At 36.9% G+C, this 144,179-nt stretch overlaps 1 long non-coding RNA gene across 1 annotated transcript; it reads right to left on the bottom strand.

The window, feature by feature from the left end:
* Window positions 1–74,056: 74,056 nt before the first annotated feature.
* On the bottom strand, window positions 74,057–127,373 carry LOC116582920. The gene is made up of 3 exons (XR_004282558.1): window positions 127,291–127,373; window positions 109,799–109,921; window positions 74,057–74,395 (listed from the first exon to the last, which is right to left on the bottom strand). It is a non-coding gene; the product is annotated as an uncharacterized LOC116582920 (long non-coding RNA).
* Between the last annotated feature and the right edge of the window lie 16,806 nt (window positions 127,374–144,179).

Here is a 144,179-nt window from a genome sequence, read left to right as displayed (position 1 = left end):
GGTAGGTAGATACTGGGCATCTTCCATGACTTCCATAGACAAGACCATTTGCTTATTTTTTTCCCAACTCTGGAATAAAGTAACAAAGTCATTTGTAAGTGCAAAATACAATGAATTTGAGATGTTATTTTGTACCAGTGATAATAAGGATTTAGTGGACGGAGCAGAGGTCAGATGGTCTGGGGGACTGTCTCCTATCTGTAGGTCCAATGTCTTCTACTGAGCTCTAAGTGAATCGGGAAGGTCCATGAAGCTGGAGGTGTGTTCACCGCATTCATTGCTCACTCTCTTAAAGAAGGTTCATTAGTTTTCATTCATTCCATCAACATGTACCTGTTGAATACCTACTGTGTATTATCTGTTACAGATATAACTGTCATTTGTATTGTCACATTAATTATTATTGTGTATTATCTGGTACAGATACAATTGTTATTTGTATTGTCACATTAATTATTATTGTGTATTTTCTGGGACAGATATAATTGATACAATACAAATAGGTATTATTCTTCAGTGTTCAAGTTGGGGCTGTGAGAAGCATCACCAACTGTGAGAAGAAACACCAACTGTGTGTTGGGCACCAGGAAAGCAATGAAGAGGAAACGGATCTGATCCCCAACCTCCTGAAACTTGCAGGCTAGAGGCAAAGAGAGATGCTAAAGGAATAAAAACAAAATAATCAAATGTCAGCCTTCAAATAAGAAAAATGAGGGGGGAAAGTGCCTGTTCTTTATTTCAATTATTACTTAAAATTTGACCATTCAAACAACTTTTTGTAAAAATCACTGCATGCTCTGAAAGGTTTGGATAAGAAAGGAACAATTTTTCAATGGGAGGAAGTATAGTCTGTTCTATATTTTCTGGTATATTTTAACCAAGTATTTAAAACCTTATCCCTGATTACTGAGTATAGTATACATGCATCACTCTATCAAACTTTATCAAATTTAATTCTTGGCCCCAAAATGTGGCTATTTACTGATGAAGACACTTGAGGATCAGAATGATTAAGTAATATGTATCTCATCACAGAGCCAGTAAATCAGAGCTGAGATTAAATTAAGGTTATCCTTGGCTCCAAGATCCGTGCTCTTTCCAACATGACTGATTATCTCTCAACAAACTTATTTTACTATGATAAATGGTAAGAAAAACAAACAAACACACAAACATACACAACCTTTTCATTATTACTGAATGTGCTCATTAAAGTGCTTCATATATTAGCACTGAATTTACCACTGCCTGACACCAAGACTCTCTAGGTACGTCCAAATACAAATGGTGGGCTCTTGTACAAGCCTCTGTCACCTTCCCCTGCATATAAGAAAAGACACAGATGTCTCCAGAATAAATGTGCATACACTCTTGGAGAAAGCCGAGTACGTAGTAACCTAAAATTTTACACATAGTGTATATAACTCTGGGCAAATAGCTATTGTTCTTAAGTGTTCAAGTTGGGGCTGTGAGAAGCGGCATGTGGGTAACCCTGGAGAGGCCACCAGAGAAGAGCTTCTGAAAAAGAACTCAGTGGCCTTTCTGTTGCTTTTGTTGCAAGTGCGCTGGGTGCTCTGATTGCCTGGGCTGCTCCCTAGGGAAGCATCGTCTCACTCACCATCCAGAAGACACAGAGATAATGGTGATGTCAAGGGAGAGAAGGGGATTACCTGGAACCATAGAACGTGACACTTATTCCCTGTTCTTTCCCATTTCTCCATCCGAGAACGTGTTTTGAGGTTGATGTCATAATAACAAAGCATGGCTTACTTAATCTTTCTAGAAACAAAGATGACCAGTTCAGACCAGATCATCAGAGTAGGATTAAGGCTGTTGACTACCACCCCAAGTTACTTCTGTTAGAAATCCTTGCTGTTGTCGGTTACTGGTTGAATAGCAGGCTAATCACAAAGGATGAGGAAGGTGAAGTGGCTTATTCTTTCGTCTTCCATGCCAAGCACCTCACCAATTTTTAGTAAAGATAGAATATAGCTTTGAGATTCAACAAAAGTAAGCCTTAAACATTTCTAAAGCCTCTGTGAAATCGAAGCTTGGTGAATCTTCAAAACCTCAGAAACTTAGTTTCTATAATTCAATACTGAAAAAATGTAAATATCAGAAATTTCTCTGCCTTTGATTTTTTTTTTCTATCCCAGAGTAGACCCTCTGATCTCTAATGTAAGAGGATTCTTGGTAGATTAAAAACATGACCACGAGATTACTATTTTTCCCTCAGGATTAATAAAAAGAAACCACAGCGGGACAGGATAATGAAAGGGTACATTTTATAATTTTCAGCATATGACTCTTTGTCAAGGTGACTGAAATTCACTTGCATAAAATATGGTACTTGCTGTTTTTGCTGGTGATAGGATTCTTCTTCCAATGAAACTCAAGTGTGCATCTTCTGAAACTCAGTGGTCCTTTTCTTGCTCTTTCTGTTTCCATATGCTTCATGTATCTCATGCATCCAGCCATCTATTTGGCCCCTTTCTTATGACCAACACAATAATTTTAACTTTCACGTTGGCTAGAAATTGGCAAAGAACAATGAGACTGCTGCAAATCAAGACCCACCTCAGCCACCTCTGTTAGACGTTAATATGTCTTGCCTCCTGACTGAAAAACCAGAATCAGTCGCGAGCCAACATTTCAGAACAACGCATCGATGTAAGCAATGCCAAAATCGATTTGAACTTTTCCTTAAGAAAAGGCTTGCAGTCCACATCAACAAAAATATTTAGAACACAGTAGAAAGATTTCTTTTTTTTTTATGACAACACTATAATGCTCTTTTTGCTGGGTTTTAATTTATTAATTGGGAGATGAGGTTAAGTGTTTTGCCATCAGCAACCACAGTGTGGAACTGCCACTAGATATACCTTCCAGAATAATTCTGTTGACTATAAAACCCAAGCCATTTTTTGAGTGTTTGTTCCTAATTTTCAGGAAGGCATCAGAGATGAGTAATAAATGTCTTATTTTGTGAAATGATGAACAATGTTAAATGTGTGTAATCTCTTTATTATTAATTCTAAGCTGTTAAATACACAATCTCTGAAAAGTATAGCTGGGATGGTGGGTTGTAAATGAAAATCAAAAAAGCAGGTAAGGGGACCTGGCTGAGTTCACACAGTGGACGAAGCTGTGGTCAAACATGGGGTTTTATACTATTTTTGTCTTTCAATTAGGAAAGCAATATGCACTTATTGTAGATATTTTATAAAAATGCAGAAAGGAGAAGAAGAAAATTTGAATCAGCTGAAATCCAGCATTGATACTTAACCCGTGTTAATATTTTCTTACAGTTCAGTATAGTATTTTTCTGTGTTTTTCAGTATTTGTGTCTGGGTACAACACAATTTGAATCAAAATATATATATAGCATATTGTATCCTTTTTTTCTTATGAGAATTTGCAAGTCACTAAATACTCTTTGAAGATATAATTTATAATGGTTATAGGCTACTGTATTTAATGTGTGTATTATAATTTATTCAACTTACTTTTTTATTGTTTTTAAGTTATTTTTCCTATTATAAATAAAGTGCTTATGACTATCCTTATACATAAATCTTAGTGTGTGTCTCCAAATTAATTCCATATGATTAGTTCCCAGCTATGGAATTGCTGAACCAAGATGCATAGACATTTTTAAGGATCTTGATTCAATCTGGCAACTTATTTTTTCAAAATGCCTTATCTTACACTCCCAACTGCAGTATATGAGAGTGTCTGCTTTACCCAAACACTAGGTATTATTTATATTTTGGATTCTCTAAAGAGAAAGTGGAAAATCTATATTTCTCAGCTTAGAAGTAAAATGGAACCTTACTTTGTAGGTTGAATGAGACTTCTATTTCTATTTTTAAGTTGTCTGTTCCTGTCTTTTGTGTATAATCTCATTAGTGTGTTTGTCTTTTTGTTTACTCTTAGTTCTTTATTAGGACTGTGTCCACGAATCTCCATGTGTGTTGGGTTTGTCATTTTCTTTTCATATTCTTCTTGTTTGTGCTTTTCTGCTTCAGATGTTTCTGCTTTTTGTTGTGAAAACATTCTGCTTTTGCCTTTTTGACATTTTTTTAAGCTTCTATGCTTAAGTTCTTCTACACTTCAAGGTCAGAAAAACAGTCATTTATATTTTCTTCTTGGTCTTTTACAGTTTTTTTTTCTTCTTAAATATAAAGATTGTTAAACCATCCACATGGCTTAACCCCTGTTGTTGTGTGGTGGAAGTAGAACTAGGACCTCATTTTTCCTAAAAATCTCAATTCATGATTTTAATGACTAACTCATTCTTTTCCAATTGCTTTCAAGTGCTTCCTTATTATATACAACATTTTTTATTTCCTGCAGCATTTTCTGTTTTTTAGAACTGTAGTCTGGCTTTATTTTTGTGTCTATATCACCACACTTTGTTAAGTATGGTAGCTTTATTATTTTTTTTTAAGATTTTATTTATTTATTTGACAGACAGAGATCACAAGTAGGCAGAGAGGCAGGCAGAGAGAGAGGAGGAAGCAGGTTCCCTGCCGAGCAGAGAGCCCGATGCGGGGCTGGATCCCAGGACCCTGGGATCATGACCTGAGCTGAAGGCAGAGGCTTTAACCCACTGAGCCACCCAGGCGCCCCAGTATAGTAGCTTTAGAACGCATTTTTGTATCTTACTGCAAGTCTTTGCTCATAAATCTTATTTTTCACCTATCTTGGATTTTCATACCATATATTTAGGAAAATTTTCCTTCGTGAAAAAAATACTTTTGAGATTTTGATTCAAATCCTAGACTTGAGTTCTTTCTTAGATTGTTGTGGCATGGGGATTTGTTTATTTTTGTCTTTCTACAATATTTTCAAAAACGTCATCACATTTCCCCTACTCCATCAGTCAGCAAATTAGAATAAAAGGAAAACTTAACTAACAGAATCAATGTAATATATAGAGCTGAGAAAGTATGTGTAATACTTGGCTTTTTTTCCTCAAAGCATTTATGTCATTCAACATAGAGTCCCTGGATTTTTTTCCCCTCAATTAGGGCAAAACTCACTGGTCCAAGTTACTTAGATAGAGAAGAGATGGATATAAACAGATAAATAAAAATTTCAAGTGGACAGGGGGATTTATTTTCAGCTTATGTATATCTGTAGATCTCCTTGCAAGTTTCAGAGGTTGTACAAAGCTATAATACAGTCACCTCGCTGAGCAACCTTGTGTGTAAATACAGTTTATTTCACTCGAAGCTTGCCCCCATGACTGATGGAAATTGTAGTAAAACTTCCACCTGGGTTGTCAACTACGGGAAAGTTTCTTATTTATTTTTATTTGTCACAGCAGGTTAAGCTCACAAAGTCCAGGTGTTTCATGGCTTTAAATCTGGACACAGGCACAGGAATAGTCTGTTGAAGGTAGTTTATTTAGGATCCCTAAACATGAAGGGACTTAACAAAATGGATTTTATCCAGCTCTGTAGGTCAGGGTGTAAAGTCAATGTACAATGACCAGAAACAGAAGAACACAAAAGTCGTACCAACAGAACAAACATCTTGTGCATGTGCTGTGACAATTGTACATTTTTTTGTTTGTCTGTTTGTTTTCTGAAGATAGCAGGAGGGAAGGGAGTGATGAGGCAAAGGAGTAGCAGGTTTTCCTGCTAATTTACCTGATTGTCTGAAGTTGAGCTGAAGGTGGCCCCTCAGTGATCTTTTGGGTTTTATGTGAGCTAACGTGTCAACTGCCACCAGCAGATAAGGAGGTCCTGTTTCAAAAAATTTTATAAAGCTTAATCTTCCATTATTCTATATTTATTCCCCTTCATTGTTCTCATATTCATTTCCAAGCCTCTGGTTTATGTATTTATTTAGAAAATCCAATGTCTTCCTGTTTTTTTTTTAAATTTTGCTTTGTTTTCTAATGATTTTGCTCAAAATAACATGGCAATTCTTTGTACAATAATTACAAATATCTAATTTATTTAATTAGCCTATCATATTTGCCGTATTTTCTGTTTCCTTCCTAAAGCAACTGAAAATGAAATTATCTTTCTGCCTTTGCTCACACTCAAACAAACGTCCTCATCATCTGTCCAAAGGCTTCTACTTGTGAGTATACAACTAATTTGGATTCCATTAATGCACAACTAATTAAAGTTGATTTTTGTATGTTATTCTAATTTTCATCACACTGTGCTTGTATTTCAATACTTTGGTATTTCATAAGCTGTCAGCTTGTGATACATTCCAGTTAAGAGACTTCGGTTAACTCTTGTAGGATGTATATAAGTGCATGTATCAAATTGACCCATCTGGATAGCACAAAATTCCCAGACAAGCCCGTTTGAACTGAGCCACTTTCATGGCCTGCTGTAATAGTTTATTCTGTCCTGTTTTACATTTATATTTGACATTTGCTTTCTACTTCCTGTACATCAATACAAGAATTCAGGAATCTTTTTCCAAATTACCTCTTAGGCTAAGTCTACACTTACCAATCTATACTTTATCCACCCAAAATTTGAGACTTAAAAAAAAAAAGTTAAAAGCCCATCTTGATTCCACTATTATCAATTCACTGTAATGCATTTATTAATTTTGTAAAGTAATTTTGACTAGTAATACCTTATCCTGTTTCAAATAAACCAGTTAATATTGAGGTACCAATTGGTGGAAAATTCCCTTATAATGAACTTTATCAAGATAGAATTTTGTTTGGGAGTTCTCCTCACAGATATCTTCAGAAAAACTGGGAAAAGGTGATAAGGAAGGAAGAATTCAGCAACTCCATAAGAGGTATGGAGGCAAAATCATGAGAAAATGCGTTTCATCTGAGTAGTTGCCATTCTAAAAATTTTATATTTGACAACCTGTTTCTTATTAAAACTATATTTTATTTTTTATCTCACGTTATTCACTAGTTCATAAGAGAGTGTAAGGAGGATTGATATATGAAATTATTTTTAAATGAGTAAATGAATCAGTATTATCTAAGAGTCTGCAACATATTTTAACCTCTTTTCTTCTATACTTTTTCTCACTTCTGTTTTAATAATTGGTGAATGAAGTGGAAAGTTGGATTAATTATGGTTATCTGTTTTCTTCTATTTATCGGTTCTCTGGCCTTGAATATATCGTTAAATCCTTCCAATCTTCAGTTTCTCTTTTTTTGATAAATAGAAAAATAGTGTCTATGTATCACATCTCACATAACTAGTCATAATATAGATACAATGAATGTAATTTACACCTAGAAACCACAATATGCCTATAAGATAAATGTCACTTACATCTTGAATTCATTTGTTGTTCTTCTTCTTGATAACTTACGGTTTTTGTTTTTAATAGTGTAACAAACTATAAGGGAGTTTCAATTATTTTCTGATTGACACATATCTAATCTTATATTTCATAGCCCTTGGGGATTTGCAACTTCCTTAAGGTGCTTTGTAGTATGGATAATTAAAAGAGAATTGAATCGAAAGCTTTCAACTTTGAAAATGTTGGGGTTGTTTTATGATACTTCCTTAGGGGGCAAAATGTAACTAACTTGAGTGTTTCATAAAAACCATGATTTAGAATTAATGCTCCAGACTTTTTCTATCCTTCCCTGACCCCCACCTCGTTTCCACCCCCAACACGTCTGTGGATGGACAGAATGTCACAATGACCACTCACTTTGTTAAATCATCTATCATTTCCTTGGCAAGTTAAATTGGCCATGTATACGATGAATTGGAGCTGAGGCAGTTGCCTCTCTTTGAAGCCCCAGGCATTTGTTTTCAAATAAACTGACTGAATTAGTGAGTCCCCATGTAATTTATGATTTTTCATTTACTTGACTTATTTCCATGATGATTGGAGATTAGTCCATTTTAAAGAAGACAAGAGAAATTGGGTTTGAGAAACATTAAAACTAGACCAAAAAAGCATACCAAGATCAAGTAGTTCAAAATTATGGTGACAGATTGTCCTTAACTCATGACCCACTCAAGAAAGAGAAAAATACTAAAGTATTTAAAAATAAATTTTTTTGCTAAAATATGTTTGAAGAATTTTTATTTTTGCTTTGTAGATATTAAAATCTGAGTATTATATACATTTAAAGTCCCAACCAGACTCTTGGTTATGTGGGGTTTACAAGTTTAAAATGTGAAAAACTCCCTGTGTTTATAGTTGGAGTTGTGCCTGCTAGGGATTAAGATTTGAAGGCCACAGTGATGTCACTGGATTAGAGTTAGGAAGATACATTTTGGTAAGACTGAAACCAATGCCAAATACATGACTCCCAAATTTATGATTGAACTCTTAGATGGCCTACAAATTCATGACTCTCAAATTTATGATCGAACCCACGACTTTCCAGCTAACAGATTTAAGTGCATGCACTAATAAATAAAGATTCTTGAATCTCAAAGGAAGTTCAATGGACATCAAGGTGCAGTTAGCATTTAAAATACTGATTTAGGAATAGCCAATCCAATGGCATTGCTTCTTGGCTGTGTGTCCGTGAGGGTACTATAGCACTTTACAGGCCATTAAAATATTAATGTTCATAAAGCTATATAAATTAGAATGGGAGTGGACCCATTTTATGTTTTTGGCCTTCTGATTTTTTGACTTTTAAAAAATAATTTGTTTTCTTAACCTTGGCCTCTTTTTAAGCCTCAAGGAATAGTAATAACACTTGTCCCCTGGGGAGGAAAAATTCTAGCATCAAATTCCGATATTCTTTGACTTTCACCCAAAGGGTAAGTTTTCTTGATTTCTTTTTTCCTTAATCTTAAAATTCCAAGCCAAATGCTGGGATAATGCCAAGTATCTGGATGGAAAGATCAGTCAAACAGATGTTTTATCTATGTAAAGACAAATAGCTCTAGACTGGCCTTCGAGCCCCTTCCTCACCTTGATCCGGCTTACATTTTTCTTTATGCTTCCTTTTTCTCCAAATAACAATCTGTAGTTCAGCAAATCTGGAAAATTTACTCTTCTCCTTCTTCCATTTCTTAGTTTTATTTTGTTTCCCCCAGATTGCCTTCATTCAGTTTTGTCTACCAGCACAAAGACTTCCTCCCTTGTTTTCTGACTTGTTTTATACCACCCCTGTGGTATTTGCCATCTTCCTCCTGCTATGATGACTGTGTGCTTATTGTAGACCTCTCCAGCCCAGCATTAGCCACCGTGCCTTCTATGTATCTTATATTCCGCTCTATATCAACATAGAAAATGTTCATTAACTAGTTATAAAATTGTTCATTTAGTAAATGGTCAACAAAATACTAGTTGCTCTACCTTGTGTTTTACCTATTTATTTTTTTCTGGTGGTAAAGAAGTTTGGATTGTATAGATTTCTTCTCTAGTGTATCTTTAAAATATTAATAGGAAAACTAATATCTATATCTAAGGCTTCTAATATAAACAAGTGTTACATTTGGTAAATTTGAAAACCGATGAGTCAATAGAAAAAGATTTCAAAGGTTTTAACTTAATAGGATTGCTGATGGAATTTTTTTTTTTATCAGTACAATTTCATAAGATGAATTGGGGGAAATTTACAGAATTTTAAAATGAGAAAAGATTGCTACCTTCTTTAGTGATTTCCAAAGTTATCAGAGATAAAAAAAACAAAACAAAACAAAACAAAACTGGAGGCCATCAAAGGACTTGTATGTACCACAACTGCATAAAAGCATAGCACAGAGGTAATGTTTAGAATGGGCTTCTTGTTCTCAAAAATTGTATTTCTAATAAGAAATACTGGAATGGTTTTTCATTTTGATTTCCTTAGCTGGCCCAGATTTATTGGTCTTAATTAATCCATAGAATATTGTGCTTCCAAATGATCATTCTATCTTCCCAAAATGTGTTTTCCATTTTCAATACTCTTTCTCTCTCTGTTGTACCTTCTGGCCAGGGCCAAGGAAGTGTCAGACCATACATATCTGATAAGAAGAGACATCACCACATCCTCCCACACTACTAGGAGCCTTCCACTTATCCTCTCTTCTCCAAGCCAACACTCTTCATCCTCTGAGGGTCTTCATTCCCTAATGATTGTTCCCAAGCCGACTTTCTAAGCTCATTCTTATATATTAAGGAGACATTTATTAAATGTAGGTCTCATTTGACTAGACACACAAGCACATTACTAGTGAGTTGTTTTCCTTAGGAGTGGAGAGTCTCATGGGTTTAAAAGTTGACTCTCCCTCCTACTTCTAGGTTCGTACCCTTGGATGAGTTATTTTAATCTCTTGGTAGCTCAGCTTTCTCAACTTTCATTTGTCAAGTGTGGCTAATAGTATAACTCTCATAGGAATCATTTGAGAATTAAATAAATTAATGCATGTGAGGTGCTTAGAATTCTGCTGAATGTAAATGCTTAATTAGCATTAGCAAGCCTTTTTCATTGTTAACATTTAAACAATTTATTGAAGTAGTATGTAGGTTTCTAAAAATATTAAAAATAGAATTGCCATATGATCCAGTAATTCATAAATATAATATCATATCATATATCATAAAAAGTAACCTCCCCCAAATGAGAACATTAATATGAAAAGATATATGCACCCCTATGTTTATTATAGCATTATTTATAATAGCCAAGATACAGTATCATTAACAATTCTTAGGAGTGATTAGCGTGCTCAGAGATGTCTCAGCGAGATTTAGCACACTGTTATGATCATTATTATGGGCCAAAAGAGAAGAATCCAGTGGCCACACGTAAGAAGTCAACAGGGAAAAGCAAGAAGCAACAACTTACTAATATTTATACCTCTTCTTCATTTTTGGTTCCATTAGACTGCTATGTTCATACACCTTCAGTTTTGGAATGAAAGTGGTGGCCCATTTCATTTTTTAAATTTCAATGTAAAATCATGTTTTCATAGTTATTTTTTCAGAGTTGTTTTTTGTAATGGGACAAGATTAAACTAAGTATAGTGAAGGCTGTTTCTTTATGTTCCTCTACCAAGTAATAAACTATGGGAACTTTTTTTTTTTTTTGAAGGTCAATCAAAGCTTTATTTTGCAACAAGCATTGAGAATCAAACCAATCATCAAACAGACCAGTGGGGGCCGCCCCTTACAGAAAGGGGGAACCTTCCCTGCCTCACAGACTAACTTTTTTTTTTTAATTTTTTATTTTTTATAAACATACGTTTTTATCCCCAGGGGTACAGGTCTGTGAATCACCAGGTTTACACACTTCACAGCACTCACCAAAGCACATACCCTCCCCAATGTCCATAATCACACCCCCTTCTCCCAAGCCCCCTCCCCCCAGCAACCCTCAGTTTGTTTTGTGAGATTAAGAGTCACTTATGGTTTGTCTCCCTCCCAATTCCATCTTGTTTCATTGATTCTTCTCCTACCCACTTAAGCCCCCATGTTGCATCACCACTTCCTCATATCAGGGAGATAATATGATAGTTGTCTTTCTCTGCTTGACTTATTTCGCTAAGCATGATACGCTCTAGTTCCATCCATGTCGTCGCAAATGGCAAGATTTCATTTCTTTTGATGGCTGCATAGTATTCCATTGTGTATATATACCACATCTTCTTGATCCATTCATCTGTTGATGGACATCTAGGTTCTTTCCATAGTTTGGCTATTGTGGACATTGCTGCTATAAACATTCGGGTGCACGTGCCCCTTTGGATCACTACGTTTGTATCTTTAGGGTAAATACCCAGTAGTGCAATTGCTGGGTCATAACTATGGGAACTTTTAAAGGAACATTCTAGTTAAGATTTTTTTCCTATATTTTTTGTGTAATAGTAGTTTAAATGTTGCATTCAGTGTAATTAATTCACCTCTCTACTTTGTAAACTAAGTTTCTATACATTCAACCAGAGTGTGTTTATTATAGACAAAGCTGCAATTTACAAGACTCTTCCCCTTGGTCCATTTATTTTATAGTAGCTGTTGTATCTATTTATTTATTCTAGTAACCATCATAAACCTGCTATTTTGAGGGAATGTTGGAGGCTAATAATGTGTACTTTACAATGTCTGCCTTTGAAAGTCTATTTACCTTTAAGTGATTTGGTTCAAGAACTTTTTGCATGGAATACTTATATCTGTGGTTTTATTCCCTTCAGGCTGTCTCTAGTTTAATTTTCAGTATATCCAGTGCTGATCTTCCTCTTTATTTTCGGATTCTCATCACTTGATGACTGATGGCGGGTCATCTCTCAAGTCCTTGGTTGAGAGGTAACTAATTCTTTGATGTATAGTTACGGGTTCTCCCTCCCCGCCCCCCCGCCCCCCCGCCCGCCCATTCATCTAATCCTCCCCCCTCCTTCTCATCCTTCTTCTCTTTCTTTTCCTTCATCCATTCTTCCTCCTTTATGCTCTCTTTCTTTAGTTATGCAGGTATGTTTTGGCTTGTTGAAACATCTACATTCTTGACAACAGCGTGGGGTATTTTATTTTCATTTTCTTATTTCTTATATGTTAATCCCATTTTTTGACCATGCTGTCTTGCACGTTTCACTTGCCAGACAGCTTATCCTATTCTTAATGTCATACAGAACATTGTTTTAGACATTATCTCCTATTTATAGGTTCAAAATTCTTTTGTGATATCTGCAGCAATTATGTCTTTCATAAAGCAGAACTTGTTGGTGTGCACAGTTTACAACTATCTTGGATTTCATTTTTACTATGTTATTGCAGATAACATTTTGGGATCATAAACTTTTGCAGTGTATTATGCTTGGGTAGGCACTGAGGTAGAGCCATGAATTTTCCAGCATGGAATTTATTCTAGATTCTATTGTGTGTATTTTCTAACATGAAATTTTTTCTAGATTTGCAGTTGGATTTTAGGTTCCATTTCAAGGGCTACAGTGCATTCTGAGTGAAATGAGCAGGTTCAATGGATTCTTCTTTTATTGCTACTGAGATATAAATTATTAAGTACTTAAGATCTTAACTGAAAGGGCAATGTAGACTTTTCCATCCAAGGTTGATCTTTTGCTATGCCTTACTGGGGATTTACCATGTCATTTGAAGATACCCAGTTTGTCAACATTAGTTCGTTTACCCTCAGTATCTCTCAATTTGTAGAACTACCACTCTTAAGAAACATTAGTCAAAATTACTGGGGAGCTTGATTGATTCTTAATGGGCAAAAATGTAGAACGCTAAAAGTTCTGTAATAATATGAGCCAATCCTGTAAATGAAAACAAGATACCAATTTTGTTTTCATTAAACACTGAAGAGTCTCGTTCCAGTTTTGCTAAAATGTAGACAAATAAAAGGCCCCAAAAAAGTGTATTTCTTATTGATTTATGGAACAAATTGAATTTTGGAAGAATAACCAATAACCTGCTTCATTTTCTCCTATTGTTCTTTCAAATCTGTTTCACAACTTATTTTTCCCTACACCTGTGATGACTCTCAGGCATGATTTCTTAACTTCTGGGCACTCTTTGAAAAGAGGAAGACTGGTCCAGAAAAAGATAATATCAAAACTCTAAACTCTTAACCAATTTAAATTTCTCCTTTCTGGAAACTCAGGATTTCAGCAGGTGAGAGAGTTTGTCCTCTTCCTCACCCATTTCTTTCCCCACTTGCTAATGGCTCTTCATACAGATGTGATCAGGCATAGGTGCCCCTCCTGTAAAAGGATATCTAGAACTGATTCTCTTAGGATTCTTCCCAATGGAGATCTCTTGCTGAAGCTCTCCTCGTGCCTGATGTCTCCTTTCTGGCTTTAGGAGACTCAATTCTGCCACTTGATTTCCTGTGGGCCATTCATTTGTTAGATCAAATGGGTCTTCCAAAGAGATCTCCTTGAGTGGAATAATTGTACAATGCATCCCCAGGCTAGTTTATTGCTGCAGAATCTACATCTGCTCCATAAATGTCTTTATCCCACTGCTGTTAGAAAGCAGTTACTTCCCAGCATGATCCTTTCTCTGAGGCATTACATCAGCCAGAATTTCATCTTCACATTTCTCCCGGTAAGTCCTACACCAGTCAAGACCAGCATGATGGTCTTAAAACCCTCTCTGTCCCTTGAATTCCCTCCTCGGGAGCTTAGAATATTGACACACTTCTCCAAGTCACATCATGCTATCAGAATTTTCAGGCTCAAAATTCTATACTCTGAATTTGAGTAAGGGGCAAAAACTGGAAGAACTAGGGTAATTCTTTCAAGTGTAGCTTATATGGCTTAGACTTTGCTTTAGCATGTGAGCCCTATTATTCTCAGATTTGGGGCTTTACATCAAAACAGAGACAGAAAGAATCCTATCTAACAGCCTGTTATGCCAAATAGACAAAACTTATGCAGTGTACCACCAAAGCTGTGGAAGGAATTTTTTTATAATATCCACACAAGGAGTAGCATGCTGGTAATAGATAGATGTGTTTACTCCCAGGATAGAATGTGTATGGTTTAGCTTCAGAGATGCTAGTTAGAGTCAAAGGGCAAGAGACATACAAAAGAGAAACAAGTGCTTCCTTTCCTAAATGATTATTGGTATAGGCCAGACAGACTGGTAAGTGTTGGAGGCTCTAGATGTGAGTCAATAGAGTTCCTTCCCAGGTCTGGGCTGGTTTTTGTCTTATTAGGCCACCAGAACTGGACAGAGGACCCTCAACTGAGTTAAACCCTAAGAGCTGGGTTGCAGGGATGAGATTACTGCAAGCTATAATATGCAAGATAGCCCCTTCAATAATTGAAATGAAGGAGCTCTGTTGAACAGAGCAGAACACCAGGAGCATGGACCAAGGCTCAGGTAAATAGACAGTAGGTAATATGGGCATCTGATATTCAGAAAGTGATGACTGCTGTTTTAGCTCAGTTTCCATAGAAAATGGAGCTTGGTATACACACAAATTAATTTTTTTATTTGAGAGACAATTTTTTTTATAGAAGTTATTCTTTTATTTGAAATTGAGCAGATAGTACACAAAAAGACCATATGCTTATTTTCCCAAATATATTCAACATTTTCTAATAACCCAACTACTGGAAGATAGTGCTACAGATACATCTGAATATTTAAGAATGGACATATAGATGATATCATTAATTGGGGATTTGTTTATAACACTACAAGACTGGAAACTGTTCAACCAGCTAACCATTCATGAATTGGTCACATGAACTCTGGTGTTTCCATATAACACAGTCCTAGGAAGTTGTAAGAGAGTGACATGACAAAGATTTTGGTACTGAAATGGTGAGGTCTTCAATATTTTCTGTTAAGCGATATAAAAAGGTAATAGAATAGTATTTATAGTAAGCTCTATTTAGTGTGAGAAAGAGGATATACATATATTCATATTTGCTTAAATATTTATATAGAAGTAACAAAAGAATTCACAAAAAAAGAATACAATCGCCGTCTATAAGGGAGAGGTTGAGGACCGAGGTGGGAAACTATTCTTTGTATATTATATATTTTATATTGTTTGAATTTGAACCATTTGAACATACTTCTTATTCAAAAATAAAATTACATATATATGTATAGGTATATGTATATATGCACTGTACAGAATATTAAAAATTCTAGATTCAAAATTTTCCTCTGGAAATCTGAATATCTGAATAAATTGTTCCATTGTCTTCTAGCATTTGACTCATTAAAATCCAAAGCACTCAAATCCTTACTTCTTTGTAGGCACATGTGCCCTCTCTCTTTCAAAAAGCTTACAGAATTATTTTCTTTAGTTTTGAAATTACAAAATTTCATCAGGATGGCTGTGCTCAGCATTTTATGTGCTGTTTCAGTCTGAATGTGAGTGGACATTTTTAAAGCTTGATGTGATTTTTTAGTATGATTTAGTATGATTTGGTTATTTTTCCTCTTTAAATTCTAGAAGATTTTCACGTCTTTATCACTTCTTCCACCAAAACATAATTTTTCTATGCAAATATTCCTTAAACATATGAATGATTCCCAAATGGGCTATACATTGCTCAGAGAAAAATTAAGAGATCTAAACAAAGGGGATTGTATCCATATTATGGAATTTATAACCAAGATATATATGTTCTTTTAAATTTCACACTCCCTACTATTTATCATCTCCTCCTCAAAACCCAAGGATCTCTTTTATTAAAAGGCAATAAAAATGTAGGAAAACCTCCTAAAAATAGCTCTGCTGTCTTTCTTTTTACTTTTTTTCCTGAAGATGTATAAACTAAGAATAGTACAAGACAAACGCTTTCTCCTGAAACTTCACATACAGAAATTCAGCACATTTATCACAAATAGGGGAAGATCTAAATCAGAATGTACATAAGCAAAGAGAATTAAAAATTATTTATGATACAGCCTCTCTTTTTCTGGTACTTTAGCAGTGATACAGTAAACATTTTATCTGGCAACTTATATAGTTACAAAAAAATTCTTCCAATGTTTTTTAAAAAAATTAACATGGTTGATTTTAGATTTGAAGCCAGGAAAAACTGGGCAGATGACACTCCAATATTGAACTTCCTTTATACTGGTTTTTGTTAAGTCTTTCAAACTAATTTATTAAGCTACTTTTCTGTTAATAGTTCACCACTAATTTTCTTTTAACGGCTGTGTTAAAAAATTTTGAATTTTTTCATAGTATCATTCTTTTAGTTTTATAATTATATGAGTTTTTTTTCAGGCTGACTTAATACTCTGTAAATGAATAAACTACATATAGCCAATTGATTTATTTTGTACATGATATGAATTAATGCACTATATAATCCAATACAATGTAGTATATTAATTAATTAGTGTATTCTTTCTTTTCCTGGTTTATGGAAGCTCAGAGTCATGCATTTTCATTTGAAGGGATCTGACCCTAGATAGAACCCCAGTTTTATCCTTTTGGTCAAAAGGAAGCTTGTTTAGCATACAGTAGCATTTGTTGGTATCCATAAATCCTTTTCTTTATCAGTATATATGAGGAAAAATGTATGTATACTACTTAGTGATTTTTTTTTGTTATCTCTGAGACTACTTTCTCATACTCAAAATTTTGTAAACATTTGTTTTGTACCTTAGAAAATGAAGAAGGTTGTTGAATCAAAATCATACCACACCTCCCCCTGGAGTTATTTCTCACTTTGTAACAAAATTCTACCTTTCTCTCTGGATTTACTATATTCCCTACCCATCTTAGCCCCTGAGCCTGTCCTCTGCTAATCTGTGCATTTTCTTTCACTATGTCCTCTGCCTAGAACACATTTCTCTTCTCTCCATTCATCTATCCCACCCTCCCTGAAAAGCCTGGTTCAATCTCCCCTGGACCTCAAGGCCATTCTCAATCTTCTCTCTGTCTTTCCTTTGAATAATAACTTTGCCACTCATGAAGAGCTTATACCATTAGAGCTTGGGAAACTCTTCCACCAAGGCCTTCCTCTGTTAGAGAAGAATGAATACTAGTACAATGGTGGGTGGAAATGGGGGGGGGGGCTGTATTATAGATTTCTTTAAAATTACATGTTTGTTTCAAAATAAGGTTTTAAACTTACTCCCATCAGAATTGAATAAAGGGGTGGGTCATCAGAGTGACTGGGAAATGTTGCTATATGGCCTGCTAAGCATCACAGAAGGAATCACAAATAGACTACTCGGTAATTTTAAGTTTCTTAACACCATACTTCCATACCTGAGTGAGATGTAACTTAGTACCACTGTCCATGAAGCAGACAGAGTCCTTGATTTGAAAAAAAAAAAAAAAACAAAAAAAGAAATTAAAAAAAAAAACTAAAAAGGAAATTATAGCAGGGAGGGAAGAAAGAAGGAAGCAAGGAAAGAAGGAAGTTTAGATATTTTACATGCAGTTTTTCATGTAATTCTTGGAACACTTCCTAAATGAAATATTCTTAAAATCCTTCTGAGTCTAATCATGCTTAGGTTAGAGTCTAATCTCCTTAATGTGGATTGTCAGTCCTCTGGTGACTCCTCTGGTGACCCCCCCCACACTCTTCTGCCCCACCCCAGCTGTCTCCTCCGCAGCCATCAGGATTCTGTTCCAGCCCCTCCCCTTCACTGAAGGCCTTCCAACTCTTTTGACCCACTTCAGGTTTCCTTTAAAAGACCACTTCCTTAGAAAAGTTTTTGTCCTAGGTTTGTTTGTTGCATTCTTATATCTCCCTTTGAGAATATTTACCAGTTTTGACTCCTTGCTTCTTGTTTAATGAGAGCAGGGAATATAACTGTCTTAATATCATTGTATCCCAGAGTCTGGTGCCTCAAATACGACTGAACAAACTAGGTAATATGCTGATATTTATCTTATAAATGACGTACTTGGAGATGGTTTGAGTTGGAGGCACTTGGTACTTGGAGGTACTTGGAGCAAGGGTGTACAGCTAATAAAAAGCAGAGTCAAGACCTAGTTCTTTCTGACTCCACGGACAGAAGATCTAATTACCATGCTATATAGGTTAAAAATTGCCACACCCTTATTGTTTGCTCACCTTGTGGTCCCTCTCATTTGTTGTCTTGTAATAATTTCCATTCTATTTCTGTCATACTCTACTGGTAAATCTTTTTTGTTTTTCCCAGATGTATTATTCATTTTAGCACGCACCTGCACGAGAGAGAGCACAGAGGAGGAGGGGCAGAAGGAGAGGGAGAGAGAATCTCAAGCAGACTCCCCACTGAGCATGGAGCCCATCACCAGGCACAATCCCAGGATCCTGAGTTCCTGACCTTGAGCCAAAATCAAGAGTTAGAGGCTCACCGACTGAGCCACCCAGGTGCCCCTCTACTGGTAAGTATTTCATTTCCCCAACTAGAATGTTGCCTCCTCTTTTCAGGAGAGGGGTCATGTTTATTATCACTTTAAAATATTTGTTTCTAACTGAGGGTTGCTGGAGGGATGTGGGCGGGGAATGGGTCAAGTGGGTGATGGGTATTAAGGAGGATACTTGCTGTGATGAGCACGGCGTGTTGTGTATAAGTGATGAATCTAATCTGAAACTAAATTACACTGTTTGTAACTGAAATTTAGATAAAAACTTGACAAAAAAACAAAATATTTGTTTCTACTTTACATGTTGCTGAAATGGGTGCCTTGGACATTGTATTTACTCAGCAAAGATTTTACTGTATAGAAAGAAGCAACATACTGTGCAAGGAGACCAAATGGTAATGCTGGGGGATGGAAAAGGAATGGTTTTTAGTTATAAACATGTATTAGTCATTGGTGTCTATTAGGATTATGAGAGAAGGGTAGACTGTTCTTCTTTGTGAGTAAAAGCCTGAACAGTAATAGCAATGAGGGAGAATTAATTTATTTAATTTGACCAAAAAGTCCAAGGTGAAATTTACTTGCCTTCCCTCTAGTGAGGGAGGCACCATTATTAGCTGCAGGCACTTTGAAAAACAGATAAGTAGGGGCACCTGGGTGGCTCAGTGGTTTAAGCCTCTGCCTTTGGCTCAAATCATGATCTCAGCATCCTGGGATCGAGCCCCATGTCAGGCTCTCTGCTCAGTGAGGTGTCTGCTTCCCCCCACCCCCCGCCTGCTGCTCTACTTGTGATCTCTCTCTCTGTGTCAAATAAATGAATAAAAATCTTAAAAAAAAAAAAAAAGGAAAACAGGGACATAGCAAGATTACTAAGGTTATCCTTGGCACCCGTTCACTCTCCTTTACAACATCCTTTCTCATTCTCATTTAACCTCTAGAAGTTCTTATTCTTGATCCCATTTTTGCTCAGCTCAGCAGTTAGCATCTGTGGCTGGAAGTAGTTTAGGAAGCCTCCACATAGCTTTAGGTCATTCGGATTTTAAAGGGAGACTTGGAATTCTTGAAGGAATAAAGCCTGCTCATTAGTGAGACACATTTGTCAACCCTCTGGGGGCCAAAATTGTTTCGTATTCTTGATTTCTCCCACAGAACACAGCAGAAGGCCTTGCACATTGGAAATAATGATTATACACATGAAACTCCACAAGACATTCCACGCTTACCTACCCTCTCCCCTTCCTTCCATCTCTTCCACTTCTGGAAGAAGGAGGTGGGATTGGAGTCAAAGACAAAATGGACTTCTTGGGGATATCCGGAGAGACACTGCAATATTTGCTGTAAAAGGAAGTATTTAAAAGCTGCATAACCAGCTCCCCAAATTAGTTAATGATTCTACATGTTGGCAGTATAAGCTGGGCTCACTTGGGCCAGCAAAGCTGAATTCATTTGTGTTCACTCCCAGATCTGCAATCAGCCGGTGAGTTGGGTGGGTCAGGCTGGGTGGCTTGCGATGGGTCTCCACTAAGGAGAGTTGTGGTGACTGAATGTCTTTCCGTGTGGTAGGTCATCTGGCAGCAGACTGGCTCAATCTTGTTCACAAGATAGAGTGTTCCAAACAAGTTTCTTATGTCTACTTTCTCATTTGCAATTGCCCACTGGCCAAACAAGTCCCATGGCCATGCCCAGTGTTGGTGTGGGAGCTGTTACTCAAGGGATGCATACAAGAAGGAGGGAACAAATCTGGGATGTTTACTGCTGTACTCTACAATTACATTAAGTAGTAGTGTATTAAAATCAAGAAACAAACCTTTTAGTTAAAGACTGTGGCTTAACTAAATGTGTGTATCTTCCTCTTCCTCCTGAAACCCCATTAAAGATAAATAAATAAATATATAAGGACAAATAAAAAAGAGAAAATACCTGAGCAAAGATTTTAACAGTGTTTTTTGTTAATTGATATAACAAAGTAGAAGAAGCTACTCACCAAATACCTACCAATAAGAAAAATGTAATTAACTACTCAACACCCTTCTTCCTTTGGCTCTGGACTTGGGGATTTCAAGGACTAGAAAGGAAGAGGGGTGAAGAGAAAGGTTGAGATGTGGAGGTTGTTTTGAAAACCTACATAGGTTTTCAAAGACACCTCAGTCCCTCTCCTTTTCTGCATGCAGACAGGAACTACCTGCTCTTTGGCAGGAAACGGGAAGTCCTATGTCTGGAAAAATTAACTCAGAGATGTTTAGGATTTAGAAACAATGCGTAGGATGATTTGGAGGTACCTGCTAGGATTAGGTGAAAGTCTGCTTATTGAAAGGTGAGACTACCCAATCCCAATCCCTTGCCTCACTTCTGGACTAGGGGCAACCAAATATTCCTCACCTGGGAAGAAGATAGGCAGCTTCTTCTCTGAAGAGACTGCTTGGTTCCAGAAAAAATGATATATTGGCATTTAAGGAGACAGTCATTCTCTAGTCTTCAACCAAGCACACAGAATTCCTAAGCAGTTTTTGACTTCTGAATTTCAAGGACTTAGAACAGTGCCTGACACATAGTAGGGATTCAATAAATATTTATTAAATTAGTTTTTAGTACTTCATTCTAATCCTAGGAAGCCAGACTTACCAGATATTTGAGGAAAATCTCTAGCACAAAAAAGAAAGAACTAGGAATCACCAAAAAACAAACTGATAAAAAGAAACCTAGAGGAAACAGTTGTCATGGAGGGGAAAGAAAAAAGTATTAATAAAAAGTATAGCTGATTAAAATTCTCAGAGAGATAAGAGATCCAGAACCTATAAAATTATAAAATAATATCTGAAATAAAATTATATCTGAATTATACACACCCACGTGCGCACGCGCGCACACACACACTCACTCTTCCTTCCTCCATTTTACAGATGAGAAAATTGAGATAAAGCTCATTTGGGTAGGATGCTTAGGTAGCTCAGTCAGTTAAGTATCTGCCTTTGAGGGGCGCCTGGGTGGCTCAGTGGGTTAAGCCGCTGCCTTCGGCTCAGGTCATGATCTCAGGGTCCTGGGATCGAGCCCCGCATAGGGCTCTCTGCTCAGCAGGGAGCCTGCTTCCTCCTCTGCCTCTCTGCCTGCTTGTGATCTCTGTCTGTCAAATAAATAAATAAAATCTTTAAAAAAAAAAAAAAAAGTATCTGCCTTTGGCTCAGGCCATGCTCTTAGGGTTCTGGGATCAAGTCCTGCATTGGGCTCCCTGCTGACCAGGGAGCCTGCTTTTTCCTCTGCCTCTGCTGCTCCCCCTGCTTGTGCTCTGTCTCTGTCTCTCTCTGACAAATAAATAAGATCTTAAAACAAACAAACAAACAAAAACACCCATTTGGGCAACACAGGGACAGACTCAGTTGTAGGTCCTTGATCTTTACACATCTTTCTGAGCCACACTCCTCTCTCAAGTTTTTGCCTTCTTCCCTACCAGTCCAAATTCTGCTCATTTCCCAAGACCAACTCCCCTCATAAACCCGTCAGTGAACCCAGCCAATCACACTATCTGGATTCCTCCAACACTGATAATCTGTAGCATCTATTTTATTACTGGGTGGGTTATATGATTGTTTTGTTATCTTGTGGCTTTTTAAAATATATATAAAATTCTGTCCTCCCCAACAAGAGCAAATCGCCAGGATGGAAATTTCTCAGGAGTCTTTATCAAAATGCTAAGTACATAAGAGTCACTTTAGAAAAATCTGCTGACTTGAGTCTAACTAGAGCATTTACTGGATTATTTCATGGCTTGGTATTTGGAACATTCCAAGCTCATAACATCTACTTAACAAAAGTGTCTCGTTTCTTCAACCCTGGTGTAATTGACTGGTTATTATCATACACTGTTCACCACCTGGCAGTAGTAGACAAAAGTAAATATCCCTGCACACTGAGTTTGACACAAAACAAGCATGACCTGGATGAAGAGGTGTCGTTCTATAACTTAAGTCTCTTTTGAGAAAGAGAAGGGAATTCTCCATCATTGCAATTTGTTCATGCTATAGATGGTTGGATGGTTTTTGCTGGTTTTAAGGCTTGATGTGACCTTTTACCAAGCCTTCCCTGGGCCAATGTCCTGCATACTATATATATCTTAGTGGTAACCAAACACTTAGTGGTAACCAAACACTTCCAAGTTAAATATAGAATCCTACTTTTGAAGAATATTTGAGACATATTTTTCATCCAACCAAACTGTACAAATGTTTATTAAATATGCACTTTGGACTTAGCAGCATCCTATGATCTGTGTTTTTAAAACTAGGTAAGAAACAAAGGGCCTAATCCCTGCCCTCAAAGAGCCTACAGTTGCATTTATTTGTATTTCATATCTTAAAATATGGTCATGAGTTTTATATGTTAAAATATGATTATGAGTTAAAATACTCTGAAGTTAATGCAAAACATCTTTGTTTCTTAAACAACAATGGATTTTTTGGCAAGATCTAAAAACTGGCCACAGTACAAAGCCTGTACCTAATTTTGGCTTTTGAATTTATATGTATGTGTGTGTATGGATGGATAGATACATATGTGTGTATGCATGGATTTTCATAGAGGGTTATATCTATTTATGCCTTTTGAAATAGTGCCTAGCACGTGTATCTGAAAAACAGAGATTTGAGACATTCATCTTAAATTCTCTGGTAAATGTTTTATGATTTATATTTTCCATTTATGGAAGGATTTGGGTTGGGAAACTATAGATGATCAAATGACTGCTTGGAAATGTCAGGGAAGAATCAGATAAGGTACTTCTAAATGGATAATTCAATGTAATAGTGCTGAAGAAACATCTTGCTTCTTAGGTCTACCTAAATCTATACATAATAAATCTTATATTTTAAATGTACTGTAAAACATAAAGTACTTTCCCATAGCTGATCTCATTTTGATTTTGGTGCAAACACATACAAATATAGTCTATTATGTATGCATGGACTAGAGGTACACATTCGTGTCAGTTCAAGATGGAACAGAGTCATAAATCAAGTCTCAATTGACAAGCTATAACAAACAGAAGCATATTATTTTTTGTTCATTGGTTTATGTTTTGTCTTTCCCCTGGCAGTAGAGGTTTGAGGTGCCATCACTTAGAGATTATCTTCACAGTGTTTACCCCCAAAGATTTTGTGGGTCTCTATTTTTCAGCTGAAAAGAACTACAATTCTTGGAAATTTCTGGTTTTCTCTGTGATCTCTCTGTGTAAGAGAGGAAGGCAGCCCTTCCTCTCTTATCTAGAACAACACCGCCAGAGCTAAATGCTACAGCAACATTTGTGTTCACTGATCACAGGACAGAGATGCAAGGTGATCCAGAGGTAGTCATAACTACACCTGAAAGACCCCTTGCAGTATATGCTCCAGTGGGAAGCATGAACATCTCCATGTCTACCATTATAGTTACCAATCCTAATGGTCAGAGGAGTTTTAAGAAAGCTAATGATAAAAAGTGAAGAAGACATAGAGGCTAAGTTCAGAAAATCACACCTCTGACGTTGAACATTAAGGGAATAGGCAGTTTGTGACAAACGTTAATAGAAAAAATTTCTTGGGCGCCTGGGTGGCTCAGTCATTAAGTGTCTGCCTTTGGCTGAGGTCATGATCCCAGGGTCCTGGGATCAAGTCCTGCTTTCTGCTCCCTGCTCAGTGGGGAGCCTGCTTCTCCCTCTACCACTCCCCCTGCTTGTGTTCCTTCTCTCGCTGTGTCTCTCTGTCAAATAAATAAATAAATCTTCTTTAAAAAAAGAAAAAATTTCTTGGCCAGAATAGAGGCATATACAAACAGATTTTTAAAGCCAATCGTAGTATCTACCAATGTTTAAGAAGACACAGGAGGTGTAAACAACTCATAATTCTGATCCTCCCACATTAGTGAAAAAGACTTGACATTTCATGTGTTATTGAAATGTTTTTAGTTTAGTTGTTAATAAAGGTCTACAAAGCCAGGCTTTCACTAACATGGTTTCTTCATAGCTTCTTGATATTCCATAGCAATGTCCTAAGAAAGTTATAAATGGAAACAAACAAGCTCACTATAGTTACAATTTTGCAAATTACAGGTTTGACTAGGTTGCATTCATTGATACAACACACAAATCTTGACAGAGGTATTCTTTGCCTTCAGGAGTGTATGTTTATGAATTGCAGTGGACATTCACACTGAAGGGAAGGAAATATTTGGGAGTTGAAAGTTTAAGTTTGTCTTTTCTTGTCTTTTGGACTCTTTTTGATCATTACTTAAGGGAGTCAAAGACCATTAGAGAAAGCTAATAGCCTTTAGAACCCTCAGATTATACAGATATTACTGATGGGAGAGTTAAGGCAAATTGCATTCTCAAAATGGCTCTGGGAACATACCACTTCCAGTAATGGTCCTATCAACCAGACCTAAAAGCAGAGAGGGCAGGGATGCACTTAAAGGCAATTATCCATCAACATTGGAAAATATGGTTACTAGATTAAGAGAGTTGAGTATATGCAATATATCTTGATTGCAGCAAAGCAGTTGATACAACATTATTCAATTTACCAGCTAGATTAATTTAAATTGGTTTAGGCAGAAGTATAGTCAAATGATCTATCCGCTATCCACAGGGCCATAAATAATAGATAACAATAAACACATTTGTTTTACATGCTCCTAATTTAGTTATTTCTCCCCAGAACTCTCCTTCATTTCAGAATATGACAGTTAAAGAATATATGCCACCCTCCAGCTATCTTTTCTTAAGATCTTTTAGGAATCCCATCTGTTCTATAAAGTTGCAAGGACCAATTATAGTGCCATCAACAACTCCCATTATTCAGAGCTTACTTTATCCATTTTCAGTTTCAGCTTCTCTTTATATCTCTGTTTGATGTCTGGACTTTCGTTTAATGTAAGATGTCAGGAGCAGAAATTCAGGGCAATGGAAGTCATATTTGCTTCCAAACACAAAAAGATAGTCGGTGTGGTTTCTCCCAGGTCCTTTGGTGGAGATGACAGGGACAGGAAAGCCCAGGATGGGCAGCACTTTCCTTTTGTCCCTGCACTTTCCATCTTAACCATGAAGTAGTTTTTCTGAACATGGGCTTACCGACCCAAATGTATGATGCCCAAAACCGTTTGGTGCTTTACTCCTTGAAAATCCAGAACATGTAACAAAGATGCATACCTGGAGATAATACAACCTTATCATACAAAGGAGAAGACATGAGGGCTAAGAAGAAGTTTCTTTTAAAGACACAAACCACTCTGAGATTCACACAAGCACTTTCGGTTACTTTCTAGGGTGATCAGTCTTAGCGTGGCAATGGTAGATATGATTGTGCAAGCAAAAGCTAGGAAGAGAGGACACATCAAAGGGAATTCTCAGTATCCTTGTTGCAGTGGGACCAGTGTAGTTTCTAAAAATATGGAATATGTGTTTATTGTATTGGAAGGAAGAAAAAAGCTCCTGATTTCATAATACAAACCTATAGTTTGTAGCTTGAAAGTGAAACTTGAAAAAATTGTTGGGGGTCGAAAAAAAGAATGCACTGATTCTCAACAGACATATGTCCCACGGTGGGCGACAGAGGTGGGAGGAGGAGAAGGATCCCTACACAGTGGGAACCGGGGGACCTATGGGGCCTAGGAACACTGCTGTAGGCACTGGCTACACTGGCGGTGAAGCCAGCCAATGTACGATGTCTTTTAGTCTTACACTGTCCTTTTCATGCTTGTATCACACAATCGGTTGCCTTGGGAAAGTAATACAATGACACTCATATGTGTTTCTGAATGTTGGAATATTATATAGGGGCTTAGATACCAAATGTATTGTGTCTGCTTCCCGAAATTATTTGAAAGTCATGTAACAAAAGATAGATTCTTGCCTCTTCCTTACCTGAGAAGGGAAGCTATAAAATAATTGTGGCAAAAAACCTTGAGAGGATGGATCTATGGTGATTGATTTTAAAATGCAGCCAAAGAAAACTTGGGTGGCTCAGTAGGTTAAGCACCAGACTCCCAATTTCAACTCAGATCGTGATCTCAGGGTCCTGGGATCCAGCCCCGCACTGGGCTCCCTGCTCAGCAAAGAGTCTGCTTGAAGATTTTCTCTCTCCCTCTGCCCCTTCCCCTCATGTGTGTGCTCTCTTTCCCTCTCAAATAAATAAATAAATCTTTAAAAATAAATAAAATAAAACACAGCCAAGAGAGAGAGGTCACAGCACAGTAGAAGAAATTTATTTCCTCCCTAACTTTTAACATGGTTTTAGGCAAATTATTTAATTATTAAGAGCTTCTTTATCTATGATATATTCTTTTAATTGATCCAGCTTTCTGAATATTTGGCTGACTGGGCTGGGTTTGTATGTGTTTTTTGCTTTCTAAATGTATATTCACCTTTGATTATAAAAATAAAGCACACTTATTATTTCAAAACTCTGAAATTGTATAAAGTATAAAATAAAAATAATAAGAGTAATATTAATACTGCTCATCGCTAGGTTACTTTTTCACATATATTGTCGCTTTTATTGCTGATTTCATTTTTATTGTTGCATTCTGATTTCATCACCTCTTTCTAACATTTGAACTTCCTTCCTTGGTTTCATTTTATAAAATGAATTATTTTGCCTGATATCAGACTTACTGGACTACTGTTTCATATTTTTACTCATACTTCTAGTTCCTAATTCTTGTTCTTAATCTGATTTCACCAGGACTATACTCTTTTCATTTCCATTTAATGAGCTTCAACTTTTTTAAAAGATGAATTTATTTTTATTTTAGAGGGGGAGAGAGAGTGTGGAGGGGAGCGAAGGGGCAGAGGGAAAGAGAGAATCTCAAGTTGATTCCCTGTTGAGCAAGGAGCCCACACAGGGCTCAGTCTCACAACGCTGAGATCCTGTCCTGAGCCAAAATCAAGAGCCGGTCATTTAACTGATAGAGCTACCCAGACACCCTGGGCTTTACCATTTTTATTTTATCAACATTTCCCCATTGTGCTTTCATGTTTTAATTTTTGTTATGTTTTCTAGCCTTAAGTTCCTTTTCTTTCAGGTTGGTTTTTCTCTCCAGATTCATTCTTTGCTCTTCTCAGCCCCATTTTGTGCCCTGAGAGGCCCAGGATAAGGACTGGATGGTGGGAGGAGAGAGGCCAGGGAGAGATGCTCTTTACCCAACCACACGGTTCCTTTGCTTTAAGTGGACCCTCCTCTTGGCAGTGGCCCTCACTGGCTTTCACAAAACCATTTGGAAACATCCTGCTGCTTTTGAGTCTAGAAATGCTTTGGTTTCCCACTTCTCACCATTCTTTTTGTTCTTGAACTCGCCTCACTCCTCTGTAGATGGAAACCCTTTGAGAATGTCATTTATCTGGTGCTGAGGTAGCAAAAGGAACAATGTTCACACTTAATCTTACGAAAAATGCTAACAATTTTTGATGTTCTGCCTTGTTAAATTCTCCTATGTTTAATATGACTCCTTTAAGCAATGTTAAATCATGTAATATTGTCCTACCTTATTCTTATGCCACTTTTAATTAATGATCTCTTAATACATTTACATTTTTGCTTCTCTAATTTTGTGATTTGTTTGGGTTTTATGATGACCCACTAAAAGCATAACTAGAGAGAATGACAGCAATAGGTAGTATCCACAATCACAAACAGAAGGTTGGGGGCCTTTTCCATCATTTTCCCTACAGCCTTCTAGCCAGTTACTTCAATCAATCTAATCCCTCTTAAAATTACATCTCTTAAAAATATGAACCCTGACATACTGAGGGACCTATAGAGTAATGATCCGCAGGGTCATTCATTCTCTTTATGCTTTTCCATACTTTTCTAACACTCTATATTTTCTATACTATGCAATCTTTATATCTTTATATTTGGAACTTTTTTTTTCTATATATAATCTGTGGTCTCTGACACATAGGACCAGTGTTCTGGCAAAGTGTATCATTGTGTTGCAAACAAGCACAGCCTGACATGAACCTTTATCCTCCAGGGCTAGAAGGAGGATAAAAGATTGCCAGCAATGCATTGGAGCAGAAGGCAGGCTGGATAGGGAGTGGCACTTGACATTCCAAGATATGAAATCAGTTGCAGGAACAAGCTGAGCTTGGACGAGCTGAAAGTGGCTCATATAGGGATTATGGGTCTTTATTTGCTGATTCTGGCAAGAGAGATGTAAGGCTGCTTCACAATAACCAGGGTTGAACTCTCCTACTTGCAGTAAGATGTCCAGGAGCAGAGTCACATGGAGAAAGGGCTATAACCCTTCAGATAATTGACTTAAGGGATACATACATCAAACAGCACCAAAGCAAAAAGAATAAAAGAGAATCCACCCACAGCTGGATGGACTTGTTTTTCTTCAAGAATGAATTTCTACAAAAGAAAAACAAAATACCTCCACGGGGATTATTAATATAAAGATGGAGCACATAGTACTCGAGGCAGAGTACAGGAATAGCATACTTGTGGAAAAGATTGACTAAAGGAAGCAGAACGAGATATTTAAAGAATCTACTCTGTATTCTCAATTGTCAATGAAAAATAATAACTAGAAATATAAAATAAGCAAGGTGAGATAAGGCAATGTGTCCAGCAAGGACTCTTTTGGATCCAAGTAGCCAAGAACAGAGTTACTAGAGAGATGCTGGGACAGCTCATTGACAGCAGGCTAGGATGAAACCAAATATCACAAGGTTTCAAACAGAGAAAAGAGTTTACCAAAAACTTATCAGAATAGGAAGAGATTTTTCCAGAAGGACTCAAACGAACACTGCAGAGCTGCTTTTCTCTCTTAATTTTGCCCTGTCCCGTGCACCTGCTACATTCTGCATTCTTCCTTCTTTCTCTACAGACGAGGCCATGTGACCGTGAAGTCTACCAGAAGCACCATCTTACAGGTCCACATACACAGAGAGAGCCTGCCTTGTGTTTCCTTCTTTACCTTTCTCTTGTCTCAAGGGAGAAAGCACTGATTTTTCCTACCTTGAGTCTGGTAAAACCCAGCCAAGTCCTAATGCAACTTCATGAAGGGGTAGGCAATTCATGCGAAAAGATGGCTGGGCCAACGGTAAAATAGCATCCACTGCAGGTGATAAGACAGGACACTGAGATGGGAGACAAGCATGCCTGGAAATGTACCTGAATGAGATTGGGAAAGAACATGAAGAAATTCCATTATGAAAATCAATTTTAGAAGCAGTTCAGAGCAGAGTCAACGCTGGGAAATAAATACTGTTATGATAAAAACTTGATTTCACTTAGAATGAGTTAGAATAGAAAAAAAATAAAAAGTAACATCAAAAAGCCTTAACAACTTTTCTTGTCAATTTTAAAATAATTGTTTTACTTTGGTTTCAGAAATCCTTCCTTGCTAGTTTTTCTTTGTTTTTACATATTAGAACTTATTGAGAAGAATAATTAGTTTATTTATTTTCATTCTCTCTTGCTTGATATTCAAAATGTTGCAGACTGTTAATATGCTTCTATTTATAGATTGGTCCTCACCCCATAAATTGTGAAAAAAGATTTTTATTTGCTATTTTCTTAACATATGTTATTTTATTTTTTAAGATTTTATTTATTTACTTGAGAGAGAGCAAGCGTGAGAAAGAGCACAAAGGAAGAGAGAGAAGTAGACCCTTCACTGAGCAGAGAGCCCAATGTGGGGCTCTATCCCAGGACCCTGGGATCATGACCTGAGCCAAAGGCAGACACTTAACCAAGTGAGTCACCCAGACGCCCCAATGTATGTAATCATAGATGAGGATATAATCTTTAACTCCCCTGTTTTTACTATTTGGAAATACGTGTTAATTCCTTGATCTGTGGCATTCTAGATAGTGACCTGTATAAAGTTTTGCTTTTCCTATTTCATTTTCACTGGAATTTGTATAGATGGGTTGTATTTATTAATTCCAAACATGTTCCACGTTTGTAGAAGAAAAATATAAATATGTGTGTATTCCACTTCATCTTACTGTTCACATTCTCTGGGCTTTGTTTTTTGTTTGGTTTGGTTTTGCGGACAGTTCTAAACTCATCAAAGGCTGGATGAGTTCTTTAAAAGACATCCATGGCAATTGTAATTCTTTTTTCTTTAGAGTCTGATGTAATTATTTGCCCCATAAAGATCCACAACTGTTATTTTTCATGACGAAAATGATCTCTTAGAGTTATTATGAAGATTCAATAAGACAATGCTTACAAAGCACTTATTTGGTAATTGGTATATGGCAAATGCTCTATAAATGTTAACTATTACTATTGTTTCCTAAATTAGTAATTTCTGCTTTTATCTTTATTAATTTGCAGCTCTTGTATTTTTCCTCTTTCTTAAATTGAATGGCTATTCCATTTGTTTTAAATCTTTTTTACTTAATAGTGAAATCTTTTAAAGCTGTAAATGAATACTCCTTCAGCTAGACCCTATAGGTTTTGACATGCAACATTCTTATTTTTACTAATCTCTAAATAACTAAAAATTCTAATTTTTTGCTGTCTTTTATTTTTTTTAAGATTTACCATAAAATATATACTGTTGGAACCTGCAGAGATTTTCTTCGTGGTGAAGCACATAGCAAATTTTAAAAGTACTCTGTGGACATACGAAAAAAAAATGACTATTCTCAGTTTTTATTCTGTACCCAGTTCATACATCAATTTGTATACTTTAAATACCGTATTTGCTTATATATTCTTTGTGTACTTAAGCACTCAATTTCTGTGAGTTAAGTTTTAAACTCTCTCCCTCACCCCTGAATTATATCTTGGCTGCCTGTAGGATCCCAGTCTTTTGTTTCAGAAAACCATATACTGTTTTATTCTGTTGCAGCTTCCTGAGTTCCTAGGAAAAATCTCTTCCTATTCTGATAAGTTATTGGTAAACTCTTTTCTCTGTTTGAAACCTTGTGAGATTTGCTCTTTATCCTTTCAGGGCTGAGAATTTCCCATGTTATGGAGAATGTTTTTGTTGTTGATAATCTGAGCTGACAATCAAGACCCTTTATCTGAAAACTCAGCTCAGAGATGTATTTTCTTATTTCTTTGATTCTCTCTCTTCATCTGTTTCTTTATCTGTTTTTGAAAGTTTTATTAGTGGGTCATTTGATACGCTGGATCTTCTATTAAGTTTACTTTTTTCCCTTAATTTCCAATTTACCAGTCTTTGTCTTTTAACTCACTAATTTAGAATAATTTCCAGTTCATTTACTGTAATATTAATGGGTTTTTTATCAGTACTTATTCCATTTTCACTGGTTTTATTGGATTTTTAAATTAAACACATAATTTTCACTTGCAAAAAATTCTTTGTTATTACAAGATTTCTCTTCTTTTGTATAATTTTTTCTTCAGATATCAATGAATTATTTTTAGATTTTTCCTGTTTTCATCATTACATTTCTGCTATGTATTTTTCCTGTTTCAATAGTATCTATCTGTTCTAGTAATTTCAACTTCATTTCTATCCTTAAAACTGTGAATTACTCTGAAATGTTTACTAATTTTTTTCATTTTCTGATTATCACTGGTATTCACCAGGCCTACTGGGAACATTGTAGCTTTTGTTTCTCCTGAAACCACTTAGCTTTGTCTGGACGGCAGCTGATAGTGAAGAGTGAGCAAGTGGAAGATTATAAATTATAAATCTGCTTCTTACTAAGAGGACAGCATAGAGGGAGCCAATAGCTATGGCAATTCTTAGGAAATTTCCATCTTAGGGGATGATTGTTTCCCTGATTTTACAAGAGTACAATAGTTCAGTTAATATGGAAGAAAAGAAGTTGGCATCAGTAGCATTAGAGAGTTCTTCCTTTGACTGTGTAAAACAACTGGGCAAAAACCTAACTAAAGAGGCAAAGAATCTGTACTCAGAAAATTATAAAGTACTCATGAAAGAAATTGAGGAGACACAAAGAAATGGAAAAACATTCCATGCTCATGGATTGGAAGAACAAATACTGTGAAAAATATCTATGCTACCTAAAGCAATATACACATTTAATGCAATCCCTATCAAAATACCATCATTTTTTTTTCAAAGAAATGGAGCAAATAATCTTAAAATTTATATGGAACCAGAAAAGACCTCAAATAGCCAGAGGAATGTTGAAAAAGAAGGCCAACGTTGGTAGCATCACAATTCCAGACTTCAAGCTCTATTACAAAGCTGTCATCATTAAGACAGTATGGTACTGGCACAAAAACAGACACATAGATCAGTGGAACAGAATAGAGAGCCCAGAAATAGACCCTCAACTCTATGGTCAACTAATCTTCGACAAAGCAGGAAAGAATGTCCAGTGGAAAAAAGAGAGCCTCTTCAACAAATGATGTTGGGAAAATTGGACAGCCACATGCAGAAAAATGAAGTTGGACCATTTCCTTACACCACACACGAAAATAGACTCAAAATGGATGAAGGACCTCAGTGTGAGAAAGAAATACATCAAAATCCTTGAGGAGAACAAGGACCCCAGCCGCAGCAACTTCTTCCTAGGAACATCGCCAAACGCAAGGGAAGCAAGGGCAAAAATGAACTATTGGCACTTCATCAAGATCAAAACTTTTGCACAGCAAAAGAAACAGTCAACAAAACCAAAAGACAACTGACAGATTGGGACAAAATATTTGCAAACGACATATCAGATAAAGGGCTAGTATCCAAAATCTATAAAGAGCTTATCAAACTCAACACCCAAAGAACAAATAATCCAACCAAGAAATGCGCAGAGGATATGAACGAACATTTCTGCAAAGAAGACATCCAGATGGCCAACAGACATATGAAAAAGGAAATACAAATCAAAACCACAAAGAGATACCACCTCACACCAGTCAGAATGGCTAAAATTAACAAGTCAGGGAATGACAGATGCTGGTGAGGATGCGGAGAAAGGGGAACCCTCCTACACTGTTGGTGGGAATGCAAGCTGGTGCAGCTACTCTGGAAAACAGCATGGAGGTTCCTCAAAAAGTTGAAAATAGAGCTACCCTACAACCCAGCAATTGCACTACTGGTTATTTACCCTAAAGATACAAATGTAGTGATCTGAAGGGGCACGTGCATCCGAATGTTTAAAGCAGCAATGTCCACAATAGCCAAACTATGGAGAACCGAGATGTCCATCAACCAGATGAATTGATAAAGAAGAGTGGTGTATATATATACAATGGAATACTATGCAGCCATCAAAAGAATTGAAATCTTGCCATTTGCGATGATATGGATGGAACTAGAGGGTATTATGCTTATGAAGTAAGTCAATCAGAGAAAGACAATTATCATATGATCTCCCTGATATAAGGAAGTGGAGATGCAACATGGGGGGCTTGGGGGTAGGAAAAGAATAAATGAAACAAGATGGGATCGGGAGAGGGACAAACCATAAGAGACTCTTAATTTCACAAAACAAACTGAGGGTTGTGGTGGGTAGGGGGGTAGGGAGAGGGTGGTTCAGTTACAGACATTGGGGAAGGTATGTGCTATGGTGAATGCTGTGAAGTGTGTAAACCTGGCGATTCATAGACCTGTACCCCTGGGGCTAATAATACATTATATGTTAATAAAAAATCAAAAAATATAATAAAAATTTAAAAGAAAAACAAGTGGTCAAGACATCAGAAGCATTATTTATTAAGAATTACTTAAAATAGCTGGACCTGCTCAGGAATGTATTGGGTAAGAGGTCTTCACCCCAAGCTTTACCAAAGTGGCAGACCATCACCTCTCTGGAGACCATGTTACAAACGATGAGCAGCAGTGGACCTGAAGTACTTTCACCTGTTTTGTATCACAGGACCCAAAAGTCTCCAGACTCCAGCATCAGATCAGGTGTCTTCTCTTATATTAATAATTGCCCTAATACATATATTATCTCAGTTGGGGAGGATGAATAAAAGGAGAAGAAATCAGTACAAACACTGGATTTCCTCTTATCCCACCATAGGGTACTAAGAAAATAAGGTAATATGGTTTTGTAATAATTAACTAAGACTAACCTAAAAAAGTTTTGCTCTGCTAGCAAATTTCTCTATGAAAGAGGACTCTGGATCAAGTCTTTAAAAACCAGATTCACAATTTTCATCAGATGCACCCTGACATTTAACTGACCTATCACTAGAATCTCTAAGAAGTGATTTAGCACAAAGTCTTGGTTTTGGTAATGCAGATGGGATACTGACAAAGAAATGGCTTTTGAGAAAAGAAAGAATGGGTGTCTCATGGTCTGATTAATAAAAATCTGTTACTTAGAGATTCATTCAACTATCTAGAGGTATATTTGACCACTACTTCATTTTGAAGGGTTTACCATAAAGTCATGCTTTAATAGGTGTTCTATGGATGTCTTACTGAAAAAAAAAAAAACACATAGCTGCAGGGAACCCAAATGTGAGCTGATGCCTCATTATCAAGAGACAAAAGCTCTCTTATAGCAGCTAGGACTCAATGATAAATAAAACCCTTTGAGATGTTTTACGGTCCTTTCTGAAAGGAGGTAAGGTTGACATGGTAGAACATGAAAGGGGTTTGAGATGTAAGAGAGCCCAGCTGCTGCCATTCTTCCCCTGGTGTTACGTGACACAAACCCTTGTCTCCCAAGTGAACCGGCCAACATTCTAAGATTTGCCTGGCTTCTGCCCATACTGGTTGAGGGTTTTCTTCCTTTCACACTAAATGTGAGTGTCAATGTAAATGTTGTCTGCTGGTGGGTGGAGAGATAATGAATCTCAGTCCTAGTTTTTACACTAGGGCAGACCTTGGCTGACTGCCAGGTCAGAGAGTATGTCCTCCATCCTCCCTTCCTGTCATTCCCCCATGAAGAAGACTTAACAACAATGAGGGAACTACTCAGATTCTGTCTGGAAAACTACTTCCTTGTACTTGGCCCACAGCTGCCTCTTCAGTTCCTCCTCATTAACAAGCAATGATGAGGACACCATTTATTGCCAAGTTCACTATACAATTTGTTATGTTCACTACTGATTCACAGACTCCCCTCTATTCCTATTAATTGGCCTGAGGCTCTAATCCTTTGTTTTCCACAGAGTGATATGTCTGTCAGTGTTCTATTCTCATTGCCCAAACTGTTGAAAATTGTGAAGGATGTGAAAGTTTATGCTACTCACATGCTAATAAGTCAGTTTGCCAGTTTCATGGATGCTAGAAAAATACTTGATTCTCTTGAGTCAGAGACAAAAGACTTTATTACTCACAGCAATAGCAGTAGCCAGAAAAATCAATGTTTACTCTTATTTTCCAAGCCCCAAGTCCCACAGGGTAACTCGAAGAGGGCCAGGTGATTCAGGCATTGGGTTATGTCAGAGGGAGGAATCCATGCTTAGGAAATATGTGCTCTGGAGGAAGGCACTGCCTCTATCATCCAAAGCTGTTCTTTCAAACATCCTTAGGAAGATAATCTATAACCATGGAGGCCAGTATTTCTGCTTGCAAGATGTGGGGAAATGCAAGACAGTCATGGAAATGATTCTCCAAAAGGGACTTACTCAAGAAGGGTTGTTGGAACGGTTTGTGATATTTTGAAAATATAAATCAGTTCACTGCTCCAATAACTACAGGTCATGCTTAGAATAAAATCCAAGAATCTTACTGTGGCACGTGAGGCCTGACATTACCTGGCCCTGACTGTGTCTCAGACATTATCTTTCTAAACTCCAGCACACTGACCTCCTTATAGCCCTCGAACACCTAAGTGCTCTCCCATCTTGACATTTGGATATGGCTCCCTCTTTTCCTTCACATAGGTCACCCTTTGAACATGTATGGCTACCTGCCCACATCCACGTCTATTAGCTTTTTTCTTTATTATCATCTCCCCTTTTAGACTATTACCTCTCTGAAGCTGGAGACTTTGCTAATATGTCCTCTGCTTTAGAGCCTGCCTTCCTTTGGCAGTCCCTCAATTAGTATTTGTTCAGTGAATTATGATGATGTCAGCTGTTTCTTTCTTCCTTAAAAGAACTATTCATTTGCTTACTATTCACAAGCCAACATATAGTGAATCAGGCCCTAACACACCCAACAATGTAGACAGTTATGAAGATTGATTCTTTGTGAAAAATGATACTTTCAGTTTCCCAGAGTGTGTGTTTATTTCTGCAGATAGCCAGTAGACAATGAAGCTTAGCGTACATGTCTGGACTACTGCAGTCACGCCCTGCCAGTCTCCCAAAGTTCCTTCTTGCTGCTCTATGACATACTCTTCTTACAGCAGAAAGAGTAATAATACCATTGCCATAAAATTCACATCATCTCAAACCCCCTCATTCAAAAGCTCCAATGCCTCTCATCACATTTAGAACAATAGCTAAAGTCTTACTTATGGCCTTGTGAACCGTATCCTAGTACCTAGCTCATAGAAAGACTGAGTTCAAGGTTGGCAAAGCAGCCGGAGATTTAGAAGAGAAGTCCTAGACGTAAGAAAGTTGCAGCAGGGATGGTTCACAAAATCTAAACATAAACTCTCCAAATCCCCAGATGGCTGCAACTGCACATGTGTGGGGATCACTGCGGGGGCGGGGCGGGGGGGGCTTGGGAAAGAGCAGTCAGAGATCAGGGAGGACTAGAGCTTGGACGGGCAAACTGCACCAGGTAATCTGTGAGTTTGCTGTTCTCTCAGACTTCAAGACAAGGACATCATCAGTCATGAAGGAAGAAGCTTCAGGATTGTTAAAGGGTCAATATATTACAAAGATAGTACAATTATACAAGAGTTCAAAAATACATGAAACAGAAACTCACAGAAATGGAGAAATAGTCAAATCCAGAATTAAAATGGTAAATTCCGACGTCCTTCTCTTACTAGTTGATAGAAAAAGGCTATTAAAAATGGGGTGGGGTTATGGACATTGGGGAGGGTATGTACTTTGGTGAGTGCTGTGAAGTGTGTAAACCTGGCGATTCACAGACCTGTACCCCTGGGGATAAAAATATATGTTTATAAAAAATAAAAAATTAAAAAAAAATTAGTGAACTAGAGATCAAAAAGACCGTCAACCACCTTAACCAAGATGACAATGAGAGGACATTACACTTAACTAATAAAGACTATATCGCTTTTTCAAATGAACACAGAACATTCACCAAGTTAGATCATATCCTGGGCAACGAAATAATTCTCAAATTTATTTTAAGAGGTAAAATGTGCAGAGAATGTTCTCTGACCTCAGAGGAATTAAATTAAAAAGGAAAAATAAGACAGTATCCAGAAAGGCCCACGGTATTTTATAAACTGACACACTTCTAAATGATTCATGAGTCAATGAAAATATTACAAAGTAAATTCAAAAACGTTTTGAATAAAATGATAGCAGAAATGTGACATATCAAAGTTTGTGAGATGTGGCTAAAAAATTGTGCTTGGATGAATCCCAACATTGTAAATGCCAATAATAGAAACTTTCAGTGGTCCCCATCTCCCAATTGTAGGACAAAAATCTGAAATCTATGGTGTGGTGCACTAAGCATAACCTGATTTCTACCTGCGATGTTCTGACTCATCCTCTGCACTTTCCATCACAGTCTTTAGAGCTCCTTCTCAACTGTGCACCTTCGTAGCATGCTTTGTGGCAATCCCTCTGTAAAGAAAACCCTTTTTACTCTTATTTCTTGAATTTTCTTATGAAATTCAGCTCAGGCAATGTCTCATCCATGACCAGTCAAGCTAAGGGAAATATTCTCTATTCCTTTGTTTTTTGCGTCAATAAAGCTGCAGGAAGAAAAATTTATTTTCTTTGGCATTGTTGAGGGAGGGGTGAGCAAGCTTCCCTTCACTGGGGACATTAGTTTTCCTGACATTAGTTTTATATGTCCTCACCACCCTATTTCACTCATTTTTTCCTATGCACCTACTTGTCTTTATTTTTCTTTACCTTTATGCGTATTTTAATTTTTTTGAGTTCATAAATAATTACACCTTGCAATCTTATCCTCTTTGTGTCTCTCTTTTTACTGTTCATTGATGAGGATTGCCTTAATGAGGTCTTCATAGCTTCTCAAACATTCTGGTGCTTTGATGAGCACTGGGTGTTATAGGTAACTAATGAATCATTGAACACTACATCAAAAACTAATGATGTACTGTATGTTGTACTGAACTAATTGTACTAACTAGTTGTACTAACAACTAATGATGTACTGTATGTACTGTATGTATGTTGGCTAACTGAACATGAATGAATGAATGAATGAATGAATGAATAAATAAATAAATAAATAAATTTCTAAAGCTCGAGGAGTGGGGATGGGGGTGGGGGAACATTCCTGCACTCCCTTCCAGGAATTCAAGCTTTGGGCTGAAACATATTTTTTTTCTCTAAACTTTTTTGAGTTGTGCTGTCCTAAAACTGTGGTTATCAGGTCTAACTCTCTATATTTTCACTCACTGTCTGTTAAGGTCTCTAAGATGACTTTATTGTTTTTTTTCAGGGATTTTAACATTTTCTTTATGATATCCAAGCAGGTTTTTCTTTTCTTTTTTTTTTTTTTTTTTTAAAGATTTTATTTATTTATTTGACAGACAGAGATCACAAGTAGGCAGAGAGGCAGGCAGAGAGAGAGAGAGAGAGAGAGAGGGAAGCAGGCTTCCTACGGAGCAGGGAGCCCGATGCGGGGCTCGATCCCAGGACCCTGAGATCATGACCCGAGCCGAAGGCAGCAGCCCAAACCACTGAGCCACCCAGGCGCCCCCAAGCAGGTTTTTCTTATAAGTCAGAAGTAGTCCAGAACTTTGTTTCTCTTGGTTGATTTTGAGTTGTAATTTTCAGGAGGTACAAACAATATCATGAGAAACTTTAGCTTACTTCACAAGATCACTAATTCCTAGGGCAACACTGAGCCAGGGACTTTAGGCAGGCCAACATTTCATATCCTTCAAACTAACATTTGCTGCTTATCTGTTCAATGTTTGCTTGGGGTGATAATAAATTGATTTTGTGTGAGTTAATATTTCATACCTTTATACCCAAATTAGGAATTATTATATGTGTTGTCTATAAGCTATTTAAAAAAAAACTTTTCATTAAAAAATAATAATAAACTTGAAGAAGAATTGAAAGAAAAATAATCATAAACAGAATGCCTCAGGATATATTTCTCAGGAATTTGAATATTTGTATAACCATATACACTTATCAACTTCAACACATTGGATTTTTGTCAAAACCCTTTGCTGTATTCTACGTCTATCAATTGACGTAATAATGTCCTATATAACATCATTTTTCCTCCAGGACAGGATCCACCCCAGGATTGAGTATGACATTGAGTCATCACATTTGTTCAACTTCTTTTGATGTGGGAGATCTCAGCTTTTCTTTGTCTTTTGATGACACTGACATTTTTGAATAACAATCCCCCAATTTTTAAAAATACAGTGCTCCTCCTTGTTTATTTGTCCAATGTGTCTTGTGATCAGATTGAAGTTACATATATGTGATCTCCATTGAAATATTACAGAGAAAAAGTTGTTGCTGCCTCAGGGTACTATATCCATCTGCCTCTCATTGATGTCATTAACTTTTTTTTTTTTTAATTTAAATTCAATGAACATATAATGTATTATTGGTTTCAGAGGTAGAGGTTGGTGATTGATTAGTCTTACAGAATACCCAGTGCTGGTATCAGCTTTGATCAGCTTTGATCACTCTATCAGGGTGTTGTCTGCTTTTTCCATTGTATAGGTATTATTTTTTTCCTTGAAAGTAATAGCAATCTGTGGTACACACTTCCAGGTCCATGCAAATGCTCTGCTCCTTACCAAAATCTCCTTTTAATTTAGTCCCCTGAGTGATTTTTGCCTAAGCCAGTCTTTATATCATGTTGACTGCAAAATGATTTTCCAACTCTTACAGCTTCCCAGTAAGTGTTACCAGGTAACACTCGATAATCCACCTGAGGCAGGAGACCTCCCTTAGATTAGTTCTCTTCCTACCTTCAGCGTGATTACAATTCATTTGAAATACACTCTGCCCAGTTCATTTACTTATTTTTGCCGTAATATCAGGAACTCCCTTCTCATTCTTGCTGATTTAATTTTATTTTTTGATGACTGACATTAACATGTTTTTAGAGAGTCAAAATGAACATGGTTTCAGAGAAGTGTCACTTCTTTCTGTAGCCCCTCTCCTTTCCCCCCACACATTGTAGGTATTCAACTTCATTTTCTGCTGTTTTACAGTTTCTGTGTGTGCATGTTTTTTATTTATATAAAGATAAGATATATATGTGTGTGTGTGTTGAGTGTTTTCTTACTTTCTCTTCATTGTTACACAAAAAGTAGCATACATGCATGTTATTTTGCATTTGCATTTCTTGCTTCACAGTGTCTCCTAGAAATCACTACATATAAATTCATTTTTAAAAACAATTGTGTAGTGCTAGATTATTTATAATATGATTAATTGAACCAACTCTATGCTTGGACATTTAGATAATTTCCAATATTTTTATAATTATAATTGTTATAGTGAATAATTTTTAATTTTTAAAAAGATTTTATTTATTTATTTGTTTGTTTGTTTATTTGAGAGAGAGTGAGAGGGAGAGAACACAGGCAGGGGAACGGCAGAGAAGAGGCAGAAGGGAGCCTTAGCAGGGAGCCTGATGACAATGACGCAGGGCTCGATCCCAGGACTCTGAGATCATGACCTGAGCTGAAGGCGGATGCTTAACTGACTGAGCCATCCAGCACCCACTTAGTGAATAATCTTGCATGTATATATATTTTTTCTTCTTCGTATGGCTAGAGTATATATTTTTGGTGAACTCCTACAATGTTAAATGACTAAGTAGTTTTGTCAGATATCGGCAAATTTTATTCTAGAAAGATTGTGCCATTTTGTATTTCCAACAGCAATGTATGAGAATGTCAGTTTCTCAAAATTATCATCAGAAGAGTGTATTGTCAAGCTTTGATTTTTTTTTTCTTTTGTCAACCTGATGAGTGAGAAATAGTATTTCTCTGTAATTTAGTTTGTTTCTCTAACTTTAACGAAGGTGGATGTCTTTTCTTACATTTAAGTGTAATTTTTATGTCTCTCATAACTAGTCGGTTCATGTTGTTGGATTTTTTCTTCTGTAAGATTCTTCAATTTAGAAAAAATTTTTGAATATCAGGGACATTAACTCCCTCTGTATTGATTTTGCAAATATTTTTCCCATTCATTATTTGCCTTTCAGATTTTTTAATGATATTTACATTTTGTGTGGAGCTAAACTTACATTTTGTCCGCTTTTCTGTTGTGTTTTGGTCTTTTGGGGGGGTTCGCTTTTTGTTTTTGGCTTTGTGATTTTTTAATCTATATAGCACAACTTAACATTCCTTTTTATTGCATCTGGACTTTTAGTTATAATTAGAAATTCCTTTTACTCAGGTTAGAGAAGAATTTACCCACTTTCTTGGCTAATGTCTGTATGCATGTCATGTTCACTTGGAGTTCTCTGATCGATTTGAGGTTTATTCTTGTTTATGATGTGAAAAATTGGATCTAATTTTATTTTTCCCAAAATGGTTATCCAGTTGTTCTGATATATTTATTAAAAACAAAAACAAAACAAAACAATCCTTGCCTCAGTGATTAGAGAACAACCTACTTATCATATACTGGATTTCTGTGTATAGTAGGATTGTTTCTGGATTTTCTATTCTATTCTGCTGGTTATCTATCTAGTCATACACCAATAACACGTTTCAATTACAGATGCTTTGTAGCGTGTTCTACTATTTCATAGGCCTTCCTCTGCCTTTCAGTTTTTCTAGCTAGCATTCCGTATTTATTATTTCACAGGAACTTAAATACAAACTTATCTAGTTCTGTTAAAAAACAAAAGGGCATTGGTATTTTTATTAGGATCATATCAAATTCACAAGTTAACTAATAGAGAACTGGCATCTCAGTATTTTGATACATTTGGTCCTAGAACAAGGCATGTCTTTCATATCTTCAAGAATATTTTGCTTTCAGTAATGTTTTATGGTTTCTCTATGTAGGATTAGAATATTTGTTATTTCTTTCTAAGCAGTTTTTGTTACTGTGGCTGTTGATAACATACATAGAGTTTTCCTCTCTATTAAAAAGATAACATTTTAAAATTATGGAAATTATCTTTTATTTAAGTTTCTTCATCACTCACTACTGGAATAGATATAATTATGCAGTAGCTGTATTGTATAATTGCACAGTTTTATATATATATAAATATATAAAGTTCCAAATAACATAAATGTTTATTTTCTGATGGCTTTTAGGTCTGCAAAATCTTCTCATTCATCTCCATTTTTCATTCTTCAATTTGCATTTTTAATGTTCTGAAATAGATAATTTCTCAGGAAATATATTCAACAACTCAATATTTAAATGGTTATTTTAATAACATAATAAATCAGTTTTCAGAAGAGCCTTGTATTACTTGTTTCTGAATTTTAGCAAAGTGTCCCTGGCACTTCCTGGTAACTTGTGAATCATAGCCAAAATAAAATACTCAGATAAGTTGGCATGGGCAAAGAATGTTATTTTCATCAAGAGCAGGACCAAGTTACTCTTTATCAGTTATGTACAAAGCGTTCTGCAGAAACCCTAGTTTCCTGGCATCATATTTCTTATTTATTCCAGTAATTTCTACAGCTCAGTGCCCTGCAGACATTGCTTCTTTTTCCTGTTTTTAAAAATCTGGCTCTTTCTATAATTTTATTTGGATATGTCTGAACTAAAAAAGAGGTTTGTATTTCTATTTATCCATTTATTTGCTAACTTATCACAAATAGCTTAAAACTGTCAAGCACAGGAGATCGAGGTAGAAAAGACAGACTCATTCAGCAGACCTGGATGGATCTTGAGTTCCCATGATAACCAGTTTTGTGAACTCAAAGGAATATCTCACCTCTTTGAGTCTACGTCTGACTCAGTAAAATAAAGGGATTGACTTGAAAACGACCAAATTCCAGTTGTAAGATGATCCTAATTGGGATGAAAGTGAGCATGTTTATGATTAAAAAAATTCTCCCTTTCGTTACTGTGACAAAACAACATAAAGATATAGCTATTAATAGACTGATCAAATCATTCTAATGAGAATGGGTTAATTGACCATGTTTTATAATCTACTAAGATTTATAGTGCAGATTCAGCAAATGATTTACTTTAGTGTTTAAGAGTGAATGACCGTCTCTACTGTCCCCTCTTTCACACACACACACACACACACACACACGAGTGAACTTAATTTCTTTGACAAACAGAACAAACAAAACTATTTCAGTGGACATGTGGAAAATCTAGCTTTCTCAGATAAAGCATGATTTCTAATGCTATATAACACACTATTCAGTAAAGGAAATCTACTCATTATTATAAAAAGTCTGTTTAAAAGAATGATGTTTAAAGGAATAATCTAGAAAACAGCTGTTTATATATCAACCTCTTCTGAAGTGTGTAACATGCACACTTTTCTGAAAGGAGATTTTTTTAATGATTAGCATCATTCATAATTAATCACTATTGTGAACCTCACAGGTGTGAGAGACGCTGGCTGTAGCCTCCGAACAAATGTTAGCACAAGACTCAGGTCATGTTTTGCGCAGACGAACCTGAAAGACTCATCAGCCTTTCCCAAAACACAGTGCCCTGTCACAGGAAAGAATCATCTCTGATCACTATCTGATCTTATTTCAGAGCACCAGACATTTCAGATTACCGGAGAGATAGTTTATTTTTTTCCCATAAGTCCTATTGCCAGAATTTGAAACCCAAATTGGATTATTAGAATATCATAGCGAAATCCTGTTGCTGCATATTTCAAAAGGAAAAAAACCACAGAAATAGAAAAAGCAACCACAGGGAGGTCTCCTAATTCGCCTTCTGTACATCAAATGCTGATTTGTTTTGGTTTCCACTTAGAAATACAAAAGAACGTTAGGGTAAAACAACAGCCATGAGAATTAACTATAAGAATTTAAGAGAGTTTGTGACTTTGGCTAACTCGGACTGGGAGAAACACACTCCTGGTGTCTCAGTGTAGGTCAGGTGGTATCACTCACATGAAAAGCAGCACTTTACCATTGGCATGTAGAGTTTGGACCCAGGTTATGTGCCTAACATTGTGTCATCCCAGGAAGAATGACCACAGGCCACCAAGTATTTAAATGTGCAATGCACAAACAGGCTATTTGCACACATCTGGAGACAGAGGACACCACCCACAAAATATGCAAACCCATGAATGGAGGGATTGGTCTTTATCTGGACATTTGGTGGTGTTTCTGACAGCCCGCTGTAGCCCAAGACCCTCCCAGAAAATTCTGACTGCACTTTCAGCCTTCCTAGGTTCAGCTAAGGGTGGTGTGGGATTTCCATTTGGGTTCCATTTTAATGACATTTCTGTGTCTCCCAAGTAGGAAAACAGGAAACTTTTCTGGGAAGGAACGTATTTGACTGGGAGAATTTGTCTTTTGGCTGTCACAATCTTCAGCTACCATTCAGCTAAATGTTGTTTGGAATAATATGGCCTTACTGCCCCTATCTCCTGCTGAATTGCTCAGACGGGGAGGAGATTAGAGTGGAGAGAGGTGCCGGTATTATCTGTGCGAGCGCTCCAGGGGTCACGCTACACTAACAAGGCCGCCCCAGTCAGGGTGACAGAACCCAGCTGCTGACTTGCGCGGCCCCGTGCTCAGAAGGTTCCACTTACGGCGGGGCTGAGTCTCCAGAGAATGCGTATTCTACCTCCGGTTTTCTCCCCCTCTAAAAAAGTGACTAGCTCATCATTTTTGTCCTCGGTTTTTAGGAAGGACCAACATGTGAAACCACTTACCTGTTTAACCCTCTGAACTTAAAGAAAACATGAAATGCCACTTAAAATACCTAAAGCCAGGTTCTGCCTTCCCTGACTTCTAGGAGTAGTGCCCTAATGAGCCATTTATCAAGAAGGTAAATATCGGATATATATTTTTAATGTCCACACATTCTCCGCCGTGAGATTTGCTGTGACTGTATTTTTGCCAATGGCTTTTTACTTCTCTTGTGAAAAGTCACACTCTGCCCACAGAGCACTGCATTTGTATTTAATCTTCAAGAATTGTCTTGGTACTTAAAAAAATTTTTTTTCTTTTTTTTTAAGAAAAATACTTCCTTTTATCAAGGTGTTCTTATTCATCATGGTAATCACTCTTCTTTCTTTTTTCTTTTCTTTTTTTTTTTCTTTCTTTAGTCCATCCCTTCTCCCTCCCTCTACTCTCTCCCTCTCTTTCTTTCTCTCTTTCCTTTCTTTTCTCTCTTTCTTCCTTCCTTCCTTCCCCCCCTCCCTCTTTCTTTCTCTCTCTTTCTTTCTTTCTCTTCCCTCCTTCCTCCTTCCTTCTTTCCTTCCTTCTTTTCTTTCTCTTCTTTCTGTCTTTCTTTCTTTCTCTTTCTTCTGATGGAAAGAAAATTCCCAGCCTTGTTTGGCACAGGGCTGCTTCTGGAAGCCTAGCACACAGCCTGATCTGTACAAAGAGAAATTTTTTTTTCTTTGGTTTTCTTCCTTGTTTGGGGGAAGAGGTGTCAGTCTGTAGGTCACTGGAACTCAGAAACTGGATGCTAATTTAGCCAGTAGAGGGAGATAGCGCTATCTCACAGCTTCACAGGGCACAACCTAAGGACATACTAATTTTTGGTATGATGTTGATTCTTAATACTCCATGAATGGTATATATATATATATTTTTAAAGATTTTATTTATTTATTTGACAGACAGATCACAAGTAGGCAGAGAAGCAGTCAGAGAGAAAGGAAGGGAAGCAGGCTCCCTGCTGAGCAGAGAGCCTGATGTGGGGCTCCATCCCAGGACCCTGAGATCATGACCTGAGCTGAAGGCAGAGGCTTAACCCACTGAGCCAACCAGGTGCCCCAATGAATGGTATATTTTTGAACATTATTTTTTCTGATAGAAATAGAGAAGTAAAAGAAACCATCCCTGCCCTTTGGGAAAGCAGTAAGTCAGGAGAAGATTATGGTATTCAAAGTAGCTTTGGAAAAGTGAATCATTTTTGAAAGGCAACTAATTTTTATAATTTGAAAATACCATAACTGAAAAAAAAAAATTGAAACTAACTTCTATTGATATAGGGCCAAAAAGTGTCCATGTGGTGGGGAGCATTCATTTGGTGGGGGCTTGGCTCAAAGGAGACCTCAGATTTGAATACCTGTTACATGTTTAGTATTTAAATGGTCTTGCCACGTTAATGTATGACATCGATTTCTCCTCATCAGAGAATGCACTTGCACTGGGGGAAAAAAGCAATGAAAGCATTTTTGGTGCCCTAGTTCTTCATTTATCAGCGTTTGTAATTATAGTTAAGTGCTTCCAAAATAAGGTCTCAATCTAAAAGGTCTTGCATTTATATGACGCTTTTAACTTTTCAAAGTGTTTTTATATGTACCATCTCATTTTAAAGTAGATTTGACACAGCTCCAATCTATTAAGGAAGTGACCCTTTAAACCCAAGAACACTCTGGAATTTTTTTTAGCCATACTTATCTTAGCTACCATTATAAAATTTAATGAAAGTAATGGTCATATTAAAACTTCTATAATCAATATAAAATTTATCTGAGAAGATTTGCAAAAAGCCACTAAATTATTTTTTTAACATCCAGAAAGCTTTTCCATTTTCATTTCAATGAATGTGAAGTTAATCTGTTGTTTGTGTTAAGAGTACTACTGTCAAGAATTTTATTATGGCCACCACCGTTGAGAATTCTTAGCAATCCCAAGTTTTGTGAGTGTGTCCAGGCTTGTCCATAAAATAATAGGAGGTTCAAGATGTCATTTTTAAAAGATACTTTTTAAAAAAATATCATAAATTCTATTTCCTGAAGACTTGTATTTTGTCCATTTTGAAATTTGTGCTCCCTCTGTGGCATCTTAACAAAAGGGGAGAGTGAAACACTGTTTTTGATTGTCTCAACTGCAGTAGCTAGGAAACTGGGTAAATCTATTCTGGTTCTTGTCCATCTTCTGGAGTAACAAGGGCATTTTGTGTAAAGCCAGCAGAGAGATTATTAACTCCATCGAAGTTGTTGATTCAGTTCTGAACAAGCATGTGAATGTGTGTGAATGAGCGAACATTTATTAAAGTAGCGAAACTTGAGAAATGAGGGTACAGTCAATAGACATCAATTGGAGCAGCTGGGCTAAAATTTCCTGGGGAAAATTTTTTTGCCCCAAACTTGAGCCAAGTTGGAGATAAAAAACATTATTATCATCTCCTGAAACTAAGTTAGCAGGAATCTGGGTTGTTTCCTTGATCATTCTACATGCTCAATTTAATTCATGATTTTTTTTTTTTTCCTAAGTCTGTCACTCTTACAAGTTACATACCAAAAAAACACCTTTTTTGTGAGGCTTTGTGTAGTTAATATGCAGATAAACTCACATTCTTTATTTTTTTTTTCCTTTCTATCTAATTTAGGAAAGAAAACTAGAGCAGTTTGAGTTAGTTGGAAATTTGTTTAGTTTTGAGCTAGTGACCTTTGCCACACATTGCTTCTTTATCACAGCCTAAAAGGGGAAACGATTTTAACAGCTCTTGCTTTTCACATTTCACATCTATTTGGACATTCTTTATTGGTTGAACTTAAGAAAATAACAGATTTTGGAAGAAAACTGGAATATCTCATGTAAGTAAATACTCATCTCAAAAATAGACTTATTTTATATTTACATTTTTAAAATTGTGCTTTAGTGTCAAAACTGAAGTATTTTTAAGTTATCAAATTATACTTACTTTATTATTATTTTAATTGTTAAAGTCAGCTATAATCATATCATGCATGTCCCTATAAGCCTCATAGGGCTTCTATAAAGATTTAATAGAACACACAAAAATAATCAAGTCAAATACAGGAGTTCTCAATTGCTATTACTATGATTATTTTATTAAACATACTCAAGGCATCTTTGGGGTTCACTACAACCTGAGAGATAAACACAAAACAGGAAAAAAAAAAAACTGATCTGTACAAATTACCCAGATATACTGTTTGAAATTACCAAATTCTTTGGTACTCTTTTACTTTAACAAATGTTATAAACTTAAAGATAATTATACACAAATACTTTTGAAATACTGTGTTGACTTTTTCACATATTTAAGTTTCTAAATCCCTATAAATCTGAAGCAGTTATTTATATTTTACTGAGCCAAGAAAACCAAGATAGGAAATTAGTCTTTTTTTAATTTCACAAATAGGTTAGCTTCAGAATGGCAATAAACACAAAATCTCCCAATCTCAGGTCTCTGTTTCCTTCCATAGCTCATTCAATATTCAGTTCCTAGTCTTAAAGCTTCACAACATTAATTATTAGAAGATTAATTCCTTATATCCCTTTAAATATTTACAAGGTGGTGTTTTAAATGGGAATTCAGATGCCGGAGGTTATATATTTATTTTTCCCTACAATTCACTCAGAAGTATTTATTGAGCATTTACAATAGTGCAGGTACTATACAAGTTACAGAGAATAAAACAGACAAAAACATCTACTGCCCTGGAGCTTACTTTCTAGAGGTGTGGAGGAGAAGGAAGAACTGGGGGAATCAACAGCATTAAGTAAAATACATAATATTTTAGAAAGTGCTGAGGACAAAGATAAAACAGGAAAGGAGGCTAAGGGTATTAAGGTGGTAGAGGAGATGCAATTTCAAACAGGGTGGCCAGGCAAGATGTTGCCAGGATGCGGTCATTTGAAGCAAGATAAAGTAGTGGGAGGTGAGCTTTAGGTAGAGCTGGAGGAAGAAAGTGCTAGACTGAGGTGGGAGCACATAGGCTGTGTTGGGAGCCGGGTGGTTCAGCATATGAGTATGAGCTGACCTCAAGAAATAGCAGAACCAGCCCATGTGCTTTTATTCAGAGTGACTTGGGAAGTTATGGTGAGATTAGAGCAGAAGCAGTAACAATAGTTACAGGTGATGAATGATGGGGCCTTCCCTCAGTGCTGTCATGTTTAGTGGTAGAGAGGTTAAGTAACCAAAGACCAAATATATTTTGCAAATATAAAACTTGTGGCGGAGAACACTGGCTATCCTCCTGTATCTTTTCTTTCCTTCCTGGGTGTAAGGATGCCCAGCTAGAAACTACGTGTCCAAGCTCATAGCAGAGTGAGTGTCTTTGGGACTAGGTTCTCATCAATGGGATATTAAGTGGAAGTGGTGTATGTCAGCTCCTAGCTATCTTCCTAAAGATGCTTGTCTTGCTTGCATGTGCTTCTCTTTCCTCCATTCTTTCTGGAAATGAAAGTGACTGGAACACCTTAGAATGGGTCGAGGCAGGTAGAGCAGCCAGTGCCCTGGAAACTTGAGTAGCTACTTTCTTCAACTCTTATCCAACAAAGAACTAACTACTGAGGTCATAAGCCTCTATTTTGTTGTCTCCTTATGAGAGCAGCTTAGCTTCTGCCCTAATAGGAGTTCGTAGGATTTGTTGATGGATCAGATGTGATTGTGGGAGAATGAAAGTCCAGAATGACTACAAAGCTTTGGGCCCGACCTCAGATAGCAAGAAATTGCCATTTACTGAGATGTAAGTAACTATGGGAAAGAAGAACAGTTTGGACAATATCAAAAATATAATTTTAGGCATGGTGCATCAAAGGTGTTTGTTAAGCATACCTTTTAAAAACAATTTTTCATTAGTCTAACTAATGCTTTTTAAAAACTAAACTCTCTGAGTGCATTCAATATTGTGCAAAACTAAAGAGATATATATATATTTTTTTTCTCAAGGGGTTCACAGTTTAATGGAAATCATTTAATGGGCAGAGTGTCAGATCAAAATTACTCCCTGCATTAGGAATTTCTAGAGAGAAACTCATTCAAGTTCTAGTGGCAATGATTTTATTGCTTAACCCACTTCATATGACTCATTCTGTTAGAATTCCTTTATGATCGTAGTGGTCTTAAAATACAAGAATCTGTCAAACATATACAAATAGCACACTGGCTCTGTCTTTTTATGTACAAGCTGATTTTAAATGCCAGATGATCTTATGTAAAACTGAGAATAAAGGGGCGCCTGGGTGGCTCAATGGGTTAAAGCCTCTGCCTTTGGCTCAGGTCATGATCCCAGGGTCCCGGGATCGAGCTTCACATCGGGCTCTCTGCTCAGCGGGAGCCTGCTCTCCCCCCAACCCCCATCGGCCTCTCTGCCTACTTGTGATCTCTGTTCAATAAATAAATAAATAAACCTTAAAAAAAAAAAAAACTGAGAATAAAGTTTTTTTTTTTTAATCAAAATTTGGAATAGTTTCAGTCTAATCCAAAGAAGTGATGTTGCTGTTTTCTCCATTTCCCTTGTCTTCTCTAAATTGACTCCACCCAAATAACAAAGTCAAGGCTGGGTGTCAAGAGGCAACACATGGACAGCTCGTGATTCTGGTCACTTTAGAACCGCTTCCTTTTGTATCTCTAGATCTTGTTTCAGCTACATTCTTTGCCTTCTTTCACCAAACAGGGTTCTCTCAAAGTCCAAGACCACCACCCAGGCCTGCTCCCCTCATCCTGCAGACCTTGTCCTGAGGTTCGTTATAGCCAAAGCTCAGTTCATAATTATTAAGTCTGTAAATATGTTTCTTGGGATGATCATCTCTTCTGGGAAAATTTCCTATGTTGGGTTAAAATTAATTAACTAATTAATTAACAAACAAAGTCAGCCCATACATAAAGTAACGGAATTTTTCCAATATACACAATATTTCGGTTAAAACCTAAAATTATGGTTACAATAAAATTAGATGAACCTGTGACTATTGTTTATTTCATCATTCATGTCGTTACTCCAGGGGTGACTATCAGAAACTGAAAGCTGTGTTAGAGATTTCAGCAACACTCCAGACACCATTTGAACTATTTTAATGTGCTAGCTTTCTCCTGACATCTTCCTTTATTGTGGAATTTTTACCAAATGTGATATCCATTACATATTGGGCACTTTTTTTTCTTATGCCTTGACCCAGAGGTATTTTTCATTGTGTTATGGGCTGAAAATAAAATTGTTTTGGATCAGAAATCTGCATGGTCTGGAAGCATGGTATGATTAAGCTCGAGTCTTTTTAGCCAGGAAGAATTTAATAGCCTTGGCACCATGGCTCTCACTGGAAAGAACACAATGCCAGAATTTCACTCTGTTCTTCCCTTCCCCCATTCGTCTTCCTCACGGAAATTCTGTTGTTGATGTTGTTGTTTTTGTCCCAAGAAGAGAAATTTATTATTTCCCACAGGGAGATCTTGGTTAAAGTTTCTCTATCTCACTCCAAATCCAGCTGGTTGAACTCAATTGTGCTGGCACAAACATTTCATAGCCTTTTATACCTATTTGTTAAATGACCTTACAGATTTGAAATATTGCCATTTTTCATGAACTGGCATTGCGTTTTGGCCATATTTATGTATTAATGAAAAAGTATTTCATACTTACATTTTCCTGGGAACTTTGCTTCCTTGCTTTATTAATACTTAGACAGGTTTTCTCAGTTTAGCAGAAATATATTCTGAACAATTAAAAAAGAAACTTTGAACTTTAACAAATGCTGAAATGGAAGAAAATAAACTTCATGCTTGTAAAGAGCGTTTTGCTAATGTTTTCCAAAATGTTTTGTTAATAAGCCACTCACCACTACCACCACAGACAAAATACAAGACCATGTGATGTGGGAAAATATATAAACATGTAGATATGTATGATCTTAGTATACATACCTGGATTTGTATATGAATGTGTATTATATATAGATATGAATGTGTGTTATAGATAGGTTTGTATATATAACTATGTATACATATTTAACTATAAGAAAAAATTTTCAAAATGACCTTAAAACATAGTCCTTTCAAAATAAAATCATGAACAAATCACTAAGAATTCACTAAGCATTGGAAGCCTGTGTCAACAAATTTTATATGAAATTATAAAAGGTAGTCTGAGTAAATGAAGAGATTTGAGATGGGTGGGACTTCATGGGGGATGTTTTGAATTTTGCAAGTGGAAGTTAGTATGAAAGAGTCAGTTCCCTGTGAATGAGCCCCAAACAGAAAATAGTTAGGAGAGGAAAGATAGAGTTACATAAAATTCCGTCGTTTTCCTATACCTGGATAGTGTGGATTAATGTGTCTAAATATGATTGTGCTTCCAGAGCATTAGGAGAAATTTTTTAAAATATGTATTTACAGTTTCTACCCTTGCCCACCCCCACCCCAATCCCAAGAAATTCTTATTCATTAAGTCAAGGAAAGTACTCATCTAAATCTTCCTAGGTGCTTCCTATGTATGACCTGGCTTGGGAATCATTGAACTGGGGATATTTTCCAGAACTTGTATCTTTTTTGTTGTTGCCCTACCACGTTGTCTTCTTTTTTAACATTTCACAATGTGCCTTATGTCATAATTATTTTCTTACAGTTTATGTCCCTACTCCTTGTATGTTCACCGAGGATAGAGCTGTATATTTCTGATAATAGTATCCCCCATAATACTTAGCACAATTTTTAGTGACCAGTAGGTATTTTTAAAAATAAGCGGAATTGAATTCTTACCATCATTCATTTTGGTGCATCTTGGTATTTCCTGCTCACTTATCACTTGACCCCCAATCCCTGAATTCAGAACAATAGTCAATTGTTTTTTTCAAGGCAAGTTGAGTATAAAGTGACTTGTTTGCCAAACGACTACTTGGAGAATTGCTACAGAAGAAACAACAAAGCCTCATGTGAAGATGTTTTAATATCATGGCAATTGATCTTTTTTTCTGAATAAAAATAATTAGGTTGGACAAATCTGGTTATACTTAGGGAAACAGAGTACTTGAAAATGAGGGTCTTGGAAAGTGCAGGATGTATGGTCATTAAGCTCCAAGCACGTGCAGGTGAGTTCATCCGCCATCATACACACACTTGCAGACTCTCAGTCTAAAAGATTTTTTTTTAATAGAATGAATACAACCTCCCTTAAGCAACAACGAAAAGTCTGTTTGTTTTATAACACATTCTGTGGCCAAAAGTGTTCTAACAAATTTGTATTACCTGCATAACATTCATCCGAAAGTAGTAAAGTAATATTAGAACACAAAATTATTGACAAAATATTTTCACTTTGGAGAGACTACTGAAGTATATTTTTAGGAGTTATTTTTTTGATCTCTTATTTATAAAAACAAAAATTACATGGAAAAACTTTTCATTTTTAATGTGTAAACTACATTAACCATTATATGTATAAAGGGGCTTCATAGTAAATAAAATCAAATTTTATTAACATCCTTGGGTAAAATGTAAAATATAGTGAGTTCTAAATTTGTTTGCATAGTTGTGCACTTTTGATAAAATAAAGGAATATTATTAAAAATATCAAAATTATTTTCTAGATATAAGTACCTGAAACTGTATTGCCATATTACCACAGTCTACCTTAATTTTATAAAACATCAAAGTAGACTAATCATGAGAATGATTCAAGTGAACATCACCATTTTTTTTTTCAATTTAAAACATTCTATAAGACTTATGGGGGAAGGGAGGAACTTTAAACATGCTTACCCCCCAGCTCAAGCCTGCTTTAGAAAATGTAGCATTTCTTTGATTTTTAATTGTTCTTGTATTACTTGTGAATGTGACCACATGACTATAGTTTATGCTATTATGTTGTCAGGCTTCTGATAATGGGAAGGAATGTTTGTTTAGACTGTGTAGCTCTTCACTTTAATTCACTCTGGCTCCAGTGTGACATGTTAAAACTGCTATCAATGGAAAATCCAAATTTCCCAGAAAGACTTAAAATAACAGCAACCCCTGTGAACCAAAATTATCTCCTATTGAGGCTAATTACCTTAGTACACTTAGGAAAGTCCTGCTATAGGAAATCTGTTGCCCTGGAGTCTCTCCTCTTCTGTAAAGTGCTTTTAGTTGATACGAAGCCGTATATTTGCTGATTATTGCATCTTTTACTACTGGTATAGGCGTGAGGAGAAACAAAGGATTGAAGAGACATAGTGTGCCATAAACAAACATTCTATGTAATATGTGGAAGTTTCCCATGCTTTTAAAACCTGTGCTTAGACAATTGAGTCCATTAGGATCTTAAGTGAAAAAAAGAATTGGCAAGTCGAAAATAGTAGGGGAAAAGTAGAATGACTAAATTAAAAAAAAATTGCTAATCCCAAAAACTTACATATAACAAATAATTTACATAAGATTTGATAAATAAAGAAGTTGTGTTTTCTTATGTTTTCCTACTGATTTGAGCATTTTATTAACATTACCATTACCATTAAAAAGTCTAGTTCTTTTTTTAAAAATTTTTAATCAAAAAGCCCAGTTCTATAGGGACATTATTTCATGTTTAAAATGATAGCTATCCTATTTGTTGCCTACAAAAACCACCATAAAATGAAACATGTAGATGGAAAAGTAACAAGGTACTTCTTGATAATTCTGTAAAAGTATATTGTTTACTTGAAGTTAGGGTAAAATTAAGTGTGATTGAAATCAACATTAAGTGGATATTTAAACCAATTATTTCTGGATTATAGACAGAAACATTTTTTACTCTTCATTTACCACTATATTTACTTCCAATAATTGTTGTAAATTGGGCAAACAGGGTCTGCCCAATATGTCCATTCATAGCCTAGAAATGGCACATAATATTGCAATATAGGGATTTTGCTTATTTTTTAGGGTTTGACTTGTTATTTTTGCTGTCAACTCTAGGATTACAATTATTAAGTAAATAATTTTTCTATAATTATAAATGGGATTGTAAACACAAGGACAAACTGAACACATGGACAAACATGGCCATACTCAGCTATAACACAGTCCTATACACAGTCCAGTATATGCATAGAGTAGTTTCTTATATTATCCGTATAACAGAAAAAGAAAGAGAAAAGAAAATAACATTTTCTTTTAAACAACTCAGTGATGCTATTTTGAGGAAAACATCAAATGTAGGTGCTTAATGAATGGTGACCATCAAAAGCCTTTGGTTTATTATACTCCACTTGAGATTTTTATGACATGCATTTTTTATTACTTCTATTCTATTCTAATGATATATGTTGACTTCCAATCTGCTTTTGGCATTAAGTTTATATGATCAAAATAAAAACTTACTAAAATAAGTAGCTGTTATGGTAAGAGGAACCAAAGTTATGTTGTAATAGTTCTCAAAGATTTAGAAGACTAAATTAGAATGTTTTTAACGAATTAATGAAGATAGTATCTCTGTAGTAAGTCCAGTGGGTTGAAATATAAAATGCTAGTCACCAAACACACAAGCAGAAGTAATCACCCTCCAGTGAAAGTAGAGTCAGCTTGTCAAGTTCCTAAATTATCTGCCATACTTCTCCCACATACTTTCCTAGAATTTGAAAAGGTAAATGCCATAGAAATTCTATAGAAAAGCCCATTTTGTGTCTCAATGTAGGCTATGTCCAAAGTCATTTTAGCTCATTCCTCTACTTTATGTTCACAACCAGTCACTGGTGTTTGGGAAACTGGTCTCATTCTTCCCAAGGGGATTTCTTTTAAAATAATATTTGCAGGGGCGCCTGGGTGGCTCAGTGGGTTAAGCCGCTGCCTTCGGCTCAGGTCATGATCTCAGGATCCTGGGATCGAGCCTCGCATTGGGCTCTCTGCTCAGCAGGGAGCCTGCTTCCTCCTCCTCTCTCTCTCTCTCTCTGCCTGCCTCTCTGCCTACTTGTGATCTCTCTCTGTCAAATAAACAAATAAAATCTTCAAAAAAAAATAATATTTGCAAAACTCCTCCCCCAAGACCTTTATGAGAGGAGGTGTGAGCAATAAGACTATGGTTTTCATCTGCTCATATGTCTTGACTGTGTAGAATGAATATGTTCAAGAGTCATATACGTGTGTGTCTTGTTTCTTTACATCCTTGAATGAAAGATCAGCTTCGTAAAGAACAACTCCCTACATTTACTGGTGTATGAAAGTTACCTCAAAACTTAGCAGTTTAAAACAACAAACGTATAATATACAGTTTCTGTGGGATAAGAATTCCAAGGACAAATCAACAGGTGGCTGGCTCGTGTTCTGTTCTAGGTTTCTCATGAGGCTGCAGTCAAGCTGTCAGCTAGGGCTGCCGTATCTGAAAGCTTGAGTAGGGCTGGAGCACCTGTTTCCACGGAAGCTTAACAATGCCTGGCAAGTGAGCACTTGTCGTTGATGGAGACTTCAGTTCTTCCCCATGTGAGCTTCTCAATAAGGCTATTTAAGTGCCCTGGTTGTATGGCTGGTTTCCAGAATGATCCATCCAACAGAGAGGGAAGTGAATGCTGCAATATCCATGATGTCAAGGTAGAAGTTACTCTGTCATTTCCAGAATATTTTACTGGTTACACAGGTCAGCTCTATTTGAAGTAGAAGGGGCAGGACAACTATCCATATCAGAATCTAAGAATCACTGAGAACCATCTTGGAGGCCGGTTACCACACTCCTCTGGTGTGACAAATTCTTTCCTCTATGAAGGCTCCACAATCTAGATTTAGGGTAAAAGTATTAAAAAACTTGGTTGTGGCCTCTGATTCAAGTCACAGTTTCCAATCTGCTATTCTAGTAAGTTAGTTAGTATTTTGGTACAGAATCTTGTATCTGTTCCTTAAATAGTTCCTCTTAGAAGGGTGGGCATAGGAGTTCAATGTCATAATTGGCTTCTAAACACCCTTAAGGAATGTCTTTTTTTTTCAAGGTTTATTTATTCATTGTAGACAGAGAATATGCAAGCCGGGGGAGAGGCAGAAGGAGAGGAAGAGAAAGAATCATTAGTCAGACTCCTTACTGATCAAGCAGCCCCAGCACTGAGATCATGACCTGAGCTGAAATCAAGAGCCAGCTGCTAAACTGAGTCACCCAGGTGCCTCAAGGCATACCTTGATTTTGTCTCCATCCATTCAGTTTGTATTTCCAATCCCACTCTTCTTACATCAGGCTGCTATTTTCTCTTTGGGTGACTGTGAAAATAGCCCTTTTAGTGATTTCCCTTCTTCTGATGCTTGATGTCATTGGTTTCTTCTCTATACCAGCGCTGTCTAATAAAACTTTCCATAATGATGGCAATGTTCTCTGTCTACATTGCCACTATGTGGCTGAGCACTTGAAATGTGACTACGGCAACTCAAGAATTGAATTTTTAATTTTGTTTAAATTTTTGTATGTGGCTTGTCACTACCATATTGGAGGATCCAGTTTGTTTTTTCTCAAACATAGCTCTGATTATACCATATTCTTGCTGAAAATACTTCTATGACATTTCTTTGCCTATGAGGTCCAAGTCCAAACTCATTAGCATGGCATCAAGGGTAATTACCAATCGCCTCCAAAGGTAACAGTTATTTCTTACTGTAACCCTACTACAATGCTCATAATTTCTTGAATATGTCATGTATTTTCATGCCTCCATTTCTTTACTTATGCTGTTTCATAGTCTGAGTATTTGTCCCCTACCTTTTTTCCTAAAAATACTACCTGCTTTTTAAAACCACCTCAAATATCACCTTCTCCTTTCAGTTTCCTGTGTTTCTCTAAATGCCACACACTCCCAGGTTAAATTGTTTATGTTTCCATGCTCTTGGGTTGTATTTATAGTTTTATATTTTTAATATCATACTTTTCACACACAGAATTGCATTAGAATTGTGCAAAGCTTACACGTGACGTCCACACAGTCTTATCTACCCCAAGGCTCACCCACGGTTTGCTTTTGTCAGTGACTATCACCTAGTAGATTCTGACCAAATTAAATATTCAGGTCAAATTTTATCATCTTACCATTGCTACCTAGAACAGTTCCAGGCAACAGAAACTTTTTTTTTTTCTTTATCTCTGTCTCTCTCTTTTTTTAAGATTTATTTATTTATTTGATGGAGAGAGATCACAAGTAGGCAGAGAGGCAGGCAGCAGAGAGAGGGGCAAGCAGGCTCCCTGCTGAGCAGAGAGCCTGATGCAGGACTCAATCCCAGAACCCTGAGATCATGACCCGAGCCGAAGGCAGGGGCTTAACCTACTGAGCCACCCAGGCACCCCCAGAATCTTTTTCTACTTAAGACATTGCCAGCTTCCAGCTCTTAGAAACCTCCACTTGGGCATGCAGCTGTGTAACACTCTCAACGATGGCTTCCCTCTCCCAGACTTGGTTCTATGGAATAGGATTAGAGGCAGGAGCATGGGTATCTTTAAAGTCAGCTTGGACATGGGAACAGAACAACAGCATCCAGATTTTAAGACTCCACTTTTGAATTAATTGCTTTCATTCTTACATCACAGCAAGCATTTTCCCTAACTTTCACTGCTTGTGGAAGCAAGCTACATGAGCATTTCAAGCTCAGTATATTTGGACTATCTTTTCCTTCTTGTTTTATTTAGAAATTAAACAAGGGGTCAGAATGCAAAATCATGGCAGCAAATGTTTTGGGTAAATTTTGTTCAATGTTGATTACCTGAAATATGTGTGTCATGATAAATGGTTTTTCTAAAGTTTAAATGTTTTATTGTCTAATGATGCCAACTCTTGAGTAGGGAAAATATCAGAATTATTACATATATACATTTCCTTCAATATACTGCTTAAAGTAATTGTAGACAACAATACACTTAAAGGACCTAGAGATGTCCCAACTTCTATGTGACCAGTCAGAGCTCCTAATGCCACAGTGATCATTCTAAATGAGACGTTCACATATTTTTGGGCCCATGCACCCCCTGACTGATTATTCATCAACTTATGGACTTTCATCATAGACATACACCATCATACATCACAGTAGTGCACTTGGAAAAATGGGTTGTTGTTTGATATTCTTTTAGAACAATTCTCTTACTGGATGCCTGTGGTATTTAACTTTCTGGATAAATATGTTCAAAATAATGCTTATGGGAGTATAGCTCAGTGTGAAACCATGTCACATGGGTTGATTGTTTCATTATGAGACCAGTTTTTCCTACTCTAATTTTAGAAACAGTCTTTTGTATTGCTTATCTTTCTTCCCTCACATTTTATCACAGGCAGGGAGGCTGGGTGGTACGTTCCACACACTGCCTGGGAATTTCTTGGACAGATTTATAAATTCATAAGGTATATTTTCTATTGTTCAAGTTACCACAGGTAATACTGTTGCCAAACTTTCTCCATACATACAAAACTAGGTTCACTTTTCTCCAACTTTGAGTTATGCTTTTCATACTTTTTATACACCCTCACAATAGCCTGCTTGAAGCTCTAACACTTGAGGACCTAGAGGTTTCAGAAACAGTCTGCTTGATGCCCTTATAGCTACTGCCAGCCACCCGGTTCCTAAAGTCAGTTTTGTTCTAGGTTAAAACAGCACCCTACTGTATTTTTCAAACCATCCAAATAGACACACATAGAAGCCTTGTGATTTAATGAATACCTGACTACAGAAGAACTTAAAGAAAGTATAATTTATTTAAATGTGCTAGTACCTCTCATGAACTCTGAAAGTTTATATTTGTTTCCTTTTTCAATGACATAAAGAGATAAATGTATGCGTTTTATTTTTCCCCTCCCAGCCTTAAGCCTGAAAACATATTTATATTTGGTTTTTATGTTTTGAAGCATTTCTGGGAGTTAAAATTTTTAAATCTTATTTCTTTTGCCTCTTTCCTAATTGGTATTTGAAACATATAAAAGAAAAGGTGTTGATTTGCCTTTCAGCATTTTTCTGCTTAAATATTTCTCTATTCTTATTTTCCATGAAAAAAAGGAGCAAAATAAATAAGAGGAAAATATACCTTATTAATGTCCTTGAAATTTATGAATTTCCCATGAAGTTTTTATTAAATTAATAGTTGACTTCTCCAAAAAGTGTTACCCCTTATCTTATTTCCATGTTGAAAGAATAGAATTCATATTCCCAATTATCAGGCATATGATAAAAGTAAAAATAAAGTCTTTTCACTTTATACAAACTGATACTCTATAAGAAGATTCTGGAAAAAATTTAAAGCTCAGAGATTTAATAATTAACTTCCATTTCTAACAACTTATAAGCAAGCTTTTTAAATGAGAGTTTCAGAATGGTTTGATGTCACCAAGTAAATTGAACAAATACAAATTTTAAATATCTCATGCTATATATCAAAGGAAAAAGTAGCTCTTAAATAGCATCAATACAGAGTACACAAATTATAATCTTTTAATCAATTTTAGTGAGAAAAGAAAGAAGAAAAACACTCATGGATTTCAGTGTCCCAGAATTTTGAATATATTTTTATGTCATGTTTATGGAACCTTATGTTAGAGGGCTCCCTCTCCTTGAAGGCCTTTGTGTGATCACTTTTCTCATTATTTGTATTTCATCGACTCCCTAACTCACGAAGTGTTTAATATTTCTATAAGAATAATAACCGGAAGCAAAATATCACCTATAATTTGATCTTGCTTGGTTGATTCCATGTTGACCTTAAATACTTTTATTTACTCTTATCCTGATTGTCTATTACTTCATAACAATGACACACAAACTTGGGCACTTAAAACAGTTTTATTTTGTTCACAATTTTATGAGTAGCTCATCTCTATTCTTCAAGGGACTGGTACAGCTCAACAGGGCTGGAGAATCCACTTCCAAACTGTTAATTTCTATGGCTAGTCAGCTGGCTCTGGTTGATGTGAAAGCTCAGTTGGAGCTATTGTCTGCGACCTCAGCTCATCTCCACCTTGGCCCCCTCCTACAGTAGCCAGATTCCTAGAGCAAATGTTCCAAGAGGCCTGGGCAGAAGCTACGAATCCTTTAAGACCTATAATCCCAGAAGTCTCACCTGTGTTGCATTCTATTGTTCAGCAAGTCTCACCAAGCACAGACCAGATCAGAGGGAGAGGAATGAAACTCCACTTCTCAATGAGAGGCATAGGAAAAATTGTGCAACCATCTTTAATCTATGACAACTGCAGAAAATTTTTAAAAAAATTGATGACTAGAAAAAAGTCATTTTACTTAATTGGCAGATAAATATTCCTTGAACACCTCTTTAATACCCATCTTTTTATTTACCACCTCTAGCATTTTCCCCTTATGTCCTGGTAATAACTACATGTTTGCATTATGTTAGTCTTCCTGCTTCTATTTTCTTTCCCACTAATATATCCTAAATGTTACTGTTGGGTTACTTGCTCCAACACACTGCATTCCTCTGCAATCCTCTGGTCTTTTAGTGTCTCTCAAGGTTTATAGGACAAGGAACCAAATACCCAGGTCTAGAATATAGAAATTATCATATAATAAAAGCATTTGAAGTTCTTCAAATCTGATTGAAACTTCATTTCCTTTTTATGCCTATTTCCCTTCTTTCTTCTTCAAGCAAGGAGCTCTTACTCAACTTACTAAAGAGGTTCTTCTTAGTCTGGTCATAGTGTCTTTGTTCATTCTACTCACTGAAATGTTCTAACTTCATCCAGATTAAATCCTTCCTTAACCATGAAGACTTTCCCAAATAGTACAGAAATACTAATTCTCTTTTCTAAAGTTTCAGTACACCCTCTCAACTGTATTCAACATTGAATTGTCATAAATAAATATCATTCATGGGAGCATACATTATCTATTTAACAAATTCTAAGGTCTTTGATAACAGGTACCACTTGCCTATTTTTTTTTTGAATTCTCCATTTAGAATAGTTTTTGATGCATCATAGAGACTTAGTAAGTACTTATTGAATTGAATTGAATGTATTGTTTTTCTTTGCTACTTCTTTTATACTCAGCTGTAGTAGCTCTGCAGTAGTACCTCTACAGTAGACATGATATTCATAGAAATATTTTAAAGTGTTTCTAGTTTAGAAATTTAAGTACCCAGTTATAACAGTTACAATCAGCTTTTGTTTCAATGAAAATAAATGTTACCAATACAATGACATTTAGGCACAGATACCATCTCAACAGAACAATACAATATGATAAAATTTTTTATGACTCACAAACATGTTAATAATGTCTATCCCCTACTTTAAGTGCACCCAAAGATAACATGAATTTATATTTTCCATTTTTTACATTATTATTAAATTTTAAAAATTGACTTTCACAACTGGCTTTTAAACAGAAAACAGGTGGTCTCATTAACTTGGTAGTGCTATAGAAATATTTCCATAATCCAGTGATGAAAAAAATAATTTGAATAAGCACAAAGTGTAAAAAAGAAAAGGAAGACAATTTTAAGATACCTATAGGTAAGTCATAGAAGTTAGGTAAGAATCTATTCATTTTGATATGCCTTAAAAATAATATTTAAAAATCTGTTTCTTACAATGCAATGATTGCCCTTCCTCAGTTGCATTGCATGTTAGTTAAAATATGTAATTATTTAATTTTATAAATTGCTTACCAAGCAATCCTATATGAATATATACATATAAGCCACAAAACCTTTTAAGAAATACAATTGTAGGGGTGCCTGGGTGGCTCAGTGGGTTAAGCCTCTGCCTTTGGCTCAGGTCATGATCTCGGGGTCCTGGGATTGAGCCCTGCATTGGGCTCTGTGCTCAGCAGGGAGCCTGCTTCCCACTCTTTCTCTGTCTGCCTCTCTACTTACTATGCTCTCTCTTTCTCCGTCAAATAAATAAAATCTTAAATAAATAAATAAATAAATACAATTGTAAGGATATTTACACATACAAATACTTTAGAAGGGATTTTTTTTTTCTTTCTAGAATTTCCAATATGCCTTGTTAGCAAAACTTCAAAGTAGGAAAGTGATTTTGCATCTGACACATCATAAATAACCATGCTGGCTGCCAGATTTCCCAGTGATTGAGTTTATACTAACTTAGTAATCTGTTTTAGTTAACTAAACCACACTTTGAGTCATTCCTTTAAGAGACAGAAATTGCAATGGGGAGATAAATGATGTGGCACAATTAAAAAAAATTGATGTCACCCATTTTTACTGCACTAGTATCTCAGTTTCCTATGTTAAAAATTCACAGATTTCAATTGATAAGGATTTCATTTCCAGTGAGATAGCTAATTTGAAATTGTAGTCAAAGTGAAAACTGAAAAGTGAAAACCAGAAATAGGAAATAAGACAAACTGTGGCAATTACTTCCATGAGCATAATGAGAAAATATTTAAACATGTTTATATCAGATTTATATTTATGTGAAAAAGTTATTAAAGTTACTACATCAATTTGATTTAGCTCTAGAAAACTCTAAAGAAGATATTCACTCATCAAATACACCTCTCTGATTATGTGGTTCTAGTAACTGTTGTTATTGGATTTTAAGTCATGCATACAACAAAAGCATTACTCTTTCCCTAAGCTTTCTTCTAGTTCCTTAGGCAATTTCATGACCTAGATTGAAATTGTTTTATTTCTAGTATGTTTTACCAAAACTATGTCAAGAGATGATAGTTAAGTCACTTATTTAGAGTGTATTTCCCTAATTAATAATGTATTAGCTTTTATTATAAATGATCTTTGTTTTGAAGAAAAATGAAACTTTTTCCTACAGAGATGAATAATTATTATTTAAAGATTGAATTATTTTAATTTTCTGTAAAAAGTAAAACTACCTTTCTCACAACATGGTTACCTTTAAAGAAACCACATTTCCTATAGATTTACATGAAAAGATTAACAGTTCCCTTGACATCCCACATAACCAAAAGCAAAGAAAGGCTCTGAAGAGAGAGGGGAAGAATATGATTCAAACTCTTTCATACAATGTGTGTGAGAATTTAAATCCAAAATATAGCATTACATTTCTGGGGAAAGAACATTATCAACAAAGAACACTCATCAAAACTTACAAATCTAGGGCGACTGGGTGGCTCAGTGGGTTAAGCCGCTGCCTTCGGCTCAGGTCATGATCTCAGGGTCCTGGGATCGAGTCCCGCATCGGGCTCTCTGCTCAGCAGAAAGCCTGCTTCTCTCTCTCTTTCTCTGCCTGCCTCTCCATCTACTTGTGATTTCTCTCTGTCAAATAAATAAATAAAATCTTTAAAAAAAAAAACTTACAAATCTAAAAGCAAGTGAAGTTCTTCAGTCATAAAGGGAGAAGACTTGAGTATAAATATAAATGTCTTCTAAACTCTGATACAACTCTTTCATGTATTACAAGACAAACATAATTCCAACAATGAGGAATATCAATAGAAATGCAAAGTATCCCTCATGGAAACCTAACACAGTCCATGGCCAGTCATTCATAACATAAGCTTAATGGGGCAACTGGAAAAATCTCCATCTAAAAATGCAACTACTACATGCCACACACCTATGTGATCTTTTCCCATCTCTTTTATTTTTCTCCCTGAGAATTAAAAAACACGGCTAATGACAGCACTGATGGAAGTAAAAAGAGACAGAAAAAGTAGAACATTGGGACTTTACAAGGATCCGTTGTGATTTTTTCCCCTTAACGTTGTACCAGATATGGATCACAGAAGTTCTGAATCACAGTTATCTAAGACATGGTGGGCAGATTAGTTATTTAACTAGCAGGTGATAAGAGTGGAGGAAAAGAAGGAGACTATTCCTTTTGACTTCTGAGTAAAGAAACATTTTGCACAACTGCTATATAAGAATAATGCAATGACATACAGGGTAATATTAGTTTCAGGTGTAGAATACAGTGATTCAACATTTATATACAGTACCTGATGCTCATCACAAATACCCTCTTTAATCCCCATCACCCATTTCACCCATCCCCTGTCCACCTCCCATTTGGCAAACATCACTTTATTTAACTGGAATTTAAACAAAAATAATTTTTAAAAAAGAATAACTCAATGAGTACTGAATGAGAGAAGAAATATTCTTTTTTAAAAGTTCTCCTTTGCATTTTATTTTATTTTATTCTATTTCTTAGAGAGGGAAAGGGGGGTTGGGGAAGGGGGCAGAGAGAGAATCTTAAGCAGGCTCAACACAGAGCACAGAGCCTGATGAGGGACTGGGTCTCAAAACCCTGAGATCATGACCTGAGCCAAAATCAAGAGTTGGACGTTTAATGAAGTGAGCCACCCATGTACCTCAGAAAGAGATATTCTTATAAATAATCATAAATATTAATTTGGAAAAAGACACTCTATAACTAGATAAATGGGTTAGTCTTTCTTGCTGCTAACAGGATAGCTGGATCCGAATGTCCATGAACTAGTTCTGAAGGCCATCATGATTCAGAGGTTTATGCTGTGGCAATCAGAAGGTTTATATATTACCTCATGATTTAGAGGTCTAAAGGGCATGTCATTTTAGAGGTATGCAATTCAAGGTTTAATTTATTTATTTTAAAGATGAAAATGGTTGATCTGCGTTGGAGGTCTTAGACTTCTGAAAGCAAAGGAGATGTCTCTCTGAAACTTAGTTACAGTGGAGTTAGAAAGATACACCTTGAGGTTTTCTTGTGAAAATGTTTAAAGCTGTGGGCTTTGAATTGATGGGGTGTGGTAGTACAGAAGAAAAGACATGTGTGGACAAATTATGAGGCTTTCCCAGCCCAAGTGCCACTTTATTAAGGGTTTATGATCTGCCCACCAAGTGGCCAGATATAGTCCGTCTGACCTTCACCACACACTTGGTTATTGGCATTTTGACACCTTTTTTTGCACAGCGGGCAACATTCCTGACGCTATCAATGTAATATACCTCTTTCAGATCACAAACATTACTCATTAACCTTAGGGCAGAAATCTAACAATCAAATATCCTCTGTCACCTAATTGGAGCCAATGGGGGAACTGGATAAATAGGAAAACATCATGTAAGTTATAGAGAAATGCTCAAAAATTTATTGTAGGCTTTTCTGTTGTCAAGTCCACAATCTGTTATAGTTCTAGGTTATTAATTATTTTGCAAATAGAACACTAAAAAGAGATAAAAATATAGGTGCTATAATTTAGGGAAATTATACTCTTTGGCAGAGTGGTTTTACTAGTTTTTCCTTTTCTTTTGGTAAGAAAATACCCATGGTCTCAAATATGACAGAGAAAAGTTACCAAGAATTAAGCATCTTTTTTTCATGTCTTCTCTCTGACTTCTCAGAAGTTACCTCTTAGAATCAATCCAAAACATAATGTCTCTATTTTGGACACACCACTCTTCTCTCCAAAACCTTTATCTCCTGTCTTTATAATTTTTCAGTTAACTAGATTTGACAATAGTTGTCCAAAAAGTTTGGGAGAGATGAGAATCTTACTCATTTGTCTTATTTACCTAATCTCATGGTAAGTGGGACTAGAACCAAGTTCATCTCTCTGCTCTGCTGATGGCCACATGTGGATTATGTTCCCATGCGTAATTCTATACATATTTTGAGACACAAAATGATGAGAATTACTAATACTATGAGGTTTTAAAATTCTAAAACACTATTTTTCATATTGTTCCTAAAGATGATGTCCCCCCTTTTAATTAGATACAATGATGAGAAAGGACTTTAACATTTGAGCAGAGCTTATCTCTCAAGATTTTTATGGAAATTAATTTAGGTGAAAGAGCTCACATCATATTCTTACCATGGCTCTTTACACCTCAAATCATGTTTAAAGAGCAAATTTCATAACGCAAATCCTTGAATCACGAGTAGACTGAGACCTCTTGTAGATGCAGAGAAGATAAGGAGAAAAGACCATGTATGGCTCCATGTATGGCAATTTCTTTTGTCAAATTTTAATTATTGAACAGGTAGCTTATTTGGGGGGGCTCCTCAAAATGTTCATTACATATCGTTATAATTAAATTGTTTAAATGTTGCCAAATCACACTGAAGGACAATTTTTTCTCTTTTCTAATGAGATCTAAGGTTGGGCTATGGTGGCAACCTGATAGCAGGGAGTTCCTTCCATGACAAGATGGATGTGGCCAAGAAAATCTATGGCAGCTATTAAAGAGACAGATACATTCCACAGTCCTCTTTGAGCTCTTGCCAGGTGCTCCACTACTGACTTCATTAGCTCCTGACTTCTGTGGAATCATGTCACTTTCTCCTAAAGCAAGTTCAAAAAGAGATCCTTTGATTAGCACATCATCTTCCTGGGAGCCTGTGGAAACTTCTGAGTACCATCCAAGCCATTTCTTAGGTAGAATCTAGAGCAGCCTAAGGAAGCTGATCATCCAGGCTTTCCGCTGCCTGACTACAGGGAACCTCCAAATCTGTTTTGATGTGGTCATGTTTCAGAGTGGCTCAGGGCAGTCTGAAGGGCAATCTTTCTCCAGAAATTTGAAAGAGAAACAGGAAAATAACTTTTCTCTGTATCTCAATTCTCATTAAGGACTCTTGAGAGACTAGTTACAGACAAAATAAATTAACTACATTATTTTTCTGTATGTCTAAACTGTACTGTGGGTAAATTTGTGTAAAATTGTAGTGTTAATAAAGCTGCTATGACAGTAATGTAGCCAGTCTTCAGACGTAAAGCCAGAAGCATCATTGGATCTGCCCCCAAAGGCCACCATTCCCAAATACAATCCCAGTGTCTCACACATTCTCTGCGGAGATAATTAACTCCATTATCCTGTTGCCCACAGAACTTCTCATTCATCACATGTTGTCCGTGATGGATTGCTAAGGTTACCAATCAACTAGTCTAGACCCTCTTGGTGAGTGACACTATTTCCTATCAAGCCCAAGTGTAGGAACTGTGGTTGGGAATGCCACACCATCCCTCAAGGCCAGCCATGTAGTTCAAGTGTGTAACTGTGGCAGATCATGGGCCTTCTTCTGTCCTTATGGTTTGTTATTAAAGTACCTAAGTGCTTCACAGTTGTGTTCTCCCTCCCTGATTATGGTACAGCTAGGTCTTCAAGACTCCAGGAAGGGTGATCTTACTCTTTTAGCTATCTTATTTCTCCCCCTCAAAGAACTTGTTACAAATTTTCCCAAGGATGAGTTGCGGGATGTTTGAGTAGAACCTAAAAGCACTCACCTCAGTGCACCCTCTGCCTTCAACTTGGTCCGTAGCCTCGAACAAAGCTCAGACATATGCTTAATTCTTATTTCTCCATGTCTATCTGGTACTTCCTGAAGGTTTCTTCTATCATCTTTCCAGAGTCTTAATTCTTGTATCTTGACATCTGATCATTAATTCCTAAATCTTCCTTGATAAAGCTTCTAGTGGGCTCAGCTGTACCTCTAACCTCCCAGCCTGTGTTTTAAGCATACACTATATGCTGAGCACTGCACTAGGCATTTAGGCTTTCATCCTTCACCCAAGGGATTCCACAGGCCTGATTGGGAGGCAAACATAGAACACAAGAACTCCAAAAGTAACTCATATCCTCACAAAATTAATAATAGAAACACAAATTAATTCTGAATCCAGTAAACATGGGACACTAGTTAAATTTGCCAATATTTTTTCCTTTATAGAAAGTTGGAATGATCACCTCAAGTATCTCACTGGAACTATTTTTACCAAACTTTTACAATTTCTGAGCTAAAGCTAAAATAAGTGGGTCTCTAAGCACATCGAAAATGTTTACTTTTTGTATTCAGCCCATGTTCAGAAACACCATGAATCTAACAAAGGATGAAATATGCATGGTATCTATTGCCTCCTGGATTACCAACTAATGGTAGCATAGTTGACTTAACAAAATTAATTCTGCTTAAGGAATCAGAGACAACTGGAACCAAGGTCTGAGAGGTGAAAAATGAGTGCTTTATCAGCTAAAGCACTCCGCTCCAAACTCCCCTGCTTCTTAAGTACAGTGTCATCTGGGTAATCTATTGCTGGTTTTTGGTGTTACATTGCATGCCTACCCATCCTGTCATTATTAAAAACCTCTGAGAGACCTAAAAGCGGCTAATGGCCATCCAAATGCTCACTAAGTAAAATATACCCACTAAAATGGATTTTTGAGAGTCACTCAATTTATAAAAACTAGATGTGACATGGTTATCACATGTAGAGGTTTAAAAGATGAAACGGTGGAAATAATCTTCAATGATTAATGCACTGAGGTTCCTTCTATTGATTTTTATTTTTAGATAATTCACTGTGCTAAATCTGATTATATTTTAAAATAAAGAGTTGAGATATTCACATTTATATTTTTTACCCTTACAAAGGATTCATTTGACATGTGACGGTATGATCTGATTACCAGCTGTAGTGTGTAGTGTCGTAATTTGTAATTTTAACACCCTCTGTTGGAGTGCTTTCTAATTTATGGCCCTGAGACACCAAAGTAGAAGCCAGGTACTATCTAAACCATGCTAGAAAGCTGGCATGTGTCCAAACCTCTGCCATTTAGATATGTCCATGAAAGTCTTAAATTTAAAAAAAAAATGAGATGAGATAACATATTTAGGGACATCATGTCAAAGAATAAACTTTGGAGTAAGTATTATGTTTCGTTACAGTCGGCTTTCATAGACTTTTCGGGTGACTTCAAGGAAATAAGTAATACATGATAACTTTTTGGCTTCACTTCACTTACTTAGGAAATTTGAATGATCTGTTGATTTTGTTTTCTAAAGTTGAAAAAAATTCCTCATCATTTTTTTAATTAATTTTTTATTTTTTATAAACATATATTTTTATCCCCAGGGGTACAGGTCTGTGAATCACCAGGTTTACACACTTCACAGCACTCACCAAAGCACATACCCTCCCCAATGTCCATAATCCCACCCCCTTCTCCCAAACCCCCTCCCCCCAGCAACCCTCAGTTTGTTTTGTGAGATTAAGAGTCACTTATGGTTTGTCTCCCTCCCAATCCTGGGTAGGAGAAGAATAAATGAAAGTTGAAAAAAATTCCTAAAGTGGTTCTTCCAGATAAGTATTTCATAATTTCATTAATATTGGAAAAAATAAGGCCTTTAAAAAATAAATAGGTGCTCATTTGGATTGACCCATATGTGAAAAATGAATGAAATCATGGCTTAGGGGTGCCTGGGTGGCTCAGTTGGTTAAGCATCTGCCTTCGCTTCATGTTAGGATCTCAGGATCCTGGTATTGAGCCCCTCATTAGGTTCCCTGGTCAGTGGGGTGTCTGCTTCTGTCTCCCCCACCCCATCCTTCCTTTCTTTCCCTAATTATTCATATGCTCTCCCTCTCTCAAATAAATAAACACAATCTAAAAATCTAAAAAATAAAATAAAATAAATGGCTTAAATACATTTAATTTTTTTTACTTTATAATGTCAAGTTCTATCTCATTTCTTATCTGCTGCTTCAATTTCACCACAAATTTAAAAATTGTTAGACTTGATGTTTATTCTCTGTTGAAGTAACACTTCTTCAAAAGAAAATTTGGAAAATCTATATGTTTAAACTCAAGATACACTGTTATTATAAAATGAGGACCACCATGCCAGTATCCATTTTAATGAACACAATAACTATGATAAATGTATGCTATCATTTAGCTTTTAGAAGGATATATATTATATAAAACAATACAAGCTCTTCACCAATGTCTTATTCACTGACTTGCTGTGTAAACTAATGCCACCATGCTATGGAAAAAGAAAACAAAATAAACAAAACCCAAAACACAGTGACTACAGCTTGGAGCCTATGGAAAGCTCCTATCCTACCTGGGAGCTTTTGCTCCAAGGTTTCATCCACTCTTGTGGCCACCAGGTGAGTCGATTTTAAACTGAGAGTCAGCTGTGTTTCTCTTTATTTCTTTCTCTCATTTTCTTTTTTTCTTTCATTTTTTTTCTTCTTTCTTCCCTTAAGAGTTTATTTGTTTGTTTAGAATGAGTGTGCCTGAGTGGGAAGAGGAGCAGATGAGAAAGGGAGAGAGAGAATCTCCAGCAGATTCCATGATAGGTGTGGAGGCTGGCTTTGGGGCTGGATCTCCCAACCCTGAGATCATGACCTGAGCCAAAATCAGGAGTCTGATGCTTAACTGACTGAGCCACCCAAGCACCTCTCAGTTGTGTTTTCTAAGCCTACTTTTATCAGTTGTACTTACTATGTATGTAATTTAGTTAGATATTATATAAATCAACGAAATACTGGTAAAAAATGAAAGATGTATTTTTATGAAAACTAAAGGGAAGAGTTTAAAAAGATTTAATAAACCTAGTCACTGAAATGATTGCTATTGAATGTAGTTGAATGTGGTATAGGTAAAACTGCTCTGAGAGATTGGGGGGGGGGAATCAAACCATAGATGAGTTTTTTGATCATATTGTTTTGTTAACTATTTTGAATTTCCTTGAAAAAAATCTGATATTATAAATAATGCCCCAAGGGTATAATTGACACAAGAAATATGATGTAAAACTCCAATGAACAAATCCAGTAATTGCATCAAATATCAGTAAATTCATGAGCATTTATTTTTTTCACAGTAACTAAAATGTTTAAACTATCTATCTATATTATTTTCCTAATATTTCCATTCTTCAGCTGGCTCAGTTATGCAAAAAAGCACCAGTGACAACTGTATCAGATAAGCTGGATTCCCCCTGTAAAATTGAATAAATTGAAAACCATTTTCCAAATCAAACAATTAGCACTGAAACTTTCCACTAGATCTCATAGTTTTGATGAGTCACCAGATTCTATTCCCTCCTCCTTTATATGTGTACTATCATCTTTTTGAACTAGATTTTATCACTTCAAGCCTCATTATCCTCCAAATCATATCATTATTTGTAGGCCCTTGTATCCTCACAATATTTTTAAATATGTCCACTATATGATACTTTTAGTGCTCAAAAAATTTTAATATTATCTTCTTTACTTATAGCACCAAGTCCAGACTTTCCACCTATTGTTCGAATCCTAGACAACTGGTCATACCCTCCACCTTGTCATTACTTTTTGATTTGAGCACTTCTGTAGTGTGAGAAGCCTTACTATTATCATTTGAATGCAGGATAATGAACTCCAACCCCAAGTTGGTGATAGATTCCATCTTCTCCCAATATACTCTTGCTCATCTTTGAGGGCCTGGTTTAATTGCCACCTTGTTCAGGAGATTTTCTATAAATTAGTTTTCTTTATTCCTCTTTGTCTGTCTCAAGTTCCATTTTATAGAGTGAGATGATTTTTGAGGGTATGAATTGTGTGTTTTCTCTCTCCAACTAAATTCCCATCTTTGAATATGGGAATCATTTTTTTTTTAATTTTTCCAGTGTCTTTCATCAAAAACTGCATATACTAAGTACTTAATAAATTTTGTTGATTGAAAAGTGATTATACTAAAAATAAATAGCTTGAAATATTCATAAAGCACTTCTACATTGAACATATAATTTATATCTAGGATAAAAATCTCATCTCTTGCATTTATGAGTGCAGTTTCCCTGGTTTCAATAATTCCTTGGTTTCCTTGTCCTTAGAACTTAATATTACACGTGACTGTTATGGGGATTAAATGAAATAATTCAAATAAAGATTAGTGCCTGAGACATCACAAAATATCAGGTTAACAAAAAATTGATTGGGGAACTTGGGTGGCTCAGTGGTTAAGCCTCTGCCTTCCGCTCAGGTCATGGTCTCAGGGTCCTAGGATTGAGCCCCACATTGGGCTTCCTGCTCAGCAGGGAGCCTGCTTCCCCCTCTCTCTCTGCCTGCCTCTCTGCCTACTAGTGATCTCTCTCTGTCAAATAAATAAATAAAATCTTTTTTAAAAAAATTAATTGCCTTCCAATCACTTATTCTTATTTACACATTTTGTTAAATTTTGTTTCAATAAAAATATTTAAGTTACAATCTAGCTTAACTCCAAACCTTCTCTGAAAGTGATTTATATCAAACTTTTTTGATGTACAAATGAGAGGCAGAAAATAAGTTGATAAAGTGACTAAAAATTTACAGTTGAGGGAAAGTCAGTCACCTAACTTGGGTGCAATAACACCATGTCTCCACGAGTCAAAGTGAAGGGGTATGGACCCTTCAACAGTAGGTTCTAGAAGAGAGAAGATACAGAAATAATTTCTGTTTAGAAATCAAACCTGCAAAGATTTACATATTATACTACCACGTAGACCCAGAGAACTATACGTTGAAGGGGATTTTATTTTATTTTATTTTACAAATAGAAGTTACACTCTGAGTTGACAGACTATCTCCAAGTCTGTTAGAAATCAAGGCTAGGACGGACTGTGATGAAGGGTAATTTGGAATTAATAACTAAGATTATTAATCTGGGAATTAGTTAGTATTTCTTCAAATCTTGATTAGTTACATGCTTAATACACATCCTCAGTCTTCTTTTAGCACCTCCATGAGGCTGATTACTCAGCCCAGAAGTCCAACATCAAGGTACAATTTATCTGTCTGAAGTACATCATAATTATATAGACAGAACCTGAGAAGCAATGAACACTTTTAAATCATTCTTATGAACCACAGCAGCTAAACATATTACAAAATGATACAGTATTTTGTATTATAACAAAAAATGATGCAGTAAGGATTTTTTGTATGGAAGAAGTAGAACCCAGCAAGTATGATGGCCAACTTTATTACTTTATCATTTTATTACATCACTCAAGAAAATAAATATTAAGCAGTGAGGCCTATTTTCTTTCGCATAAAGAAGCCAGACCCAACACGTCAGATTTCTGAGAAGGCAGATAATCCGCCTATCATTAAACTTTTAGGAGAACATCTTGAAATGAATTTCCAGGAACGGACGGCTGTTAGCCAGGCTGTGGTCTCAGTTCTGGAAGTCCTTGGAACACACCTCTGACTCTCCCTGTGAGTGAACCAGAAAAACCTGAATTTACTATGAAAACTACACATCCTTTCTATGCATAGTATTAGGATGACCTGGTCTGTTAAAATGCTGGGTGATTCATACATGGTGCATTTTATTCACCCCTTCACACATGGAAAATTGCATTAAAGACCATGGCATTAAAAAAACAAAACAAAACAACAAAACAACAAGGGGTGCCTGGATAGCTCAGTGGGTTAAAGCCTCTACCTTCGGCTTAGGTCATGATCCCAGGGTCCTGGGATCAAGCCCCACACTGGGTTCTCTGCTCAGAAGTAAGCCTGCCTCCACCTCTCTCTCTCTGCCTGCCTCTCTCTGCCTACTTGTGATCTCTGCCTATCAAATAAATAAATAAAAATTTTTAAAAATCTCCCTTTTTAGCTGGGCTGTCCCCCAATATTAGTAGTAAAAAGTATGTAGCATTTACCACATACCAAGCATTGTTCTGAGTAGCTAATGAATTAATCCTTAAAACAACCTTATAAGGTGGTGTGGTAGGTACTATTATTATTTCTGATCTACAAATGAGAAAACAGAGGCATAAATGTGTAGTAATTTATCCAAGGTCACACAGCTATAGTGGAGGCAGGATTCAAACCCAGTCTTCTGGCCCCAAATTGGTGTCATTGGCCTCTACACTAAGAGATAAGGCTTTCTGTACTATATAAAAGATGCAGAGGAGCCTGGATGGTTCAAGCATTAAGCATCTGCCTTCAACTCAGGTCATGGTTCCAGGATGCTGGGATGGAGCCCTTCCGTGGGCTCCCTGCACAGCAGGAAGCCCGTTCTCTCACTCCCCCTGCTTGTGTGCCCTCCTTCGATGTGTCTCTCTCTGTCAAATAAATAAATAAAGTCTTTTTAAAAAATGCAAAATAAAATGTCCTTCCTGGGAAGCATAGTAACTTGCTCAAGAATAGCCAAACACATGTAACTGCTTCTCTAATCCCAGAACATCTGCAAAGAGTAGCTTAAGTGTGCAGAAGCTGCGTGTATCGAGACACGAATGTGAGCTTGCACTTGTGTGTGTGCATGCGTGTACATGCATGAGTGAGAGTGTCTGTGTACATGTGTAAATGTGTGTGCATAGTCTGTGACTTTATTTGCTCACGTGTGAGGATGTGGATGTACATGTGTTAGAATGAGCTGTACATAACTGAGCAGATGGTGGACCCAGGGTTCACATCCAGATTTGTCTGGTGCGAAGCATGCGTGCTTATGCTATACCTTCTCAGTAAGAAAAGGAAATAGTAACTGATATTTCTGTTTGACATTAAGGTCTGCAGAAATTTTTTATGTGCATTGCTTCAATAGAATAAAGAAAAGGTTCACCCCGGAATCTTCCATTCACAGATCCAAAAGTTTGCCTAGAAAGTGGAAATGAAAACAGTTGAGAGTTGTGATAAGTTTTATGTATGTAGCAGCTGACAGGTCAGGCGGAGGAGAAGGGAGAAAGAAAAAATGTGTTACAGAAATAATACTTTCATGTACATATCACCTTTCATCAAAAAATCTCAAGGCACATTTGAGTATTTTCTACCCAATTTTCTCATACATCAGTGATGCATATAGCATTTCCCGTCTCACTTAAGGTAAATAAATTGACACTTTGAGAAGTTATGTGATTTTCCAGAACGAGGCAGTGGGTCAGCGGCCCAGCCAAGTTGAAAATATAACCTTTAGGGGGTGAAGTAACAGGGCTGCTCTGGCTTCCCAGGAGACCCCAGTGCATCCTTGACACAAGTCAATGATTTAAACACATTTGTATATAAATGTCACCATGGCCTCCAGGGCGCCTTTGCCTCTGAGTCTGGCTACATTTTCTGTTGCAAGCTCATCTTTACCTATTACTGAACTCCATAAATAGCTTCAAAAAGATTCTCTGGGAAAGAATCAAAGGTCATTCCAGCTGAAGCAATCCAAAGGAAACCTGAAGCAGACACTCTCGCCTTCTGGTAAGTCTGACACATTAATTTCCCTCAGCCCCCTCACTGAAGGAGTAAGTCTGGCACCATGGTGGCGGGGAGCCCTAATCAGATACCAAACCCACACTGCGTCAGAAGTGATGTCAGATGAACAGCGGTCCCTGGGCCACCGCCTCATTTGGAGCAAACACTGAAATACTTGTGTTTTGAGGCTGCTTTATGACTTGCCTGAAAAATGACTTTGTTCACCATGGAAGGCCACTAATGTATGAGGTGTTACCCTGGGATTTTAGCACTTTTCCTATATGCACAACATTCTTTTTATGTACCTCGCTACCCAAACAGTGGAAGTATCATTGAACTACTTATATTATCAATGCCATATATCTGGGGAGAAACTACATGGCAAAAGGTGTGTTAATACTTTCCTGTATATAAAATCTGGCAAGAAACAATTTTACCAAAGGTATAAGAAGAAAATGTTTTCATTTTATGCCATATGGTTTGGCTTATATCGGATTTACACGTTTGGAGTTTCTTATTTATTTTTAGTGGTGGTCTTTCACCTCAGGTACATGAATGTGGTTTTCACCTCCTCTCTTTTGGGACGGCGCCTGCCGAAGGCTCTGTCGAATGGGGTTCTGAGAGTTAGCCAGACCTTCTGTTAACAGATTCTTTATTCCCTCCTATCTCCTCACAATAAGCTGTGAGGAGAAATCACACTTAGCCTGTGCCGGGGCTGGGCGAGAACTGCCTTCTCCTAACACCATTGCTGCTCTATGAGTCACTGAAAAGCTATCGCACGAAGAACATCACTTCTCCTTGAACTCTTCGTTTCCCTCTGTACTGCTCCTGGAAGATTAGGCCCATGGCCTGGTCTCCTTCTGGAAATTATTTGGTAATAAGAAACAGACCCAAAGTGGTGTTGTGAGGTGAGGCTGTGACCTCTCACCTTCAGAGACCTGGGTTCCAAGTCCGTCTAGAGGTTGGTGGTCTCTGCCTAGTCAACACCAGCTAGTTTTCAATGCCACATGACCATACGGCATTTGGGAGCAACATTATATTGATCTCAAGAAGGAATCAGCAGCCCAGTGTATGGGCATAGGATTATGGGGAGCTGTGCATCATTTTCCTGGTCCCCCATTGCTTCAGGTCTAGTACACTTTCTGTTTTGACTTTAGTAACTTCCAGTTTTGTAGAAAAGAGTTTGTAGCAGGCTGGGTGCTAATGGGCATAGTAGATCAACTTTTTGTGTTTAGGTTATGATACTCTCAGATTCATGATTTTGGTTTAGACTGTTTCCTTATACATTGTGATTAGTCCAGATTCTAATCTATACCTTCTAATACGAGCATCATTCCTTTGACTGATACCTTTCAGTCTTTGTTTTGGGATTCTCACAAATTATATCCCAGGAAATTTGATGCAGAATGCATATTTAATGGAAATATATAGTTTTTCACTTTATTTATCTTCAAGGACAACCTAAGGTATCAATTTTATTATCTGAGTCCTGCATAGTTGTTGCTTTGCTTACTTTAGAAAGAAATTCCCTGTGTTATGGTAACTGAGAATGCTATTGTGCTATTTTCACAGTTCCAAGATTAAATTAGAAACCATTTGAAGACCAAGACCCAGTTTTTAATAACACCTCATGGCTTCAGCTCATAGAAACTCATTATATGTTAAACCAGCTTTGAGTGGCTCTAAGACTAGTAGGCACATTTTTGGGGCTCAAATCACAGCCCTGTCCTTAATTGTTTGTGTGATGCTGGGCAGGTCACTTGAACTTCTCTTGGTATTTCAATTTTCTTATCTATAAAATGGGACTGATAACAGTAGCCTTGTCACAGGGTTGTTGTGAATTGGTCTATGTATAGTTCTTAGGACTGTGTCTGGCTCACAGTATAAGTGTTATATAAGGGTTTGCTATTTCATAATAGGAAAACAACAAGCCTCCGCTAATTTGGCCAGAAGGTCACAAGAGATGATTTGATAATGAAAAGTGTTGCAGATAAAATCTAAAAATGAATGACCTATATGAATCAAAAGAAAGTTTTTACTGAGAGACAGAAGAGGGAGGTTGTTGGGAAGGGGGAGAGAGTCCATATCCATTTAGGCCAATTTCGGGACTGCTCTGTTGGACCAGTCAGTACCCTACAGACCAACTACCTCTTCTTTCCACTTTGATTTTCACCCATCTGTGTTCCCTAATGCTGAGTGTGCTCATGAGATTCTTTGACACTATTATTTCAAAATATTGATTAGGACTACACTGGCCTCAGGTGCCTACGGACCTGGGTAACATTAACTCTTGGGATCTACCTATTAGGGCTCAAATAACCAAAATAATCAATGCAAAAGAAAAAGATGAAAAAAAGAAGAGAAGGAGGAGGAAGAAGAATCAAAACAAGAAAAAAGAGAAGAAGAGGAAGAAAAAAAAGAAGAAGGGGAAGGGAGAGGGGAAGAAGAAGAAAGGCTTAGGGTTATGAATTTTGCACCATGGACAGGGACTAGAACCGGAAATGTAGGAAGAGTCTAATCACATTGAAATTTCCAGCACGACTTGACTAAGGAATAGCACTGCTTTGAAAGACATCAGGACGAAGTAGAGTTCTTTGCATTCCAGGCTCTAGGGATTTTAGGAAGACAATGAGCTAAGAAACTCTTTCTTTTTGATACAAAAATCTTATCTCTTGGGTCTGAGCAGTAAGGTAAACCAGCACAAAAGTCCAGACAACAGAAGAAATAGTCCTTCCTCTAAGTCCTTCTCCGTTCTGTACCCTGCCAGTGCAATAGAGAAGTGGGAGCTGAACCCCATACGCCATATTTCTAATTATCAGCAATAAACCTGGATTTCAATTTCTTTTGACAGAAATGGACTTGGTGTATCTAAATTACAGCTGAAAACCTACTTCAAAGCTATACTTGCAACTGTAGCACTGAATGTTCCATCACAGAAAGACTATATACTTCTTTCCCTGTAGCTACGGTCTGTGAGTCTGTGCCACTTTGGAAAATAGTGTGGGTGTTCCTCAGAAAATTAAAAATAGAGCTAATCTATGACCTAACAATTGCACTACTGGGTATTTACCCCAAAGATACAGATGTAGTGAAAAGAAGGGCCATATGCACCCCAATGTTCATAGCAGCGATGGCCACAGTCGCCAAACTGTAGAAACTGCAGAGATGTCCTTCAACAGACAAATGGATAAGAAGATGTGGTCCATATATACAATGGAGTATTATGCCTCCATCCGAAAGGATGAATACCCAACTTTTGCATCAACATGGGTGGAACTGGAGAAGATTATGCTGAGTGAAATAAGTCAAGCAGAGAAAGTCAATTATCACATGGTTTCACTTATTTGCAGAACATAAGGATAGCATGAAGGACATTAGGAGAAAGAAGGGGAAAATGAAGGAAAGGCAGTTGGAACGGAAGAAGAACCATGAGAGACTGTGGACTCTGAGAAACAAACAGGGTTTTAGAGGGGAAGGGGTTGGGGAGAAGTGTTAGCCCAGTGATGGGTATTAAGGAGGGTATGTATTGCATGGAGCACTGGGTGTTATACGCAAACAATGAATCTTGGAACACTGCATCAAAAACTAATGACATACTGTATGGTGACTAACATAATAGAATAAAAGAAGAAAACAAGAAAGAAAGAAACACTAGTTTTAAGGGGTATCTGGGTGTCATAGTCAGTTAGACGTCTGACTCTTTGACTCAGGTCATGATCTCAGGGTCCTGAGATCGAACCCTGCTTAAGAATCTGTCTCTCTCTCTCTCCCTACTCCCAATCTCTCCCTCTCTTTCTTTAAAACAAACAAACAAACAAACAAACAAACAAAAAAACAACATGCTAGCTTCAGAAAAGCAGATTCAGGAATTTTTTTTTTTTTTTAATCATTAGAAGTAAGAAACAGTAATTGTGTGACTAAGAATATCATCTTGGGACGTCTGGGCGGCTCAGTTAGTTAAATGTCTGACTTCGGCTCAGATCATGATCTTAGGGTGGTGGGATCAGGTCCTACATCAGACTCCATGCTCAGCAGGAAGCCTGCTTCCTCTGCTGCTACTCCCTCTGCTTGTACTCTCTCTCTCTCAAAAATAAACACATAAAATCTGTTCTAAAAAGGAATATCAGGGGCGCCTGGGTGGCTCAGTGGGTTAAAGCCTCTGCCTTCGGCTCAGGTCATGATCCCAGGGTCCTGGGATCTAGCCCCACATCAGGCTGTCTGCTCCGCGGGGAGCCTGCTTCTCTCTCTCTCTGCCTGCCTCTCTGCCTGCTTGTGATCTCTATCTGTCAAATAAATAAATAAAATCTTTAAAAAAAAATAAAAAAGAATATCATCCATTAAACTATATTTTGCTTACATTTTAGGATTGCTAAATGAACTGAAATTATTTTAAATAAAAATTTTAAAGACACAGATGAAAAGACTTACACAGGATACTTATAAGCTTCCATAAAATTTTTAAATTGTTACAGAAGTAACATTTAGCTGGTCAGACTTTGAAAGGTCTACTACTCTCAGGTTTGATGTCTAGCTTTTTCAAATACTTCAGGAATTTTGGGGGAAAAATGAAAGGCGATATTTATACCCATGATTCAAGGACATATTTTTTTTAATAAAAGTCAAATTTTAGTCATTAGTTTTCCCACTAACAAGAAGGAAGGTTTCTTAGAGAAATAATTGGTGTTAGGTCCAGAAATGTATTAGATGAGCCTCGGAGATCACAGTGTGCCAGAAAGCAAGGAATCTATCAAAGAGGAATTGGACCATGTCAAAAGAGCATAGGAGACAGCTTGAAGAGACTTCTGTTGGCCTAAGATGGGATAGTTTTGGCATAATAACTACAGTAGATTACAGTGAATCTCTGCATTCGTAATGACATCAGAAAAAAAACCCTTCAGATATCTATGAGGTTGCTAGCATGACAGCACAAATAAGGCGAAACTGTCCTGTATTCAGGATAACTAAATAATTAATAGAATAGAATTTCTTTTTTTTAAGGGACTCAATTTAAACTTTTATTTATTTAAGTTCTAATTTTTGAATTTTAAATCCAACTTAGTTAACACACACTGTTGTATTATTTTCAGGTGTATAATATAAAGATTCAAAAATTCTATACATTTCCCAGAACCCACCAAGATAAGCGTACTCTTAATTCCTTTAGGAAGGAATTCCAGAAATGACAAAATCAGAGAATTATTATTTTGCCAACCACAGCAAAATAATGGATCTATACAATAGTCATCAGTTGCTGCTAAAAAAAATTGCAGTGATGGGGATCCTTATAATAGAGAATCAGACTGACCCCATCTAACCCCACTGATCACTATTAGCCATACTAGGAGCAGGGTGAGCAGACATGTGTCTCCCGACTGGTCGCAGTAAGTATTCAGAACCACCCATGAATAATAAAAACTGAGTGTCATCAAGCCTCTAGACTTAAATACTCATTTATAGGAAAACCCCAAAGAGATCTTACCGAGAGAAAACAACTGGCCAAATCCAGAAGACAGAATATTCTAAACCCTCTATTACATTAGTGGTGCAAAAAGCGTGCGGTGAAGAAGGACTATTACAGAATAAAAGAGGATTTGGAGACTGATGAAAAAAGTGCAATATATTTATCCAATTTTTTTTCAGCTTTATTGAGGTATAATCAACAAGGAAAACTATAAGATACTTAAAGTGTATAATGTGATGATTTGATATATTTATGCATTGTGAAAGATTTCTCCCATATAGTCAATAAACACAGCCATTACCAGCCATTACCATAGATATAGATATAGATATAGATATAGATATAGATATAGATATAGATACACATACATACATATATATATATATTCAGCCAGATAAGTGTCTGCCTTCAGCTCAGGTTGTGATCCCAGAGTCCTGGGATCGAGTCCCTCATTGGGCTCCCTGCTCAGCTGGAAACCTGCTTCTCTCTTTCCCTCCACCTGCAGCTCTCCCTGCTTATACTCTCTCCCTCCCTCTCTCTGACAAATATATACATACATAAAATAAATTCTTTAACAAATAAAAATAAATTATATTATCTTAGCAAAATTGGATTATATAATAGAGTGTTGTCAGCTACAGTTATCGTGTTATATGCATTAGATTTTCAAACCTTATTCATTCTGTAGCTGAAAATTTGTACCCTTTTACTAATCTTCTATGAGTTTGAGGAGGTTTGGGTTTTTTTTTAAGAGTTCTCATATAAGTGATACCACGCAGTCTTTGTATTGATTTGATTTGTTTGGATCCCTATTAGAAACAAGAAGCCATAAGAAAATATTTTTGAAATAATTAGGTATAGACTATAAATGTGAATAAAAATGATATTTTGCAATTATTAATACTTTTGGTGTGTGGGTTTGGTGGTTAATTTAAAATTTTAAATTTAAATCTAAATTTAAATTTAGAATTTAAATTTGCATGCTGACAATATTTACAGGTGAAATGACATGATGACTGGGATTTTTTTCAAATGTTCCTTTAAAAATGTTGAGAGAGCTGCCTGCCCCTCTGCCTACTTGTGATCTCTGTCAGATAAATAAAGAAAAAATCTAAAAAAAAAAAAAATGTTGAGAGAGGTTTCTAAAGAAAAAAAAAGTGTTGCAAACTGTTAGTCACTACTGAAACTCAGTGAGGGGCAGATAGGATACATTGTAGGGTTGTTTATACCTGAAAATCATTTTAAAAATTGGTAGACGAGGTTTCGGTGATGATCCTGAGTGTCTCCAGTCTGGATATCCAAGTCGGTTCTCCACATCTGGACACTTACAATATCACACAGCATGTGAAATGGAGTGCTGAATTTTGTCCCTAAAATTTCTGGCAAGCTCTGCAGACCGTTTTCATATTGTACAGTGTGATAAAATATACTGTCGTCATTAAGTATTCTTGAGGTTTTGCACTTTTTTTGGTACTAATTTATTAGGCAGCGATGTGACATAAACTGTACATATTTTGGGTGTTTTCTCACCGATATCCTTGGCAACCAGTGAACACATGGCTATTTCTAACCCATTTCCTTTAAAAATAAAGTTAGTGGAAAAACTGTTAAGTTTTTGATGAGGCCTTCTGGGGCAACCTATGAATACATATAACAAGATGTTCAAAATCTCTCTCCCAAACCCAGGATCAGCAGCAGGGACCTCGTTAGGCAAAACTTAGAAATGAGGATTGGAGAACACAGTCTCTCACTTCAGATTCACAAATGCTGTCGGAGGAATTGTTGGTTACATTTTCTACTAAAACAGCAGCTGTCTGATGCTCTGGGGTTCTCCCAGATGACAGCTGGAAAAGCTGTAATCCAAAGACGGGCTAGCTTTGAGAATCAGACTGTGTTCCCTGAGAGCCACAGTCTGTTAGAGAAATAGTCACAGGCTTGTCAACACTAGTGATGTTTGCTGTTTGCACATATTACATACTGATAATATTCATTATTTGACACTTCTATTAGGATGTTATCTTTATTTGGAGACTGTCTCATGCCTTAGGTCCTAAAAATGAATAAAGGTTCCACTGCAGTAGTCTGGGGCTTATTAACATATACCTGAGACAAACAAAATAAATGGCAGACGGTACCCAGTGTATTGAGTAGTACCTTTAACATTATTTTCTTTAATCTCAGAGAATATTGCGTAGTACATTTAACATTATTTTCTTTAATTTCATAGATTATTCTTAAGGACTTTCATAATTTATATTTAGGAATTGTAGTAGAATTATCCAGCTTAAGTTTATTCAAATGACTGAAGCAAAATTCCTGCTTTGTTGTGAGGAACCAAGGCAATTCAAGAGTAAGTAGAAATGAATGTGTATTTCAATTTTTTTTTTTTTTTTAATCTACTGGGCTATCTCACTTTCTTAAAGATACAGGATTTTTTTTTACAGGATATTTTTTAACCTTTAGTTCACTTTGTGCCTTTGACAAGCTTACCTTAGGAATAACTGTTAGCAAGAATCAGTTTTTTAAGAGAAACAAAAGTCTTTGTGTGTGTAATGAGTCACTTTCGCCTTGTAATGTAATAATCTGTTCAAAGTTCAAAGAAAAGTAGCAAGTAGAGAGGAAGAGTTCTCACTCATACAGGGACAGGTGATAGCCACTGTGCACCTAAAAGGATCATGAATGGTCTCTGGGATTGCATAGGCTTCTGGATGTTGGTGACAAAAGTGCCTATTTATCTGCTCAGGCTAAATTTTGAGGTCCAGTCAGCACTCCCTATCTGGAATCCCTCCAATTCCCTTTCCAAGCCAAAGAGTCTGGTAGTATGAAAAACCCTCACTCATTTCTCCTAAATCCTTCATCTCTTGTATATGGCCCAAGGCTTGGTCTCTGATAGTCTTCCATTGAGTTACGGAGTGATGGTAAGTCCAGCTGAGTGGAGAAAAGGGCCTCAAGTTCTATATACATTGAAGATCAAGCCAAGGGACAGTTTAATATATTATGCCACTATACATTTTATTATAAAAACAGAATGCTTCCCACTGTAAAGTTTTGGAATTATTGTAACCACACCCTGTGAAATAGAGATTCCTTTTTCTATTCTTCCATTTCCACACAGTTCTCTCAAGACCCCAACTCTCAGTTTTCAATTACACCAGTCCATTGGGCTTGGCTATCTTGGATATCCCCAACCTGAAAGTTCTCAATAACTTACCACCCTCAATCCCTCCAAAAATGTACCAGTCTTGCCTCCAGAAACTTACTATAATCCACTGGAGAAACTTACTCATGAGAGAATTCATAAACATGAATGTATTAGTGTAGAGTAAATTTGTTATAACTTTTTCATTCAACAAGATGCGTGGCTTCCAGTAAAGATGCTTTGAAGAGTTATTTTTTAAAAAGATACTTAACTTTACTGGATTGTGGAGATTAAATTTAATGTATAGGATACTACAAATGCCATTCAAATATAAAGTCAACACCAAGTCTTTTCCTAATATGCACTAAAGATATTCTGTTGATGTTAAAATTAATGATAGCATTTGGTTGAGCCTGCATTTGTTCATGTCCCACTCAGATGAACTATTGTTCTACTATATATAAAGCCCAGATATTCTGTTTCCTGGTACAATGTGTTTAAGACAAGGACAATGTTCTCAAAATAATTAAGACTCCTGTTGAAGAACTCTCCTTAACAGAGTACATGCAAATTTTTTATTATAAATTGTAAACGGTGATTTAAGCATATAGATCAACTATGTATGACCTCATACATGATTGTCATGCATGTAAATAACATGGTTTTACTGCATACAAACTGACTCATGTGTTACTAAGTTGACACAAATCCAGAAGATCCCATGTATGTCTAAGACAGTTCCAAGGGGGTGTGACATTTGTGAGCAAGGAAAAAGGAACTGGGTGATAACAAGATTGTTGTAATTTTACTACTACAAATACATATAAACAAAGTAAATACAAAATGAAGAGGCTAACATGAGATACCCTCATTGACTGCCCCCCCCAAAAGTAACTGCAAAAAAAGTAGAAAGAAAGAAATATATTAGAAAAAACAGAGCAAGACATAAAGAGAAAGGGAAATCAAAAGACAACAATAGCAACATGATCTTATTTCCTAAACAATAGCAAAATGATCTTATTTCCTAAACCTACCATTTAACCAGCTATATATAAACTCAAAAGAAGTATCAAATTGCCACATTTCAGCAAAATTTGGATCTCTCTCTTCTGTAATGACAGGACTATGCATGGTATGGCAAAATGTACTTGGGTCTTCAGTGACATCTCTTTTCCATGCCCAGTGCCAGTGGGAACATGCCACCATGGCGATGAGAAAGCAAGTATAAATATTTTCATGTTGTGCTCATTAGTGGTTAAAAATATGTGTATATTTGTGGTAAAAAGTGGGTAAGCAAATAAAGTGGAAATATTTTTATAAGGAATACAAACTCTTTCATAGTCAATTGCACAGCAAGAGAAAGCTTCAGAAGCCAAGGTTTAGGAACACCAGTATGATTCCGGCATCTTCGTCTCAGTCGACCAACATGTACTGTAAATACACGGAGGAATTTAAAAGCCCACAACACGATTTTTATTGAAGTCATCAAAAGTGGAGAAGACCAATTTAAAATCAACCGTGATTTTAAATAGGGGCTGAAAAGTGCGGCTTATGAGGCAAGGTTCCAACTGGAGAAAAGTTTAAGCCAAAGAAAGTATTCTTTATAAAGGCAAGTAATTTGGTTTAAAAGGAAAATTTAAATGTCACACTAAGAACTGGACTGAGACTTCCATTAGGTTGTATATTGGCCTTCAAAAGACGTAGTGAAAACCTCCTTATAGCTTTCATTAAGGGAAAGAAAGGACATGTGTTAAAGTAGATAATAACACTATTCAACTTTGTAATTGAATATATTTATGTAGGTTAAAACAGTAATTATAGGTTTATGTGTATATATAAATGTATATATGTGTACAATAAGCATTTGTTTAATCAACAAGTATTTATTGATTGCCTGCTGTGTTTCGGGCATTGTTCTAAGTGCCCAAGACACTTCAACGAATAAAATGGACAAAGATCCTTGCATTTCTGAAACTTACTTTGAAGTGGGAGACGCAAGAGACAATGAACCCATGGACCACTATATCTTATTACATGTTAGAGGTTAGTAAGGGTTGGCGGGTGGGGGGGGTCAGGAATGGGGTAAGGAAGGATTGCAGTTCTAGGTGGGGTAGAGCGGGGAAGACTTCATGAACAGGTGACCATTTGAGTAAGGCTAGCAAGGGAATTTTAGAGCAGTATCTGAAAGTACAATCCAGGCAGAAGGAACAGAGTGTGAGAGGGTTAAGTTTTGCGTTGTCTGTGGAGGAAGAGTATTTTCGCATCTGTGTTCATCAAGGATATCGGTCTATAGCTCTCTTTTTTGGTGGGATCCTTGTCTGGTTTTAGGATCAAGGTGATGCTGGCCTCATAAAATGAGTTTGGAAGTTTTCCTTCCATTTCTATTTTTTGGAACAGTTTCAGGAGAATAGGAATTAGTTCTTCTTTAAATGTTTGGTAGAATTCCCCCGGGAAGCCGTCTGGCCCTGGGCTTTTGTTTGTTTAGAGATTTTTAATGACCGTTTCAATCTCCTTACTGGTTATGGGTCTGTTCAGGCTTTCTATTTCTTCCTGGTTCAGTTGTGGTAGTTTATATGTTTCTAGGAATGCATCCATTTCTTCCAGATTGTCAAATTTATTGGCGTAGAGTTGCTCATAGTATGTTCTTATAATAGTTTGTATTTCTTTGGTGTTAGTTGTGATCTCTCCTCTTTCATTCATGATTTTATTTATTTGGGTCCTTTCTCTTTTCTTTTTGATAAGTCGGGCCAGGGGTTTATCAATTTTATTAATTCTTTCAAAGAACCAGCTCCTAGTTTCGTTGATTTGTTCTATTGTTTTTTTGGTTTCTATTTCATTGATTTCTGCTCTGATCTTTATGATTTCTCTTCTCCTGCTGGGCTTAGGGTTTCTTTCTTGTTCTTTCTCCAGCTCCTTTAGGTGTAGGGTTAGGTTGTGTACCTGAGACCTTTCTTGTTTCTTGAGAAAGGCTTGTACCGCTATATATTTTCCTCTCAGGACTGCCTTTGTTGTGTCCCACAGATTTTGAACCGTTGTATTTTCATTATCATTTGTTTCCATGATTTTTTTCAATTCTTCTTTAATTTCCCGGTTGACCCATTCATTCTTTAGAACGATGCTGTTTAGTCTCCATGTATTTGGGTTCTTTCCAAACTTCCTTTTGTGGTTGAGTTCTAGCTTTAGAGCATTGTGGTCTGAAAATATGCAGGGAATGATCCCAATCTTTTGATACCGGTTGAGTCCTGATTTAGAAAGCCATGTTGGTAGATTAAAGTGAGGGAGAGTGGGGAGAAATATAAGAAATTTGAAAGGTTAATTAGGAAACACATCATTCTGGCCTTTGGGCATGGAGGGGACTTGGCCACTAATTAAACTCATCATATACTCAAGCAGACACAAGGCACGCAGAACTGGAAAATGAGTTTCCCGCCCTCCAGGGAGCTCTCTGCCTGCTAGTGTATACAAACAACGGCAGTGTAGAAAATGTGGAAGGACTCCATAGGTGCTCTTGTGATGTATTTTCTTGATCTGGAGATAGGAGATACAAGACTTCCCTGAAGTGAGCCCAAATTTTGAAATGGAATTAAAATCCAGTCAGAGGAAGAACAGGGAAAGCTTTCCCAGGTTAAGGGGCCAGCATACACACGTTATTCAGTTCACAACTCGTTATTGGACAGGAAGTCAGTTCTAGGAATAGGTTCAGACCTGCTATCAAACCTGATATCCTTTATCCCTCACAGAGAGGGATAAAATCAATCAAGAGTAATGCATGGAATATTCAGGGAACTTCCTTTACTTCGTGTGAAAAACGTGTGTGGAAAGTGATAGTGGGTGAGACCAGATAGGCATAGGGTGGCAGATCTGAAGGGTCTAGCTTTTATGCTAAGAAGTTTCAGTTTTATCCCGGGACATCAATGAAAGATATTCCTCAGGGAAATACAGAGCCATTTTCTCTGAACCTGTGTCAGATACCAAAAAGATTATACAATTGAGAATACAGGAGAGAGACTACCACTGTTTCAAAAGATAGCTTCCAACGGCCTTCTCCACCCCCCTCCCCACTTCTCCTTGTGTGATGTTTGGAAAGAAAACACGACTGGGAGAGAAGATACTAGAATATAACCTTCTGTATGTAAGAAGCTCGGGAGTGTTTACACTGTTTATGATTCATTGCTACGCCCTTCTCCATGGGAAAATTTCCCTGGTGAAACCCTAGCATTCTTTCATTGCAAAATAAAAGCTTAAAAATAATACCCATCCATCCTTGTAAAACAACAAGCCAATTTAAACGTGGGGGGAAACAACTTGAAACAGGTTGGGGAAGGGTACAGAGGGCTTTCGCTTACTGACTTGTGTTAGTTGACTAGATAAGGACATGCTCCCTCGCTTTTATGTAGGCTAATCTCCCATTGACCCCCATTGCCACACCACGGCATCCATCACAGAGTAAACAGGAGTTTTTTGCTTTCTCAATATATCCACTGACACTCTTCTGACTTCTCCTTGAAGATAGATTATCTTCTCCTCCAAGTTACTTTTCATTATCTGAAGTCGACCTGTATTTTATTCTGAATCAGAATGAACTTTATAAAAGCTTTTCTTTTCAGGTAAATTTGAATTGAAAGGTGTATGTAGTCTTCATTATTATCTCAGATTTTTCAGATACCCCCATTTTTTTTTTTTAACTTCAAGCCTTCTCATAGTAATATTATCAAGACCAGTCTTGTGGTCCCCGAAAAGTTACAACAGTTTTGTATGCAAGTGATCTAGGCAGTTAAGAATTATCCCTGGAGTGGAGCCCCACAGACGAGTTTCCAGCCCCAAAGTTCCCCGAGCTGGACATGGGTGTTTTAACACAGCAGAGCTAACCTTCTTCAAGAGGTGAAATGAAGTTCTCTTTAAAAGTCACCAAAGAATCTGCCTCACTTAAGAAACCTGTGGCATCTGAGGTGATAACAGAACTGAGTCATTTCAGGCTGGCTGCCCAACTTGACTGAAAACTTAGTGACAGATAAAACATAAATCAGAGCCCTTATCACTCTGCTTCCTTGCTTGCCAAATGGGGGGTTAGTTTATCAGCAACCTGTAGGCCCGTGGACTGCTTTTCCCCTTAGTGCAGGACAGCAGGGCAGAGCCGGCTGGAAGCTAAATGACTGTTCTAAAACGTGTTCATGTAAACAAGCCAGGGGAAGTCTTCCTTGAACTGCCAGTTAGTGACGTGTCATCCATCTCACTAAACTGTACATTTGATAGGGGCATATCATCGATATCTCAAAAAGAAAACAAATAAAAAGAAAAGAAAAAAAAAGTTCCCTGTTTTAGGCTGGGACCGCTCATGTTGATAAAAGTACTAAGAATTAAATGGCTGGGCCCATTCAAAGGAAGGTGGGGGCTGGGGCAGAGAAGGGATTTTCCTCCCTAAGGACCTTTAGCAAAATCACTGTGTTTCTCCAAAAAAGGGTTTCAATTTTCACTAAGTACAATACTAGCTGAAGTATGTTTTCCTAATATTTAAAGGAATAATTCCACGAACCTCTTGGAAAGATGTTAAAATTTATGTTATTTTTTTCCCCCTTTTTTCATATGGTTTGCCTGTAAGAGCGACATCGTTTTCCAGGTATTGGTATAAACTTCACAACCCAATCCTGTGTTGCTGTTCTGACTGGCCAAATAAAAATTATCGATACCTGCATAAAGTGAAGTCATCTTTTATATAGGGGCTCGTAGCTTCCCCCTCATCCTCCCAAAAAAGGTAACAGCAATCTGAGGGGCTCACGGCAGGATCCTCACCAGTAAGAATATGAGTCTTCCATTTGGAAGAATGGATACACATGTTTTCAGACATAGAGCAACTAATTCTACTTAGAAGGGAAATATGTGACCTTTATAAAAGGCCAAATATTTGTGTGCTAGCATTGAAATTAAAGGAATTTGTCTAGCCGAAGGTAGAGTAGATGGCTCAAAATTAACTAACTTCGGCATTGTTAGAAATGTTGGATGTGATGTTGGTAGTTTAAGAAGAAGAAACAATACATTCTTTATTGTTTGAGTCTTGGACCAAGTAAAATTACTTTCTCTCAGTAAAGAGTATTAAGAGTAGCACAGTGCATTCCCATAAGTGATGAGCTCTGCTATCAGTTTCCTTATGTGGCAGAAACTCTAGGTGCATATGGATGTGCATTATTTTGGCCACACCTGGATATTATATGATGTGTTGTGTGAACACTCCTTCCCCAATCAGGATTGGCTCAGAGCCACTGAAAACTCAGATGTTTCCATTTAAAACCCAATGCATGGACACAAGTGTATTAAAAAAAGATAAACCTGTGATCCACCAAAGATTTCAGGATATGAGTTTACAAATACTACACAAATGGAGGCCAGAAACATTGTCTTAAAAACAAACAAACAAACAAACAAACAAAAACAAAAACTTCCACTCAAGAAGTTATTTTAAACATAGATTTTAGGTAATGCCTTACAGGTTATAAACTATGCTTTTGCTTTTGACTTGATCAGGCTCTTCTGTTTAAGTAGAATGCATTTTTTTTTAAAAGCTTTGGAGTTTCGTTTTGTTTTCTAATGTTGAGACATGTAGTGATCATTCCTTCATCTCGCAATTTAATGCCATACTGCCAAAAAAACTGAGCTTGCAAAGTATTTTAAAACATCAGTATTTTTAGAGAAATTTTTGCTAACTTCCTAAAATGGAACTGATCTAACACTATCTCTCACTGGCAAAAAAATCCAGACTCTATTACATTTAAGTGCAGTATTTGCTTATTAAGGTTTTGCTGTATTAATGTTTTGGACCATAATTAGGGAAAAGGAGATTTCTGGCACACTTTAGTTGCTTTCTGTATTTAAGCTGTAGAAGTATATATTTGATTTTTGTATTATTCAAAAATCTACTTATTCATTCATCAAATATTCTTGAATGGGTACTGTGTCCGATAGTGTATGTATCCCTTTATATAATAAATACAACATACTTACATGCGCTCAAAGGTATATAATAATAGAAAGGTAATACACTGTTATAGATTTTAAGGAGCTTTCAATCCAATTCCAGATAAAATATCTTGAAAAATCTTAACTGCGAATATTTTGAGAATGATCAGATATCACAAAATTTTAAGAGTGAATTTCATTAATATCTAAACAGAGAAATTAAAGATGGCTCCAATTAGAGGCTCCCTGTGTTTGTAAGGGCTAGTAATCTTGTCCTGTCTTGTCACCAACTTTCAGAAGCACTCCAGGTATCTGAATAAGTACTGATATTGGAGTCACTATCTTAAATTGTCTTCTCCAATCTTATACTTATCTAGGACTTCAGAGGATACCCTACTTTATTATCATTGCCCTCCAGAAAAAGAAGAGTCACAACCTGTCTCAAGTGTTAAACAACTCTGACCCTTAAGAAATCATTTCAGTTAACCTCCAACCTTGATGCTGCCATCTTAGCTTGTCTCATTATGTCCCTAAAAGATGTCCATTAAATTGTGTTTTGTCATGCTCTCCTTCAAGCTCAATCATGCTAATTTCTGTCTTTCCAGAAGTAATCCTAAAATTGTCAAGTATACTCTTGATGTTGTTAGGTTTATTTTCCACTCAATATTATAGCAACTTTATCTATTTGATTAAGAGCTTAAAGCTCTGGGAGATAGCCTGGTTTAATAGACTAGAATGGGTCAGGAAGGGTTTCACCCTTGGGCTATTGGATCACATCTGGTCTAGGTCAATGATGATGCCAAAATAGGTGACTCTTCATTGGTCTACACCAGCACTGTGCAATAGAAATATAAGGTGAGCTATATATGTAGTTTTAAATTCCTAGAAACCACATGGAAAGGAGTGAGAAGAAACAGGAAAAACTAATATATTTTTTTAAGATTTACTCATTTATTTTAGAGAGAGAGAGAGCATGAACAGGAGGAGGAACAGAGGAAGAAAGAAAGAATCTCAGGCAGCCTCCAAACTGAGTGCAGAGCCTGATGCAGGACTTGATCTCAAACACTGAGATCATGACCTGAGCCCCAAATCAAGAGTTGGCCACCTAATTGGCTGAGTCACCCAAGTGTTCCAAGAAAAACTAATTTTAATGATATCTTTCATTTAACTCAGGACAATATATTGTCATTCCAACATGTAATCAATAAACAAAGTTATTAATGAAACAGTTTACAATATTATTTATGCTTTCTTTAAAATATGGTATGTATTTGACACTTGTAGCTCATCACTCTTTAGGCTGGTCACATTCAAGTCATCAATAGCCACATGTGTCTAGTGGGGACTGTATTGGACCACACAGGCCTACAGAAACATGCTGTGATAAGGACTGGGGGTTATACTTAACTACTGAATCATTGAATACTGCATCAAGGACTAATTATGTACTATACAGTGGCTAACTGAACAGAAAAGAAAGAAAGAACTAGATGGCAGTTTCAGTGAACCTCACTCAAACTATGGAAACCTTCCCTGCTGATAAACTCACTTGGATATGAAAACTGAATCCATTCTTCCTATTTGAGGTGGCCCTTATTCTCAGACTGTGCTATTTATTCCAAGTCTAAACAGCAGTCATTATAGGAAGTTGTATCACATTACAGAATATTCCAAAATTCTACATGGAGTCTATAAGCTTGCTGGTAATTACCTAATTCTCCTTAATCAAAAGAGGCATTAGGTGTGCCTTTTTTTTTCTTTTTCTGTTTATCATTTGCCATGGCTCTGTTTCAATCAATCAGTCAAGCACTGTTTACCGGGGCCAGGCATGGATAAAGTGCTTAGAACAAACCTTGAGGGACTGAGTCCCTGCATTCAAGGAGTCTCTATTCTAGATCTACTCAGGTAAAATTATTTCCACTTCTGACAAGTTTTGTCTTTTTTTTTAAAATATTTTATTTATTTAACAGATAGAGACCACAAGTAGACAGAGAGGCAGGTGGGGGGGGGGCGGGGAAGCAGGCTCTCTGCTGAGATCATGACCTGGGCCAAAGGCAGAGGCTTAACCCACTGAGCCACCCAGACACCCCATGACGAGTTTTACCTTGTAAGGGCCTTAAATGGACTTGTCAGACTACCCATTTGTAAAACTCCCCTGTAGTCATTAAGAATAAACATGAAAAAATACCTTCATTCATTTTTCTTTTGTCTTGTAACATTCAATGTGGCAAGTTTTCTAGGAAATAAGAACTCTCTTGCAAACAAAATCAAATTGTTCCAATGTTTCCTTTTCAGAAATATTTTGCAAGTGCGCACAATGGTGATGTGGTTTCATCGTATCTTGCATATGTTATCTGATCTCTCTCTTCTTAAAAGAAACAGCAAGGGGGGAAAAGCAAAAAGAAATAAACAAACATTAATTTAAATAAAAATCATGAAGTAGTATCCACAGAGATACAAACATCCACAAAATGGACCACCAATTTCAAGTGTTCTGTGGGCAGGAGTTGCCTATGTACAGACAGAAGCTCACTGAAGAACTGAGACGGAATGACATCCTTCCCAATAAAGTAAATTTAAGTGTTTCTGACCAGAGTTGAAAGGGAAGCCCAAGTTCTTGTTAGATGTTCTACCAGCTTCTAACAAAGCAAAGTGCTCAACTTCCCTTGGCACAACATGCTCTTTTCCTCTATTTATCAGCTGGCTTTAATGTTCTCTCTTCTGAGCCTTCAAGTTTCTGTGACCTTAATATGACATTTTAGTCGGGTGATTAATCGCCATTAAATGGCACTGCACTGATTAAACGAAGGCCTTGTTGGCACACTAGTCAGTTACAATGCAGCGATTCACTGCGATAAGCTTAAATATACACAATTAGATGTAGTAATATCCAATTTGTCAAAGCTCTTGCGGCTTAATTTTCTGCCACAACGCTTGAAAGAAACAGTGACGAGACCAAAAGCTCCGGATTTATTGCTTGAGTACCTTCCAGTAAATTGATCTTGCCCATCATGTAATCTCATTTTGGACATTTTGGGAGACAGTGAAGCTCCGCTAGCCTGCAACCTCCTTAAAAAATCAGCCCGAGGGTTCCCGATCACAGTACTTGAAAGCTAAGCCACAAGATATGAATGTCTTTTCAGAGGCAGACAACAGCCCATTTGCCTGACCAGAGCTTTCCTTTTAGGATAATTGCATAACAAGAATAAATGTCAGTAAAAGGATGAAAGATTCATGTAGGGAAATAAAAATATAAACCAGGTCCTGAAAACATCATACTGAAACAGTCCATAGCTCTATTATGTGGAAAATAAAACAGGAGCAGCTGATATATTTTTTAAATGGGTTATTACAATCATAACTATCTTATCCTAACGATAGTTAGTTTTTCTGCCATATGTTTCCAAGGCAGGCTAGTATTCTCTAATTGGAGAGAAAGAAGATAGACTTCTCTCACAATTTTTGAAATAACAATTACTTTTCCATTTGATAAAAAGAAAAGGAACAAATAGGAATATTTTCTTCAGATTAACTATGAAAAAAGAACTACTATTTTAGTCTGATAAATACACAAGGAACGAAACTTATATTCAATGAATATCCCACAAGTATTTATTCAATTATTGAAAGCATTGTTCTAGATGTCAGGGAAATACAAAAATTAATAAGATGATAATCTTTGTTCTGAAGCCTCTAGTGGAGTAAACAAACATATGCATAGTCATTATATTAGACAAAAACTAGATATAGGAAGAGAAGAACAAAAGAAAAGATTGATCTTATGTGGAACAGTATAGAAGGCACAGGGTAGGTTCAGGAGGAAGGGCAAAATTGACAAGAACTACTAGGGAGGTAATATTTGAGAAAGACTTTGAAAAGTAGAATTTCTGCCCATGGATAAGAAGCATTATAAGGAATGGGGACGAAAAGCATGAATAAAGCTTGATGCTGTAAAGGTATAAGGCAGATTTATTTTATATCTAAGATAATATTTTATCAAGTATTTACACAGATCTCCACGCTTTCATCTCCAAAGTTGGCCTACTCATTGCGCTGTAGACTAAGTATTCCCTAGAGCACAACCGTCCAAATAAGATGGAAGGTTCTTTCTCCCTTGTGGAGCAAGCTCAACTGTGATTGGGTTGTCCAGAGCAGGCAGGTAGGTCTTTGTGCTCCACCAGGTCATACAGGCACCCAGGCTCCTTTTACCTGCTGCCTTGTTAGCCTCCATATTGCCCTCATCCAAAAGGCTGAAGCTAGTTCACTAGAATCATATCTACATTCCTTTACCTGGATAGAGGGAAAGAAGCTTCTTTTCTAAGGAAGTGACCAAGATGTTTCTCACTTGGCCAACAGAAAGGATCAAGCTGGGAGGCTTGTGTCCTGTGGAAAGTCCAAAGGGTCTAGTAACACGAGGAAAGAGATATCAGGCAGTATGGGGGAACTAAGCAGTTTCTGACACACTAGGTGCTTAATGTTTATTGCTTAATTAATGAACAAATAATTAAATGAAAAAGTGAATGTCTCTATGTTCTATGCAAGCCACAGTCTAATATAGGATTCACTAACCTCTTAGCTCTTTTTGTGAATTGAAGGAATTGAAGAGCAGATGTGCCAGATGCTTCTGTGGAGGAGTGTGTGTGTGTGTGTGTGTGTGTGTGTGTGTACATGTACATATATATAAATACAAACACACACACACACACACACACACACACACACACACACAGAGTGAGAAGTGGAACAGCAGGTAAAGGGAAAAGTGAAAGAAAAAAAAAAATAGAACTGCCAGAGAATGCTGGGATGTCATTCGTAACAGCAGTCTCTCTCAGGAAGTGTCCTGGCTCATTAATTCAGAGGACAATGTCTCAACCTGGGGAGAGGTGGTTGTTTGTAAACCTATGTCCAACACTGGAACCTTGGAGTGACTTTGGTTCCACAGCTTCTCTCCACCAGCTATGTCTCCTCCTCATCTTCAGACAACATGCTCATCTCGTGCCTTTGCTCCAGCTCTTACACAATGAGCTCTCCTTCTGGAGGAAGCACGTGGTGGGATCACACTTCTCTGAGTCTTCCTCCTTCTGCTTGTATCTATATCATACTCTCAACAGAAAAGTATGTCTGGGGTTTTGGAAGGGTACCTCTGGAGTTATAAACCTGGGTTCTAATTGTATTTTATATCTGGCTTCAAAAAGAAACCTCATACCAAATAAAAAGCATTTGAATATATGTGTGTGTTTGCACATATACACACACCCACATAATTCACATAATTAAAAGCTTACAAAAATAAGATAGAGTCTCTGAAGACAAGGACTTGTTTGCATATCTCACAAGTATCATAGTCAAGAACTCAGAATAGGTGGAAATGAATAAACGTGGAATTGAACTTAATGGAACACGTAATTTCAATGTCATGAAATTTGGTCATAAATTCACTGAGGTGTGTCTCTTTGTAGAGTGTGGTTAATCAAAGAAGAACTACAAGTGTTAGAAAATAGGCAAGATACAGAAGTCTAGAAGTAACCATAGATGTAGAGGCAATTCCAAAAGTAAAGAAAATGTATACTTTTATAGATATATCATTTCTGTTAGACAAAAAAGCAAGAGATTAATTTCTATAAAAAAAAAGAAGGCACTATTCTTTTCGTTATCTGATGAGGTCAGAGCTGACATCATTATTTTTGTCAGTCTGCTGTTGCCACAGTTCCAGAATGGAGTACACGCAGGATTTCTATTGTTTATGGTAAATGCTGCCTCAAACACCGAAGATGCCAAAGTGCCCCAAAGTCTAGAAACGTGAGTCACTGAAATCTCCAGTCATTCATCCACACCTCTGTTCATTCACTCCTTGAGAAGACTCCGGGCTAGTCAGTTTATAGCCCTTGCCCTCAAGAGTCTTACAGTCTAGGAAGGTATTTACATTCTAGGGGAGCTTTGTTGCCTACATTTTGATTCTTCCACACCTCTCTATAAAGACGTTTTTTTGTGCATACCTTCATTTTTGCTCATTTATCTATAAGGGACAGATGCATGCGTACTTTAGAAAATACACAAAAATACAAATTCTGTGATAGTGAAAAATAAAAAGGAAATCACATTTTGAAGTGAATGGTTAAATGTGATGGCTTTATATTACCATTAGTTAATATCTTTTCGCACAATACATACTTAATGAAAGGTTCAAGTTAAAGGTGGCAGACGTAAGTCCATTTCATGCAGTGCCTTTGGTATTTTTCTTTTGGCTGACCATTTGACAAATAATATCTGACTGTCAATGTTTTTACCATGTTTTGTGGTTGACAAGAAGCTTTATTAATAGTAAAAAAATGTACCAACTGTACTATTTTCTTTTCGGTCCCTTGAGTTTGCATTAATAATATTGTTTTAAGCAACAGTTTCCAGAAGGAATATTTTTAAGGTTCACATTTATTGTGTGTGTTGGGGGGGTGGTGTTTTAGTGCTAGCCATAAAAACCACATAACCAGAATACACAAAAACTATATATTGGAATATGTAGAGATTAAATTGGATCAAACAGTCTAATAAAGATCCTGCTAGTAATACCCCCTCATACTAAGCTAGCACTCGAACCTTCGCTTATTCTGCATAGAGGGCATGACATCCAATCATCTGACATATACAACCAAGAGTAGGCTGAGGGAGGAACCTCAGCAATTAATTTATTAAGTATAATAGAACTCAGCTCTTTCTTTTTTAAAATAAAAGAATAAGAGGAGAATTTCTTTTATTGCAACCCCAGTGGATTGTTTTGTGCACCCCACTTTGGAGACCACTGCAGTAGACAGTTGGGATAAAAGTAACAATTCCAAGAGGTTTGAGCCATGTCCGCTTCAAAAACCAAAGAATTAGGGCACCAATTAAGCTAAGCATCCACATTCAGCTTAGGTCACAACCACAGGGTCCTGGGATTGAGTCCCACGTTGGGCCCCCTGCTCGGCGGGGGGTCTGCTTCTCCCTCTCCTTCCATCCCTCTGCCTGCTTGTGCGCTCTCTTTCTCTTCCACCCTCAAATAGATAAATAAAATCTTAAAAAAAAAAAAAAACAAGGAATGATGATGGTAGTTTTGTTTAGTTAATTTTTAAAATGCAATTTTTATATTTTTCATACTTTCATACACATACATTCATGTGCTCCATCTTAGGCCTAGAAAGCAACCAGTTACCATCATTGCAAACCTTTAGTTTTATGGAAAATTTTCATTAGAACCCTTGGTTCAAGTCTTAGAATTTACAGGTCAGACTTTAAAACAGAAAGTGCTAAGAGAATAATATAAAAGATTAAATAATCCAGTACTGCAAATAACCACACGCGGCAGGGTGTAAATGAAGAGATTAATAGGCACTTACTGAATGAAAAAATCACATAAAAAGAATATTGATCAGGTCCGGGTCTTAAAGAAGGGGCACAGTTTGGCTGGAGAGATATTTCCTCAACAGAAACCAAAAGAAACAGTCCCCAGTGTGAATAGAAGCAGTAAGGATGATAAAGAGATTGTTTTTATTTATGAGTGGATATCCTTTAATGATAGGCATAGGACTGCAATGTGAATTCTCAGTGTGCCTTGGGGAATGGTCAAGGCTGAGGAGTTCTGAGTTCAGATATAGCCTGATGGAGAGATCTAACTCAGATGTATCTTTCTTTTTAACCTGGTCTTAAAGTTATACTGATGACAAATAAAGCTTGGGGGTAGAGAATTTTATAGATTTTTTTTTTTTTAAGTTACTTCTCTCAGTGGCTGCCCACTTTTTAAGAAAAAAAAATTTTTTGACATTTATTGAATAACTCATGTGTATTAGGCACTATGCAATCTGATCATTATACAACCATGTAATAAGAATATTCTCATCTTGCAAATGACAAAAGGGAAGCCCAGGCTTGCAGAGTTGGTGACACCAGCCCCACCTGTGTCCGAAGCCCTTGTTTGAGTTACTGCCTTTGGAAGTGTGCTCAGGAAACAGCCCTGGGGCATTGTGGCACTTTGCCTTCTTGAAAAACAAGAAAAAAAACAAAACAAAGTTAAAAATATATATATTTAAAGGCCTATAGTTAGGAATTTTATAGATTTTTAAAAATCTAATTATTCTTACATTGGATCAAGATGTAAGGAAAACCCCATGGGAAGGCAAAGACAATGCCAAGACACATTGGAGGACATTAAGAACTATTGATAAAAGAATCCTAGCCCCCCAAATTGTTCAAGAAAGACATCAGAAAACTCTAGGGAGCTGTCAGAGGGGAAAAAAGCAAAGCAGAATTGGAAAAGTTCTGGAGAGATTGAAATTTGTCTGCATTGTACCTTTCCTTTGACGATTCACATCCACCTTACGCAGAATCATTGTTTATTCTTATTTTGCCAGGTTTCCTTTTCTGGTCTGCTGGTTCTCTAGGGTTTCGTAGGCCAGTAGTTTGAGTTTTCAAATTTCAAAAACATTTGGGATTTCAAAAAGACAAAATGTAAAGGATACCCAGCAGCACAGTTTACTTAGGAGGCTTTAATCATAATAATCTGCATAGTGTATGAGACTTTCTACCTCAACTGCCTGTCTCCTTTCTCTAGTGTCCATGGAAAAAGTCAAGAACTCCTTCCTCTCGCTTAAATACCACATAAAATTTTGGTGGAAGTATTTTGTCCGAGTCTCTCTTCCTGGTTCCCTTTCTGCTGTAATGAACCTGATTAGCTTGCAAGAGCTGCCAATGGCAGTGGAACAGCCTGGGTCATGGGGAGAGAGTCAAGTGCCACCCTAGGACTTAGCAGTCATTACCCTATGGAGTTGGGCAATTTCCCTCAATGCCACCTGGGTTTGAGTTCTCTACCCTGGTTTAACATCTTTTGAGATGCAAAGACTTACCACAGCCTGGGCTGGGAATGACTTGTAAATGCTGACACCAGTGAAGGGGTGCCAAGGAGAAGGGATCACAATTTAATCTGAGCTAAGAGGCATTTCTTTGCAGCAGGCATAAAGCAAAATAAACTCCCATAACCTGTACATAACACACAGACCATTGCTAAAGAGCTTCATCATCACCATGCCAGACATGAAGTGAGTTATTTCTCCCCTTCCCTGCCTCACCCGTTTCCTCCCACTTGGTCACACATGGTAAACATTCATCCAACCCCAACTACAGTCCCCCAGTCTTATCAGGAAATCTGCACTCCCCATTATTGGAGCATGATGGAGCACATATTTCCAATGTAAAAAAACTGACATCATTATTATTTTAATTAACTATTTCCCAGTTTGCCTTCTTTTTCTCCCTTTTCCCTCTCTTAACATAACTCCCCTCCCACACTACATCCCAGTTCCCCCCCACAAAAGAGTTTAGTTTGCTTCATTCATTTAAAGATTACTATAAACTTAGAACCTCAGAACCCCACAATAATATAGATTATTTGGGGATCATCTGTTGTCAGAAGATCCTTGACATCACTAAAATGTTGACCAGAGGAATGATGGTATTGTTCTATTGAAGTCTCTTCATTTTTTTTTTTTTACTTTGTTAATATTCTAAAAAGGGACAACAGAGTATTTTCTTGGACACTTTGACCAGATAGATGTAAAACTGATTATTACTAGTTTATGTGATCTTCATTGACAAGATCCAAAGTAAAAATTGCTAGTACATTTCATCTGTGGTGAACTTGTACACAACTTTGCTCTGCATGAAACAGTGTTGTAGCTAGGTCTCAGCATGAGTTTCACCCACACCCCCTTTTTAAAGAACTGTGCATTTACATGTCTAAATTGATGAAAATATTCTCAGAGACTTGCTGAAGAGAGAATATAGGAAGTTGTGATTTCCTTAAACAGTCTTTTACATTTTTCAATGCAATTTTTTTTTAAAAGAGGGTTTTGACCACACACATGTACAGTCTCTAATTTGGAAGCCTAGTTTCCTGTTATAATCAACACAGATTACTTTTGGACTGAAAAAAAGTCAGACAAACGTTCTAAATTGTTGAACTCTCCGGGTACATGTATCTTCTGCCTTGTTAAGTTTATTTACTTTATACAGTTTCCCTTCTTTTCAAAGCCTGTTCAATATCACTGACTAAATCATAGAAAGAGCTCCAAGATGATCTACAAAGCCACAATCACTGAAGCAAGCGAATGCTTAATTTAAAGAATCAGGGCAGGTGGTGATCTCCTTTACTTTTAAATTACTTTATAGCTGGAAAACATAAACATAGTTTTTAATTATAAAATGGTCTTTGTGTATTTCATAGATTTATAATTATTTTCTCACCAATGATTCAGTTGAAAAAATACACACTTGAATAATCATAATTTTAAAAAATGAATTCTATACTTCTCTATCCTCCCTTTCCCTGGTACTAAGTCTCATATTTTAAGAAAGCTTTGCCCTCACAGTACGTTTCTGGTATCCAGCATGTCTACTTACAAAGTCATGACCACATGTGTCCAGTTGAGTGTTGTCCTCTAAGATTGACAACTTAAGGGAAATGAACTTGCTAGAGATTTGTCCTAACTTGAGTAACACTCACCATAAGTGGTCCCTGAGTTGCTACTGTTTGGTGGTGGCACTTGAGTTGAAGAAGGAGATTCTTCGAGAACAAAACACCTGGTGACCAACAGAAGGGTCCAGAAGAAAATGGAGAGGAGGGAGAAGATGAAGGGGGTGAGAATGGCTCCAAATTCTCACGAGACTGAGAGGATGTAATAACATGAACCTGGTGGGCAATGAAAGAGGAAAACAGGTTCGGGCAACAGTTTAAATTACAGAGAAAATAATGGGAGGGGCGCCTGGGTGGCTCAGTCGGTTAAACATCTGCCTTCTGCTCAGGTCATGGTCCCAGCGTCCTGGGATCAAGCCCCAAATCAGGCTCCCTGCTAAGCAGGGACTCTGCTTCTCCCACTACCCCTCCCCCGTGCTCGTGTTCTCTCTTTCTCACACACACACCCTCTCTCTCAAATAAATAAAATCTTTAAAAAAAAAAAAAAAAAAGAATTCCTGTCTGAATCCTTCCCCTATGAGGTTGTAAGATGGAATAACCATGCTTTCATTCAATATTTATTTGGCTTCCACCATGAGATCGGCTACTTTGTAGACTTTCAAGACACAACAGTAAACCAGACTGTTCTCAGGGACTATTGGGTCTAACCGGGATGTGGAAGTAGTAGGGGATGTGTGCAGACAACCGACTAAATAGGCAATTCCAAAACAAGGAGATATATGCCACCAGACATATTTTTACACACCTTGTAAACACCAACAGCGCTGGGGTTCATAATATTGTTAAAGGCTCCAAGAGGGTTTGTTGTGTGGTGGGCATGGAGCCAGCATTTAACCATAATAGTTCATTTCAACCTCATGACAACTTTAAGGGATGGGACCTTACCTTTACAGAGGGAAAAAGATTTGGTCGTTTACCCAAAGTCACCTGTTTTTAAAAGTAACAGGTTCGGAATTTGAACCTTGGTAGCCAGACGCCATGTGTCTTATAGCCCCGTCAGAGGATTACATTGACACTGAACAAGAAAAAATTACCTAAGAATGGGGATGGTAGCTATGGCAGAAATACAGAAAAGACGTGTGGGGAGGGAAAATGACCCAGAGAAGGAAGAGGGCATGATGTTTTCATGGAACAGTCAGCAGTCTGGAATGGTTGAAGCACGGAGTCCCGGGAGAGGAGGTAAAGACGGAGTGCGGAGGAGACAGATAGGTTCACACCTTGTAGGAAGGCCTGCTTAAAAGCTGGGGCTTCTGGGTGCCTGAGTGGTTCAGTTGGTTAAGCTTCTGCCTTTGGCTCTGACCATGATCCAGGGTCCTGGGATGGAGTCCTGCATCAGGCTCCTTGTTCAGCAGGAAGCCTGCTTTTCCCTCTCTCTCTGCCTTTGCCTCTGCTTCTGACTCGTGCTCATTTTCTATCTCTTAAATAAATAAAATATTTTTTAAATAAAAATAAAATAAAAGTCAGTACTTCAGACTCTTCCAGGCTATAGACGGGAGAGCCCTGTGCTGGGAAGCATAAAAAGCAGTTTCGTCTGTGAGGTTTCCAGGCACTTTGGTTTTGGTGAAATGGTGTTATTTTTTTTTCCAAATTTTTGTTCCAGAACTTAAGAAGATGATACAGGTGACTTAATGCCTATGTTCTAGTTTAGAAATCTCAATTTCATCATGGTAAAGTGACTTGCCTAGGTCATGCATTAGAGAGCAAATTCTAACTAGAACCCTGGTGTCTCTTCTTATCTTCCAGTGTCTCTTTACCAAATGGCTATCTTATTACAATAAATTTAATATGGGATACTGATTTTTAAAACGTAATCTTTATAAAATGATATTGCTTTTCCTCCTCATAGTCTTTCTCTTCCTAGCATACACAATTCAGATGATCATCCTGAAATACAATTCTCAACATAGTGCTCCTTTATTTCTGTGTAATCATAAAATGTTCAACTGTGGTCAATAAAAGTAACAAATTCTTACAGTGCACAAGTATGTTCTTTTTAACCTCACTTTGTATATTACACATACTTTGTAGAATCACTTTGGAGACTATAAAATAAATCAGTAGAATGTATTTTCTTCCCCACCAAGTGAATATTATATATATTGTTTTGTGTTACAGCACTTTGTCCCAAATTTGTTTTTATCAGAGAGTTACAAAGAGCACTTCAGAAAATAAGAAAGCTAAGTGAGTTCATCAACAGGCTTGCTAATCTATCATTCCATATTTTCCTTCTGATAACCTTCACCTATCAACTGAGTCACCATTTTAACTCAGTGATAGTTACCATTCATCTTATCTCTACAAATTTCTTTCACAGAGGAGTGTATTTGCCTTATAGATACAAGTTTTAAATGGAAATACAAAGGGGATGTATTGTGTTCTTGGGGGAAAAATGAGCCAGCATAATATTTAAGAATGTCAAGAATAATTTTATAAAGTCATTAGTATTTAGAATCTGTTTTTGCAAAGTTCATATCCTCTGCTGGCTTGTCTTCCCCACAAATGATTTGAGAAGGCTTCAGCTGGGACACTCTGAGCCAAGGAATGTGTGCACTTGAAGTAGGTAGCAGGTGCAAGCTCTGATGGTTTCTGAAAGCTCTGGCATCTTGGAAGGCAGGGCAGAGCTCGCCAGATGCCCTTGTGTGTTCTGATTCCTAAAACGGAAAGCCCGTGGTGATCCGTCTGTTTTGCGGGTCTGGCTGTGTCTGAAAGCAGACCTCAGGAATTAACTGTCCCAACATGAAGTCTTCAGGAACCGTGGATCTTGATCAGTCTCCATGGTGTCCCACAGCCTGCACATGTTTTCTGTAATTTACTAAAATCAAAATTACTAAACATTGTTGTGTGTTCCTCCCCCCCCCCCCCGCCCCAGGAATATCACAACGATGAACCCCTCCTCTATTCTCATATAGAGCAAGTAGAAAACTATAACCTTCTCATTCCACTAGCCTTTGCAGGCTATCCTCAAGCACTGTCACTCACTAATGCACACTCGTAAGTAGCCACTAAGGAGATGCTTGGGTGGCTCAGTTGGTTAAGCATCTGCCTTCAGCTCAGGTCATGATCCCAAGGTCCTGGGGTTGAGTCCTGCAACCAGCTCTCTGCTGGGCCTGCTTCTCCCTCTGCCTGCCACTCCCCCTGCTTGTGCTCTCTGTCTCTCTGACAAATAAATAAATAAAATCTTAAAAAAAAAAGAGAAAGAGAGAGAGAAAGTAATGACTAAGGAAATGGAACACTAGTTTTTACATACCTAAAAACATTATGCCACTCATCTATATAGAAATTTTATATATATCTGAAGTTTACATGACTTGAGAGAAAACTGAAAAAGAAAAAAATGTTTACTCATGGAGCATTACATTATAAAAAGATGGAAGAATGCTGGAAGTCAGAGAATTGAAACCCGAAACAGTTAAACTTGCAGAGACTCATTCATTATTTTTCAGAAAGGAAAATCTTCTTAAAGCTAAAGCATTCAATTCTTGGTTTCAGTCCAAAGGTTCTGTTCAGTTGTTTTGAAGTTACAGGGAAAAAAATGTACTTTTCCTATCGTACCCATTGACATTTTTAAACAAAAATAATTCAAAGATATTTAAACAGTACAACTTCAAATGTCTGTTGTTAATCCATTGTGGGGAAGAATCTGTAGAAGAAAAAAAGAACTATGAAAAAATAAACTTAGAGTTTGGTCATTCTTTCAAACAGTGAATCAAACTAAAATCCTTCTAGCTTTATGATGGTACTATCAAAGTTGGTTTATTTTTAACTAAAAGAGAATAAGATTCTTGCATTGTCTCTTCTAAAGTAGTTTTTACAGGAAAAAAGTTAAAACTATGGTATTTAGAATCATAGAACAAAATAATTGCATGCCAGGAAATTCTGTCTCACCAAGAAATGCTAAATTAGCCTAATCATCCTGCCATTTCAGGAATATTTCCTGGTGAAGGCTACTCTTTATTAAGATCAGACAAAGTAGAATGGATATGTGATCTTTTTTTCCAAATTTCTGTATTATAATTTGAATTCAAATTCTATTAAGTGATCAAGGATGCACAATTTAATTAAAGAAAGAACATCGAGTACAACTAAAGAGATAAAAGCTTATCAATATGTCACTGTAAGTTATTTGGCCTCTTGCATTTAGAGACAGTGGGAAATAGATGGTTTTGAATTCTTGGGTAAGATATTTTAGGTCGCATAATTTTGACTTCCTTATCTATAAAATGGAGAGAATGGTGAGATTCTTGTAACAAAAGAGAAGATAATGTGCCAAATGATACAGATGATATCTGGCCCTGTAAATAGTTGCGATTGTCCATTTCCTTCCCCTTTCTAGAGGCAAACATTCATTAATATAATTAAAAATTATGAAATGCAAGTACAAGGAAATGACACTCAATAACCAATACTCCTAAACAAATTTGTGCAATAAATTAATTTACTCTCCATTGAATTAGTGTCTTTCATACTGTTTACACACCATCAGTGCATATGAAATCAACTTAGTTGGTTCTAATCGGACAGGCAGAGAAGACGAAAGAAAAAGAGAGAAAATATCACATTATATCGTACACAGAAGAGTGTTGTTCCATTCAGCTGTCATTTCAGTTACAAGTATGGCATGTCTCTGTATTGTAGACTAGGTCACAAGGTCAAATGTATTTCTTAATGTGGGTCACATTTTTTTTTTTCAAAAAATAAGGAGACATTGCTTACTTAATCTGTTCCTCAATTCTGATATCAGCTTCGATTTTTGACTTTACAAAGTATATATAAAGATGACCTTGAGCATATGCTAGTACTCAGAAATTCACTAATGCATTTTCATCAACTGAATCTATTTACCACAGCCAAAGGAAATCAAACATTCTGATCGTCTGGCCAAAAACTATAATTTATTGAGCAATTGCTAATTGTGAGATGCCCACTTTTATTTAATCTTCAAAACTGCCTTATGAAGTATAAGTATCCCCTTTTTACAATGAGGGAACTGAGGCTCAGTGAAGTGAACCCCAAGACAAGATGAAATTCCCGTCTGGTCTCATTCCACACCCTTGCTTTTCATCACTGAATCATAACACATTCTCGGGTGGAATATAATTATCTAGTATGGTAAGTGGAGAAACAGGTCCCCTGGCTCATGCTTCCTTTTTTGCCGCATGTAGAGTAATACAGACTGGGAAAAGTTTGCACCACACAAAGGGAACTGCACAGAGATGGTGAAGAACACTTCTCCCACAGAGCAAATTAGGTCTATCAGTGACTGCTTGAGTCATAACACAGTTTAGTCTTTGAAAGAGTCAGAATTGTATAAATACAGTACAGGAAGTTCAAAAAGTAATATTTTAGAAGCCGCATTCTTTTCTCCAGAACAGACAGCACAGAAGGTTCCATTTCCCACGTTAAAACACTCTGTCTTCTCCTTGGGACACAGTGAAACATTTACTAAGAAGTCTGAACAGCCAGGAGCATGAACCCTGATTCTTTCCACTGTGTTCACAAGAGCAATGGATTCAATGGCAGTCCAGAACTCTGAAATAGCCTGTTGAGATTTCTTTGCTCATGCTAGCTAATATGAATCACTTTGACTAAGTATTGCTCTGCTTTGCAGAATGGTATTCTGACATTATTAATAGTTGGCTCAGTTAAATTGACCACAATAAGAGCTTTCTCCAGCCAGAGATAGAGCCTATCAAGACTTTATGAATGTCAGCATTAAGTTGGGCTGTGGATTCAGATCCAAATTTTGAAACATAATAAACACTCTCCAAAGATATATTACGATGGGCCAGCTACTAAAAACCATCATAACAGGGCAATTGTGAAACCCCAAATGAAACCTAACCTTTGAATGTGTCGTATAAGAAACATACTATAAAATGGAACTTCTTAAGGGGATTTCCACAGTACCTACCAGAAAACACATTAATGTTCATTTTTCTTTTGTCTTCTTATTGTGCTTGTGTGTAGCTACTCAGTGCGAATCTGAATTAACTTACATGATATCAATTGGTCTCAAAAACATCCTGTTGCAAAATGTCTCACTTATAAATGGTATGTACTCAGAAATACGACAGAGCAAGAGCTGGTAGAAAGTGTCACAAGCATCACCAAGAGGCATCTTCACTTGAGCTCAAGTGCACACAGCACTACCACCGACACAAGGAAAGACACCCAGGGGTGGCTTGGGAAATTTATTCTAAGTTACGCCAATGTGTTATGAAGTAACATTCTTTTTTAAAAGCAAAAATTTGGGGTGGAATTCCAATCAAATTAGTCAAAACCACTGTATTTAGACTAGAAACAACCTCTTAAATCACTCAATTCATGTTCTTTGGGAACAAGATAGTCATTTAATGAGGAACCTGGAATCTGCTTTTTCAAGGATTTAGAAAGAAGTGATCATTTACTTTTCAATGACAAACTTTAACTGTTGATGACTTTTCTTGAACCCCACCCATATCAGCTCAAATTTTACTGATAGCTGCATATTTAAAACTAGGCTGCCATTCAGCACATGTAATATTATACTGAGTATGGAAAAAGAATCATCAGGATAGCAGCTTAAAACACAATTATTATACTCTGTGTTACGGTTTTAGCAGCTGGTCTCAAAGTCGTTTCTATCAAAGGTCTTTTTCTGTTAATTTTTTAAAAATTAATTTATTATTTCTGGACACCTGGGTGGCTCAGTTGGTTAAGTGTCTGCCTTCAAGTCAGGTCATGATCCCAGGGTCCCGGGATAGAACTTCTGAATCAGGCTTCCTGCTCAGCAAGAAGTCTGCTTTTCCCTCTGCCTGCCCCTCCCCTGCTTGTGCTCGCTCTCTCACGCTCTCTCTCTCTCTCTCCCCAACAGATAAATAAATAAATAAATAAAATCCTTAAAAGAATTAATTTATTACTTCTTTATTAGGTCATATTTTCTGAGCCTTTACTAAAGCTCAATAGAGATAAAGCAGAGAAATAGAAAAAATACTAATAAAAACAAGAAATTTCCCCCATCACAAGCAGGAAAAAATCACTAACATTTAGAATTGTATACTTTCAAACATAGTTTCAATGTGTATTTAAAAAAAAAATCATCCCCAATAAACTGTAAGTCACAAGTAAATTGTCCTTGTTAGTAAAAGTTTACAAAAATGTTCTTAAAAGCTACAAATTTTACACTTCTGGAATGTATAATAATTTATTTAACTATTTTTTAAATATTGTTAGGCATTTAAGTTTCTTCTAATTTTTCACTATTATAATTTACATCACTGTGAATATCGTTTACATACTCCTTATATTCATTATTTCTTAGAAACAGAATTGCTATGTCACAAGGACCAACATGTTTAGTATTTTTGATAGATATTTCCTAATTCCTCCAGAGGGACAGAAATTGTACCTTTTCCCACTTGTATCCTCATAGTCTGGCCATGTTGGAGATTATCATTGTGTTAGGCATCTTCTAAGATGGTGCCCAATGATTCTCTCCCCTTCAGAGTAGGGTACACCCACTGACTTGCTTCTGTGAAGAGAACATAGTAGAAACAAGGGGCTATCATTTCAAAGATTGGCTTGTAAAAAGAATACTTCTGTCTGGTTCTCTTTGTCTCTCTCTGTCTCTCTGTCTCTGTCTGTCTCTCCTTCTCATCACATGTGCTGGGCAAAGCAAGCTGCCATGTTGCTGAAAGTCCAATGGAAAGGCAGACGTGATATGAGTTTGAAAGAGAATCCTTTGGCATCAGTTCAATCTTGAGATGCAACTTCCTAAGGAACCTTGAGCCAGAACCACCCAGCTAAGCTACCCCAGATGCTTGACTCACAGAAACTGGGAAAAACAGTCTGTTATTTCAAGCTGCTAAGTTTTAGGGTAAGTTGTTCAACAGCAATAACTGTAATTAAGACAATCATTTTTTTTCTACCTTCACCAATTTTCTGTATTAATAGAAAGATTAAACATTGTCTTTCCTTCATTTATTGATCATTTATGATTCTTTTGTTAAGAATGATCCATCATCATGTTTTTCTTTTTCCTTATTACCTTATGAGAGCTCATTATGTATAAAAGGTAAGTACAACTCTTTAACCATTATGTGTTGCTAATATTGTTTTCTCAGTTTTCTAGTTTGCTTATACTTCTCTAGACACTGAAGTTGTTTGACCTGAAAAAGTCTTTCAATTTTTTTTTTTTAATCTATCCATATTTCCTTGTATGGTTTCTTCTTTTGTGATTATACAGAGAAAAGTCTTCTTCATCCCTAAATTAAATACATATCCACCTATATTTTCAAATAGCTTTAGCTACTAACATATCACCATTAAATCTATTAAAATTTTATTTGTATGATATAAGGTAAGGATACACATTTTTCCCCAAATACATTTCTAATGATCCCAGAAATACTTATTTATTTTTTATTTTTTTTTCAGTGTTCCAAGATTCATTGTTTATGCACCAGAAATACTTATTTATAGTATTTTATCAGATGGATTTAGATTTTTTACTTATATAGTAAATTCTTGGAGTAGCAGTTCTCAAAGTGTGGTCCATGGATTGCAGGGGTTTCTTAGAAAATGCCACAGTCTCCACAAGATTAAAAGTATTTCACTGTCTTGACTTTTACTCTGATGAAACAAGGTCAATGGAAAGTAGAACTTTGGGATGCCTTAGTACCAACTAAGGGCAGTTCGATGCATATGTGCTAGTAAGCATTGTATTCTTCACCTCCACACACTTCCACTTAAAAAAACAAAAACAAAAACCAGCTTGCTTAAAAAACACTTTGATGAAGCCATAATAATCGTTAATTTTATTAAATTTGAACCCTTGAGGGGCACCTGGGTGGCTCAGCTGGTTAAGCTTCCTACTCCTGATTTTGGCTGAGGGTCAGGAGATCCAGCCTGCTTAGGGCTCCATGCACACTGGGGAGTTTGCTTTTCTGCCTCAGCCTCTCCCCCGGTGCACGTGTGTGTGTGGACACATGCACATGCTCTCTCTCTCTCAAATAAATGAATAAATATTTTTAAAAATAAATTTCAAATCTTTAGTACTCATACTTTCAATATTCTGTGTGACATACCAGACAGTACACCTAAAACACTTCTGTTGCATAGTGAAAAATGATACCTGTTTTGAGGAAAAACACTTGTGCAATTGTTTGAATTGAGAGCATTCTTGAATTGAGAGTCATTCTTTCAAGTAAAATGGTGTCTTGAAACACCATTTTACTTGAAAGAACAACTCTGAGACAAACAAGGGTCATTCCGACTTAGGTATCTGGCAGAGATTTCCTTGGAAATGAACTATGTGAACTTGCTACTTTAAGGAAAACTATTTAAAAGATTCCCAAAGATAAAATTTAAGCTTTCAAGTGAATATTAGAATTTTGAGAAATTTGTAATTCATACTGTAATCTGGACAGTTTACCGATACTCAAAGACATTTCTGATGAGATTAGTGACAATAGTAACAAATGTGATTTTTAAACATCATGTGGTAAAATCTAGCAGCATGTAGAACATCTGCATAGCTCAGTTCAAAGTCTGAGATAGAAAAATTGATTATAGAGTACAAAAAGTTCATTTAATGGTAAGGCTTCAGATTTTACATTTCAGCTAATCTTTAAAAAACTACTATGTAGTGAATTCTAGTTTAGCCTCAGAGAAATATACTGATAGTTCCTCCATTATCAACCATATATTTGTGTGAGGCCAGACTTTCTCTTTTTTTTTTTTTTTTAAGATTTTATTTCTTTTATTTGACAGAGAGAGATCATAGTAGGCAGAGAGGCAGTCAGAGAGAGGAGGAAACAGGCTCCCCGCTGAGCACAGAGCCCGATGTGGGGCTCGATCCCAGGACCCTGGGATCATGACCTGAGCTGAAGGCAGAGGCTTTAACCCACTGAGCCACCCAGACGCCCCCAGACTTTCTTAATATACACTAACCAAAACAACACAAGGCAACCAATTGAACTCAGAGGCAGACAACAGAACCCAGCTATATTTTATTGAACATGACAGGAGAAAGAAATGAGAAAGTGTAAAATGGTGGCACTCTCATCATTATTTTCATTTCAGAAAATATAGTTTTCTAAATAAAAACATGTTCTTTATGTTAATATGCAATTGTTGTGTTATGGCAATTTGAAAGAGTTAATGGCAGTGACTATTTAATTTCTCTGTTTTAATTTCTCATGCAGTAAATATTATTAGTTATAACCCACACAAACAAGTTCACTTTGGGATTCCATTTTCCTTTCTTCTTCGTTCACATCAAGTCTACTGGATCCTTAAATGTGCTCAAGTCCTAAAAATACCCTTAGGTCCACTTCTTCTGCCTATTGCTTCTCACCTTCCCTTCAAAACCAAACCCATTCTCTCCCCTCTTGGCTTCCAGGTAAGAACAAATGCCGTAGTCTTCCTTCCTTGATGGCTTCTCACGCTCAGTCAATATTGCCAACTCATCCGCCTCTATCCTGCTTCTCCATGTACGGAATCACTCAAGGCTCAGTCCTGGGACTTGTTCTTGTCTCCTTCTTTCTACCCTCTGTCAATCAGTTCACACAGCGTAGGTCTAAATACAGTCTGCAAGTATTTACTTCTCTATTGTATTTTATTTCACATGAACATGTGCTTTTTGGCCTTCTCTCTTTTTCATGTTACTATAAATATTTAGTTGAAAACTACTGCTATAAATGAAAATGCCTCACCCATCTTCTGTGTGGATCTATGAGCCAGAACACAGCATTAACCAGGAGAAAGTGGATTCGATCCAAAGTTCTGCCAATTATGTTCCATCTTGACATGTTTTTAATGGCTCTACCAGGGTATAGACAAGGCTTGGAAAGGGTAGACCTTTGGAAAGAATAGACTTTTGATTTATATAGAAGACTTTGGTTGCTGATAGTGGAAATTTGTTGTGTAAGTGAATTAAAACGTAGTCCACTACAAAGGCCTACACTTCCCTTCAAGAAAATTATAAGTTTCTGTTATCAGTAGCAAAAATCAGCCTCACAGCTACATCAACTAAGCTAAATTATATCGATTATAATAAGGAACACCGTGGCTGGAATAATTCCGTAGAAATTGAACTGCTAAGTTTTTCCTCCATCTTGCTGTTATAAAGGATAATTTCTTTGTTATCAGGTTTTCTGGAAGTCTCTTACATCAAATTGCACGTTCAGCCATCAGCTTTAAAGTGCTTCATCAGTTGGACGGACCAAATTTAAAGTCAGAATTTTCTCATCTCTGCTCATACCATTCCACTCCCACAGTGAGGAAAATTTCATTTTAGGATTCCAACTGCTAGAGTCATTTGTCTCTATGTATGGTAACTTTTATAAAAACTGTTTGGACTTGCCTTTAAATGTGGTTAGTTTCTTCTAAGCACTATTTTTAGGAAAAAAAATATATAGTTGCCACAAGTGAGGTGAGTCTAGACTGCTGAAGATCTAACTACATCAAACAGGCTGAGAATAATGCCAATAAGCTATTTATTCTCTGTAAAAGGTGCTAAAATACAGGAGTTCAATAACAAGCATGTTTTATTTTTAAAAGAAAAAGACTATCTGGAGAGCATTTCGCATATTTTTGAAGCTATTCAAAAACCACACTGTGGGAAGGAAAAGATGCACCCAATTTTGAGAGAGACTTCTGAGTGTAAAGAATGTGTGTCGGTATCTTAAAATGGACCCTTTGATTTTACACAGCATCACTGTGAGATAGGTATCGTTCTGCTCTCTCAGCAGGTAAGACTATTGAACATGTTTAAGTAACGAGCTAAAGATCACACATTGCATTTTTAATAGAACAAGGATGATATTTTTGAGATATTTTCTGATGCTCTCTCTTTACTATACCCATTCTACCAGAAGGGTAAGTCCAAAGCTTAATGTCCGAAGAAGGAAAAGATTGTTATAGGACAGATCCTACCTAGAATAAAGAGGTCATTGTTCAGCTTTGATTCTCAAGGCTGAGTTATTTTAAGCCCATGGTGAAATAAAAAATGTTCTCATTTCCTTTTCCTCTTTTATCTCCCTTTCTTTCTTTGGCATCACGACCTAGATTACCAAACCCAGACATCGGGTGGTCACACTCAGTTCCCTACCCTTTCCTTCACTTCCCAAGTTCGCTGCTCACCACGGCCTGCCAATTTTCCTTCCACAGAAGAGGAAATATGGACTTGACTTCTTACTCTGTGTTCCCCATTCCAACATCCTAAGTCTGGGTCTCATGATTTCTAAACTGGCTACTAAAAATCCTCCTAGGTTGTCCTCGTCTTCATCGGGTACTGCTCTGTATTCACCTTTATCCTCTTTGCCACATTGAGACTAATCAGCAGAAACACAAAGCTGACAATGTCATGCAACCTCTAGTTAAAGTTATTCAATTGTTCAGTAACCTGTAGGACAAGGTCCAAATTAATCTGCAGAGAAATGGAAGACCTTTGTGATCTGACTGCTGCTTCTCTTACACTGCACCTCTGCCCTCCTCCCATGCATTTCAAAGTCACACCAGATGACAGAGAGGTGCAAGAACCCTAATCTTTCTCAACCACATGGACCTGTTGCTTGTTAGTTTGTTCAGAATGCCTCTGATCATACAGGGTCATGTAAGATGTTTGCTGGACTCTAACCACTCACCCCTTCTATCATCAGAGTTGAACCCTCCCTTTTTTGTCTCCCATGGGACTGTGAACACTCCTTTTTTTATAATTAGCCAAACTAGAAGGCTCTATCATGTTTTTATTTTTAGCACCACTTAATAAAAATATGTCACTTGAATGAAAACAGAAAGAAGATTAGAACGGCATAATTTTGACGCTGCTGAAAACCCAAATCTGTCTATGTGATGTGAAGATGGAGATATGCAGTAGACAATTGACTTCGTTTAGATACTATTGGCCTCATATTCAGAAAACTGATTAGCACTGGAGAGAGAGATTTGGGAATCATCAGTAGTGGTGGTCAAGGTTATGGGCATGGGGATAAAAACTCAAGAAAAGAAAAGGGAGCTAAGAATTAGACCCTAAAGAACATTGTTATTAAGGTATTGATGAAATCAGAGAAAGCTACAAAGATGTCTGAGGAGTGCTCCGAAAGGTTGGAAAGAATGACCTTGAGGGAGTCAAGATGGAAAAGAGTTTCCAGAAAAAGGAGATGTCCAATAAAGATGATAACCCCCATTAGATTAGGTGTTGTGTTTAGGGATAATCTTAGTAGGAATATCATTTTAAAAAAATTTATTAATTTACTTTAGAGAAAAAGCATGAGAATGCATGGGGGGAGGAGCAGAGGGAGAAGGAGAGAGAGAATCGTCAAGACTACTCTCCTCAAGCCGGCATGCTGCTGGTGGAATAAACTTTGTAGGACTATCACTTTTTAAAAGTGGGGGGAAGGGGTGCCTGGGTAGCTCAGTTGGTTAAGTCTCTGCCTCTTGATCTTGATCACAGGTCTTGATCTCAGTGTTGTGAGTGCCAAACCACACATTGAGCTCCATGGTGGGCATGGAGCCTACTTAAATTTAAAAAAAAAAAAAAAAAGTTAAAGGCAAAATTAAAATTGAAATAGGCAAAGGATAAATAAATATAAAACTATTGAGGGGCACCTGGGTGGCTCAGTGGGTTAAGCCTCTGCCTTTGGCTCAGGTCATGATCTCAGGGTCCTGGGATCGAGCCCCACATCGGACTCTCTGCTCAGCAGGGAGCCTGCTTCTTCCTCTCCCTCTGCCTGCCTCTCTGCCTACTTGTGATCTCTGTCTGTCAAATAAATAAATAAATAAATCTTAAAAAAAAAAAAGATAAAATTATTGAGATACAAGTATTTTTCTTTTTTTTCCTTTGTCGGTCTTGGAGTTACAGTCTTGGGTCTACAGAGAAACTGGTGAGAAAAATGCTAACAGTGTTTCTTGGTCAGGGAACTACTGACACTGGGACAGATGGAGGGCTCCCAGGGTGGGACTGAAGCTGAGCATCTCTGGCCCTGCCTATTAGAGCCCCTATCATAGTGGAAACCAAAATGATCCCTACTATTTTCCAACCCCTGCAGGTGGGAGGGTACATCTCCCAGTTGAGAAGCATAGAAACCTAAGCTAGATTTTCTCTAACAACTCTAGCAGGACGTTCTGTGGACTTTGGGAATTTTTTTGACTGAGAAGTTCTACAACAACCTCTTTATTCTGTGGGGTTACCAGAAGCCTTTTTTCCCTAATCTAGACATATTGTTAGCTTACTATTGGGATCTCAACAGCCTTTCTCTTTCCACCACTGCTCACCGCTATGGCAAACCAAAGAGGTTTATATGCTTCTTGTCTATTTTCAGCAAAAGCTTCACATCTGCTGCCTCATACATAGTTATGTGTTTTGTTCTGAATCGATCTTTACTGCTACCTTTTCTGTTGAAAGAACACCACTAACAAATCGTTATTGCTTACATAAGCTTAGTCTGTATGAACGTGCAGGTGTTCATTAATATATTTGTGTGTGTATGTTAAAACTATTTGAAAACTATATTGGTATGCATTCCTATGGGAACACATAACATAAAATGTATGCAATGTATTCTATGAACACACTGTGCTAATTTCTACCTTTAAAAAAAATATTTATTTAGGTTTATTTATTTGAGAGAGCAAGCACACGCAGGGAGAGCGGCAGGCAGAGACAGAGGGAGAAGCAAACTCCCCTTGAGCAGGAAGCCCAACACACGGGACTTGATCCCAGGACCGTGGGATCGTGACCCGTGCTGAAGGCAGATGCTTAACCGACTGAGCCACCCAGGAGCCCCTAATTTCTACCTTTCTGATTTTCCTCATGCTGGCATCCTTCATGGAATATCATTTGCTTTTCTATTCTACCCAAATTCTCCCAGTCCTTGAAAGCCTTCTTCACACCCTCCCCTTTTCCGAGAAGCTACCATATCACTCGGGCACTCACGTAAAAGTGTATTACTTGCATGACCTCTTTGAGCTTTGGTTTCTGAAACTTTGAAATATGATGGATGATCCGCAAGGCCTCTATCATATACATTAATTCTGAGGTTCAAATCAGGTAAGGTTTGTGAAAGCAACTATATAAAAAGACTCCAATAAGTAGTAAAATCACATTTGTGAATCCTTTATAATTTTATGTCAACTGTTTCTCTATAACTTTCTGTGTAGGAATACCTTTCCTGATTGAGGTATGCTCTGAGAGAGAGCTATTTTGTCATTTCCTTCAAACAGCATGAGTTTTACTGAGTGGCCCAACAGCTTAGCAAAAGCAGCAGCAGGTTTCACGATCTGTGCATTTGCACATGAGAAACTGAGAGCAGACCACCAACTTACTTCACATTGGGACCAAACAGCTCTCAGATGGAAACAATGACTTTTAGTCATTAACAGCCCGATTAAACAGAAACCATTGACCTAGAGGTGAAAGGCTCCCTAGCCCATTCCCTATGCTCAGGCCTGGAGTAACCTACCAGTTTGCCTTGCTTAATTACTTCACTCATTAATGGAATGCCGAACTGAACCGCAGCATGTGTGGGTGTGTACGTGCCTACCACCAAAGCAGAATTTTATATTTCCATTGTCCTCTTTTGTTTTTAAGCATTTTTTAGAGATAACCTTAGCCATCCTGTGATTTGCTGAAGCCCTACATATCACACAGGGCAATATCTAGAACACTGAAAGGATGTTTAAAAAGATCAGAGGAGATTATACTATAAAATAATATTTATACTACTCATATATACCAACATGGTCCTCAAATGATTAGGGCCATGTTTCGGGTTTCAGACTGAGTCATTTCTGGCAGGTCTGAGTTATTGTAGTTCTAAGAGCTGTGTGCCTGCTGAAAGACTAGGTTTGTGAACTGATAGGGTCTTTTTTCCCCTTTCTCCAGATGAGTGCTATCAAAACCATGGTAAGAACCGTAATATTCCGCTGTATAACACCGAAAGGAATATATCCACATGAAGTGATTTGCCCTGATGTTTCTGGACAATCGAAAGATACATTACATTTTCCTAATAGTACCTACCTTCTTTTTGATATGACGTTTTAGAAGAACAGCTTGCACTTATAATCAGTACAATTTATCACCTATCCCCAAAGTACCCTGCCGTTGAAATGCCTGACATATATATTGGGTGTCATGGATTTAGCAAAAATTGAATTATAAATTGCCCTGCCAGTTTTTGCCTCTGGAAATAATGAAAAAGTAAGCTAAAGAAATGTTCTCCTGAAGGATTTACTTTTCTAGTGACTATGAAGAAAGGAACAACCGGTATGGTTTGCCAGAACATTATCTCTCTGGGCGTAGATTATTTGGACAACTAAGAAAATATAACAATAGAAATAGGAAAAAGTACAAATTCCATTTGCAGGGAAAGAAAGCAGTTGCATTGATGGATTCATTTTAAACAATTGAAGGATCTCTTCTCTGACCACGTCAGGGTCCCCTCCAAGCCAAATAAAACGCCAGGAAGAGCTCTTTTTGAAAAGTATAAATATTTGATACTTATAAATAAAACGATGGCCTATTAGAGTTAATTACTTACTTCATTAACTGTCAAAATAGTCTCTCGATCAGCATCACTCAATTTCTTTAAACATTATATAATACACTTACGAACAATTTCATGTAAGTTTTATATTATATGCTCGTTGTATAAAACTTGGAAATATAGAAGTTTATAAGAAAAAAGTAAATTTTATGCCTTCACTCAAACTCAGCAAATGTTTTTACAAGTGTTTTTTTCCATGCTCCATGTTTTTAAACAAAATTATGTGTATACTTTGCATTTTATATTGCTTTTCCCGCCTCCTTGTAAGCCACTGTGTTTGATAATATTCTAAAATATATTTAATGGCTAGATAGTACACTTCCATATGTAAGTATACTCACTAAAATACTTCTCTATTTTGAATATAGTGTTTTTCTAACTTGTGACTGAAAGACAACACTCAAATGACATACTTATACTTAATCTGTTTCATCTCTATTTGCTTAGACATAGAACTATTGAAAAACATGAAATTTTTGAAGTTATTTGATAACATCTCCAAATGTCTTTTCATAATGATCATATCACCTTCCCTTCCACCAGCAACCAGTAAGCCTGCCAGTCACAGAAAGTCTTACTAGGTTTAAATTGTTTCAACCTTTGGCCTTTTGATAGATTAAATAGTTTTTCTCCTTTTAATTTGAATGTTTTAATAACAAGTTGCAAGGTTTTCTGGCTTGTTTGCATTTTTTTCCCATATGTTTGATGCCTGTTAGGTTTTCTATGAATTTTCTATTAGGGTTTTATTTTTTTGAGATGAGTAATTTCTTTAAACTTACTTTCAGTTACAAGATTTTTTTTCTCTTAGTAATATCTTACAATGGATGACATAATTAATTATATGCCACTTTCTCATATTACGTATTTATAGTTTTAAAGAACATAATTGTGATGGTCTGAAAGATGCCACATTGTTATTTAAGAGTGTGTATTAACTTATTTTGCCATTTGTAACTATCCAGCTTGATCTTTCCAAAGCTTAGTATTTTCGGATTTACCTTATAGTCATACTCCTTGGAAGAAAAAGATCTTGCAATTTCACTGATATCCAGTTAGTAACCTATTTTATAGTTACCTTCTTGTTCTTCTCTGACATTAGTCTCACTAACACATTTACTTAGGTACACATATTTTCAAAATCTCCATCAGGTTATTTTTGAAACTTAAGGAAGCAGGCAAAATAGACAGTACGCTTACTATTCTTATTCTGTATACAGTGTTGCACAGAAAGGTCTTGGTAATCTCTGGTAATCTCTTCCAGTGAGGCTAGTTTCCAAAAAATCAAAACAAGCACCCTGTCGATCTGTATTCTTTGGGATGTTAATACCAAAGATGAAAACATGAAATTAGGAATATATTAATGACAACCCCAAACAGGAAGAAAAGGAAAGTGCTGGAAAGGGGTGTTATCTGTGTCCTTTTGTTCCTTGCAGATCTGTGTGACATTCGTCCACTGGTGATTACTGACACCGTTCTGTACTAATCTTTTGAGTGACTTTGGGCAAATTGCTTCACTTCTTTCTGAAGTGTAATTTCATTTATGCAGCTGAGTTTTTTTTTTTAATCTACTTTATAAAGTTACTGTGATTATGAAGGCAACGTAACTAGGGAATCTGACTCTCGGATCAGCTCTTAGCATATGTTGGACGCCCAGCAAATCCTGGCTACCTCCACTATTTCCGCTACTATAATTTCCACAACTATTGTTATTTCCACCATTTGTTTTTAAATCTATTCTTTTAGCAACTGTCTTTTCATCTTTTTAAAATTTTACTTTCTTAATTTGATTTTTTTCAATTTTATTTGTAGTTAAGTTGACATACTACTACTACTGCTGCTTGAACCTAATCTCTTTATAATGAATGTTCACTTAGCTATCTCAATACAAACATTTTTAAGTTGGTATAAAATCTTAGAGTTTTATAGGAATTTTTTTACTTGTTCTCTATCAAAAAAAAAAAAACGTGGAATATACAGGAGAGGTGTTATTATCTCAGTTTATGATGCAGAAACTAAGTCTCAAAGATGATAAGTAGCATGAATAGGACCCAGGTTTGGGCATCTCCCTAATTCCATCATCACTTCCATCCATCCATTCCATCACATCCTCAGGACACAAATTGCAAAGGAATCCAAAAAAGGCCAATATTAAAATACAAGGCCTCTTTTTCTGTTCTCTTGGTGTTTTCCCCTACCTCATTAGTTTTACCATCTATGAAAAAAAAGTGTCATTTGAGTTCTAGAACATACACTTTTCTCAAGGTGAATGATACAAATGAAATGTGTGAAAATACAAAAACCACTAAGAGAGTGTTAGTCCTTATCCCTGAAGGTTCGAGAGGGACAGCTATTGCTATGACATCCAGATGCCTTCTGATAACTCACTCTTTCTCAGAGCTTATGATGATATACTCAATATTTCATCATATTCAAATGTTGTCCGTATAAACATCATCAACATGTTTCTGCATCAAAAAGTCCACATGTATACCATGAATTGTTTAGAAGTAGACCTTTGAGGGATACCTCTATGGCTCAGTTCCTTAAATGTCTGCCTTCGGCTCAGGTCATGGTCCCAGCGTCCTGGGATGGAGTCCCACATCGGGCTCCCTGGGGAGTCTGCTTCTCCTTCTCCCTCTGACTCTCTACTTGCTTGTGCTCTCTCTTTCTCTTAAAATAAATAAATAAATAAAATGTGTTTTAAGGAGTATACCTTTAATACATTGTTGAATCTAAATTTTTTTTTTAAATCATTGCCTTGATTGACAATTAGCAAGGGTCAGAACCAAGAAGACAGGTCTCTTAACTATATTAATTTATTTTTTTTTTAATTTGACAGACAGAGGTCACAAGTAGGCAGAGAAGCAGGAAGAGAGAAAGGAAGGGGGGAAGCAGGCTCCCTGCAGATCAGAGAGCCCGAGCAGGTCAGGACCCGGGGATCATGACCTGAGCTGAAGGCAGAGGCTTTAACCCACTGAGCCACCCAGGCGCCCCAACTATATATTTTTGATATTTAAAATTCCAGCCTTAGCTGGAGAAATAGCTGGGTTTTGCAATACACAGAAGCCCAACTCTGCTTCTAGAGGCATCCCAGCCCCTTGCTCTCCCACCGTCCCGGAGGGTGAGGTTTTTCCTCCAGAGAATTATGAATCAGGTGTTTAAAGTAACATCTCGGAGACAGTGCAAACCACAAATCTGCTAACTGTTCTCTTCTGGGTTTATGTGTGGCATGACAGACAAGGAATTCAGACATACGTAATAAAAGTAACCAATATATCCTTGCTAATGGTGGACTTGTTGCCACTGGAATTACTGTCCTAAATAAATGTTATTAAAAAAATCTGCTAGGCTTCATTTTATTCTGGCTGACTTCCTGACTTTCCAAAATAGCGATAGAAGTCAAGACCCAAAAGGGAGAAGAGAGCCAGAAAAGAAGGAGGATGCATGTCACATAGACATAAAACAGACCGACTAAGCTCACCTTCACTTAAACACTAGATAATAAAGGCAGAAAATAGAACCACCAAACCTTATAGAATAAACTCAATCAATTTCAAAGACTCCTGTAGAGATAGGAAGTGCAATGTATATGTTCATACTGTTTAACATTTTCCTTTAAACTTTAAATCTGCAAACAAATAACCATAGAAATTCCTTTTGATCTTAACAAATATAATTTGACTTGAATTTAGGGTGTAAGGCTGTGACACTCAAATGTAGGATTGCATTTCCTCCTCCCTTTTAGGGGCCTGGGCTTAACTGAAAGCAAGAGCTTTAAATTTTAAGAGCAAGAGACTCTTTTGGTTTTCCTAACAGCGCCACTGAGGATGAAGTAAACCACAATAAAATCAAAATGGCAGTTATGAAATTCACAGAAAAGAATGTCACACCTCATATGCAATCTTCATAGCCTCATTATACTTGCTGTTTATGATTTTAAATGATCACATTCTAATGGTGAACCGCCATATTGACAGAAAGAGTTCTGGGGCTGCTTGCATTTATGAGGCCGGGATTTTTATCTCTAGCTTCCAAATTCGTCACAATATACTTATTTGGCTCAGAGGGCACTGCTTTACTCTAGGGAGACAATATTTTAAATACAGAAGGAGCAAAAATAATTCTACTTGCCTGCTGCCTTATAATATGGTAAGATGTATGGGAAAGGCTTGCGTGTATAAATCTATATTGAATAAAGATACTGACCTCTTTGAAAGTAACATGAAATGTGAACATATAAAATAAGGCTATTTAGTGGGACTATTTGTTAAATCTGTAGCAGAGGGATTGAGGGAGTCAGTGTTTGATTCAGACCCTATGATTTCCAGTGTTTCCTTTGTTCTCCCATTCTTCTTCCTGATATCCATACTCCCACTATCCCTCCTCCCCACAGCTTGAAATACTGGAATTTTTCTGAGCTTGGTCTATACGCTCTGTCTAGCTTGCTGTTTTCCAAATGTATCTGATTATAAAAAACAGGGTGCTTATTAAGAGCACAGATTACCTCTTAACTAACTAATCCTGGAAATTCTGACTTAGTAGATCTGTGGTAGAACCTATGAGTATATATTTTAAATAATTGTTCAGGAATCTCTATGGTCCAACAAGTTTGGAAAGGCCATCTTACCCATCTCTGGTTTTAAAAACCATGTATACATTGGTGAGGTCTAAATTTATAGATCTGATCCGGATATCTTTTATATATCTTCCTCTTTAATATCATCACATCCCAAATTTAACACATCTGAAACTGATTTGTTGATCATCTACCTGACATTTACTCTTATTATTTCTCCCTTTTCTCTATAAAACACACTGAAACCCACTTAGTTGTTCAACCTAAAAATCTGGTTGCAATTACTAACACCTCTCTCATCCTTAACTCCACACCAAACCATCACCAAGATGCATGGATCAGACCTCCACAACATACTGAATCCATCCATTCTTACTTTGACAGTGTGCAGTATTGTGATCACGCCTGATTTTCTCCCCCATCCTGCTCTTGCTTCCCCATATTCAATTTCCAGGCAGCAGTCAGTTGATCTTCTTAAAATATAACCTGGCTCACTCCTTGCTCTAAAAATCATTAATGAGATGTCTTCATAGTTAGAATATATTCCCAATTCTTATCCAATCTTAACATGAGTTACTCCACCTACCTCTCCAGCTACACCTGGAGCTACTCCTCTACTCACTGCACTCGTGGCCAATCCTAATAACCATCCAGGTCTCACTTAAATGTGATTGCCATGGGAGAAGCCTTTCCTGACCACCCCCACCTCCAAACTATTACCACTTGCTATTAGTATTACTAATTAGTACTACTATTAGTAGTAGTAATTACTAATTAGTATTACTAATACTACTAATATTACTAATACCACTAATACCACTACTAATAGTAGTAGTAATTACTAATTACTATTATTAATAATACCACTAATTAATTAATATATCTCTTAAAATCTCCTGTACACTTTTTATTTCTTATTAGCATTTCTATGTTTGTTATTTCTTTTTTAGTAATTTGTTTAATACCTGTTTAGACCACTAAACTACACACCCATGAAAGCAGGATTCGTTCATGCTTTACTCAATACTCTCCTTCCAGTACTTCACAGGTTTAATATAAAGTAGATGCTCAGTAAATGCTTTTTGAATGAATGAATGTGAAATATTGAAGACACAACAGAAAACAAAGTAGAAAAAAATTTTCTTTTCTGGAGGTAACATTCAGTGAGAGAGCTGTTATCACCTCTTAACATGATGATTTGGGAAAAAGAAAACTTATGACATACATTTGTTTGTTCTATTTATGCTTATTACCGATTATGTCAGGGTCTGTGCTATTCAAGCTTATAAATTCATACAAATTTTAAACAGTTTGTGTAAAAGGTGAGATTTGTAATTTTATCCCCAATTGCTCTGTACAGATGATTGGTCACACATCAAGAGACATTCTTCAAGTGTCTGCCTTCAGCTCAGGTCATGATCCCAGGGTCCTGGGATGGAGACCCACATCGAGCTACCTGCTCTGCAGGAAGTCTGCTTCTCCCTCTCCCACTCCCCCTGCTTATGTTCCCTCTCACCCTGTGTCTCTCTCTGTCAAATAAATAAATAAAATCTTAAAAAACAAAAAAGAGAGACAGACATTCTTCACATGAGCAAGACCAAACTCCAGCTGAGGGCCCCCCTGCTCCGTGCCCTTTGCTCACCCACCCATTGAAAAGCCAAGGTGAAGAGAAAAAGCAAAGAGAGTTAAATTTACTTGTATACGAATGGATAAGGAAGATGTGGTCCATATACACTATGGAGTATTATGCCTCCATCAGAAAGGATGAATACCCAACTTTTGTAGCAACATGGATGGGACTGGAAGAGATTATGCTGAGTGAAATAAGTCAAGCAGAGAGAGTCAATTATCATATGGTTTCACTTATTTGTAGAGCATAACAAATATCATAGAGGACAAGGGGTGTTAGAGAGGAGAAGGGAGTTGGGGTAAATTGGAAGGGGAGGTGAATCATGAGAGACTATGGACTCTGAAAAACAATCTGAGGGGTTTGAAGTGGCAGGGGTGTGGGAGGTTGGGGTACCAGGTGGTGGGTATTATAGAGGGCACGGATAGCATGGAGCACTGGGTGTGGTGAAAAAATAATGAATACTGTTTTTCTGAAAATAAATAAATTGAAAAAATTTTAAAAAAAAATTTACTTGTATAGCCCTTTGCTGTCAGAGGCAAAAGTGGACAGTGGAACACATGAGGACAGGCCCATAAAGGTCCTCGCATGAATCTTTAGCAAATGAGAAAGAAAATAAGAAAATTTTAGAATATTTATAAAATATTTAAATATAAATATTTAAATATAATTTAAATATAAAATATTTAAAGACGAGATATGTCAATTTCAGATTAGTGATGAACTAATGAAAGTAAATTAATGGTTCTCTAATGGTTAAGAACTTAACCATTTCTTCATATTTTACTAAAACCCTATCAGAAACATTTTGCAAATGTTCTAGAAAGTGAAGAAAACCTGTATGTCCAAACCCCACAGTATGTTCAGGATGAATCCAGCTCTGTAGCAACATTCAGCAGATCATACTTGTGGTTAACCAGCACCTAGTGGAAGAAATAAGCCAAGACATGACATTTTTAATCAGAAACCAGTAAATAGGGCTTATTTTAATGTGAGATCCTCCTCACACTGAAAGGAAAACATTTTCCAGTTTTTCATTGCCTTGAAAGCATAAGATCTTGCATAAAAATGTCAGCTACAAGCTTCTAAGCAAATGTTTCTTTTTACAATATAGCACACATCATAATTTCTTTGCCTGGTTCTCCCTGAAAAAGAGGGGGAGTATAACCCTCTAACCAGCAGCCAAGCACTCTTCTCTTAAAAATGCTGTACTAAGAAATGAAACACAGCCACAACAAAACAAGGTGTCCACAGCAAAGTTCTTGCCCTGAATTTATCACTTGTTTATACTTCTCTCATCCTTTCAATTTTCTGTCATTACAACCTTTTTGCAAAGAATTAAGAGCCAGTTAGTAAAATCATTAGAAAGATATCCATAACAAAGAGGTGTTGACTTCATGATTAGTAAATGTAAGTCAAATTCTAACACTTGCCTTGTTTTTGTTTGAATGAAGAACTCTTCCTTGAACAAAGAAAAATTCTTAAAAGAGAATTCCTTTGTAGACTCATACATGTCTGGGTTTTTCTTTCTCTGCCTGAAATGATCTGTTCTTACACTGAGGTACTATTTGTCAACTTTCAGACGGGAGTTAATTCTTCTGAAACTCACAAACCTTTGAAGAGAAATTTGACTGTAAAGATGTTGAGCTCTTTAACCAAATAGCACAAACATCGTGGCAATAAACAATATTTTAAGGAATTCTGTTTTAGTTAATTCCAGAGCCACAGGGAAACTGTTTCATCTCTATCCCATTCCTTTGTCCCCTCATTGACTGAAAAAGGAAATGTATCTTACCATAATATTATTATGCCTCTCATTCATGATAGTACCAACTTTCAGATAAGTGTGGATGATTGTTTTTTTCCCAGGGAGTTCTCTCTAACCTAGCAGATCCTACACAGGGGTATCCTTTCAGAAGCAGCCCTTAACCTCAGTTGTGACAGTAAGAAATTAGGAAATAGTGTATAAAGCATTCCTAGCATTCAACTAGTCAAAAGTAAAATAGTCCCAGATAATTAAAAAATGCAACCGATGTCTATCAGTTGCTAAAACACATATAGACCAAAAAAAAAAAAAAAACCCTCATAATTTATTAATAATAATATTGGAATTTTTTTCTTTCTAAAAGATTCTCTATAAAACCTACCCTCGTGATTTTTCTTGTGTCCTCCAGATCTCTCTTTCACTAACCAGAAGCCTGGAAACAAACTTGCTATATGAAGGCAAGAATATTAGTCTTACTTTTATGCATCTTAAAAAAAGATTTCTGGATGCCTTTCTCATCCAGAAGAATGAGGAAATGTTTATCAAAGCACACCTCAGAGATAATGCTTAACCTCCCAAGCAGAGCTAATCATTAAAAGAAATAACAAAATAAGAGATTCTATTTGAATTCAACTCTGCAAAGATAGAATTGGTATTAAATATTGCTGTTTTAAAGGGCTATTTCCAGATGTAAATTACTCCTTTGCCCAAGAACAAATGTGCTACATTTTTTCCCAGCTCTTTAATATTCTAATTAGTCTTCCAAACAAAGAATGACGATTGGACGCCAGCATGTGTAGACATCATCCTGCCAACCTAATTTTTCACATCTTAACTGTTTTCCAACCTTTGGAGCAAAACTTATGAATATATTAAGGTGAAGTTTCAAATATCAGTTAATAAGGACGATGAATTGTTTCATCCCTTAGAAAAGTAAGTAGAGGGGGGTGGGGTTATAGACATTGGGGAGGGTATGTGCTATGGTGAGTGCTGTGAAGTGTGTAAACCTGGCGATTCACAGACCTGTACCCCTGGGGATAAAAATACATTATATGTTTATAAAAAATAAAAAATGAAAAAAAAAAAAAGAAAAGTAAGTAGAGTGCTTAATGCCATAAAAGACTTTAATTCATGAAATAAACATTCATTTACTGTAGCATACTTAGGCACTTCTGAAATGAGAGGAGAAATGAGGACGAGAAAAGCAGAGCACATGAGATTTTATGACTGACAAAGTTTTTGACAATACGGTCAACACAAATTGATTGAGATAGATACTCTTAAATGGTATGATCTTCAACCCCAAAACAAATTAAAAAAAAAAAAAACAGAAACCAAAACCATAGGACAAACCTAATGAAATATTTTAAATGTCTTAAGATATTTTAGGTAAATGTATCAATTCTAAATGATGGTTATCTTTAGGTGATCACATTATGGATTTTCTTTTTCAATCTTTAGCTTTTTTCCAACTTTTTTACAATGAGCACTTTTTTATAGTGAGAAAAGAAACCAATAAACCCTATTTTCAAATAGGCATTTTCCCTGCAATAAAGAAATTCCACGTGCTATATACCATGACATATAATCACACCATACTATCATAATAATACAGATGCTTCAAAAATTATATTAAACTTTTGGAGATCCTGGAAATAAGAATCCCTCACAGTATCTAGAATAATAAGGAAATATTACAGGGAATTTAGAATTGGTTCCAAAGAATGACAAGTGTACTTACTTCTTATTTGCAGAAAGGGGATGCTGAGAACACCTCTGGCTAAGCGATATGTTTAAGGAGTGTGATTAATTTGGCTTGGGCGAAGAGGGGCAAAAGGTCAACATTTTGTATGCCACCACCATTGCCATTACAACAGCTGGTAATTTCTCATGCCAAACTATCTACAAGTTGCCATTTTAAAATTATAACTTCTCATTTTATTTAATCCTTATTACACCCCTGTGGGGTAGGTGCTATTATCCACATTTTATAAGTGAGGAAACTGAGGCACAGATTGAGCCACTTGCCCAAAATAACAACAAACAATTCTAGAAAGTGATTATCAGTTCAGTGAGAATATTTTAAGGATCAAATGTACCCTGATAACATAGCACCAAACAAGAACTATTTATTCACTCACTGCTATAAAATTTCCTATTATTGTCTTATCATACATACCATTTTCAAACTCAAAAGCCCAAAGTCATTGCTGATTATTCCTCCTCTCTTGTAGTCCATAAATGTTTATTTCTTTGGAAGCTCTTCTCATTAATTCTTTGTCTCCTCCTCCTATCCCACTCCAGTACAAGTGGCTGTGCCAGGATTCAGGGGCTGGGTTGTCTATGTACGAGACAGAACAATTGCGCTTCTGCCTCTTTGGAGAAGTTTATATGTTAGCCTGACAGCAAAGCCATCAAGGCAGCAGTGTGAGAACTCAGTCCTGTAGCAGTGTGGAGGACAGCTCAGCCTCAAGACAGAGTGTATGGAAGTTCCAGATGGAATGATGAGAACCAAAACCCAGGCAGTAGCCATGAGGATGGAAAGGAGATGGGCTCTGAGATCTACAGGAGATCCAAGAAATACTTAAGAGATTGGATCAGCAACATAGTAGGAGTCCTTTGATGTGAGAAGAGAAAGTGGACACGGATGTTGATGACATGAACTAAGAAAAAAGTTAGAAAGAAATTACTTTTATTTTAGGAAAATGTTTTTCAAACTCAATGAGCTGAAGGGCAAAGCTTCATAATAGCATAATAGATGCTATTATGATTACCTCATTTACACCAAGGAAATATCCAGAGAAGATATTCTCTTTTCATGGTCATCAATCGAAAAAGTATCTACTCTACATAAAGTACATCCTAGAAAAATGCACAGATTTCTTTAAAAAGGGAGATGTGCTTTCTGACCCCCATGAGCTCCAGTGTCTGGTTGAAGGAAAGGAGATGAACGGAGAAAGGAAAAATTTGGAACAAATGAAGAATGTAAGGATCATGAGGCATTTTAAAACAAATGGATGAAGGTACAACCTCACCCTTGAGGGGGATGGATGATGTAGGCATGGTTGCAATAGAGAGGTATTCCAGAAGCTGTGGCATTTATTGTCTTTTAAAAGCCTAGAGAGAGGAAAAGATAATGTTTACTTTAGAAATAGTAAACTTGACTATTTGGGGGTCTTAGAAAAAGTGGGTGGAAGTGAATCTTTGGGGGGTAGCAAATTTGCAAAGATCTTGAAGGCAGAATTTGGGGTTTGAATGGTAGACAATAAACACTCAACAAGGAATTGGTTTGTTTCTGTTTTTTCTCTTGTAAAGTACCTGTTCTTTTGCTTGTTTTTAATTCTGTTGGGTTGTCTGTTTTATCATATTGTTTGGTAGGAGTTCTTGAAAATATTTTGGATGCTAGGGTTTTGTTGTGTTGCAAATACCTTCTCCCATTCTGACGCTTGTCTTTTCATTTTTTATGTGGTGTCTTTGGATAAAACTTCATCTTAATTAACATTATTTTCTCATTTTAATTTTTGTCCAAGCTATCTATCTTTTTTGTTGTTAGTGCTTCTAGTGTTTGTTTAAAGAACTCTTGGTAACCCTCCATTTAATGAAGATCCTTTCCTGAATCACCTTCTAAGCCATTTTTTTGTTTTACTGTTCACATTTAGATTTTAATTTTATTTGGAATTATGCGCATCACGTAAGATAGAACTGGAGTCCCTCCCTTTGTTTTTTCTTGTATGGAAACCTATTGTCTCATCGAGGAGTTTTTGTTTTGTTTTTAAGATTGACTTACTTATTTTAGAAAGAGAGAGCGAGTGGGCACATGTGAGGGGGAGAGGGACAAAGGGAGAAGGAGAGAGTGAATCTTAAGCAGACTCCCTGATGAGTGCAAAACCCAATGCAGGGCTCAATCCCAGAACCCTGAGGTCGTGACCTAAGATAAAATCAAGAGTCAGCCACTTAATGGACTGAGCCACCTGGGTGCCCCTCTCATCAAAAATTGGAGGAAAATATATCATCCATCAGAAGGGAACACATACTCTGAATTCCTCTTGCTCCCTATGGATGAGCTTCTTAAAAACAAACAAACAAACAACATTTCTGTCCTTTCTCTCATACATCTAATCCATGAAGAGGACTGATCTCTTATCTAATAGGCAGATTCGAAAAAGAGATAAACATGGCTTCTCTTCCAGCTTTTGTAATTAATCCAGACTCACTCAGACCTGTGCTAAACATAGTGCCTCAATATACTATAGACCTACCAAAAATGTCTTTACATATACCATCCACATAAAAGTATTGCAGAATAATTACTTGTGATACTCTGTGTGAACTTTTCAATTCTGTTCTATTTTGGGGTTTTTTAATGACCAGTCTTGGTCTTCTAAATTGATATCACAATATACTAATGGGCCATGACTCAAAGTTTCTTTCAAAGCACATTCTAGACCTCTCCCTCTACCTTATCCTGTCATCTAAAAAACAAACAAAGGAACAAACAAACAAACAAAAACCTTCTTAGTTCTAGCCTCCCCTCCCCACTATACCTGCTGATTTTTGAGAATTTGGGCTTTCTTCTCCATCCCTACTCCTGAAACTATAGTATATGTTCTAATCATTTCTCATTTCTCACCAAGACTATTTCAACAATGCAAATAAGAGTAACATAATATCAATAGTAGTAATTCTGGAAGCTACATTCATTAAGAGCTTACTACTTAGCAGAGGCTGTTCACGTAGTAACATTTATTTAATCCAAACAATACCCAAGTTTATTCTCTCCACACCGGTCTACTTACATCTAGAAATGCTGATTATTTCCTCCATATCCACTCTAAACTACCTCTAGTGTGATCTTTTAAAATTACAATTAGCGGGGCACCTGGGTTGTTCACTCAGTTGAGCCTCCAACTCTTGGTTCCGACTTTGTGTTCAGTAGGGAGTCTACTTGAGCATTCTCTCCCTCTCCCCTTCCTGCCCCACCCCACTCACAGTGTCAGAAATATTAATGAGATGTTTAAACATTTTAAATAATATTTTACATTATGGAGTAAATGACATACTATAATGGTATTCTTAATCGTGAGGATATACAAGAAGTTTGGAATATATTACACTCTAATGCATTACTAGCTTGGAAGCTTCTCGGGCCCCCAAGCGTCTCTTTCTATTCTTTACTTTGCCCGTGCAATCCAGCTTCCTTCCATGTAATTTGCCTTCTCCATTCATGTCTAATGAATGGATGGCTCGATTGATTACAGGACAAAATGAGTAGCTTATTAGAACTTAAATCATTTGGACTAAAATTGTGATGGTTTTAATAATCATTTGCAAACACAAATGATGACTGAAACAGGTCATTAGTTCCAGAAGGAACGCATGTGTGGAAAAAAGGAGGAAAAACAAAACAGGGCTGAGATTCCGGAAAAAGAAGGACACCATGAATACTTTCCTAGATAAAGAATATCTAGACAGGTGGGCAAAAGTAACACTAAAGAAAACATATCTTGTTTCAGGGAGGTAGGAAGAGCTTCTTTTTTATTTTATTATTTCTCAAATAGTGGGAACTGGAATACTTACATTACCACACATGAAACAATTAATGATATAATCTTAATATTTCTTCTCATCCTTGGTAATGGATTTATTTGATATGGAAATTATACTTCTTATTTACCACTCAGGTCTAGCTTTTTTGCTTGATTTTTAAGGTCTTCTATAATATGGACCAATCCGATCTTTCTAAGCTTATTTCCTCCAACTCCTCACCTCCAAACCTGGACTCTACTCAAGAGTCAAGACTCTAGTCTGGTCAAGGAGTGTCCTCAGTGTCTACTAAACTCACCCTGTTCATTAGTGTACCCTTTGCTGGAGACACAGTTACACATTCCACATTATGCCTACTACAACATTGGACACATAGTAGAAATTCAGTAAAACTGGAGTGCACCTAGCAAAGTAAGTTAACATGCATTTTAAAAATCTATACTATTTGCCCCAAATTTGCCATGTATGATTAGAAGGTGCAGATACAGACTACATAGAATCTGTTCTCAAGGAGCGAGCCATTTTTCTTAGAACAATAAACATAAAAATTCGAAACTTCATGTAAAAATGGTGCTACATAACAACCTATTATTTTTTCTACCCTTGTGGTTCTTGGTATCAGATTCAACTATCTATGCCCTTGGTATCTATTAAGATAGCTCCTTCAAAAAGTGTCACGATTATTTTACATACCCTTCAGCATTTAGGTCAATGCCTTATGCACTCCCTAAAAATTGGTACATACTGAATTGACTTGTGTTGTGCAGACCAAGTATGCCTTAGGTATTAAAAGAATGTGAAAATCAATGTTGGGATGGAGTAGTCAGGATTTTTTAACAAGGGATCTTAATTTCCTCTTAAGCCATGTCTTAATATATAAACAGAGTGGTTCACCATAGTGGAGTAGCAAGGACATTGGTTTTGAAGCCAGTAAATAGGCATTTAAGAGCTTGTTCTGCTAACTGCCAGCAGAGTGACCTTATTCCAGTCACTTACCTTGAATCTCAGCCTCTATGACTTTGAAATAGGGATTAAGAAAAATCTTACTGTTTTATAGGGTTTTTTAAACATCAAATTAAAGATCTATGGTGAGGGGATTCTATAATACTATACGGATGTATGTTACTTTACTCTCTACTATTTAAATTCCTTTGCAACTAGATGAGAGCACGAACCTGCTAGAAAAATATTCGAGAAACAGTGACCCACAATGCAATATCAGCCTGGCCAACGTGAGTGTGTTTTCATAGGAATCACCCTGAGCCAGAAATATTTTATAACATCTTTAATGGCACAGATGAATCTGGGAGGAGCTGAGTAAATTACTAGTGGCACCAAGTTGAGTGGGAAGCTTAGCAACTTGGAGAAGATGATTATAATTTTAAATGACCTTGAAAATAAACAGAAATAATGAGAATAAAAGCTTAATCAGAACAAGTGAAAAGGGGAGAACAAACTGTACAGAAATGATGATAAGACCTGGTCACGGGCAAATACAACATAAACAAAAGACAGGATTATAGAGGATCATATATAAGTCACCAATGCCATGTTAATGATTAAAAATGTGCAGATAAAAAGCTGGAGTAAATAGGATTCTAGCATGTGGGAGTTACTAGACAGTCTTCCCATCATGCTCAGGATTTTACCATTTTGAAAAGACTTATCAAACACCTACTGGATGCAAGGCATACAAATGTCGGGAAAAATGTGTCTGATTTAAGGCCTTGAAACTAAGGAATGAACTCCCTGGATGGGATTCCAAGAGAAGAAGCAAAGTGATTCATTGTTTGCAAAGTCTCTGAGTGGAAGTTAAAGGATGAGGTTTATTTAGAACCGAGAAGAGAAAGCAGATAATGCAGAGGTTAGGTGTGATTAATAAGTATCTGAAATGACAAGAAAGAATGTATAGATAGAGTAAAAGAACAGGCACTGGATCCGCCACAGGAAGGGTTTGTCCTGGATAATGCCAAGAAGCTGCCCATTTACAGTACCATCATCCTGCCAAAGAAAAACTTCTTGTCAGTAGCATTGCGGACAACTGCTTGTTACTAAATGCTGTTGCATATGGGTAAGAGCAAAGTCTGTATTTGCTGAAATTTCCTGCTGCACCGAATTTTTTCCTAAGTTGGTGTATGAATGCTTCAGTGATTTTTTTGTCTTTATCTTTTCTGATTTGCCACATTCTATTCTGCTATCCAAGCTGGAAGCCCGAGTCATTCTTGATTTCTACCCCCTACCTTACTCCAAACATTCAATTAAACAGTGAGCATGGCGATTGTTTTTTCTCTCCTATACTCCTCTCAGGTTTTTGTCTTCTCTTCCCTTACACCTCGAGAGTCTTCTCTGAGGTTCTCCCACCTGGACAATTGCAACGCTTTCCTCATTGGTATCTGTGCTTAGAGCTGGAGCCCTCGCAAACTGTTCTTACATCCAGACATCCAGTGACATATCTAAATGCAAATCTGAGCTATTAAACTTAGTTATGAAACTGTCTTCCCACCATATTCCTCATTATGTCATTCTGAAAAACACTTGTGAAACACCTGCAGGACCATCGCAAAGTGGTAAAGAACAGTGCCTAATCTGAAGCCTTAAGCCCAGGTATGTATGGACTCCTTGGATAGATCCCAAGAGACGCAGCAAGATTCTTCAATAGTTCCCCATCTCCAAAAAATTAAGTCCAAGCTTCTTAACATTCACGCCTCCCCTTGACCTGGCCCCTCCCACCATCCTGTCTCAGCTCTTGCTTCTCTCTTGCCCACACTTATGCTCCAGCAAAATGCTTTCCTGGTCCCTTGCTTTCGTTCCCACTGACCTCTCCATCTGGAAAGCTCTTCCCCCATTCTTTGCCAGGCTAAACCCTTACAGTTTCTGCACAGAATGACTCCCTTCACTCCTGATTTAAGATACTCTGTCAGAGTCTTATTGCCCATAAATCTCTGTCTCTTAATTATCTGTTTAGGTGATGTCCGCAATAGGAATCAGTCCTAGGCCCTCCTTCAGTGCAGGTCCTAGGACTTATTTCTTAAGTCTTCTACGTTCTCTCACAGATTCTGATAAAAGTAGACCTAACATGAACTTTTAACAGTTTTGTTTTGTTTTTTAAAAGAAGAAGGAGAAGGGTCTCCTGGGTGTCTCAGTCAGTTAAGTATCGGCCTTAGGCTCAGGTCAGGATGCTAGTGTCCTGGGATAGAGTCCCATATCTGGCTCCTTGCTCAGCAGGGAGCCTCTTTCTCCCTGCCACTACCCCAGCTTGTGCTCTCTCTCTCTCTTACAAATAAATACATAAAATCTTGAAAGAAAGAAAGAGAGAAGGAGAGAACAAAGGAAAGAAAGAGAGAATGGATTCATAAAGGTGGGCAAGTTAGACACTGGCCAGCCTCCCTCCCTGTCCTGGTGTCACAAGGGCCTTTATTAGTCCCACCACAAAGCCTTTGCATATGCTATACCCCTGTCTGAAGTTCTCCCTGTCCTCTTCAGCACATTGCTCTTTTTCGGTTTGACTCCGCTTTTATGAAGAAAATCTAAACTCTGTGGTAGGGACAGCTCTCCTTATGGCCAGTAGGCTTTCATCGAACTGCAAACCTCCTTACGGCATTTCCAAGTTTACAATTATACTGTCACCACATTTGTGGCTCTCCCACTACATGGCAAGCTCCATGAAGGCTGGAATGGGAGGCTACCTGAGCTACTGTTGTATCTCCAGAACCCATAGTACATGTTAAATAAATGTTTGTGGAGTTAATAAGTTCATGTGGAACATACAGAGGTACATAATAAATTTTGTTGAATAAAAGTTTGATTTTGGTGATATTTAAAACAAACTAATGAAATCAAGTATAAAATATAATTCTTTTACACATTTTAAAATGAGTGGCTCTTGCTTGATTTTGTTTCATCTTTTCATAAATATGGTTTATATTTACTTTATAAAAATAGTTTATTTTTATCCTCAAAGTTTGGTATGGAGGGATAGATTAATACTTGATTTTAGCATCCTCTAGTTCAGAAACATGATGGTTAATTAGTTTATTTGGTAATCTGTCAAATCAGTAAAAATTTAACACATGTTTTTGATACAATTTTCTGGAATAAAAAAATAAATGCAATGCTTATTAAATAATGAGGATAATATGAACTTTCAGTGATGCAGACAGGTTGATTATAACTGTAAACCACATGCTTATATACTTTGGACTTTTACAGCTTTTAATTTATCAAAGGAAATAATTAGCACACTTTGTGGCAGCCAGTGATGGAATTTATTCATTTGGAAGTCTATGGGTTTCCTGTCATTAAAACTACATCATGTCCTTCCTTTTCTATTAAACTTCCACTGAGGGCAGTAAGAAGTCACTAAAAGGAAATGAAGAGTTTTTTTGGCAATGTTCTTGTACAATGATTTAATACTCTTAGAAGATAGCAAACCCATAATGTATGCCAACAAGTGTATTATATAGGACAAGGGGCCCAATTACCACATTGTTTCCTTTATTTGAAGTTTTGCTGTGACTCAATTCATGCTGATTTATAAAGTCTTGGCAATACATTTATTTTCTTTCTGCAGGTTAGTGCATTTCTTGGTTTCCATTTATAATGTTTCACTGCAACAAAGGAATACATTTAGATTTCAGGAGCACTGTATACAAATTTGCATGTCCAACGATATAACTTTTTTCTCCAGACGATCAAGGGCATGTCATTACACCTAGTGTCCCTGTAGTTAAAGCTCACACACACATTTGTTTTTCCTCACTGACGTTTTTTTGTTTGTTTGTTTTCTTTGTTTTTTGGGTTTTGATAAGATAAATAGTAAACCCTCATCTCTCTTCCCTTTAGATAGTACAAAGGTTTAATCTTGACTCTGTTCAAATGCAAGAGCCATAGCTCCTAACAAGCTCGATCCTGTTTGTGAAGGCTGACATGAAATGCTCGTTTTCCTCAGGTTTAAAATGGGCCTGTTGGAGAGTCAGAATTAGCCTCTCACCCCCAGGAGTGGGTCGTCCTTTAAAGCCATAATCAAGAGACGCTGTCGGTCATGGTTTTTTCAACGCAGACAAAGCCTGCGCAGGTGGAGGGACGTCATGTAATACATGAAGGCTCTGTTTGGCCGGACTAGAAACACAACAGATGATGAACAGGCTTCACACCAGCTCACATAGCCCTTTCACGTGGCATTTGCTAAGAAACAATATGTTCCTAGGTCTTAAAATCGTGGAAACGCACAACAGTCTACACCAAGAACGTCCTCCGTTAATCTGATGCAGAAATCCTGAACTGCGAATTCACTTCCCAGTCTCTAGGTGGTCCCATCACAAATGTATTAGGACAGGTATAATGGTTTTGCAATGTATTTATCAATTCGCTTTAGAATAATTTTAGATTTACGGACAAGTTGTAAAAACGGGACTCAGATTCCTTTCGTCCAGTTCCTCCCACTTCTAATATCTTATATTACCGTGGTATGTTTGTCCAAACTAAGAAACTGACATGGAGTACATCAATTTTAAGAAATAATAATTTCTGTAATAGGGATATTGTTTTTTTTAAAAAATGGCATTGGCTTCACCGCATAGAACACTTTACTGAATTTCTAGAGATAAGACATTAATTTCAACACTTTTATCTGAGCTACTCAAACCAGATACTGATACTGCTGCTGAGTTTGCAAATTAAGATGTAAGATCAGAGCCTGGTGAGATTGTCATATTGTCTCCTTTAATTTGGAAAAGTAGAACGAGGCTAGAGAGAGACTCATAAAACAGACTTTACGACTCTCTTCAAGGCAGATATAGAAGCCCACGCTCCAATCCCTTCTCCCAGCTTCTGCAATTACATTTCCGCAGGAAGAAAGAGAAGGAATTAGAAACAGGATAATGTAGTCTTAAATCACCATTCTTAGCCTTTGCCTTCTTGTGGGAGCCCTGAATTTTTATAACATGGCCCTCATATTGTATAGTGTGACACAACAGAAAACACAACTTGTTTGACCCTTCCTCAATAAAAAATCATTTTGTCTGACATCCTATAAAACCTGTGTGTGAGCCTATACTAAGCTCTTGTGTCTCCTTCAATTGGCAAAAGAAAAACATTGTAAACATTTACAGTAAAGCTAAAGTTCTCTTTCAGCATAGTTCAGAAAGAGCTAGTAATTTCGCATTTCTGGGTAACGACATCCAAAGTCAGAGGCGGGCTATCCACTCCTTACACTAAAACAAATTGCAAGGTTGACACATGGGGACATTAAAGATAAAGTCCTAAATGGAGGAATGTTTAGAATTAAAATGTTCCTCCTAGAATAAGGACAAAATGTGATTAAGTCTCTTGCACAATTCTAAACTCTGAGTAATGATGAGCTGATAACCCAAACTGCAGATCTTGACATCACTGGGAGTAGATGTTGGGTGTAACGCATTACAGTGTTTTTCCCCCAGAAAGCACAGGACAGTCACAAGCGGTCACCTTCAACACTTATCCTGGGCATTAGCCCCACCAAGAGAGCAGCCCTGTGTACCTAAATGTATATGGGAGGAGCCTCACAATCTCTGCTCCCCACCGGATTATGATAAATTAAATCCGGATGCCTTGAAGAGTCCGGAGGATTCAGGACTCAATTAGTTTAGCACAGTTCCTCCAAGGGTGTGCACTCGATAATGCTAACAAACGAATACAGAGCCAACAATAACATACTCATATTAGGACACTGATTTCCATAAAATATTTCATAGCAGTATGTCATGCAAGACCTTGAGATCTGCAAAATTTAACACAAGGTGAAGATGGTGTTCTAAGATTTCACCTCTCATGTCCAAGCCCTATTTCTAAGGTCCAGAAAGACTTCTGCCCTTCAAAATGAAAAAATTAAATATTACATCTAATTAATGTAGGAAGATACAACTACCTCCTGGAATAGAAAGGCGCCAAAAATGATGTTTTCAAGGGAGACTTTTAAATACAAAGAAAATGCCATGATCTGTATTTTCTTCACAAGCTCATATGACTTAGAATATAATTAAAGCAGAGCACTTATCAAAGGTAGAAAATCTGGTTTTTATCATCACAACTGGTCTTCTACTCTACGTGGTCTTCTTAGATGTTTTCCTAAATCTACCATGACTCGGTTTATTCTTTGAGAGAGAAAGAGGAAAGATAAAGTTTAGCAATAGCTATTTTGCATCATTGGAACTGAATCTAAGTTTCTACCATCAATATACAGTTAAATTAGATACTCTGCAGCCAAAACAGACTCACAAACAAAACAAGATTTTGTTTTTTGTTTTTTTAATTTCCATAAAAGGAAGTAAATTGAGAAACCAAATCCAGTTTGGTTTACACCGCAGTGTAAGTTAACAAAAATATAAAACTTTCCTAAGGGAGAACCTGGGGGCTCAGCTGGTTAAGCATCAGGTCATGATCCTGGGGTCCTGATCAAGCCCCCTGCTCAGCGGGGAGTCCACTTCTCCCCTTGCCCCTCCTCCCACTCTCTCTCTCTGTCAAATAAATAAATAAAATCTTTTTAAAAAATTAAAACCTTCCTAGGGTTTTCAATATAATATATTATAATACAAACATGATTTATTTTTAATTTAATTTTTTTCAGTGCTCCAAAATTCATTGTTTATGCACCACACCCAGTGTTCCATACAATAGGTGCCCTCCTTAATACCTACCACCAGGCTCACCCAACCCCCCAACTCTCCCCCTCCAAAACTCTCAGTTTGTTTCTCAGAGTCCACAGTCTCTGATTTTTACAATTAAGTAGCTAGTTCTCTAAATAAGAGAAAAATGAATTGGTGCCCTAGAATAAAATACTAATCAGATATATACAATGCTGACATTTTTTTTCTCTGAACTGATGTACAGAATTCAAAGCTTAAAAAACTTATAAAATATTTAAAAGAGGGAATTTAGAATTCTTTTGTGGAACCCAGGTCCTAAAGCATACTGTGTGGCTGTCTTAAAGAAAAAGAAAAATAATCCTTCATCAATTATGGTGAAGGATCCCCAAACTGAAACACATGTGGATGAAGTCCATTCAAGCGACCAGCCCACACTGGTCTGGTCGGGAGCTGGGGGTGGAGAGGAGGAAAAAGAGGAGATGAATGGCTTACATGATTGATTTCAACTAAGACTAAAACCTTAGAGGACAATTACTGGATTTACTTACTGTTTGTTTATGCAACATTTCGGAAATTGGCAAAAAAAAAAAAATGTTTATAAAGTTGAAGAGGTGTGTGGCAGCTGAAAAGTTGATTCTCTAGGTAAGTGATGTTTTTTCCCAAAATGTCTTTTCTTAATTTACCTTAGATGGTACCAAGCATTGGAAATCTTCCTTGGTGAAATTATCAGCCATAAAATTAACAAAGTGATGATGAAAAATACTGCTCAATATATTTTTCATATATATATATATGCATATATATATGCATATGCATACACACACATACACACACACACACACACAGACGCACACAGATTTCAAAGTCCTGGTATTATAAAAGAGATTCTTTATATTATTTAAGCCACCCTATATTTACCTTTTATTATCTGACATGTTTCTTTTTTTCAAAAAACAGAAAATTCAAAAAATAAAATAAAAAACAGAAAATTCTTTCCATATTGTCCAAGAGAAGTAGTATATCTAATTAATATATCGTCTTCTCCTATAATTGACAAATGTTAAATGCTTTATCAGTCTGGCACCAAAAATGATGTTGTGTCAGGGTTTTCCCAGACTGCCTTGTCTGAAAAGCTACATGAAAAGCTTTAATGATCATATATTAGGTGGGAACTTTAACCTTCTTTGTACCAGGTCAATTGAGTAGGTAATTGGAAAAGTCAGTTCCACTTGTAATCCATTCAAAGGGAAACTTGGATTTACACAGAATTTAGTTTTCAGTCATAGAAATAGTGCAGAGCTGCACAGAGAAACAAGACAAAACACTATAATTCTCAACAAGACATTCCATTTATTTCACTGTGCTAAGGTTTAAATAATGAAACAAGAACAAAGCACAGATCAGACACACACACAAAAAAGTTTTTATAAATTTGCTATTTTCTTCATCTGAACATAGGAGAAAATAAATTGAATTGAAAACTAAATATAAATAGTAGCCTTTGAGAATTGGTGGTGTGCCTGGCACCATGTTCAGCTTTTCACAAAAATCATCTTGTTTAACTCAGAAGAACCAATAAGAAAAGATTCTTATGATCACACAATAGGTAATACATGTTCTGTGGAGCTGCTGGAGGTCAGATCTTACTGCCAGTTGCCTCTCTTACCGCTACCACTTATTAGCTGGGTGGATTAATTCAGCTCAGTACGTCCAGTTTTCCTGTTTTGAAAATGGAAATGATATCAGCATCTACCTGGTAGGATGCTGTGAGAAACAGACACAACAGTTGGCTCCTACCTACAGATAGAAGCATTTTTGTTGTAATTGTTGCTATTTTACAGATAATGAAATAGAGTGTAGAAGAGGTTTTAGAATGTGCCCCAAATCACAGTTAAGTGACAGAACCAACGTGTGGGCTTTTCTGTCCTACAGGAGTCTGCAGATAGTAGGAAGAGCAAGACAGAGAAAAAGGAATGCACCACTTGAACTGCTTTGTGAGTGGGAAATAAGGACATTACATAGATCGCAGATGAAAAACGCAAGAGGGGAACTTCCAGTTCAACAGGGGGCTGCATGGAAGGAAGACATGGCATTGGCCAAGACATGTCCCAAGCATGATGTGGGCATGGTGGGGCATACATGACAGGCTGTGTGACAGATCTGGAAGCTGTGACTGTGAAAGCAGCTGTCACCTCCAAGAACGACCATGTTTTTGTGAGAGCCATTGGGAGGATGCTTGAAGCAAAAATGGAATCCAAAAAGCCAGTTCTCCACATTCCAAGATTCGCAGCATTCCAAAAATCTATACCTATCATTATAAACATATGCTTATCATTGTAAATGAGTCCCTTTGTGTAATACCTACAGTGACTTCAAAAATATGTGGAAAGAGTCATCTTCACCGGTTCAGGCCACTGTAACAAATTACCATATAATAGGGGGCTCAAACAACAGAAATTTATTTCTCACAGTTCTAGAGGCTGGAAGTCCAAAGTCAAGGTGCCGGCCAATTTGCTTCCTGGGGCGAGTCATCTTTCTGGTTTGTAAGTAGATGACTAATCATTGTATCCTCATGTGCCAGAAAGCGTGACAGAAAGCACAGAGAACAAAAGCAAGATCTCACTTATTTCTTCTTATTAGGGCACTAATCCCACCACAAGGCCCCACCCTCATGACTTCATCTAACCCTCATTCCTCCCAAAAGCCCCAGCTCTGAATACTTTCACAATGGGAGTTAGGGCTCGAACATACGAACTTTGGGAAGACACAAATATTCAGTCCATAGTGGAAGACTTCCAATTTCATACACTTTTCTATCAGATGCTAATAAATATCATTTAAGGTAAACTGAAAGACAAACTACATTCATAGTAAAAACACTTAGATTCCACTGTAGAGGAAATGAGTTCCTTTTCTTATATTCTGTCTACAAAATTGGACAGTTGAGAAAATTTCATATAAGCTAGTGTTCACAATGTGTACCAGTCTTCACATGCTTTACTAAACATGAATACACAATGTACTGTATTCTGATAACACAACCCAGATTGTTGAGTTTTAAAGGAAATCGAGCTTTTGTCTTATTCTCATTGTTTTTAGGATGAAAACAAAGTTCCTGTGCACAGCCAGTGAGGTCTGCCATGGCCTGGCCCTTGCCAGTCTCTACAGCTATATCAGACACCCCTCATGCCTTGTGTTCCAACCATAGGAGCCTCTCTCAGTTCAAATGCCACATGGTCAAATCCTCAGGTAAAAGAATCTCCTAAGTCAAGGAGTGTTGTTTTTAAAAAGATTTATTTAATTATTTATTTATTTATTTATTATGTATTTATGTATTTACTTATTTATGTTTGATAGAGAGAGAGAGAGCATGAGCATGGACAAGGGGAAGGGTGAAGGGAGAAGCAGGCTCCCCGCCCAGCAGAGAGCCCGATGCGGAACTCGACCCCAGGACCCTGAGACCATGACCCAAGCTGAAGGCAGTGGCTCAACCCACTGAGCCACCCTCTTCTTTCTTTAATGCGCTCTAATATAACCCTATTCTCTCTTTTTTCTCCTTAATTCATTCATCAAACAACTGTACAGCAATTCATAACTGTCTGAAACTGTTCTACACACCAGGAATACAACAGAGAAGGAAATAAACAAAGAATACCTCTGCTTTCAAGATTTCCTGCGTCATTTGATTTACATCTTCGTTTTGACTAGACTGTAAATTCCCTGGAGTCACTGGGGGATAAAATGGTGCTATTCTCACTGCTGTGTTCCAAGATTCTTGGATAGAGTCTGGCTCACAGGAGGCATCTAATAAATATTTACTGAATAAGTATAAAATGAATCAAATCTAAAATTAGCTTACATACTCTAGAAAATAATTTAAGACAATATGAAAATATAAAAGTAAAGAGCCTCAACTTAAAGATGTAGAAAACACTGACCTGAGAAGATACTTCTGTATCAAGACCTTTGAGTATCCCAGTCATGTTCATGGTGAACTACTCAATAAAAGCCAAAATCCTGTAGACTTACAGGCACTAGAAACATTGTTAAACTTTCCAAAGAGAAAGAGGAGAGGGAGGAAGATAGGGAGGCAGGGAGAGAGAGA

This window comes from Mustela erminea, chromosome 2 (assembly GCF_009829155.1).
Source record: "Mustela erminea isolate mMusErm1 chromosome 2, mMusErm1.Pri, whole genome shotgun sequence".
NCBI classification, from domain to species: Eukaryota; Metazoa; Chordata; class Mammalia; order Carnivora; family Mustelidae; genus Mustela; species Mustela erminea.
This window is presented reverse-complemented; position numbering and strand designations above follow the sequence as displayed.